The sequence below is a fragment of the Cetorhinus maximus genome, chromosome 5, assembly GCF_964194155.1.
Source record: "Cetorhinus maximus chromosome 5, sCetMax3.hap1.1, whole genome shotgun sequence".
Classification (NCBI taxonomy): Eukaryota; Metazoa; Chordata; class Chondrichthyes; order Lamniformes; family Cetorhinidae; genus Cetorhinus; species Cetorhinus maximus.
In genome coordinates, this window is record NC_135883.1 from 99,059,559 (window position 1) to 99,181,454 (window position 121,896).

Below are 121,896 nucleotides of genomic sequence, written 5' to 3' on the forward strand. Positions count from 1 at the left end.
TCTGCTGTCCTTGTCCTTCTAGATGGCAGTTGTGTGTTTGGAACGTGCGGTTTAAAAGCCATGGTGAGTTCCTATAATGCACTTTGTAGATGGTACACAATGCCGCTACTGTGTGTCAGTGATGGTGGGGTTGAATGTTTGTGGGTGGGATCCCAATCAAGCAGGTTGCTTTGTCCTGGATGGTGTCAAGCTTCTTGAATGGTGTTGGAGCTGCACTCATCCAGGCAAGTAGAGCGCATTCCATCGCATTCCTGACTTGTGCCTTGTAGATGGTTGACAGGCTTTGAGGAGTCAGGTAGTGAGTTATTCATCGCACTATTCCTATCCTCTGACCTGCTCTTTTAGACACAGTATTTACATGTCTAGGCCAGTTCGGTTTCCAGTCAATGGTAACCCCCAGGATGTTGATAGTGGGGATTCAGCAATGGTAATGTCATTGAATGCCAAGGGGTGACAGTTAGAATTATCTCTCGTTGGAGATGGCCATTGCCTGGCACTTGTGTGGTGTGAATGTTACTTGCCACTTATTATCCCAAGCCTGGATATTGTCCAGGTCTTTCTGCATTTGGATATGGACTGCTTCAGTATCTGAGGAGTCGCAAATGGTGCTGAACATTGTGCAATCATCAGCAAACATCTCTACCTCTGAACTAATGTTGGAAGGAAGGTCATTGATGAAGCAGCTGAAGATGTTTGGTGAGGAACTCCTGCAGTGCTGTCTTGGAACTGAGATGATTGACCTCCAACAACCACAACCATCTTCCTTTGTGCCAGGTATGACTCCAACCAGCAGAAAGATTTCCCCCTGATTGTCATTGACTCGAATTTTGCTAGGGTTTCTTGATGCCACACTTGGTCAAATGCTGCCTTGATGTTAAGTGCAGTCACTCTCACTTCACCTCGGGAGTTCAACTCTTTTTTCCAAATTTGAACCTAGGCTGTAATGAGGTCAGGATCTGAGTGGCTCTTGTGGAACCCAAACTGAGTGTCAGTGAGCAGGTTATTATTGCAAGATCTACTTGATATCACTGTTGATGACCCCTTCCATCACTTTACTGATGACCCAGAGTAGACTGATGGGGCAGTAACTTGCCGGTTTGGATTTGTCCTGCCTTTCGTGTACAGGATATAACTGGAGAAATTTCCACATTGGTGGGCAGATGCCAGAGTTGTAGCTGTACAGGAACAGTTTGGCTAGGGGCGCAGCAAGTTCTGGAGCACAAGTCTTCAGTACTATTGCCGGAATATTGTCAGGGCCCATAGTCTTTACAGGATCCATTGCCTTCAGCCGTTTCTTGATATCACGTGGAGTGAATAAAATTGGCTGAAGACTGGTACCTGTGATGCTGGGGGTCTCCAGAGGAGGTTGAGATGGATCATCCGCTCGGCACTTCTGGCTGAAAGTTGTTGAGAATGCTTCAGCCTTATCTTTTGCACTGATGTGCTGGGCTTCTCCATCATTGAGGATGGGGATATTTGTGGAACCTCCTCCTGCAGTGAGTTGTTTAATTGTCCACCATTCACCACTGTATGTGGCAGGACTGCAGAGCTTAGATCTAAACCGTTGGTTGTGGAATCGTTTAAGTCAGTCTACTGCTTGCTGCTTATGCTGTTTGGCATGCAAGTAGTCCTTGAGTTAATTCACCTCAATGCAGTTGTGATGTGATGTGCTCGACAGATGAATTTCTTTCCTCATTGCAGCTCATTCAGATCCTACAGGAGAGCCTACAAGTAAGAGTGAGAGACCTGAAGGCACAACTTGTTCAGGTCTCTTCTGATGGTAGCTGAAGCCCCAAAGATCCAGGGTCTGGTGAGATTTTCTGAAACCTGACATTTCCTTTTAATTAGAAATGCTTCCATTTACAGAATGGGCATCATCCCACCATCCATCCCAATGGCCCTGGAAGCCCAGAGGTAACTCTTAATTGGTTTGCTCTGAAGAAGAGTACCTGGCAGGAATGCTGTGCAGTGAGTTGGGTTCCAGGCTCAAAAATTGTCCTGCCTTTCCAACAGGAACAAAGATGGAAAGCTCACCCCCTCAGTCCCCAAACCCAGTCTGAATCTCAGACCTGCATTTTTGCAGAGTTGTGGGGACTCCACTCCTTATTGAAAATAGCACTGGACACCTGATCCGGAAATGTGGTTCTGACAGATTCTATTTCCACTGGTAGGGGAAAAGGTGCAGAATGTCATTCACACATGGGGAACCCGAAACCCACCAGGGCGATTTGAACTCAAAACAGAGCCCATTTCCACTGGAGCAAGGCCAGATTCCCGCAGTGTGTGATTTACGATTTTTAAGAGTGGACATAAATGCTCATAAAAGGTGGATAAGATCTGTGGAACTTCCAAGCTGTTTAGTTATTTAAACCTCCTACCATTTAAATTTTGAACAAAAACAGCCTGCCATGACTGAGTTGAAAAAAATTCATGCTTGGAGTTTCAATAACTATTTGTAGACATAAGCAGCCCTCCTCAGCATTCGGCTGCCCCTGCTGCTGCCTCTGAACTGTTTCTGGGGGCAGCGTGCCCAACTCCAACATGCACCCAACCCCCGCAGAATGAATATCCCGCTATTCAGGGCACTGTTAATTCCCCGGCTCTACACCCCTGCCTCAAAATGAAAATCTGGGCCTCAGTGTCCAATCCCAATCTGAATCTCCATTCTCAACCCCGTATAAATCATATTGCCCAATCCCAGTCTGAATTTCAATCCTCAATCCCAGTCTGAAGTCTGAATCTCAATCCTCAATCCTGGTCTGAATCTCAGTCTCTCATCCCAGTCTGAAACTCAGTCTCCAATCCCAGTATCTGAATTTCAGTCCCCAATTCCAGTCTGAACTGCCCAGCACAAGGTGAACAGTGTATCTGTTGCTTAATTTCACTTTTGTTTTAGGCTGAAGTTACATTGTCTATACTAATCTGAGTCCAGTTAGTCTAGAAATGCACAATGATTATACTGCTTGGAGTGGTACTGCACTCATATTTCTAAATTTTTCACCGATACAAAGGCTGTTTACATCCAAGGATACAACAATAATGTGAACAGCAGTTTAATGTCTTAGCATTTTCATCTACACACCACCACAAAGACAAAAAGATAAAAGCAGAAATCTTTCTACAAATTAGAGACATCAAATATTCAGCAAGAGTAAAGTACAAGGAACTGTTAAAGAAAACAAAAGTTATTATTGTTAGATCAGGTAAAAGGATAATGAAAAAAAGGATGCAGAAAGTTGGGGAAGTAAAGGGAAAAGCTTTTCCAATTACATGATGAATTAGAGAAATGCTATATTAAGCTGTTGAAGGATGATCAAGGATATGTTCCCAAGGACTCCCTGAACATGATGGAAGTATTAAATCCTTTTTTGAGATGATGCTCAACTGTTAGAATTTGATGACGTTGTAAAGAATGAAACTGATTATATTAGCATAGATGAACATATTGGGCCATAACTTCCAACTACCGCCGGAAAGAGATGGCCGTCAGGAGTTAGAAGAAATAAATACATACTTATCTGCCCTTGAAAATTATCCTGACCCTTCCGTTCACCGGAACTGCGATTCGTCACAGGCCCCAACAAAGTGCAGGTCCAATGGAGTCAGGGAGGTCACGTCCCCTTTTTTGCAGCACTAGCTACAGCGTAGCAGGTAAGTTTAAAGGGTCGGGGGCTGGTGGGGGCGGGGAGTCGGAGGTTGGGGGTGGAGGGGTGGGGAGAATTGGAGGCCGGGGAGGTAGGGGGGATTGGGGAGTCAGAATTCGGGGGTGGGTGTGTTGGAGATTCTGGGGGCTGGGGGGTTTGGAGGTCAGGGTGTCGGAGGTTGGGGTGAGTGGGGGGTGTCAGAGGTATAAGGAGGTGGGGGTTTGGAGGAGGTTGAGGGTAGGTAGGGGGCTGGAGGGTTCAGAGGTTAAAGGTTTGGGGGGTTTGGAGGTCAGGGGAGTGGGGGAAAATTCTTGTGGCAGGTGGTCAGGGTTGTGGGGGGAGACCCGTGGGGGTTGGTCTGGGTGTTTATAATGTTACCCAGAAGTTGGAAGAGTTTTAATTCTTATAACTTTTCTGGAAACTATTGATGTAACCCTGGTGGAATCATCCGAAGCCTATAATTTAAATTGCACCTTCGGATGGTTCCCAGCACAGGGCAATTGTCCAGTGTGCACTTCTGGGCAATTGCCATGCAAACCCTTACCTGAGAACTTCTGAAAGGGATTCCCCAGCGCACCTTTGGAGACTCAAAAGCTGTGACATTGTTTTAGATAGAATTAAGAAGCTAGATAGAGCAGCAGGGCCAAATCATATCCATCTAAAGTCCTCTGGAGATGGAACATGTGCTGAGGAAGCACCTGGCCTGTATTTTTAACAGGTCACTTGACTCCGAGATGTTTCCTGTAGACTAGAGGGAAGCTAATGTAGCCCTTACCTTTAAAAAAGGTGACAAGACGGATCTAGGTGACTATAGGGTCAGCAGTTTGACATCAGTGATAGGTAAGATGCTGGAGGGAATAGGGATAGAGTATATGATTACTTAGATAGAGAGGTGTTGTAAAGTTTAATCTGATAACTCACTGGGAGGCCTGGAGGCTTGTATGGTTCAACATTCATTGGTAACCCATATCTACGTACATACCCCAGCTGCTGCCATGCAAGTGTGCTGTCTCCACGCTCTCCTTCTGGGCTCTACTCACCAGTCTATTATCATGTTACTCTCTACATCATACCACGGGTGGTACTGTTCATCCCACCATCCATCCCAATTGCCCAGGGAGCCCAGAGGTAACTCTTAATTGGTTTGCTCTGAAGAAGAGTACCTGGCAGGAATGCTGTGCAGTGAGTTGGGTTCCAGGCTCAAAAATTGTCCTGCCTTTCCAACAGGAACAAAGATGGAAAGCTCACCCCCTCAGTCCCCAAACCCAGTCTGAATCTCAGACCTGCATTTTTGCAGAGTTGTGGGGACTCCACTCCTTATTGAAAATAGCACTGGACCCTTGATCCGGAAATGTGGTTCTGACAGATTCTAATTCCACTGGTAGGGGAAAAGGTGCAGAATGTCATTCACACATGGGGAACCCGAAACCCACCAGGGCGATTTGAACTCAAAACAGAGCCCATTTCCACTGGAGCAAGGCCAGATTCCCGCAGTGTGTGATTTACGATTTTTAAGAGTGGACATAAATGCTCATAAAAGGTGGATAAGATCTGTGGAACTTCCAAACTGTTTAGTTATTTAAACCTCCTACCATTTAAATTTTGAACAAAAACAGCCTGCCATGTTTGAGTTGAAAAAAATTCATGCTTGGAGTTTCAATAACTATTTGTAGACATAAGCAGCCCTCCTCAGCATTCGGCTGCCCCTGCTGCTCCCTCTGAACTGTTTCTGGGGGCAGCGTGCCCAACTCCAACATGCACCCAACCCCCGCAGAATGAATATCCCGCTATTCAGGGCACTGTTAATTCCCCGGCTCTACACCCCTGCCTCAAAATGAAAATCTGAGACTCAGTGTCCAATCCCAATCTGAATCTCCATTCTCAATCCCGTATAAATCATATTGCCCAATCCCAGTCTGAATTTCAATCCTCAATCCCAGTCTGAATCTCAATCCTCAATCCTGGTCTGAATCTCAGTCTCTAATGCCAGTCTGAAACTCAGTCTCCAATCCCAGTATCTGAATTTCAGTCCCCAATTCCAGTCTGAACTGCCCAGCACAAGGTGAACAGTGTATCTGTTGCTTAATTTCACTTTTGTTTTAGGCTAAAGTTACATTGTCTATACTAATCTGAGTCCAGTTAGTCTAGAAATGCACAATTATTACACTGCTTGGAGTGGTACTGCACTCATATTTCTAAATTTTTCACCAATACAAAGGCTGTTTACACCCAAGGATACAACAATAATGTGAACAGCAGTTTGATGTCTTAGCATTTTCATCTACACACCACCACAAAGACAAAAAAATAAAAGCAGAAATCTTTCTACAAATTAGAGACATCTAATATTCAGCAAGAGTAAAGTACAAGGAACTGTTAACCAGCCTCCTGCCTCATGTTCCTCTGGGTTTGTCAGAAGGTTGTCTGATACTGAATGGGGAAGGAAAACAGAAAGGAATACTTTCTATTCCCAATAATTTAGCTGTAAAGATCTGCTTTATTTTACCGAGTGTTGGTAATTTTTCTATCATTGCACAGACCCAACATTCAGGAGAACTGAACTGAGTAGCTGATTGAGGAACAATTTAGGATCCACTTTGTACATATTTACACTATTCACTGCCCTTTGTCATGTGATATTTCTGCAAAACTACTGCATATCAATTGTTGGTTAAAGATGACACGAGAATTTCCTTTTACGGATTACTGATTTCTGATTTTAAAAAAGAGAGCTAACATATTTTCTCAACCACTTTATGGGGAAATTGTGTTAGTTAAGCCAGGTTTCTTCTTGAAATTGTTCCTGAATCAGCTACTCGGTTAACTACAACTTAACTACTTTTGACATGGACCTTTTTAATATCATCACACAGTTTGTTTGAAGTAGATTGATTTGAGATTTAATAGATGTGTTCAACATTATGAGAAACTCAAGGTAATTGGGATGAGTCAACATGGTTTCATGAAAGGGAAATATTTAACCAATTTAGTGGAGTTTTTTGAAGGAGTGACATGTGCTGTGGGTAAAGGGGAGCCTGTAGTTCAACAAATGGAACGTTGGCCTTTATTTCAAAGGGAATGGACTATAAAAATAGGGAAGTCTTGCTAAAACTACACAAGGCACTAGTTAGACCACACCTGGAATACTGTGAACAGTTTTGGTCCCCATACCTAAGGAAAGGTATACTGACATTGGAGGTAGTGCAGAGAAGGTTGATTCTGGGTACGGAGGAATTTTCTTATGAGAAGAGGTTGAGTTGGTTGGGCCTGTACTCATTGGAGTTTAGAAGAATGAGAGGCGACCTTATTGAAACGTATAACATTGAAGTCATTGTTCTAAATTGTAAAAAGTTGAGGCCCCAGCACAGACCCCTGCAGGACTCCACTCATCACATCCTGCCAATCAGAAAATGACCCATTTATGCATGCTCTCTGTTTTCTGCCAGTCAGCCATACCATACTAACATGTTACCCCCTACACCTTGAGCTTTTATTTTCCACAATAAACTTTGATGTGGCACCTTAACAAATGCCTTCTGGAGATCCAAGTGCATCATGTCTACAGGCTGTATGCTAGCTTTTTGTGATTCATGCATGAGGACCCCCAAATCCTTATACTGCAGCCTTCTTCAGTCTTTCTCCATTTAAATAATACTCAGCTCTGCTATTCTTCCTGCCAAAATGCATAGCCTCACTTTTTCCCACATTATATTCCATCTGCCACGTTTTTGCCCATTCACTTAACCAGTCTCTGCTATTACATCTCTTATAATAGACTCTAACATTTCCCCAATGACAGATTTTAAGCTAACTGCCCTATAGTTACCTGTTTTTTTTGTCACCTTCCCTTTTTGAATAAGGGTGTTATATTGGCTGTTCTCCAATCCTCTGGGGATTTTCCATAATCTAAGGATTCTTGGAAGATTACTACCAGTGCATCCACTATCTCTGTAGCTACTTCCTTTAATATCCTAGGATGCAACCCATGAGGTCCAGGGGACTTATTGGCCTTTAGCCCCATTAGTTTCCCTAGTACATTTTCTCTTGTGATGGTTATTTTATTTATTTCCTCTTCTCCCCCACCCCCCTTTTTGCCCCTTGATTTAGTATTTTTGGATTGCTGTTAGTGTCTTCTACAAGGAATGATGCAAAGTATTTATTTAACTCCTCTGCCACTTTCTGGTTCCTCATTATTATTTCCCCAGCCTCGTTCTCTAAGGGGCCTATGTTCAATTTGGCCTCCCCCTTCCTTTTTATATATTTAAAGAAGCTCTTACTGTCCTTTTTTATATAACTTGCTAGTCTACCCTCAAAGTTTATTTTCTCCCTCTTTATTTTTTTAGTCATCTTTTGTTAGTTTTTAAAACTTTGCCAATCCCCTGGCTTACCACTAATCTTTGTCACATTGTATGTTTTTTCTTTCAATTTGATACTGCCCTTAACTTCCTTGGTCAACCATGGTTGGATTATCCCTTCCTTGAACCCTTCTTCCTCACCGGGACATATTTTTGTTGTGAGTCATAAGCTATTTTCTTAAGCGCCTGCCATTGTTCATCGACCATTTTTTCAGCTAAACTCCTTTCCCAGTCCACCCCAGCAAACTCTGCCCTCATTCCATTGTAATTACCCTTATTTAAGTTTAGCACAGTCGTTTCCAACCCAAGTTTCTCACTCTCAAACTGAATGCTAAATTCCACCATGTTATTGTCACTGTTTCCTAGGAGATCTTTTACTCGGATCATTTATTAATCCTGCCTGATTACACATTATCAGGTCCAAAATAGCCTGATCCCTGGTTGGGTCCACAACATATTGTTCTAAGAAACTGTCCCGAATACACTCTATGAATTCTTGCTCATGGCTACCTCTGCCAATTTGATTTTCCCAATCTACAATGAAGATTAAAGTTACCCATGATTAACGTGCTGTCTTTTTTACATGTCCTCATTATTTCCTGATTTATTCTCTGTCCTACAGCATAGCTACTGTTCGGGGGGCCTATAGACTACTCCTGCCAGTGTCATCTTCCCATTGTTATTTCTTCTCTCCACCCATATGGATTCTACATCTTCCGATCCAAGATCATTTCTTGCTATCGTACTTATTCCATCTCGTGCTAACAAAGCTACCCCACCATCCTTTCCTTACTGCCCTTTTGAAAAGTCACATAGCCCTGAATGTTTAGTTCCCAGCTTTGATTTCCTTGTAACCATGTCCCCATAATGTCTATAAGATCATACCCATTAATCTCTATTTGTGCCATTAATTCATTTATTTTGTTCCGAATACTACATGCATTTAGGTAAAGAGCCACTAATTTTGCCATCCCAGCACGGTTCAAGTGAGGCCTGCCCCACCGGAACAGCCCCCTTCTACCCCTATACTGGTGCCAGTGCCCCATGAACTGAAACCCATTCCTCCCACACCAATCTTTGAGCCACGCATTTAACTCCTTGACTTTATTTACCCTATGTCAGTTTGCCCGTGGCTCAGGTAGTAATCCCGAGATTATTACCTTGGAGGTTCTGCTTTTTAATTTAGCTCCTAACAGTTCAAATTCTTTCAGCAGAACCTCCTTTCTAGTCCTATCAATGTCAATGTCATTGGTACCAACGTGGATGATGACAACTGGATCCCTCCCCTCTCACTCCAAGTTCCTCTCCAGCCCTGAGGAGATGTCCTTAAGCCTGGCTCCGGGCGGGCAACACAGCCTTCGGGACTCACCCCCACAGCTACAGAGAACAGTATCTATCCCCCTAATTATACTGTCTTCTACCACTACTACATTCCTATTTCCTCCCCCCACTTGAATGGCTTCCTGTATCGTGGTGCCATGGTCAGTGTGCTCATCCTCCCTGAAGTTTCCGGTCTCATCCACACAGCTTCGAAGAATCCTGTAACTGTTGGACAGTTGCAGGGGCCGAGGCTCTTTGAATGCTACCCCCTGGGTCCTCATATCTGCTTCACCTGCAGACACACCCTCCTGTCTCTGATCACAGCCCAAATTTGAATTACCTAATCTGAAGGGTGTGGCCACCTCTTGGAGCTAAGTGTCCAGTTACGTTCCCCCTCCCTGATGTGGTGCAATGTCGGCAGCTCAAACTCCAGCTCCTCATCTCATATCCAAAGTTCCTTGAGCTGCAAACACTTATTACAGATGTGTTCGTTCTGGATCACCTTGGTGTCCAGCAGCTCCCACATGCTGCAGTAGCAACACAACAACCGTCCTGCTGTCGCTATTGTATTTTAATTACTTTATTAATTTAATTACTCTAGTATCCCTGCACTCTACGCTTGAAGAATCCCCTGCTCTTTACACTTTATTGTCATTAATTTTTTTACATCAGTATCAATCTTATATGAGATCAGAAATTCTGGGCAATAGCGAATATCTGTGATCATTCCCTTCAGCCTAGTGGTGCCAGACACAGGATCTGAGATGCTATTGGTTGAGATCAAATCATCCCAATCAGATATTAGGGTGGAATTTTCCATCTGGCGGGGAAAATGGGTGTGGGCAGGCGAGGACCCGATTGCCACCCGTGATCGGGTCCGCGTCACCATTTTACACTGGCTCAGCGTATTTCCCGACTCCCGAGGATAGCAGGAGTGGGCGGGCGTGCACAGACCACTGGGTCCAAAGGCGACCCGGCAGTCTATTTAAAAGATGGCAGCTTTTTGTAGGCTGCTCACAATGGCCAGTGCTAGGCCCCAGCAGAGGGGTTCAGGTGAGCAAGCCAGGCTGCAGGGTAGGCCAGCGGGTAGCCAGTGCGCACCTCATTTTTCTGATGACCGCCTTGCTGCCCTCCTCGAGGAGGCGGCAGCACGGCGGGAGGTGTGGTCCCGCAGGATGGGAGGAGGAGGACCCCCACATGATGAAACGTACCTGGGAGGAGGTGGCGGAGGTGGTGAGCTCCTGCGATGTGGTGCGGTGTACCTGGATCCAGTGCCGCAAGCGCTTCAAGGATTTGTTGCACTCTGGCAGGGTGAGTACCATGTTGGTATTGGGCATTTAACCCAGCAGGTAGTCTTAACTTCTGTGCCACCCCCCTCCCCCCAAGTCTCAGTGTCGTGACTGCATTGAATCATTGACAACATTTTTCCTTTGCTGGGTGGGAAAGCAGATAGTGCCCATGATGAGGTCAGCCTGAGTGGGTCATGTGGAGATGAGTTTTCCCCCGCAGCATGGTGTTGATCTGAGTCCCACATGTCTGGTTTGGGGGCAACCTGGAGAAGCTGCACCTAGGCGCAGACTCAGAACTCCAGGACATGCCCTATTCAAGGGGATGAAATGGTGGAAGGGGAGCTTCAAGGTTGTGCTACAACTACCCATCTGCTGCCCTCTACACTGCACGTGCTTGTGCCTCCCTGCTATGGGAGGAAATACCGTGTGGTTCCTAATGTGATGTAGGCAGCATGTGTCCAAGGGGGTGGTGGGGGAGTGGGGAGCAGGCCTAGCATCTTTGTCTGAGTGATCAGCAGCAGTGGGGTGAAGAGGCACTGGAGGCCTGATATGTCCCACTCTGGTTGGGGTGGGCCGTGCGCAAAGAGAGTCCATGTGCAATTTGCACTAATCAATGGTTTTCTCTCTTTTTCAGGAGAAGAATGTGCTGGACGTGGCTGAGTGTGTGAGGACTGGAGTCGGCCAGGCACAGCTCCCCATATTAAGCCGCTTCAAGCTGGAGACCCTTGAGCTGGAGAGGCACCGTGCACCCAGGTCTACAGGTGTTGGTGAGGCTGGGGTGGCACGGCCAGGTATTTATGCCCAACAGTGAGGTTCGCATTGTCCTCCCAACAGCCATAGCACTGCTGAATGTTAAATTAGTTATTGTTGCAATATTGTTGGACCATTAGTTATGGAAGGATGAGCATATAATGAGCCGGGGGGACAGGGATGAACTTTGTCACTGTCTTCATGCTAACTGATCCATTGTCTTTGCTCTCCCTTTCAGCATCATCAGAGCATAGCCGGGAGGAGGAGCAGCAGATGCCCCCTCTCACACCTGAAGTCCCACCAACGTCACACCATCTCTGCGAGGCAGGCACCAGCGCAGATACTAGCACCTCGGTGGGAATTCAAACATTGTCTAGTGTCCTGGGGCACAGCGGTGAGGGCACTTCACAGTCGCTGGAGGAGCTGGCAGAGACAGAGAGGACTGCAGGGGGCCAGGCACATGCTCAGTCGGTGCCTGATGATGTGTCTCTGGAGTCATCCGCGACGCAGCAGGTGCAGGAAATGCGGCCGGGTGTGTGGGAGCATCTGGGGGAGATACATGAGGCTCTGCTTGGCATGGTCTCCGTGGTGAAGGAGTCTACGCAGATGCTTGCCGAAGCAATGAGTCACATGTCCGAGCGCCAAGTGGCGACTCTCGTGGAGAGCCTACTCCAGGTGACCCGTCAGGGCTTCCTGGGGATGCGCTCTGACCAGCAGGTCCTCACATCAGCATTGACCCCAACTGGTCACTGCCAGTGTGGGAGATGGTGTGGGCATCAAGCTTCCCAGCTCATTGCCCATCCATCCACGGTGAGCAGGGGGGCCGAAGCGACCTCATGTCGGCGCGGCACCTGCCTGTCGTCTCTGCGAGCTCCTCTCAGGGTGCTCCGGATGAGGGCGGCAGCTCCTCCGCCCCTCTCCCAGTGACTGTATCATCCGGTGAGGCTGCGATGACTGGGGAGGTGCCAGCTGTGGAACTGGCAGCTTCCTCCCAGGTGGGGCCAGCACAGGCTCCACGGGGCAGAGAATGACCACCAAGGTCATCGACGCCAACAGGACAGCAGTATCAGCAGGCTGTCTCAGATGCCAGTCCGAGCGAGTCCAGAAAAGATTACACACTCGAGAGTGCTGACCTGAAGGTTAAGAATCCAGAAAAAGCAGGTGGGATGCGTTCAGAAGTACTGCAGATCACACAGGCAAATTTAAAAAACTTTCAGCAATAAATACTTCACAGAGCAGATTCATGACACCAGTGAGCCTCTTATCCCGCCTGTGGATGAGGTTTATACAAATGTCTCCTACCCGCCTGCCCGTTGCGCCCGTGCACCAACCCGAACATCGCATGGCCGCTGAAAAATCAGTGCCGATTGAAGACTAAAGGGCCTTAAGTAGCCCGTTAATTAATGGCGGGGCGTGCGTTGGACTTCATCGCGTGCCCGCCCAGCAAAATATCACGATGGCGCTTGGTGACGTTGGGACGCTCGCCCGCATGTCAAACGGAAAATTCTGCCCTTAGAGACATAGAAAATTTACGGCACAAAAGGAAGCCATTCACAACATTCCTTCTGTGCCAGCCAGAAAAGAGCTATCCAGTCTAATCCCACTTTTGATCTCTTGGTCCTTATCCTTATAGGAGACAGTGCTTCAAGTAGTTGAAGTAGTAGTACTATAAGTAGTTTTTAAATGGGATCAGGATTTCCTCTACCATCCTTGCAGTCAGTGAGTTCCACATCCCCACCACCCTCTGGCTGAAAACATTTCTCCTCATCTGTTTCTAATGCTTTTCCCAATTTCTTTAAATCAATGCCCCCCAATTATTGATCTCTCTGTTCATGGAAATAAGTCCTTCCTATCCATTCTTTCTTTGCCTTTGATAATTTTATAAACCTCAATTAAATCTCCAACCTATCCAATCTTTCCCTATAGCTAAAATTTTCCAATCCTGATAACGCCCTTGTAAATCTCCTCCGTACTCTCTCTAGTGTGATCAAGTCCTTCCTGGAATGCTTTACACAGTACTTTGGCTGTGGCCTAACCAGGTGTTTAATATGGTTCTAGCATAATTAACCTCCCTGCTCTTATGTTTGATGCCTCGGCTAATAAAGTTAGTCCTCCCCAAATACATTACCTTACAATTCTCTGGGTTAAATTCCATTTGCCACTTTGCTGCTCACCAGGTCAGTCCATTGATATCTTCCTCCTGCCTAGAGCTTTCTTGCTCACAATCGACTACACAACCAATTTTTGTATCATCTGCAAACTTCTTAATCATGCCTCTATATTTAAGTCTAAATCATTGATATACACCATGAAAAGCAAGGAGCCCCGCAGAACCCCACAGGCAACAGAATTCCGGGGAAAGAAACACCCATTGTACCCTATTTTTCCTGCCACTGAGTCAATTTTGGATTCAACTTGCATTTTGCTCTTGGATCCCATGGGCTGTTAATTTTCTGACGAGATGCCAAGCCAAAAGATCTTGCAAAAATCCACAGAGACTAAATCAAAAGTTTCACATTCAATGACTCTCCATTTTGCTTCCTCAAAAAATGTAATCGTCAGCCATGCCTTATCTTAACAACTCCATGCTGACTGTCCTTGATAAATTGTAATCTAGAGAAGCATCAATTATTGCTCGACCTCAAAATTTTTCCAATAATTTGCACCCTTCATTTTTCACCCTCTGAAACCAGAAATGGTGAGCTGCAATTCCTGCTCTTTAAACGTTTAAGTATCTTATTATTTTTAAGTATCCAGTTCAAAGCATCTATTTCAAAGCATATACACTGTTGTCTGACCTCACCACACCAACCCCACCCCCACCTCCTACATGTTTAGAATTAGGGGGAGGTAATGGCGTAAGGGTATTGGCCTACATGTGACTCCAGATCCACAGCAATGTGGTTGACACTTAACTGACCTAGCAAGCCACTCAATTGTATCAAACTTCTAGAAAGTCAGTAAGGAATGAAAGCGGACGGACCAACTGACATCAACTTGGGCAGCATATCCGACAACAGTAACTCAGCCCTGTTGATCCTGCAAAGTCCTCCTTACTTACATCTAGGAGATTGTGCCAAAATTGGGAGAGCTGTCCCACAGACCAGTCAAGCAGCAACCTGACATAGCTATACTCGCATCACCATCCCTAGGTAGGTATGTCCTGTCCCACCAGCAGGACAGACCCAGCAGAGGTGACAGCACAGTGGTATACAGTCAGGAGGGAGTTGCCCTGGGAGTCTTCAACATCGACTCCGGACCCCATGAAGTCTCAGGCTAAACATGGGCAAGGAAACCTCCTACTGATTACCATGTACTTCCACCATCGCACACCCTCCACCCCCAGCTGATGAATCAGAGCTCCTCCATGTTGAACACCACATGGAGAAAGCACTGAGGATGGCAAGGGCACAGAATGTACTCTGAGTGGGGGACTTCAATGTCCCATCACCAAGAGTGGCTCGGTAGCACCACTACTGACTGAACTGGCCGAGGCCTAAAAGGCGTAACTGTTAGACTGGGTCTGCGGCAGGTGGTGAGGGAACCAACAAGAGGGAAAAACATACTTGACCTCATCCTTACTTATACGCCCGCCACAGATGCATCTGCACAGATGACAGTAGCGGTAGGAGTGACCACTTCACAGTCCTTGTGGAGGCGAAATACCATCTTCACATTAAGGATATCCTCCATCATGTTGCGTGACACTATCAATGTACTAAATGGGATAGATTTTGGACATATCTAGCAACTCAAAACTGGGCATCCAATAGCCACTGTGGGACTTCAGCAGCAGCAGAATTGTGCTCAACCACAATCTGTAACCTCATGGCCTGGCATACCCCCACTTGACCATTACCACCAAGCCAGGCAATCAACCTTGGTTCAATGAAGAGTGCAGGAGGGCATGGCAGGAGCAGTACCAGGCATACCTAAAAATGAGGTGTCAACCTAGTGAAGCTAAAACACAAGACTACTTGCATGCCAAACAGCGTAAACACGATGCAATAGACACAGTTAAGTGATTCCACAATCAATGGATCAGATCTAAGCTCTGCAGTCCTGCCACATCCAGTCGTGAATAGTGGTGGACAATTAAACAACTCACTGGGGGAGGAGGTTCCACGAATATCCCCATTGTCAATGATTGGGGGGCCCAGCATGTCAGTGCAAAAGATAAGGCTGGAGCATTTGCAACCACATTCAGCCAGAAGTGCCGAGTGGATGATCAATCTCGGCCTCCTCTGGAAGTCCCCAGCATCACAGATGCCAATCTTCAGCCAATTCAATTCACTCCACATGATACCAAGAAATGGCTGAAGGCACTGGACACTTCAAACGCTATGGGCCCTGACTATATTCCGGCAATAGTACTGAGGACTTGTGCTCCAGAACTTGCCGCAACCCTAGCCAAGCTGTTTCAGTACAGCTATAATACTGGCATCTACCCGGCAATATGGAAAATTATCCAGGAATGTCCTGTACACAAAAAGGAAGACAAATCCAACCCAGCCAATTACTACCCCATTAGTCTACTCTCGATCATCAGCGCTATCAAGCGGCACTTGCTTACCAATAACCTGCACTCTGTTTGGGTTCAGTGAGGATCACTCGGCTCATGACCTCATTCCAGCCTTGGTTCAAACAGCTGAGCTCCAGATGTGAGGTGAGAGTGACTGCGCTTGACTTCAAGACAGCTCTTAACTGAATGTGGCATCAAGGGGCACAAGCAAAACTGGATGGGAATTGGGGGAAAACTCTCCACTGGTTAGAGTCATACCTAGCACAAAGGAAGATGGTTGTTGTTGTTTCCAACCTATTCTGGTTGGAAATCAAAATCCATCCCTGCTCCCCACACCCAACACTTTCAGGAACAGGGATACTAAGATCTGAAAATTAAAAACAAATGTTTTGATATGGTCTGCTCATATTATAACTGACAAGTTAAGGTGGGGGTGTTTAGGCATGAACCACAAATCATGAAATGCCCTGTTTTGGTCAGGATGTTAGTACAGTTCAGGGGTTCCGTTTGGAAGAGGTGAGTTTTATTTTTTTAAAAAGACAATGAAAAAGTCAGTTAAGTATTGTATAAATATTTTTGATGCTCAACATCATGGTGATTCTTTCTAAACTAAGTTATCTCAACACTTTTACAGCACTTGCATTGGGACAAAAAGAATGTTCTTGCAAATCTTCTTGGATGGCTTCCAACAGAAGATGCTACCTTACGAACATTTTTGCAATGGATATGAGCATTGCTAATGCTCTGAAACAGCTTGAGATACTGGTTCTCCAATATGCGCTTTGCAATTGAGCCCAATGTGGCGATGCTCCAAGCTCTGGAAGCCATTTTCTCTACACCCAAAGTGAAGTAATATTTAACAGTGTTTCAAGGGGGGGTTTATTTTGAACTCCTTCAGGATCTTTGCATATCCTATACAAAATATGACATTTTACTAAGCCCTAGCAGTATTATAGAAATGCAGGTTTGTTTTGTTGGCAGTGTCATGATCAGAAGGGAGCAGCTCAAATGTTCTTATAATATATAATAGTACTACACAAACTCTCTAGGGATCCACTCCCATAAATATCAATGTGTGTTTCTAATTAGTCACAGTAAGTGCCTGTTACAAAAATTGACCATGAAACTTATCCAGCTAGCGACACTGCTAATGATGCTCTGCAGCATAACTGCAAAGCTGAAGTGTGGGAGGCAGTGCTTGTCCCTTCCTGCTAACACAGCTACAGTGACTGGAGTGGGGCACCTGGGTACGTAACCTCTGTGTGCCTGAAGGGGTATGAAAGTGAGATTGTGGTAACACACATGCCAACTTTTGTGTGTTGCATCAGCCTGTTTTTGTTTATTCATTCACGGGATGTGGGCTTCACTGGCTGGGCCAGCATTTATTGCTCATCCCTGGTTGCCCCTGAGAAGGGGCAACTAGTAAGGCATCTGCCTCCTAAAGCAGAATGGTAGGTTGTCACCTTATTTATCTTCTTTACGAACTACTCACTCTGATCCTCAAAGGTACCATGAAATGGAAACTGTCGATGGAGCGACTGTGGACCACCTGCTTGAGAGCGTCCTCCAAGGCCATCTACAATCCCCCCTAGTGAAAGTCAGCAGCCGTCCACTAGCCATGTTGTAACCACTGGGGAAGTGCTACATAGGAACACCAGGCCATGAAAGGACACAGACAGGCGATAAGGAGATGAACAAAGTGGTTAGTTCTGGGGTGTTTTTTTGCTTGGTTGCTTAGGGGGAACTCTACTGTACACACCAGAGAGAGTCTCCATCTTGTAGAAGTGTGCCCGTACAACCTCTCAATTATGAAGGCCATGATGCTGCCTTTTGAGATCTGGAGGCCACCTCAGGTGGAGGAGTAGCAGGAAGAAGAGGAAGAAGAGGAAGAGGACGAGGAGGAAGGGAGGAGATCACATGCATCAGGTGCAACTGGACAGAGTGAAAAGGACCGCATCGAGAGGTTTGATTTCAGTTAAAAGGAATTTCACTTCCCTCAACATAGACCCACCATTCTCTTACATCCATTTCAGGACTCTCCATCAAAAAGTAACTTGGCCAACAGCTCTCAATAAAAACCAACATCAAAAACTGTCGCACAATTTTATCGAGCAATACATCAATAATGCAAAAAAAAAACCCAGAGCTAACCTCCTTGTTAATCTCCTTCTCACTTGTCCTGTCTGTGTCCTTTCCTGGCCTGGTGTTCTTATGTAGCACTTCCCCAACGGTTACAACATTGCTAGTGGAAGGCTGCTGACATTCATGAGGGGAGATTGTAGATGGCCTTGGAGGACGCTCTCAAGCAGGTGGTCCACAGTCGCTCCATCGACAGTTTCCATTTCATGGCACCTTTCAGGATCAGAGCGAGTAGTTAGTGAAGAAGATGCATAAGGCGACAATCTTGGAGGTCTGCTTCTGGCAATATTGCACTGGCACCCATAATCATCTGGATGATCTATTCAGAGGTGTTGAGGAGATAGATCCTTGGTGGTCACCCACCCTTCATCAGCCTCTTCCCCCTGTTGTTGGTCACTCTCTCCTGCAAGAGAGGGGACACAATGTCAATGACAGTTTGTCAGTGTATTTGGTGGTGTGCCTGCCATGGCTGAATAGCTGGAAGCGACTGGAGTCCATGAGAAATGTATGTGGCTGGCCTAATTGGAAGATGTATGGGTGAGATGCAGTATTAGGAGGATAGGGTGAGTCAGAGGTGTAAGGGATTGATAAATACAAAAACGAAAAACTGCGGATGCTGGAAATCCAAATCAAAAACAAAAACAGAATTACCTGGAAAAACTCAGCAGGTCTGGCAGCATCGGCGGAGAAGAATAAAGTTGACGTTTTGAGTCCTCATGACCCTTCAACTCGAAACGTCAACTTTATTCTTCTCCGCCAATGCTGCCAGACCTGCTGAGTTTCTCCAGGTAATTCTGTTTTTGTTTTTGTTGTGTAAGGGAGTGAGTTGGGTGTGTGATGGTGATGTGATGTATTCGGCAGTGTATGAGGTGTGAAATGTGGGGGTGAGAGATGTGATGTGCAGGTGCATTCACTCACCTTGACCACCCAAATGAGATCATTAAACTTCCTTCAGGCACATCACGGTGCCATGCTCTGGGCATTCTTGTCTAGTGCCACTTGCTCCTAGTCCAGATTAGTCTGGAAGGCTTTCTGCCTCCTGTCAGGAATAAAACCTCTTTCCTGGGCTGGATCTCCTGACAGAGTGAGTCCAGAACAGCATCACAAAACCTGGGAGTCCTCTCCTTCCTTTGCTGTGCATTGTACCTCCCTGACTTGCAGGGAACAATTATCAGGCAGCCTGCAGTGCAAAGCTCTAACTTACCTTGAAAAAGGGGAGGTTGTCTGGAGCAGGTGGGGTGATGCTTTACCAGCCCCGGGTGGCAGGCTAGAAGAAGGAGGCACCTGGAAAATGCTAGGGTGCCACATAGTGAGGGCTCCCAGACACAGTCACTCCACTGAGCTATTTTCCCAATTTAGAAACAGCAGCGGCTCAGCAGCTCATTGACCAAAGGAAGCCAGTCAAGTTGAATAATTAAAGGCTGAATTGAGGGCCATTTTCCTGGCTTTTTGTGTCTCACCCACCCTTGCAGCCTCAGCACCTCCCTCAGTCGCACTGTCAAGGCTGCTGAGCTGCTGGCCCTTTGGTCGTCCTTAATTGGATGACAGGCCCAGTGGTGGCCAATGAAAAGGCCACCACCAGGAAGATTGCCATTCAGATCCCAGCACTTTCCCGACAGCGGGACTTATCCTGTCAATAAAATCCCAGCCATGGTTTCTTCACAATGCTATTCAGCCCCTGGGAGTGTGCAGAAGATGCCTACACTAAAATGGAGTCCAGGACTGTGCGGGATTTGATGTCGGCCCCACTACAATTATGGAATTGAGTTGGACAGGTGAATTTTATGTCTCACCCATCCATTTCGTTTCCAACACTTCAGGTTGAGGCCCCTATAATCCAATATCTGGGCGAATGAATTATGCCTATTGGGTCTACAAAAGTTCTTCTTGACAGTGTCACCAATCTCTCCCATGAGTGGACCCTCCCCTATCCATTATGATCAGAAGATTGTCTTAGTGTCCAACATCTACTGGTCTGACAAAGACAATGTATTACTTACCTTTAAATAATTAAAGCTCGAGAAACTAAAGAAATGCTTCACAGAACCATCCAGTGGCTTCAGGCAGATAAAGTCCAGTATGCTCCTCATGTGGAGAAATTTCTGCACCGGTCTTGAATTCCTCTTGTCTCCAACCCATGTCTCTGGATCCCTTTTCTGATGCAGTGTAATGCAGATTCAGACCAGTAAAGGGCGAAGGCTCCAAAGACTGCATTAAACCTTCCACTGAAGGCCTTTGCCAGATTGAGGCTTTCATTGGGTACATTTTGGACCTAAATTAGAGGCAAAGAAAGTGATTACAAGGTGCTCTCTTTCATGTGGGGGTCAAGGACTACCCACTGCACAATCGCAAATTCCACATGGCGAACCTGTAAAATGGCAGTAAGTGGATTGGATAGGATGGAAAACCTATAATCATTTGATAAAGTTTTATACAAGAGGTTAGAGACAAAAATTAAAGTACACAGGATTGGGGGCATCTTCACAACCTGAGTCGGAAATTTGTTAGGAGGTAGGAGACTGAGAGTCATGGGGCATCTAGTGATTGTGAAATGAGTGCAGAGTGGTAAAGTCAGGAATTTGCTGCAAGCAGGAATTCTCTGGGGTAAGAATTTCTCAAGTGAAATTCAGTTTGACGTTTAGAAATTGACGTTGTTGTAAAACCTGTAAAACAAACTGCAAGCTCGTCATCCTACCAAGATACCAGAAACAGCCTGTCTGTGACAGATAACTGTCAATCAGCTATAGGTGCTGATTACTGTCCTCAAGAAGCTGAGTTAACAATTGCAATGTGGGTGTGACTGATAGAAGTCTATATCAGTAAACAGTTCCTGCTGCACACAGTGTGGTTGTGAGAAACATGCATCCTCAACAGTGCTAAATTCGGAAATTTGGTGCAAGTGGGAATCCTGCGTAAAGGGAGAAGGAAGCGCAACTTTACTTTTTACCTCCAATGCTTGTAAGCTTGAGGCAGTAAGTATTTGAAATTTTTGTCTACTGCTCAGTGGAAGCTAGTGTGTAGTAACACAGAACTTACAACAAATTCAAATTAAATATAAATAACATAAATCATTTGGAGTAAGATATGACAGAGCAGGTTCTGTGTCTGGACTGCAGGATGTGGGAGTTTGTTCCGGGCAAACAAGCCTTCAGTGGGTGGGTGGAATTTAATGTCCCTGGCAGTGAGTTTGGAGTCAGGACATTTAATTGTGTGGGAGGTTGGGGGTGGGTACCTCGCTGCTTTCCTGCTTCCGCCCGATTAAGTCCTTGCAGGAAGGCTCATGGATGACCTTCCCACCCGTGCATTAATTGAGGCCCTTAATTGGGCAATTAATGCCACCGCTGGTATTTGTAGAGCAATAGGTTAATGAGTATGTTGATGGGACCATGATGATGTTAATGATGTAACTGTGTCATCAGTAGTCAGATGACCGAGAGGTTTCAAGAGAGCTAGGAGCAGAACAGTCTGTCTCCCGAATACCCTGAGGCCTTTGTAAATAGTTCTTAATAGAAGGTTTGAAGTTAAACCATACCGACTATCTCAAGTCTCTTGAAGAGAAGCAAAGCCTCATCAAGGCTCGGTAAGACTTGAAATTATGGTATTAGTGAAACCTCATTAACACTTGGCAGCAACATCAAAAGACATTAAAACAGCATTCACCAAGTGACAGGAGGTGGGAGTCACCATGTGTAAAGCCCAAAAGAAAACTCTGTGGGGTTTACTTGCAGGCTTCTGGGAATGCACAGATTGAAGAATCTGATATTAAGAGGCAGGTTTGGGGGAGTGCCCATTGAGAAAATGTCCCCTAAACTTCCCTCTGATGCCCCCAACCCCCACCCTCTCCCTCAACTCCTACAATGCAACCCCTATCTCACCCTCAGCTGTGGCCTGCGTCCCTCCTTGATCCTGGGCCTCTGGCGAGTGTGATGCTGGCAGCTACAACTGCTCCCAATGCCACTGATGGCAATGGAGAACTGCTAGCCTCTGACTGCAGGAAGGATTTCTGCCCCTGGGTCCGTAATCCTGTGGAAGACCCAATGCTGGCCACCAGGACTTCCCCAATTGAGGTGACATGAGGTCAGTCTCCAGTAGGTGGATGTGATCCCATCGTCTACGTTAAATTCTGTCTGATATCTGCACATCAAATCTCTCTGGTTTACAGTCATTGAACTGGAGTGTGAGTTGTATTCTGACACATAAGGTGGAGGAATACGTAGACCAGACTTTGCACCAGACTGTGGTCACACTTCATAGAGAGGTACAGGTTCAGGAAGGCGTTGATATGACCGATAGTTTGCAGAGTAAGAACCCAAAAGCTGATCCTAACAGATACAATGTACTTACTACCTGTGAGGATTAGGATTAAGACTGTTAGAAAGATGGGCAGAATGTTAGCTATGGCACCTTGAAATAGGAGGTTGACCAAAGGGGAGGAGGGAAAGAAGGAGGAGGGGACACCTAATGAGGTAGTTTTAGGGGATTCTATAATTAGGGGAACAGATAGCATCATTTGTAAACTGGATTGAGAGTCCCGTAAAACCTGTTACCTACCTGGTATAGGGCGAGGGAGATTTTCAACTGGCTTGAAAGGATATTGGAGAGGGAAGGGGAGGATTCAGTTATCGAGATCCACTTTACTGGCCAACGATACAGGTAAGAGATCTTGTTTGGAGAGTACCAGGAATTCGGTTGAAGCAGTTGTGTGAGAAAGAGGGGTTCCATCTCATGAGACACTGGGACAGGAAGGAACGATACCATCTTGTGGGGCTCCATCTGAATTGGTCTGGGAGGCCAAGGGGACAGGATAAATAGGCTGGCTACAAGGACTTTAAAGTAGTAAGTGTGGGTGGGGGTGGGGGCTGGGCTCTGGTGGAAAAAGTAGTATGGATAGTAGTTCAAACACAAACAAAAGGGACGAGAGGAGATTAACGATCAGGACTTGTGCTTCAGGCACTACATGGGAAGAGAAAAAACTAAAAGATGTCAGGTCATTAAACCAGGATAGAGAAATAAGAAATGGGTGGGTAAACCATTGGAACAGAAGAACCTGCTGTTTCTGCAGGAGTGTGTGATACCACACCTCAGCTCCTACAGGCAATAGTCATGATGGTGGTCCCATGGGCCATCGATCTGGTTGGGAGGAAACGACTCACGTTCCTCTGGCCTGGGTATTCTGCTGCGGGGAGGTAATTTTACCATCTGAGGTCAGGGAGGTGATGGGCAGGCACCTCCTCATAGCAGACGTATTGTGCAAGAAGGCTCCTCGCCAGCTAATTAACGTGTGTGCCCTGGCTCAAAACAGCAAGCGGCGAGCGGTCCTTCAGCAGCTCCCACTGCTTCTGGCGAATTCCAGATTGGTCATTCTGGGCAGTGACTTCAACTGCATCATCAATGAGGCTGGACGACTCAGCAGGGCCGACAGCAGACTGGACACCTCGTCCAGACTCCTGATGGAAACAATAAAGGATGCCAAGCTTCGCAACATCTTCAGCAAACCTGCAGATAGAGAGTAGTGTAGGTTCACCTGGTCATGGCCAGATAGTCCATCTGAACAGAATAGATTTCCTATTTGTTTCCCGAACCTTCACGGTCAGATCCACCGACGTCAAGCCAGTGCTCTTCTCTGACCACTGCCTTCTACTGGCCAACTGGCACTTACAGGATGACCAGAGGATTGGCAGGTGGACATGGAAACTCAACATGAAACTGTTGACCCCAGAGAACTTTGAGGAAATCAAGGGAATACAAAGGTTGGACAACCGTGAAATCCCTCCTTGAGTCCCTGACACACTGGTGGGAAGCGATCAAGGAGAACATCAAGAGGTTTTTCATCCTCAAAGGTATTCAGAAGACTAGAAAGGAACAGAGGGAAATGTCCCGACTCCAGAAAAACGTGCAGAACCTGCTCCAGCTGCAGTCGATGGGGGTCGATGTCAAGGAGGAACTCCAAGAGGTGAAGAGCCAGCAAGCCTTGCTCTTTGCCCTGGAGGCCTCCAAGATCATCATATGGTCAAGAGTCTGCTCTATTGAGCAAGACGAGACATGTTCATGTTTCTTCTTCCAAAAGGTGCACAGAGAGAGCTCTGTGATCAGCAGCGTGAAGGGAGAAGACGGCTCAGTAAAGTCAAAGCAGTCTGACATTTTGAGGATCAGAAAATCCTTTTATGCTGGTTTCTATGACGTGAAGCCCACAGACAGCACGGCCTCCCAGTCCTTCCTGTCCTCTGTCACGGAGGTCTTAGATGACAGTATGCGGGAGAGTCTGGACAAACCCTAACTCTGAATGAACTGGCTAAGGCCTTTGAGTCCTTTGAGAAGAGTAAAACTCCTGGAAGCGACAGCTTACTGGCTAAGTTGTATTCGGCACTGTGGGACTGGATTGGTCCAGACATGCCAGAAGTGTACAAGAGTATGTTCCTGGCCATGTCAGAATCTATGAGGAAAGGCATCATCACCCTCATCTACAACAGAAAGGGGAACAGGAGAAAATTAGGAATTGGTGACCCATTTTTCTGTTGAATGTGGACTATAAAATTCTGTCCAAGGCCATCGCCAACCGGGTAAAGTCTGTTCTGGAGTTGGTGATCCACCCTGACCAGACCTGCACTGTGCTGGGCAGAAAGGTCTCTGACAGAGTCGCACTACTCAGGGATATGATTGCCTATGTGCAGGACAGGGGTGTGGACACCTGCCTCATCGGCCTGGACCAGGAGAAGGCCTTTGATAGAGTTTCGCACACCTGCACGGTGGATATGCTCTCCAAAATGAGGTTTGGTGAGGGAATCTGCATCGAATCCAACTGCTCTACACTAACATCTGTAGTGCAGTTTCAATCAAAGGATGGGAATCAGAAAGCTTTCCAATCAAATCTGGAGTCAGGCAGGGCTTCCCCCTCTCCCCTGTCCTGTTCGTGTGTTGCGTAGAACCCTTTGCTGAGTCCATCAGAAAGGATTCGGACATAAAAGGAGTGACGATCCCAGACAGTGGAGGCACTCAGGTCAAAGCCTCCCTGTACATGGATGATGTCACCATCTTCTGCTTGGATCCGCTGTTGGTGCGCAGACTGATCCACATGTGCGGTCAGTTTGAACTGGCTTCGGGTGCCAAGGTAAATCATGGCAAGAGCGAGGCCATGTTCTTTGGGAACTGGGCTGACCGATCCTTTATCTCCTTCATTGTCAGGTCAGGCTACCTGAAGGTGCTGGGGATATGGTTCGGAGGGACCAGGGCATGTGTTGGAAACTGGAAGGAGCGAGTAGCCACGGTGAAAAAAAAACTGTGCATGTGGGAGCGACACTCCCTCTCCATTGCAGGTAAGGGCCAGATCATCAGGTATAAGGCACTCTCGGTGTTGCAGGTTTGGTCCATTCCCCACTCCTGTGCTGTGGCGATCATCCGAGTCGTCCTCTGCTTTACCTGGAGCTCGAAAATAGACTGCGTTCGCAGGAACACGATGTACAAACCTCGAGATAAAGGGGGAAAAGAAGTGCCCAACATTGCCCTCATCCTGATGGCCACCTTTGTGTGTGGCTGCATCAGGCTGTGTGTAGACCCTCGGTACGCAAACACCAAGTGTCACTACGTGCTGAGATTCTACCTGTCTCCGGTGTTGCGAAGGATGGGTCTGGCCATGCTGCCATGGAACGCTCCAAGTAGTTGGACCGTTGACTACAAGACAATCAGGCAGTGGTCGGCACGTAACATCCTAGAGGCCCTGCGGAAAAAGGAGATGGTGGATCCTGTGGGATGGTTCCCCGAGCAGACTGTCAAAGTCATTTGGCAGAATGCCTCATCGCCAGAACTTCCCACAAACACCAAGACATAGCTTGGCTGGTGGTGAGAAAGGCCCTCACTTCAGATCCTTCCTACACGGCTGGAGTCTCATCCCCTCCACACATTGCCCTCAAGGTGACTGTGGTGGGGAAGAGACCATTGTCAACCTCCTTGTGGAATGTGCCTTTGTAAAGAAGGTCTGGAGAGTGATGCAGTGGTTTTTAGTTGAGTTTCTTCCTGAGCAGTTCTGTGACACAGGACTCTGTGCTCTACGGCTGTCCCCAGGGACACACACCGAGAAAAACATCAACTGCAGCTGTAGGATCATCAACTTGGTGCAAGATGTTTTTTGGTCTGCTCGAAATTTTTGGTCTTCCAGTGCGAAGAGTTGTCCCTGACTGAGGATTGCAGACTGGCACATTCCAACGTCCAAGATTACGTGCTGAGGGATGCACTAAAGCTTGGGGCTGCAAAGGCGCAATGGGGAAAGGTCGCGGTCTAAGACTTTTCAACCATAGCGTACTGAGGGGCTGGGAATTGTATAGACCCCTCTGGCTGTATGTCCCATATTGAACGTATGCAATGTATATTACATGTGTCACAGCTGTATTGAAGCATGATCTATGTAGACAACTTAAATACTATTGCACTGCCTGACTGTCTGTTATGACCATTTTGAAATGTCTGTAATGATCCATTGATTATAAAGTTTTATATATGTTCTTTCAGATATTTTATGAATAAAGTATATTTTTGCAAAAAAAAACAGAGAGTAGATTGATGAGCAGGAATTGTGTTTCGTGGGAGCGAAAAACTGATGTAAGGTCATTAAAACAGGAGAGAGAAGTTAGAAATGGGTGGGTAAAACATTGGAACAGAAGGACAGGTTAGGGTGTGTGGCCCAAATAAGTGAAACACACACAGTGTAAGGATCAAATTGAATGAATTTCATCTTGGAGTGTATAACATTGCTAAAACATAGCTGCAAGATGGTCAGGACTGGAAATTAAATACACCAGGTTATAAGGTCTACAGGAAAGATGGGGGAAATGATGGAGGAAGATTGAGGAATCACTTCAATGATAAGAGAGGATATAACAAGAAGGAAGCAGGCAATGGGGACTTCTATGGGTATAATTCTTCTTCTTGAGGTCTCTGCCCAAAGACAGGTCCAACCCACAGACCCACAACCCCCACCACAGGTAGGACAAGGAGACAGGTTCCAAATCCACCCCAGCCTGAACAGGGATCAATCTGTTGGCACAACCCGATTCACACTGGTCACCCAGCTAATCGGCCCCCCAAGGAATCCAAGTTGCTGAGGCACCATGCACTTTGACATGCATGTTTTAGCCTGGAGCTGTAGATAGTGATGGTAGAGTCTCCAATCTCTTTCCATCATATGGCTAACCAGGAAACTGTCCCACTCTTACCACCTGCCATTGGCTGGAAGGATTTACAAGTTGATACTCAACCTGTTTGGCCACATTGTGAATGCACCTTTCTTGGTAATCAAATCCTGGAGTGGGACCTGCAGCTTCTCGCTCAAAAGCAGGATTACTACCCACTGCACCACAGGACCTCTGACATGGGTAGAATCAAGAAATAGAAAAGGATTAAAGGTTGTTGTGGGATTGGTCTTTAGGACCTCTGGAAGTAGCTAAGACAAGCATATAGCAAAGGTAGAGCAGTTGTAATGGGAAATTTTAACTTGCATAGATTGGGATAAACAGACTATAGTGAATATCAGAAATGTTGTGAATTTCTTAAGTGTGCCTGGGATAGTTTTTACAACAATGAGCAAAATCTCAATAGCTCTGAAAATTTTCAGATGTCAGGGCCATTTGTGGGTCTCAACCCTGCATGGGTTAGAGGTGCAATCCATGACATGATCTTCTTGGAAGTAATCAATTAACAGGCCACATCTACCATCCAATGATGAGCGGCTGGTGGGGCAAGGTCATAGTAGTCCCAGTGGGAGGGCCCACAGAACTGGCTGGCTGGGAGCTCCACTGGGAGAGAGAGGCAATGCTGATGCACAGAGAGAGAGAGCGAGCGAGAGAGAGAGAACGCGAGGAAAATGGAAGCGCGGTCGAAAGACTTCTGAAGATTTATGCAAAATGAAGGCCCAAAGCAGCAATGGTCATCAGGATGCAAAGGGAACCCATTCATAGTAGTCCTTTGGGCTAAAGCTGTGCCTGTTTCAGCCTTGTGGCTCCATGATAGCGTCATGAACAGTAACCTCCGTGTGTCCTTCTGACCTCTTGCCATGAGACCACCTCCAATGCTGGACTCCTGACACAGCACAGGGCCTGTGCACCTCCCATTAGGCCACATTGTTGCATACAATTAAAGGTTAATTGCCCTTTCACATACCTTGATTAACTACCTCGCTACAGACAGGCAGGCAGCCTTTGCCGCAAGGTGCCCATCACCAGGAAAATCTCTTGGAGGCAGGAATACATTGGAGAGCTGAATTTCCACTGTTTCAAATTCCCACACCCAGTGCCCCTCCATATTTGGCTCCTTTGGGCTGGTAAGATTCTGCCAATGCGTTCTGGAACCTACAAGGGTGCAGACCATATTTGAATTAGGAATGATTAATAAACTGGAATAAGTAACAGCTTAATTGTGCATGAACATTTACCAAATATCAATCGTAAATTGATTGAGTTGAACATAATGTTTGAAAGAGAGAAATGTGAAACAGCTATGAAGGTTCGAGATTTAGGTAAGGCTGCCTTCAATGGGATGAGACATTGTGTACCAGTTTGTCCTGCATGGATAGAGATGGAGAAAGAGTAAGCAAGACACCTGCTGGGCCAGATGATAGATGTGCCTGGCCTGTGCGGGCGGTGAGTAGTCCCATGGACGGGCTGAGGACAATGAAGGTGTGTGAGAGAGTGAACGGCGATATCCCTTGAATTGGTAGTGAGTGAGGGCCCTGTCAATGTGTGCTGGGTTTGTGAGTGTGTGAGTTGAGAATAATGAAAAGAGTGACTTACTGTGGCAGAACGGAGGAGATCATTTGTCCTCTTGCGGCACTGGGTGGCTGTCCTCTTCTGAAGGGCCTTGATACTGACCACCATTGCCACCGCCTCCCAAGCTGGATTGGCCACATTGCTGCCCATCCTGTGGCCAGAGCGGGCATACAGGACACATCTCGGCGGGTCTCCACAGCATCAAGCATTCATTAAATTGGCGGGCTGCAGTCTTTTTTCCTTTGCTGGCCATGTCTCCCGGGCAGTGGTGGTGAGCTGGTAGTGATGAATGCTATGCTGGTGGCTGCCTTTTAAAAATGCGGCCGGCGTGATGCAATGGCTGGTGATGGCGGGAGAGCGAATGAGAGCCCACCCGCCTGCCATTGAAATGGCATGTTTCCCAGGAATGCATAAATAATGAGGAGGGTTTGGGACGATACGGCGTAAAAACCCGTCAGCGCCATCAGCAGGTAGGAAGCCATTTTGCCCATCCGCTACCACACTTAGTGCAAATCTGGGAAAGTTCCGGCCTAAATATGATGAAATGGTGTACTTTCTAAATGATCGACAGCTAGAAACGGTGGAGGTCCACAATAGGTACATAGATCACTTAAGTGTCATTAACAGGTTACAAAAAATAATCAAAAGGGGAATGGAATACTGGCCTTTCTATCTAGGGGACTAGAGTACAAGGGGGTAGAAGTCATAATTTAGTTAAACAAAGCCCTGGTTAGACCACACCTGGAGAACTGTGAGCAGTTCTGGGCTCCATAATTGCCCTTGGAGGGAATGCATAGGTTTACTGGAATGATACCTGGGCTCCAAGGGGAAGAGCTAGGGTAGATTGGGAGAAACCATTTTCACTAGTTAGGGAATCTAGGACTAGGGGACATAGTCTAAAAATTAGAGCCAGACATTTCGGGAAAAAAATTAGGAAACTCTTTTTCACACAAAAGGGGTAGAAATCTGGAACTCACAAATGGCAATTGATGCTCAATGAATAGTTAATTTTAAAACAGAGATTGATCACTTTTTGTCATTCAAAGCTATCAAGGGAAATGAGGCAAAGGTGGGCATAAGGAGTTTGGTTGCAGTTTAGCCATGATCTCATCTGATGGTGGAACAGGCGTCACGGACTGAATGGCCTATTCCTATTCCTATGTTCCTATGTTGCCCCTCAAGGCTAAGATAGCCTTCCTGAGACTCAATGCACTGAACTGAATACAATATTTCAGATGAATATGACCAAGGCTGTATATAACTGAAGCATAACTACTTTCCCTTTTATATCCCAACTTCCTTGAGATCAAAACCAACATTTCATTAGCCTTCTTGATTACTATTTGTACCTGATTGCTAGCTTTTGGTGATTTGTGTACGTGGACACCCAAATCTTTGCTCCTTCAAAGTTCATAGTTTCATGCCATTTAGAAAATATTCCAAATTTGTCTCTTGTATCCAAAGTAGAAGATTTCACACTTACCCAAACTGAACTACATTGATAGGGTTTTGCCTATCACTTAACCTGTCTACCTGGATGATAGAGTGCAGATTTACCAGAATTGTCCCACAGTGTATAGGAATGTAGAGGACTGCTTTCTAACTCAATATGTAAAAAGTTAACAAGGGAAGATTTGCTATTAGATCTAGTAATGGGGAATGATCCAGAGCAGGTAAGAGAAGTAAATGTAGGGGAACACCTAGGCAATAGTGACCATGATAGAGAAGGGCTTGGTATGACGTAAACCAGATTAATAGATTCTGAATAGCTGAGTTTTTGAAGGGCTAATAGAATATGGAAAAGTAAAATGGGCTGCAATATTGGTAAACAATTGTATGGAACCATATTGGGAAACATTTATCATGGTGTTCAACGCCATGTAGGAAAATATATTCTGCAGAAAGGGAAGAATAAACTAAACACTCGTGGAGCTCCATGGATGAATAAAGAGATAAGGGAACAACTGAGTATTAGGAACGCGGAACGGCAACCATCATCGAATTGCTGCTCCACCTGAACATTTCCCCAACTCAAATCTGCTCGGCATTTCAGACTGGGTCTTCCAAGCTCGGCTTTCCCAGAAATGTGGAGTGTAGCGCCCTGTGGAGAGCTCTGTTGCAGCAGAATAGAGACAGGAGGAAGACAGGATATGCTCCCTTTATACAGCACTAGCAACAATATGATAAATTTAAACCTCCAGTCTGAATGTTGGCTAGGTGAATTAGTGGAGTGGTAGGGGGGATAGATGGGTGAAATAAGTGGGTTGGGTGGGAGGCTGGATGAGGTAAGTGGATAGGGCGGGTGAGATGGGTCAGTGGGTATGTGGGTAGGTGCCAGGTGAGTGAGGTGGCAGGTGGGCGAGGTGACAAATGGGTGAGGTGACAAGTGGGTGAGGTGATGGGTAGGTTATTTCGTAGATGGGTGAGGTGTTAGGTGGGTCCAGAGGTAAGTGGGTAGGGTGGTAGGTGGGTGAGGTGGTAGGTAGATGAAATAATTGAGTAGTTGGGTAGGGTGCACGAGGTGGCAGGTGGGTAAGATGGTGGGTGGGTGAGGTGGTAGGTGTGTAGGGTGACAATTAGGCAGAGTGGTAGGTGGGTAGGTGGGTCGGGTTGGTTCTGGATTGATATATTTGCGGGGTCAGTTGGGTGTCAGGGAGGTAGTCGTGGCGGGGGGTGTGGGCGCATGGGGATAGTTGAGGTGTCAAGAGAGTAGTTAGAGGTAAAGGAGGGAATCTGGCAGTTGGCATGTGATATGGGTCAGTTGCAGAGTTAGCCAGGAGTTTGACTACATTTTTCTACCTGAAATTTCCTGGGTAACTATTCAGGTTGGTATATTGGATTGGTCGAAGTCTTCGATGCTAACTCAGAGCTAGAGACATCCACGGAAAGCCTTGGGGAGCAGGGGAGTTTCCCTTTAGAAGTTCAAACTCCCTGGGCAATTCCCAAGGAGGTCAGTGCATCAGGAGTGTCACAGGGTCCTGACCTTCGGTTCACATCTTCAGTTGTACATCTGGTCTCCAACCAGATCCAGATCCGGAGACCGGGAGATTTGGTCCGGCATATTTTAGAGAAAAGGAAAAGATTTTCCTCTTCTCTGTGAAATAAAGCACTTTAAACACTCTTCTTTTTAGTGTTTGTTGGTTAAGTTTTCAATTTGATTACTGGGCAATTGGTAGAATTGAAATTCAGGTAGTTTCTACAAGTTTTAAACCAGGCAAAAAAATTGATAATCTACCAACATGTCCCTCTATCTGAAAATAATCACACAACTCAAACCTGAATACAAGCTTGCTGCATTCCTTATATTTCTATGTGGACGTTAAAAACTTTACTCAATTAACATATTTTAGATGCACTTCATATTAACCGGAGCTTTTTTATATTTTTGCCAGCTCTGGATCTGATTAATGACGTGAAATTGATTTGATTTGTACTTATATTTTCATTGTAGGTTCAATTGCTTTCCCCCAAGAATGTTGAAGAATCAAAAATTCATCTACTATAGTCACAAGGGCAATCGATTCATCGATACATTGCATTCGCTAGAATATTTAGAACAACTCCAAGATGTTGAAATAAGAGACAGTGATGTTTTTGCAGTAACATTCCCAAAATCTGGTAAGAAAATATATAGTTAAACATGAGATAAGTCAGAAATCATTGTGCTTGCTGTTAACTTAATATTACCCTAAATGAGATGGCCAAGAGTGGAGACTGACTGTCCAAGGAATGAGAAGCCAACCTTCCACTAAGTGACATAGAGCCAAATTGTTTGGGCAACCAAGGTCAAGAGATAGAGCATGCTCAAATGTTGCTGATGTTGCACTTGTGCAGCACACAATTTACTGAGTGAGCTGAATGCACGAGAATTGCAATTCCATTGTCAACTTAACAATGTGGTTGACTCTTAGATGCCCTCTGAACAAGGATGGGCAATAAATGCTGGCCTAGGCAGCGATGCCTACATCCCATGAATAGGTTAAAAAAAGTGCTTCAATTTTCCATGTTATTTAGCCCAGCCTATAAAATGGCTGCTAAATGCAGATATGTTCTGTCCTTTCAGTAAGTAGTTTTTGTTTTAAGTAGAATTGATTAAATTTTGAGTACTGTTACCAAAATTGTCCTTTATGGATGAGTATTTTTTTTGGAGGCAGAAGAAAAGAACAAACAAAAGAATATTAGAAAGCTAGCAGAGATACTATGCCCACACTTGCACTTATTCATAAGAACATAAGAACTAAGAGCAGGAGTAGGCAATTCAGCCCCTCGAACCTGCCCCGACATTCATTACGATCATGGCTGATCTCATTTTGGCCTCAACTCCAGTTTCCAACCCTCTCCCTATAACCTTTCAACCCATTACTAATAAAAAACCTGTCTATCTCCTCCTTAAATTTATTCAGCGTCCCGGCATCCACTGCACTCTGAGATAGTGAATTCCACAGATTCATGACCCTTTGAGAAAAGTAATTCCTCCTCATCTCTGATTTAAATCTACCACCCTTAGCCTAAAACTATGGCCACTTGTTCTAGAATGCCCCAGAAGGGGAAACATCCACTCCACGTCTACTTTGTCTTTCCCCTTTAGCATCTTATATACCTCAATTAGATCTCCTCTCATCCTTCTAAACTCTAGCGAGTATAGGCCTAAACTGCTCAATCTCTCCTCATAAGACAAGCCCCGCATCTCTGGAATCAATCTAGTGAACCTCCTCTGAGCCACCTCCAGTGCAACTACATCCTTCCTCAAGTAAGGCGACCAAAACTGTGCACAGTACTCCAAATGCGGTCTCACCAATGCCTTGTACAGTTGCAACAACACTCTCCTATTTTTATACTCTATTCCTTTAGCAATAAATGCCAAAATTCCATTTGCCTTCCTGATTACCTGCTGTACCTGCATACTAGCTTTCAGCGATTCATGCACGAGGACACCCTGATCCCTCTGCACTGAAGCATTCTGAAGTTTCTCTCCATTTAAATAAGTCGCCTTTTTATTCTTCCAACCAAAATGGATAACCTCACACTTATCCACGTTAAACTCCATCTGCCAAATTTTGGCCCATTCACCTAACATGTCCATATCCATTTGTAAATTTCTTATTTCTTCATTGCAACTTACTTTCCCACCTATTTTGGTGTCATCTGCAAACTTATTTATAGTATTTTCTATCCCTGAATCCAAGTAATTAATATAGGTTGTAAATGGTTGGGGCCCAAGGACCGAACTCTGTGGCACCCCACTAGTTATAGCTTGCCATCCAGAAAAAGACCCATTTATCCCGACTCTCAGCTTTCTGTTGGTTAGCCAATCCTCTATCCAAGCTAACATATTACCCTTAACTCCATGTGATCTTATCTTGTGTATTAATCTTTTGTGCGGCACCTTATCAAAGGCCTTCTGGAAATCCAGATATACTACATCTACAGGATCCCTATTACCCACTTTGGTTGTCACATCTTCAAAGAACTGTAGCAAATTAGTCAAACACGATTTACTCTTCATAAAACCATTGCTGACTCTGATGGATTGTATTTTGACTTTCCAAATGCCCCATTACTACTTCCTTAATAATGGATTCCAACAATTTCCCAATGACAGACATTAAACTAATTGGTCAATAGTTTCCTACTTTCTGCCTGTGAGTATGACAATGCAGAGTTGTAGTCTTAAGGCATCATTGAGAACACACTGATTTTGCCTTTGTCATTCAAAAACAAATTGAATGATGGAAGCATTTGCCCATGTGCTCAAAATGGTGCCATGAGCTTGACATGTGTCTAATATAAATTTCTGAAGATTAATTAATTGTTTATCACAGCTTTCTTCCCCCAGTTACAATGGTCAATAATCATAGGTATCCCTTGCCCAGGAGGATGTAAATGCTGTAATTTTTATGGTCATACCAACAGTTAAAGAGCAACAGTGCACTCCTGGAGTTAGAAAGTGGAACTGCATGTGATAAAAAAAAGATTCCTCTCAGTGCTAGGATTTCTTAATCATTTATTTTTCAATAAATGTGCTTACAATTTTGCTCCATTTTAAGCACATAAGAAATCTTGCCCCATAGCTGTCATATGTTAATCAATAACCATCAGCTATATAATAAAACAGACCACTTAAATTTTGTTTGAACACATATTTGAATCTGTATCCACATTGGGTTACAGTCTGTTAAATGCTCTAAATTCAAATACTGCACATGCATACAGCAATATATAAACAAGTATACTGCTATTTAGAATGTATGAAGTATTGTTTTTAATTGTGAAGACTTTTGGAAAATTTATGGTGATAATGATTTTCCACTCATGCAGACAGTACATAGAATTTATTATCTAATGCTGAAAGCTTCCAATTCAGTTATACCCCCAAATGTAATGTTCTGTAAGTATCCCAATTTATAACATCTTAAATCTTCTTATCGCTACAGATAATAAGCGCTCTACATATGCCTTTTTCGCCTATTTCTAGAATTTCAATCTCTGTGACATGTAGGTAATCTGAGTTCTAGTTATTTGCTATCCCAGATGAATTTCAGTGGCACATCCTTCATTCTTTCTTCAAGTATTCTGTCAAACATGTCTGATTAAGCCACAGTCAAATGATTTTTCCAGTCTCCAATTATTCCTGAAATTGAAAGTAAGAGGAATAAATTTTTGCAAAGTTAGATTGGAATCGAATGGGGGAAAATAGTTAAAAGGATTTTATCTAATACAGATTTGTGAGGCATCTGATTTGTTGCCTGTTTTGTATGAAGTGTTGATCTAGAATTGCAGCTTGACCCTTTCTGCTGAGGTAATTAACTATTTCACAGCGCTTCTGAAATTTAACCTGCAGTAAAGGCAATAACTCACATCAACTTGGAGCAGATAGGTATAAGGAAAATGGACTGAGATTTATAATTAAGCCTAGCACTGTATTGTGATATCTAATTTTGTTTGGACTTGACTCATTCTACATAGTCTAAGTCAATTACTCATGGCTTTGTCAAAGGTATCAAATACTGAACATGACAAGACACAGTTTGATGCCCACAAATAGGCCAACCGCTACCAACAAAGGAAGTTCTGATGGTGCAGCAATGGGAACAGCAGATAGGCATTGAGCAGAAATGGAGGGAAAATATACCTCTACCAGGGCTGGCCCCACAACTTACAAAGCTCAGGACCAATATCACTGTTACTCTGTGAGCAACTATTAAAATTGTTCATGCAATGATGTGTGTTAATAAATTGAACCTATTCAAAAATTATTGTTTGTTCACTAACAAGTATCTAACAATAGGCTTTTTGCTCTGGTATCATAACATCCTGGTTGTGTAAGAAGGTACAGGTATCTCGGATTTGACCAAATCTAGGCTGTAATTTGACTGAATTTAATGTACCAGGATGCCTCGAGAGGCTGAGGGCTGGGTTTCTGTACAACCTCTGTAAAAAGGGATTACTGTGGTTTCAAGCTATTCTTTATAATCTACATGCAGTTGCTTCAGTGATCTAGGTTTTTGAGCTGAGTGAGCAACTGTCATTGTCTGTGGCAAGCTGCAAAATCAATCTAATAATTACTATACAATGGTTTCTGACTAGAATAATCAAAGATTATGTTCGGAACATCAGCATCCCTGATAAAGAAGCAGGCTTTAAGAGCTCTGCAAAGAAATCTTCAACTACTGCAACATCTGCAGAGATTGCTTAAGAGGTCTCAAGGCCCACTTGCCACAGTTAAGAAGAGCTACCAGTGATTGAAGGGGGGGTGAGGGGTTGGCATCCATGGGTGGTGGGCTGCCAAGTTTTGGGGTATAAAGATAGTATTCTAAGGACACTCAGGACACTGCAGTGAATCAGACAATTTGATCAGTTACATAGAAAGAAGAACCTACTCGTCACGACCAAACAGATTACTCGCTGATATTATTATGTAGTATGTATGCTGATGTACGTTTGAAATATTATTGACGCTCATGCTTGTTTGTAACTATTATCAATTTTAAGTAAAGAGACAGTTGCCCTGAAATCTTGTGTCCTGAGTTGTCTGTTCCACCATGGGTCTGAACCCTAAGTACTTTTAGACTGAGGTGTAAGTAGTGGAGCATCTTACAATTGTATAGAAAAGAACAATATAGGTGGATTTTAGCACATTTATAAACTGAGAATTTGGAAGTCAATCAATTCTTCATATTTGTTACTCCTGGAATTTGGTAATTTAATGGAATGTTGGAAAGTAGTCATTTTTCAAACAGTTTATTATATTTACAAGATGAACCCTAATGAATGCATACATGTGTGATGGGATTGGGTGATGAGAGTGCTCAGATTGGTTCTTAGATCAAATAGTGTTATGTAAAGCCCTTTATTTCAATTTCTTTAAATAATCAGCTTCACTTCAATAAGAAGATGTGTGGAATATTTCATATAGGTTTTTTAAACAACTAGTGATCTGAATAGAACATTATGCAGATTCAACCTTAGTGCAAGGTTACACAGATATACAAGAAAGGATTTTGTACCTTTTCAAATAAATGCCCCTTCAGGGATTTTATTTGGCAATTCTTGATAGTTGGCCATTGGATTCACTTTCATGCTCTTGAAGGTACATTGTTCGACCACAGTGTCAAGTTTATCATCATCCAACCGCCTGCCAAGGAAGTCGCATATTTTTTGTATTGCTGTTTTTAGATCCTGTAGCATATAAGTGTAGTAAAAAGTTACTGACTCTTTACATTGAAAGATAAGGGTCTAGAAATTCAAACAGGGGACAAAAAGAAAAATCCCTTCACCTGAATAATGAGGCCCAAGTCGTCCCTGATATTGGGCCCTGCACCTCATTTCCATTGAGCCATCAAGCTGCAGAGAATAACAGGCAACCTGCCAGTGAAGTGGGATGTAAGATTGGGCCATTGTGTGCTAGAATCACCTGTCAGCTAAGTGAAGAAGGGGTGGGTGGCAATTGCCCAGGATGGGGGAATGACATGGTCGGAAAGGGAAGGGAGTGACTGGGTCATAAGGTAATGGTAACCAGGCAGAGGAAATGGGGACTGGGGAGGAGGCCCTCAAACATGTATTAGGCTGCTTAGTTTCAATGCAAAGTCACTAATGTCTTTTTCAGGCATGGAAATTGCATTTATTGATCATGTGGGCCATGTATTTCTAGCTCAGTGTGAAAATGTGCTTCCTGCAACTTTCCCCTGCCCCTCCTCATATTGGAGGTTGTTTAACCTCCATAGAATGGGATGCTGCATAACTGAATTTCTAAGCAAAGGGATGATGTCCTCAAATATGGCATTGAAACAATGCTTTCAGCTATATGTGGCTCCATCTATGCATGCAGCAATGGGGTCCTCAGGAACCTATGTCACCAGCACTAGTAGCTTTAGCCAAAGCTTGGATGGATGCAATTAAGGTTCTGGGTGCCATCATCTCCACAAGCTTGTGAGAAAGCATGCGTGAAGGCTTCAGTAATAGAACAACTACTAAGATTCCAGATTCAGGTAAGGCTGACTTTAATACAATGAGACAGATGCCTCCACAGTAAACTGGGCAAGTCTATTAATGGATAAAGCACCAGAAGATTAGTGGGACATGTTCAAAAAATAACTCAATGCGATATAAAACCAGTTTATACCCTTAAGAGTCAAGGACTCTACTTGTCAAAAGAAAAGATATGAACAATGAAAGGTAAGTAGGTGAGGTCATTATCAGTGCCCTAACAAAATCTTCTGAAGTTCTCTTGATTCAGGGATCATTTGCTTACATTGGAAAATTGTGCATGTCACTCCACTGTTTAATAAAGGAAAGAAGGGCATTTAGGGTATTAAGACCAATCAACCTAACATCTGCTGTTAGGAAATTACTAAAGTGTATAATTAATGATAGAGTGACATTTTTTTTCCAGCAAATCAGAGACAGCCAGCATGGATTCGTAAAGAGTAGGTCATGACTGATGAACCTGATTAAATTTTTTGAAGAGATGACTATAGTGAATAGGGTAATATCTATGGATGTGACTTATATGGATTTCCAGAAGCCTTTGATAAAGTCTATCATAAACTGCTAGGTAAATTTGAGCTTATGTAATTTAAAGGTCATTAGGTCAATGTTAGAACAAAGGGTAAGGAGGATGAGAAATTTCCGAAATTAGTTCAGGAGAACTTCCTTAGAATCATAGAACCATGGAAATTTTATGGCATAGAAAGGAGGCCACTTGGCCCATTGTATCTGTGCTGGCCAAGAAATGAGCCACCCAGCCAAATTAACATCCTGGGGGTTACCATTGGCTAGAAACTGAACTGGGCTAGCCATATAAATACCGTGGCTACAAGAACAGGTCAGAGGCTCGGAATCCGGGAACAAGTAACTCACCATCTGACTCCCCAAAGCCTGTCCACCACCTACAAGGCACATGTCAGGAGTGTGATGGAATACTCTCTACTTGACTAGATGAGTGCAGCTCCAACAACACTCAAGAAGCTCAACATCATCCAGGTCAAAGTAGCCCGTTTGATTGGCAACCCATCCACAAACATTCACTCCATCCACCACTGATGCACAGTGGCAGCAATGGGTACCATTTACAAGATGCACTGCAGGAATTCACCAAGCCTCCTTAGACAGCACCTTCCAAACCCACGACTGCTACCATCTAGAAGGACAAGGGCAGTAGATGCATGGGAACACCACCACCACCTGGAAGTTCCCCTCCAAGCCACTCACCATCCTGACTTGGAAATATATCATTCTTCCTTCAATGTTGCTGGGTCAAAATCCTGGAAGTCCCTCCCTAACAGCACTGTGGGTGTACCTACAACATATGGACTGCAGCGGTTCAAGAAGGCAGCTCACCACCCCCTTCTCAAGGGCAATTAGTAATGGGCAATAAATGCTAGCCTAGCCAGCAAAGCCCACATCCCGTGAAGGCATAAAAAAACCTCACTTTCCAGCATTTGGTCCGTAGCCTTGTAGCTTACAGCGCCTAAGGTGCATGTCCAGATATCTTTTAAATGAGCTGAGGGTTTCTGCCTCTACTACCCTTTCAGGCAGTGAGTTCCAGGCCCCCACAACCCTCTAGGTGAACAAATGTTTCCTCATATCACTTCTAGTCTTTCTAGCAATCACTTCAAATCCTTGACCTGTATGTTCTTGGTCCAACTAGGAAGGAGCCATTGCTGGACCTAGTACTAGAGAATAAGGTGGGCCAAAGGGAAAAAGTCTACATGGTGGAACACTTGAATTGACTGATCATCATACCATAAGGTTTAGATTAGTAATGGAGAAGAGCAAGGAACAATCAATTTGGATCTGAAGTAAAATATCTGAATTTGGAAAATCACTAACTTCACTGGGATAACAGGGAACCTAGCCAAGATAATAATGGGACCATAGACTGACAGGGAAAGCTACAAAGGGAAAATGGGTAATATTGAAGGAGGAGGTATTTTGGGCATGGGCTAGGTACATTTGTTATGATCCCAGCAGAGGTTACCCCTGGACAATCCTGATCCCAGAGTGGAACCTAGCTCGATAGAACCTAACTTTTACTTGGTTTCTTTAGGTACGTGGAGAGAAGCTACTGAACAAAGTCACAGGAATCAGCTGATGAACTTTTAGCAAAAGAATAAAACATTTATTCAACAAGAAAAGATGAACTACATTACAATATTCCTTCACCAACACTTATACCTTTACAGATATATACAGATTTGTAAGGATAACATAAGTTACAAAAGCTATCTTATATTTTAATGTTCACAATAAATACGCAGTCCATGTAAACAAATGGGCATCCTGTAGTCAGAAACACCACACTCTGAAACTAAGTGACAGATGCCACCTCAAACAGATGCTATGGATCTCTCCTCAACTCCCCCCAGACGCTCGTCACACCGTGAGCCAACCGGTCACACTGAATTCCCTCCTTCACACGAAGGCTTCTTATCTCCACTTTCCAAGAACTCGCTTTGAAATCTTCTCCCAATTCAATGCTTTCTCTCAGATGCCTTCCTCAAGGATTCACCTCTAGGGTTTCAAACTCTCCTTCTAATGTTCCTCTTCCCTGGGTCACCACATGCATTCAAGTTTTCTTCCACGCACTCTCTCTCACCGACTCAACCGTCAATAGAACCACTGCTTCACATGTCCATGACAAAGAGTTACAGACCTTCAGCCATCTCTTTGGACCTTCTTGCCTCTTGCAAGCTGTTCTCGCTTTAAATCAGCTTTCTGCAGCTTTTGTCTCCTTAAATCTGAAGCTTGGAGCCTTTCTCTCTGCTCCTCACTCTTAACTTCACTTAATAGGACCTTTTCCAGGTTCCTGTCCTTCCTTTCACTAGAATGTTTGTTTGGGGCATTCCCCTGTTCCACCCTCCTGGATATTTGGGTCTTTTACTTAGCTTGGGACTGGCCATCTGCCCCCTTCTAGGCTGCTTCTCTGACAGTTATCTTCCAAACCAGCTGAACTCCAACAGCTTCCATGACAAACTGCTGTTTCTAACTTTTCTGTGTGTATGTCTGTGGGAGGGACCTGTCTCTCTGGTCTCCTGTGGCTAGGCAACAGCCTAATTCTTTTACTCTTGTTTGTTTACCTTAGCTGCAACAGTCATAAGAAAAACTTCATTAGAAATGTAGGCATCTTTTTAAAGTGAAACTAAAACTCAATTTCACATTTTCTTAACACACAGATACAGGAATACAAATCAAACTTAAACTTTAAAACTCCAACTCATTCCTAACACCCACAAATACCAATATAACTTACTTAAAGTTTCTCTATTTCCTAACACATTCAAAAAAGAGTGCAAGCCAGGGCTCCTTGGATGAAGAGGGAGATGGAATATATGGCAAAACAAAAATAAGAGCGTATGATGCATATCAGGTGAATTCTTCAAGTGGGAACTCGGTCAAATACAAAAAATTGAGAGGGGAAGTGAAGGGAAATTAAGACAGGCAAAGAGAGAATATGAGAATAGAATGGCAGTTAACATAAAAGAGGAGCCCAAAATCCTCTACTGTAATTAGTAAGCTGGTAGGAAAAGGTGGAGTGGGGCCTATTAGACCAAAGAGGGTGATATTTATTTAGAGGCTCAGGAAAAGGCTACAATACTTACTTAGTATTTTGTATTGACGTTTACAAAGGAAGAGAATGCTGACAAAATATCAGTAAAAGTGGTGAAGCTAGAGGTAATGGATGGGGCGAAAATTGATAGGCAGGATATACTGGAAAGGCTGGCTGTGTTTAGGGTGGATAGGTTGCTTGATCTGGATGGCTTTCATGCTAAGTCACTCATGGAACTTCAGCTGGAGATAACGTAAATGATTGCAATAATCTTCTAATCTTTCCTAGATATGGGACAGGTGCCAGAGCATTGGAGGCAAATGTGATACCCTTGTTCAAGGAAGTGTGAAACGACATTCCATATAACTAGAGACCACTCAGTTTAACATCAATAGTGGGTCAGGTTTCAGAAATAATAATCAAGGAAAGAATTAACAGGCAGCTAGAGATGTTTAAATTAATTAAGGAACACCAGCACGGATTTGTAAAAGGCAGATCATGTTTTACTGATCTCATTCATTTTTTTGATGAAGTAACAGAAGATTGATGAAGGGAATGTGTTGACTGTTATCTGTATGGATTTTAAGAAAGTGTTTAACAAAGTACCACATCAAAAGCTGGTTGAAAAAATTGTAGCCCATGATATAGGAGGGTCAGTGTGAGCTTGGATAAGAAATTGGTTTAAGGACAGAAAACAGTGAGTGGTGGTAAATGGTTGTTTTTCAGACTGGAAAAGGATGATACTGCAACAGGACATAGATAGGCTAGCAAAATGGGAAGACAAGTGACAGATGGAATTTAACACTGGTGATGCATTTTGGCAGGAGTGTAAGAGAGAAGCAATACAGACTTCATGATTCATCAGCAAAGTATATGGGGTCTTGTGCTTCATAGTAGAGATACTGAGTGCAACAGCATGGAAGTTATGCTGAACCTTTATAAAGCTCTGGTTTAGCCATAACAGGAGCATTGCATCTAATTCAGCTCATCACACTTTAGGAAGGATGCGTGAAGGTCCTTGAGAAGATGCAGAGAAAATTTACCAAAATGGATTCAGGGATGAAGAATTTTAGCTACAAAGATAATTCTGGGGGAGGCGATGGCGTAGTGGTATTGCTAGTAATCCAGGGTAATGCTCTAGGGTCTCGCATTCGAATCCTACCATGGCAGGTGGTGGAATTTGAATTGAATAAAAAATCTGGAATGAAAAGTTTGATGATGACCATGAAACCATTATTGTAAAAACCCATCTGGTTTACCTACATGTGACAATGTGGCTGACTCTGAAGTAGCCTAGCAAGCCACTCAGGTGTAACAAACCACTACAAAGTTAAGGAAAAGACCCAAAAATCCAGGGGAGTGGAACAGGGGAAAGTCCCAAGCAGACATTCTAGTCAAAGGAAGGATAGGAACATGAAAAAGGTTCTGTTAAAAGTGAGGGGCAGAGAGAAAGGCTCCAAGTTTCATATTTAAAGAGGAAAAGGCTGCTTTAAAGTGAGAACAGCTTGCAAGAGGCAAGAAGGTCTGTTACTCTTTGCTATGGGCATGTGAAGCAGTGGTACTGTTGACGGCTGAGTCAGTGAGAGAGAGTGCGTGAAAGTCATGTGGTGATGCAGGGAAGAAGAACATCAGAAAGAGAGTTGGAAACTCTTGAGGAAGGTATCTGAGAGAGACAAAGTCACATAAAAGGAACAAAACCAGACGGACCACCCCAGCATCGACCTAGGCACAAAAACAATGTCGACCTGCCCTGTGTGAACCTTGCAAATGGGGAGAGCTGTCTCACAGACTAGGCAAGCAACATCCTCACAGAATCATACATTACAGATAATTTCCCAGATACCACCATCACCATCCCTGGGTCTGCCCTGCTGGTGGGACAGAAAATATAGAAGAGGTGGAGGCGGCACTGTGGTATACATTCGGAAGGGAGTTGCCCTGGGAGTTCTCAACATCGACTCCGGACCCCATGAAGTTTCATGGCATCAGGTCAACATGGGCAAGGAAACCTCCTGCTGATTACCATGTACCACCCTCCTTCAGCTGATGAATCAGTGCTCCTCCATGTTGAACATCACTCGGAGGAAGCACTAAGGGTGCAGAATTGTTTTTCTTATTCATTCATGGGATGTGGGCTTCACTGGCTGGGCCAGCATTTATTGCCATTCCCTTGTTGCCCTTGAGAAGGTCGTGGTGAGCTGCCTTCTTGAAAAGCTGCAGTCCATGTGGTGTAGGTACACCCACAATGTTGTAAGGAAGGGAGTTCCAGGATTTTGACCCAGCAACAGTGAAGGAACGGTGATATGTTTCCAATTCAGGATGGTGACTGACTTGGAGGGGAACTTCCAGGTGGTGGTGTTCCCATCTATCTGCTGCCCTTGCCCTTCTAGGTGGTAGTGGTCATGGGTTTGGAAGGTGCTGTCTAAGGAGCCTTGGTGAATTCCTGCAGCGTATCCTGTAGATGGTATACACTGCTGCTTCTGTGCATTGGTGGTGGAGGGAGTGAATGTTTGTGGATCTGGTGCCAATCAAACATCCTGGATGGTGTCCAGCTTCTTCAGTGTTGTAGGAACTGCACTCATCCAGACAAGTGGGGAGTATTCCATCACACTCCTGACTTGTGCCTTGTAGATGGTGGACAGGTTTTGGGAAGTCAGGAGAATGTACTCTGCGTGGGGGACTTCAATGTCCATTACCAAGGGTATCTCAGTTGCACCACTACTGAACAAGCTGGCTGAGTCCTAAATGACATAGCTGCTAGACTGGGTCTGTGGAAGGTGGTGAGGAAAGCAACAAGAGGGAAAAACATAAACAAAAACAGAAGTACCTGGAAAAACTCAGCAGGTCTGGCAGCATCGGCAGAGAAGAAAAGAGTTGATGTTTCGAGAACTGAGTAAAATTAGGAGAGGAGTGAAATATAAGCTGGTTTAAGATGGGGGGGTGGTGGTGGTGGGGGGGGTGGGGGGTGGTGGTGGGGGGAGAGAAGTTTCGGGGAGGAGGGGTGGTGGTTGTAGGGGCAAGCAAGCAGTGATGGGAGCAGATAATCAAAAGATGTCACAGACAAAGGAACAAAGAGGTGTTAAAGGTGGTGATATTATCTAAGAGAATGTGCTAATTAAGAATGGATGGCAGGACACTCAAGGTACAGCTCTAGTGGGGGTGGGGTGGAAAGACTGACAGGGCATTACAGGTATAGATTTAAAAATAATGGAAATAGGTGGGAAAAGAAAAATCTATATAAATTATTGGAAAAAACAAAAGGGAAGGGGAAGAAATGGAAAGAAAGGGGGTGGGGATGGAGGAGGGAGTTCAAGATCTAAAGTTGTTGAATTCAATATTCAGTCCAGAAGGCTGTAAAGTGCCTAGTTGGAAGATGAGGTGCTGTTCCTCCAGTTTGCGTTGGGCTTCACTGGAACAATGCAGCAAGCTAAGGACGGACATGTGGGCAAGAGAGCAGGGTGGAGTGTTAAAATGGCAAGTGACAGGGAGGTTTGGGTCTTTCTTGCAGACAGACCGCAGGTGTTCTGCAAAGCGGTCGCCCAGTTTACGTTTGGTCTCTCCAATGTAGAGGAGACCGCATTGGGAGCAATGAATGCAGTAGACTAAGTTAGGGGAAATGCAAGTGAAATGCTCCTTCACTTGAAAGGAGTGTTTGGGCGCTTGGACGGTGAGGAGAGAGGAAGTGAAGGGGCAGGTGTTACATCTTCTGCGTGGGCATGGGGTGGTGCCATAGATGGGGGTTGAGGAGTAGAGGGTGATGGAGGAGTGGACCAGGGTGTCCCGGAGGGAACGATCCCTATGGAATGCACGGTCGTTGACAGGGCCCTCAACCGTGTCCGGCCCATCTCCCGCGCATCCGCCCTCACGCCTTCTTCTCCCTCCTAGCAACATGATAGGGTCCCCCTTGTCCACACTTATCACCCCACCAGCCTCCGCATTCAAAGGATCATCCTCTGCCATTTCCGCCAACTCCAGCATGACGCCACCACCAAACACATCTTCCCTTCGCCCCCCCGGCGGCATTCCATAGGGATCGTTCCCTCCAGGACACCCTGATCCACTCCTCCATCACCCCCTACTCTTCAACCCCCACCTATGGCACCTCCCCATGCCCACGCAGAAGATGCAACACCTGCCCCTTCACTTCCTCTCTCCTCACCGTCCAAGGGCCCAAACATTCCTTTCAAGTGAAGCAGCATCTCACTTGCATTTCCCCTAACTTAGTCTACTGCATTCATTGCTCTCAATGTGGCCTCCTCTACATTGGAGAGACCAAACGTAAACTGGGCAACCGCTTTGCAGAACACCTGCGGTCTGTCCGCAAGAAAGACCCAAACCTCCCTGTCGCTTGCCATTTTAATACACCACCCTGCTCTCTTTCCCACATCTCTGTCCTTGGTTTGCTGCATTGTTCCAGTGAAGCCCAACGCAAACTGGAGGAACAGCACCTCATCTTCCGACTAGGCACTTTACAGCCTTCCGGACTGAATATTGAATTCAACAACTTTAGATCTTGAACTCCCTCCTCCATCCCCACCCCCTTTCCGTTTCTTCCCCTTCCCTTTTGTTTTTTCCAATAATTTATATAGATTTTTCTTTTCCCACCTATTTCCATTATTTTTAAATCTATACCTGTAATGCCCTGTCAGTCTTTCCACCCCACCCCCACTAGAGCTGTACCTTGAGTGTCCTGCCATCCATTCTTAATTAGCACATTCTCTTAGATAATATCACCACCTTTTACACGCCTTTGTTCCTTTGTCCGTGACATCTTTTGATTATCTGCTCCTATCACTGCTTGCTTGTCCACCTGCTGAGTTTTTCCAGGTAATGCTGTTTTTGTTTTGGATTTCCAGCATCCACAGTAGTTTTTTGTTTTTATCAGAGGGAAAAACATACTTGATCTCATCCTCATCAACCTGCCTGTCCGCGGATGCATCTGTCTATGACAGTATCGGTAGGAGTGACAACTGCACAGTCATTGGGAGACAAAGTCCCGCTTTCACATTGAGGATACCCTCCATCGTGTTGTGTGGTACTACCACTGTTCCAAATTGGACAGGTTTTGATAAAATCCAGCAACTCAAGACTGGGCATCCATGAGGTGCTGTGAGCCATCAGCAGCAACACAACTGTACTCCAACACAATCTGTAACTTCATGGCCTGGCATATCCCCCACTCTACCATTATCATCAAGCCAGATGATCCACCCTGGTTCAATGAAGAGTGCAGGCGGGCATGCCAGGAGCAGCACCAGGCATACCTAAAAATGAGGTGTCAACCTGGTGAAGCTATAACACAGGACTACTTGCAGGCCAAACAGCAAGTGAAAGGTAGGGCTAAGTGATCCCACAACCAACGGATCAGATCTAAGCTCTGCAGTCTTGCCACATCCAGTCGTGAATGGGGGTGGATAATTAAACAATTCACTAAGGAACAGGCTCCACAAATATCCCCATCCTCAATGATGGGGGAGCCCAGCACATCAGTGCAAAAGATAAGGCTGAAGCACTTGCTACAATCTTCAGCAAGAAGTGCTGAGTGGATGATCCATCTCGGCCTCCTCTGGAGATCTACAATATCACAGTTGCCAGTCTTCAGCCAATTTGATTCACTCCACGTGATATCAAGTAACGGCCGAAGGCACCAGATACTGCAAAGGCTACGTTTTTATCTGGGTAGGCAGAATGGCTAATGTTAATATGAGGCCAGCATCCCTGCTTTGAATGAAAAAGCTTCAAGAGATGAATCCTCATCCTGTTGCACATCAGGGAGTGATCTGTATTACAGTCAGCGCTGTGTTACTGTGTGTATTGCAAATGCAGTTCAGAGGATGGTGTTTGGTGACGATCAAATCCAGTGGCCAGTGCCCTGATTTGGATGCTTCCAGGACACCTTGCAGCATGGTGTGTTCTGAAAGAAGGTGTTAGTTACATTAAGCTCATGGTAGCAGTAAAGTTCAAGTAGCCCCTGCCCATTCTCATTTATCTTTCCCAGGCCATGATGCCTGAAGCAGGAGGGCCATGCCACAAGGTCCACACCCATTCTGGTGTTGAACTCCCTCAGTAGGTTAGGATGTTCTGGCTTAGACATTCTGCTGACAGCAGGGTCAAGCTCCAAACTGAACTGTTCGCTTGCCTCTGTAGTGGAGCACAGTGTTGAAGCATAGGTACTCATGAAGTTAACCAGCAGTGTTTGAGTTGAGGCAGATAGAGAGAACATATTCTTTACCATTTGTGGGGGAGGGTTCTACCATCAAAAATAGCAGGTTCCTTAAAGTGAAGCCTACACTCTGCACACATGTTTCCTCTGAGGATGAACATGTAATGTATTTTTTTCAGTGATCTACACACAACGAACTTGTCCTCTCATAGGGAAGTGATACCGATGTTCAGCCTATCAAGTACCATGTTGATCTCAGTTGTCTTGCATGCATTATCCCACAGATTCAAGTTGTCTGTCAATCCTGTGCACATGGTCCTGAATTCCAGCTTGCCAATCGAAGAGTTGGCATCTTCTTTCTTTTCCTTTGTTTCATTAGTTTGCCTGGTACAATGGATTCCACCCACTTATTGAGCAGGGACTAAGCTTCAAGCACCATGGCCAGTCAGCATCTTACTAGTCAAGGGCTGGTGGGTGATGGCTGACCAATGGGGCACAATGTTCCCCCAACATTGGAGACAACTCATAGCACCCATTCTCTCTGCCAATCGAGTTGGGGTTATCACTTATAACTGTTGTCTCCTGTGTTGTGTTAAATCTCTGCAGTGAAACTGAAATGTCCTCTCCAGGACACAAGCCTTGGGCAAAATTTAAGGAGACCCCGGACTGCCCAAACATCAGAGTCCCTATTTCGACCTCCCTGGTTGAGAGCAAAGGAATGTAAAGTACTACGTTTGGCGCAGGCTTAGTTGCAGGAGTTGCCGGAAACATTACATATTTAGATATCAGTCCACCTTTGGGCAGCACTCCAAATTCTTTTGTCAGAGTTTACTCTCTTAGCCTTCAAATCTCCCGCAGTACCCATTATTCAATAAAGCTATTTGCCTATAGCTAGAAGTTTGGTTCATGAGTGCCAGCGTGTGTGTCCACATGCCAGTAGGTCTGAATATCATATGGGCTGGAGGCCAAACCTCCTCCATGTTCCTCTGAAGTCTTAGCCTGGGGCTGCGAGGGACCCAGTTTCTATGTGCTGCCAGCAGAAGGTACAGCTGAGGACTTACCGATGGAGAGGCTGTGTACTGACAGAGAGAGACTTACACACTGGATCTCTTTTTCACTTTGCTACTAGACAGCAGTGTGGACTGAAAATGAGAAGCGAACTAGCACACAAAAGCAGAAAGCGTGCTAACTCTCTTCTGTCATGCACTAGACACATAATATCAAGCTGTTGGACAAACAGTCAAGCGGCAATATGATATCTAATGCTGTCACCAGGTCTCTGGGCTACCCCATCTCTCCACTGCCAACAGCCTGTGCTGCTGCCGCCCTTTTCATCTCCAGGCCTTCCTCCTCCATCATGGTCAGGGTGGCCATGGCTGTTGGTCCACCCCTGGTTCTCTGCTTCTCCTGGCAACATGGGCTTTCTTTTCCTCCAATAAGGAAGGAAAGACAGAGAGTAATGAGTGAGAGGAACTGATTGCTGAGGATGGAAGGAAGACATTTGAGGGGGTAACTGTGAGGAGGAGAGAGCGAGAGGAGGACTCTGGGACAGGCAGTTAGCAGCACCTAGAGGAGTCGGGAGTTGAAAAGGAGCGCGAGAGGAGCCGAGAGTTGAAAAGGAATGTGAGAAGAGTCAGGAGTTGAAGAGAAGTGCGAGAGGAGTCGGGAGTTTAAGAGGAGCGCGAGAGGAGTCGGGAGTTGAAGGGAAGCTGGGAGAGCGGGGTGACTGAGGGAGTTCGGTAAGGAGGGAACAAGGTGATGCTTTGAGTACCGTGAGTACGGTTGGGTAAGCAATTACTACTTTTATTGCTTATAGTTTTTAAGGTCTTATTTTATGGTTCATCATTTGTAGGGGCCATATTCTGTAACAACGAGGAGCAGGGAAGAAGGACCTGAGAGTAATTGATATTAAGTATCTTCCAAAAGGTTTAATTTAATTTAATTTAAAGGGGTAAGTCATGGCAGGAGAGCTCAAAACCGTGGTGTGCTCCTCCTGCTCTATGTGGGAAGCCGGGCACATGTCCAGTGCCCGGGGCCAGCATATGTGTGGGAAGTGTCTCCAGCTGCAGCTCCTGGAAGCCTGGGTTTTGGAGCTGGAGCGGCGGCTGGGGACACTGTGAAGCATCCACGAGGCAGAGAGTATCATGAATAGCACGTACAGAGAGGTGGTCACACCACAGGCTAAGAGTCCACAGGCAGGAAGGGAATGGGTGACCACCAGGTAAAGCAAGAGGACTAAGCAGGCAGTGCAGGAATCTCCTGTGGCTATTCCCCTGCAAAACAGATATACCGCTTTGGATACTGTTGGGGGGAATGGCCTCTCAGGAGAAAGCAGCAACAGCCAAATTCATTGCACCGCGTTTGGGTCTGCTGCACTGCGGAAGAGTAAAAAGTGTGGGAATGCAATAGTTATAGGGGATTCAATTGTAAGGAGAATAGATAGGTGTTTCAGTGGCCGCAAATGAGACTCCAGGATGGTATGTTGCCTCCCTGGTGCTAGGGTCAAGGATGTCTCAGAGCGGCTAGAGGACATTCTGACGGGGGAGGGTGAACAGCCAGTGGTCGTGGTATACATTGGTACAAAAGACATAGGTTAAAAAAGGGATGAGGTCCTAAAAGCATAATATAGGGAGTTAGGAAGTAAGTTGAAAAGTAGGACCTCAAAGGTAGAAATAGCAGGATATATCGGATGAATACATGGCTGAAGAGATGGGGTGGAGGGAAGGGTTTCAGATTCCTGGGGCATTGGGACCGGTTCTGGGGGAGGTGGGACCAGTACAAACTGGACGGGTTACACCTGGGCAGGACCAGGACTGATGTCCTCTGGGGAACATTTGCTAGAGTGGTTGGGGAGGGTTTAAACTAAAATGGCAGGGGGATGGGAACCTATGCAAGGAGTCAGAGGAAGGGGAATTAAAGACAAGGACAAAAGACAGAAAGCGGAATAAGAAAAGCGATAGTCAGAGAAATCAAGGGCAAAAAACAAACAGATCCTCAGTGAAAAATAATGGGAACGGGACAAGTAATGTTAAAAAGACAAGCCTTAAGGCTTTGTGCCTTAACGCGAGGAGCATTCACAATAAAGTGGATGAATTAACCGTGCAAATAGATGTAAACAGGTATGATATAGCCAGGATTATGGAGACATGGCTGCAGGGTGACCAGGGATGGGTACTGAACATCCAGGGGTATTCAGTATTTAGGAAGGACAGACAAAAAAGAAAAGGTGGTGGAATTGCATTGCTGGTTAAAGAGGAAATTAATGCAATAGTGAGGAAAGATATTAGCTCCGACGATGTGGAATCTGTATGGGTAGAGCTGAGAAACACTAAGGGGCAAAAAACGTTAGTGGGGGTTGTATATAGACCCTCAAACTGTGGTGGTGATGTTGGGAATGGCATTAAACAGGAAATTAGAGACACATGTAATAAAGGAACATCTGTAATTATGGGTGACTTTAATATGCATATAGATTGGGCAAATCAACTTAGTAACAATACCATAGAGGAGGAATTCCTGGAGTGTATACGGGATGTCTTTCTGGACCAGTACATTGAGGATCCAGCGAGAGAACAGGCCATCCTCAACTGGGTATTGTGTAATGAGAAAGGAATAATTGGCAATCTGGTTGTGCGAGGCCCCTTGAGGATGAGCGACCATAATATGATAGAATTCTTCATCAAGATGGAGAGTGACGTAGTTGATTCTGAGACTTGGGTCCTGAATTTAATAAAGGATATTACGATGGTATGAGGCGTGAATTGGCTATGATGGATGGGGAAACGTTACTTAAAGGGATGACGGTGGATAGGCAATGGCAAACATTCAAAGAGCGCATGGGTGAACTGCAACAATTGTTTATTCCTGTCTAGCGCAAAAGTAAAACAGGAAAGGTGGCCAAACCATGGCTTACAAGGGAAATTAGAGATAGTATTAGATGCAACGAAGAGGCATACAAATTGGCCAGAAAAAACAACAGACCTGAGGATTAGGAGCAGTTTAGAATTCAGCAAAGGAGGACCAAGGGATTGAATAAGAAGGGGAAAATAGAGTACGAGATTAAGCTTGCGGGGAACATAAAAACTGACTGTAAAAGTTTCTATCGGTATGTGAAGAGAAAAAGATTGGTGAAGACAAATGTAGGCCCCTTACAGTCAGAAAAAGGGGAATTTATAAAGGGGAACAAAGAAATGGCTGACCAACTAAATACATACTTTGGTTCTGTCTTCACAAAGGAGGACACGAATAACATACAAGAAATGTCGGGGAACACAGGGTTTAGTGAGAGGGAAGAACTGAAAGAAATCAGTATTAGTGGGGAAATGGTGTTGGGGAAATTGATGGGATTGAAGGCCGATAAATCCCCGGGTCCTGATAATCTACATCCCACAGTACTTAAGGAAGTGGCCTTAGAAATAGTGGATACATTGGTGGTCATCTTCCGAGATTCTATAGACTCTGGAACAGTTCCTACAGATTGGAGGGTAGCTAATGTAACCCCACTATTTAAAAAGGGAGGCAGAGAGAAAACAGGGAATTATAGACCAGTCAGCCTGACGTCGGTAGTGGGGAAAATTCTCGAGTCCATTATAAAAGATTTAACAGCTGAGCACATGGAAAACAATGGCAGAATTGGACAGAGTCAGCATGGATTTATGAAAGGGAAATCATGCTTGGCAATTCTACTGGAATTTTTTGAGGATGTAATTAGTAGAGTTGATGAGGGGGAGCCAGTGGATGTGGTTTATTTAGACTTTCAGAAGGCTTTCGACAAAGTCCCACATAAGAGATTGGCTTGTAAAATTAAAGTGCATCGGTTTGGGGGTAGTGTATTGAGATGGTTGGAAAACTGGCTAGCAGACAGGAAACAACGAGTAGGAATAAACGGGTCTTTTTCTGAACGGCAGACAGTGACTAGTGGGGTACCGCAGGGATCAGTGCTGGGACCCCAGTTATTCACAATATATATTAATGATTTAGATGAGGGAATTAAATGTAATATCTCCAAATTTGCAGATGACACAAAGCTGGGTGGGAGGGTGAGCTGTGAGGAGGATGCAGAGATGCTTCAGTGTGATTTGGACAAGCTGAGTGAGTGGGCAAATGCATGGCAGATGCAGTATAATGTGGATAAATGTGAGGTTATCCATTTTGGTAGCAAAAACAGGAAAGCAGATTATTATCTGAATGGCTATAAATTGAGAGAGGGGAATGTGCAACATGTGAATGGGTGTCCTTGTACACCAGTCGCTGAAGATAAGCATGCAGGTGCAGCAGGCAGTAAAGAAGGCAAATGGTATGTTGGCCTTCATAGCGAGAGGGTTCAAGTACAGGAACAGGGGTGTCTTGCTGTAATTGTACAGGGCCTTGGTGAGACCACACATGGAATATTGTGTGCAGTTTTGGTCTCCTTATCTGAGGAAGGATGTACTTGCTATAGAGGGAGTGCAGCAAAGTTTACCCGCCTGATTCCTGGGATGGCGGGGCTGACATATGAGGAGAGATTGAGTTGATTGGGATTATATTTGCTGGAGTTCAGAAGGATGAGGGGGGATCTCATAGAAACCTATAAAATTCTAACAGGACTAGGCAGGGTAGATGCAGGAAGGATGTTCCCGATGGTGGGGGAGTCCAGAACCAGGAGTCACAGTCTGAGGATATGGGGTAGACCATTTAGGACTGAGATGAGGAGAAATTTCTTCACCCAGAGAGTGGTGAGCCTATGGAATTCGTTACCACAGAAAGTAGTTGAGACCAAAACATTGTATGCTTTTAAGAAGGAGTTAAATATAGCTCTTGGGGCAAAATGGATCAAAGGGTATGGGGAGAAAGCGGGAGCAGGCTATTGAGTTGGATGATCAGCCATGATCATAATGAATGGCGGAGCAGGCTCGAAGGGCTGAATGGCCCACTCCTGCTCCTATTTTCTATGTTTCTATGAATGGGAGGAGAGCAAACCAGATTGTAGGTGAGATGGGAAATTGAGGAGAAAGGATTGTGTTGGTCAGAGATATGCTGTTAGGAGGCTGCTAAAGAGGTAAGAGTGTGATGGTTTCCAGCTGAGAGTTGCAGGACACTCACCTTGCCAGACCTCAGGACATCACTGAACCTCTCGTGACACAATATCCAGGTTTTCAGCACCACAGCCCGGCCACTCATCTCCACCACAACCTCCAGCCAAGTCTGTTTGGTGAGGCTGACTAGCCTCCTCCTGTCATCCTCCAGAGAGAGGACTTCTCTCTGTGTCCTGATTGCTTCTAGCATTCCCTCCAGGGATGGCCCCATGAACCAGAGGGCCACTTGCCACACCTTTCATCCATTTACCTCCTCTTTCTTCGCTCACATTGAGTGATTCACACCACACAGTGCTATCATTGTGAATGTTGCCGGAGTTCCTTTCATAGAGACCTTTCATCACGGCAGCAGATGAGTCATTATGCCCTCCCTCCCTCATTGGTCAGGAAGCCCGGAGATGGGCAGTTAATTGTTTGGCTCTGGGAAAGAACAACCACAAAGCACGCACATCAAGGAGCTGAGTTTCAAACCCGAATACAGTCCCTCTATTGTAACAGGGTCCAAGTTGTCATGGTTTCAGCCTCTTCCCACCCCATAGAACTGATTTCTTCCTAACTCGACTCTATTTTTCTCCCCTTGTCCAGTCTCTTCCCACCTGCATTCAGGACTCTTCCAACAGCTTCTGATACTTCAAAGTTTCCAGTTTCCTGGCCCTAAGCCTTTCTTTTTCACAATGGATGTTCAATCTCTCCACCTCCGATCCCCACCATGACAGCCTGAGGGCTCTCCATTTCTTCCTTGAACAGAGGCTGATCCAGTCTCCATTCAGCACCAACCTGCCCCATCGGGCTGAACCTGTTCTCACATTGATCTATTTCATCTTTAACTCACTCATTTCCTCCAATTAAAAGGACATGGTCCATCTCTAATTCCACCCTTCCCTTCCTTGACTTGTGTGTCTCCATTTCTGAGGATAGACTATTGACCACTGGCTAATATAAGCTCACTGACTCCCATAGCTAGCTCAACTACACTCTCTCACACCTCTGTTTCCTGTAAACATGCCATTCCTTTCTCTCAACTTCTCTATCTCCTTAGAATCTGTTCTGACGATGCAGCCTGCCATGTGTGCACTTCTGACTTCTATCTATTTTTAATCAATTTTCCCCCAAAGTCACTGACAGGGCTCTTGACAGGTTCCATTCTATTTCCCACATTTCTTCTCTCATTCCTTTCCCATAACTTCCAGGTCCATGAGAGGGTTCCCCTTGACCTCACCTTCCGCCCCACCAGTCTTCTCTAAAACCTGGAGACTTAACACAGATTCAGTGACTGTTTACAGAGCACCTCCATTCAGTTCATAAGTATAACCCTGAGCTTCCAGTTGCCTGGAATTTTAATTCTCTGCTCCACTCCCACTCTGACCTTGGCCTCCTACATTGTTCCACAAACGCTCAAAATAGCCTCTATGAACAGCACCGCACCTTTCAAATAAGCATTTCACAGCCTTCCAGATGTAACATTGAGTTCAACAATTTCAGTTCATAACCTCTACCCCCATTTTGTTTTGTGATTCTTGGTTTTGATTTTGGGCAGTAATTGCTGGAAATGATTCTGCTATTTCCCATTTGCACCTCCTCCAGGCAGATTTTTTTGTTTCTTTACTTGTTCATTACTACCTTCTTTTGCCTTACACAACCTTTTGTCATTTACTTTCTCTACCCGCCAACCTATGATAGGCCTTTCATTTTTTCTTTCCTCCTCCCTCTCCACTTTCCCTGCCACTGTACTTGTTTAAAACCTTTTGCACAGGAGCATAGAGCTGCTGGAGAGCCGTTCCAGCACCTCCTGAGAACCACTGGATGGTAAACTCTCCTTTACTGACTGGCCATCTGTTCTGCTGCTCCATATCCGGTTGTGATGGCGGCAGTAGCTGGGACAATGTGGCCGGAGGTCTGACTGGCTCTGTCCGAGCTTGTGGTGCAGGGTCTGGTGGTGGAGGTGGTGGGAGGGTAGCCTGGACCCAGGGCTGTAATGGCTGCCGTGGTTCAATCACCTGGAGCTGGGGGCCAACTTACGGCAGCTGCCACCTGATCTGTGCAGCCTGAGCCAGCTCCAGAGCCTGGTGCTTAAGTCAAACCGGCTGGCCAGCTTCCTTGCTGAGCTTGGCCACCTGCAGGTCCTGCAGATCCTCAATGTGCCTGGGAATGAGCTTGGCTCCCTGTCCTACAGCCTGGGCCTTCTGGAGCAACTCAGCAGCCTGATCGTGGGCGCTAGCCCCCTGAGCCAGCTCCTTCCCGCTGGCCTCGGCTGTTGCCTTCATTTCAGCCTCTTCCCACCCCATAGAACTGATTTCTTCCTAACTCGACTCTATTTTTCTCCCCTTGTCCAGCCTCTTCCGACCTCCATTCAGGACTCTTCCAACACCTTCCGATTCTTCAAAGTTTCCAGTTTCCTGGCCCTAAACCTTTCCTTTTCACAAAAGATGTTCAATCTCTACACCTCCAATCTCCACCATGGCAGTCTGAGGGCTCTCCATTTCTTCCTTGAACAGAGGCCAATTCAGTCCCCATCCACCACCACCCTCCCCCATCAGGCTGAACCTGTTCTCACAGAAAACGACTTCATCTTTAACTCACTCATTTCCTCCAAATAAAAGGTGTTGTTATGGGAAACCAAATGTGCCCTCGCTCTACCTGCCTTTTCATGGAATATGTAGAATATTCTTTGTTCTAATCCTACTCAGTTCCTCACCCTGATTTTATTTACCAGTCCATTGATGATTGTATCACTGCCATTTCCTGATCTTGTCCTGAATTGGAAAAGTTCATCGGCTTTGCTTCCAATTTCCACCCTTTCCTTACCTTCACATGGTCCATCTCTAATTCCTCCCTTCCCTTACTTGACTTGTCTGTCTCCATTTCTGGGGATAGTCCAGTGACCACTGGCTAATATAAACTCACTGACTCCCATAGCTTGCTCAACTACACTCTCTCACACCCTGTATCCTGTAAACACACCATTCCTTTCTCTCACAGAATCACAGAATCACACAGTGCAGAAGAGGCCCCTCGGTCCATCGAGTCTGCACGGACTACTCAACTTCTCTATCTTCTTCACATCCATTCTGATGATACAGTCTGCTATGTGTGCACTTCTGACTTCTATCTCTCTTTAATCAACAAAGGATCTGCCCCCACATTCACTGACAGGGCTCTTGACAGGTTCCATTCAATTTCCCACATTTCTTCTCTCATCCCTTTCCCATAACTTCCAGAACCATGAGAGGGTTCCCCTTGACCTCACCTTCCGCCCCACCAGTCTTCTCTACAGTGTGGAGACTTAACACAGATTCAGTGACTGTTTACAGAGCACCTCCATTCAGTTCACAAGTATAACCCTGAGCTTCCAGTTGCCTGGAATTTTAATTCTCTGCTCCACTCCTACTCTGACCTTCCTGCCCTTGGCCTCCTACATTGTTCCACTAATGCTCAAAATAGCCTCTATGAACAGCACCGCACCTTTCAAATAAGCATTCACAGCCTTCCAGATTTAGTATTGAGTTCAACAATTTCACGTCATAACCTCTACCCCCATTTTGTTTTGTGATTCTTGGTTTTGATTTTGGGCAGTAATTGCTGGAAATGATTCTGCTATTTCCCATGTGCACCTCCTCCAGGCAGATTTTTTTGTTTCTTTACTTGTCCATTACTACCTTCCTTTGCCTTACACAACCTTTTGTCGTTTAATCTCCCTACCCGCCAACCTATGATAGGCCTTCCATTTTTTCTTTCCCCACCTGCCCCCGTCCCACCACCACTTTCACTGCTGCTACACTTGCTTAAAATCTTTTACATCTCTAACTTTTCCCAGTTCTGACGAAAGTCACTGACCCAAAATGTTTTCTTTGTTTCTCATTCCATGGATGCTGTCAGACCTCTGAATGTTTCCACCATTTTCTGCTCTTACTTGCAAAACCTGAACTGACGCAAAGGCAGAGCATATAGTCGTGATGTTGAAGTGCTGGCCAAATAATAAAATGCAAGGTTTTAATAAATATGACCCATTACCTTAATAATCTCCTCTTATGTCATGAACAGGAAGTTGAATTCATTCTTGTGATGGGACCAGTCCTTGATGTGGTCAAACCAGCCACCAACCATTACTAGAGGACATATTAACAGTGAGCTTATAGAACATAATTATGGTCAGAACTTTCGGCTTGGCAAGCAGGGGGCGGGCCCCGCTCGCCAACGCGTAAAATGTCACGCGGTAAAGTCAGGCGTGCGTCCAGACGTCACCGTGCGTCATTCATGTCTTCAATTCGGTGGGTGCACAGCAGAGTCGGCTGCGCGCCCGCCGAACTATCAAAGGCCTTTTGAGGCCATTTAAATTCCAATTAAAATAATTAACTGAGCTGCCCATCCAACCTTAAGGTTGGCAGGCAGGCGAAGAGCCCAGGCGGCCTTCACATTTAACATGAAACCTCATCCACGGGTAGGATGAGGTTTCATGAAGGATTTTAAACTTCAATTAAAATTTTTAATAAAATTCATAGGCATGTCCCAGCTCATGTGCTGCTGTCACATCAGGGGACATGTCTTAATTTTTTTTTCCTTTATTTACATTTTTAAAAATCACACTTTAAAACAGCCAGAAGAGAGCGGGATTTTCAGTTTAAAACAGCAGGTGAGCCAGAAGCTCGGATACGGAGAGCGGGCCTGCGTGGGAAGGGCAGCAGTGGTGGGAGATAAAAGCAGCAGAGAGCCCCTTCAACCTGTGTCTACCTGTCAGAGCCAGTGTGTGACATCACAGGAAAACAGGTAGGTGATTGGTGGGTATCTCTTCCATGTGTCTTTTGATTGGCCAAGTGGTTTAAATCAGGAGATGTTATTACAGCTGAAGAGTATATTGAAGAAATTCACTTTTAAAATATTTAACATCCAAATTAATTAATTCAATAGAATAGAGGTGGCTGGGCAGGTGATGTGTTGCAGCTGTAGCATGTAGGTGCTGGGGGGGCGCCGGTGCGATCCACGGTGACCACATCTGCAGCAAGTGTTGGCTGCTCGAGGAACTTCGGCTCAGAGTTGGTGAGCTGGAGTCTGAGCTGTGGACACTGTGACACATCAAGGAGGGGGCGAGTTACTTGGACACTGTGTTTCAGGAGGCAGTCACACCCCTTAGATTAGTTACATCAAATTTGGTCCGTGGTCAGGGACAGGAGGATGTGACTGTGAGTGAGGCAGATACGGGGATCCAGAATTTATCTTTGGAGGAGCCTCAGCCGATGCCCTTGTCCAATAGCTATAAGGTTCTTGCTCCTGGTGTGGACGAGGACACAGACTGCAGGGAGGATGAGCGAACTGACCACAGCACTGCGATACATAGCACCATTCAAGTGGGGGGAGAAAAGAGAAATGTAGTAGTAATAGGGGATAGCATAGTTAAGGGAATAGATACTGTTCTCTGCAGCAAAGATAGAGAGTCCCGAAGTTGCCTACCTGGTTAAGGACATCTCTTCTGGGCTGGAGAGGAACTTGGATTGGGAGGAGAAGGATCCAGTTCTCATGGTCCACGTAGGTACCAAGGACATGGGTAGGACTAGGAAAAAGGTTTTGCTGAGGGACTACAAGTGGCTCGGAGCTAAATTAAAAAGCAGAACCATAATGGTAACTACCTGATTATTACCTGGGCACGTGCAAATTGGTGTAAGGTAAATAAGATTAGATAGGTAAATGTGTGGTTCAAAGATTGGTGTGGAAGAAATGGGTTCTGATTCATGGGGCACTGGCACCATTACTGGGGAAGGAGAGAACTGTTCCATTGGGACGGGCTTCATTTGAACCATGCTGGGACCAGTGTCCTGGCAAATTGTATAACTAGGGCTGTAGATACAACTTTAAACTAATTGGTGGGGGAGAGGGTTCAATTGAAGGGAAGTTTTAAAAAATCAGGAAGAAACAAGAGAGCAGAGGTGCAGGGTAGTGAAGAGGCGAACAATTATCAAAGTGTGACAGGAAGGGGCAGAAAATATAAGCAAAAGAGTGCAGCAGAAATTAAAACCAGAATGAGTAATAATGGTAAAAAGCCAAAGCTTAAGGCTCTTTATCTGAAATAATGCAGCATTTGTAACAAGATAGATGAGTTGACAGCACAAATAGAAATATATGGATATGACTTGATAGCTATTACTGAGACGTGGATGCAGGGTGACCAAGACTGGGAAGTCAATATTCAAGGATATTTGACGTTCTGGGAAAATAGGCAAAAAGGGAAAGGTCGGGTAGGTCTGTTAATAAAGGAAGGTATCAGTGCGGTGGTGAGTAGTGATACAGGTGCAATAGATCGTGATATGGAATCAGTTTGGGTAGAAATAAGGAATAGCAAGAAGAAGAAGTCACTGATGGGAGTCATCTATAGGCTCCCGAAGAGTTGCCTCACTGTAGGACAAAGTATAAATCGGAAATAATGGAGGCATGTCAGAAGTGCGCTACAATTGTCATGGGTGATTTTAATCTGCACATTGACTGGGCAAGTCAGATTGGCAGGGGTAACATGGAAGACAAATTTGTAGAGTGCATCAGGGATTGTTTCTTAGAGCAGTATGTCGCAGAATTTACCCGGGGACAGGCCATTTTAAATATAGTAATGTGTAATGAGGTGATTAATAAGAGATATCATAGTTATCTCTAGGGGGTAGCGATTACAACATGGTAGAAATTCAAATTCAGTTTGAGGGCGAGAAACTCGGGTTTCAAACCAGTGCCCTCAACTTAAATAAGGGCAATTACAGAGATGTGAAGAAAGAATTGTCTAAAGCGGGCTGGGAAAATAGACCAAGGGGGAGGTCAGTAGATGAGCAGTGGCAGACATTTAAGCAGATATTTCATAACGCTCAGCAAAAATTTATCCTGGTCAAAAAGAAGGAATCGATGAGAAGGATGAACCACCCGTGGTTAACAAAGGCGGTCAAGGAGAGTATCCAATCTAAAACTAAGGCATACAAAGCAGCGAAAACCAATGGTAGGCTAGAGGATTGGGAATTTTTTAGTCACCCAGACTAAAAAGCTAATAAAAAGGGAGGAAATTGATTATGAAAGTAAATTGGTAAGAAATATAAAAGCAAACAGCAAGAGCTTCTATGGGTATATAAAAAGAAAGAGAGTAGCTAAAGTGAATTTGGGACCCTTGGAGGATGCAACTGGAGAATTGATAATGGGGAACAGGGAAATGGCACCTAATTTAAACCAATGTTTTGCATCAGTCTTCATGATGGAGGACACTATAAACATTCCAAAGATGTCAGATAAGCAAGGAGCTAATAGGAGGAAAGATCTTGTAACAGTCTCTATCACAAGGGACAAAGTATTTGACAATCTAATGGGACTAAAGGCAGACAAGTCACCAGGACCTGATGACCTACATCCAAGGGTTTTAAAGGAAGTGGCTGCAGAGATAGTGGAGGCATTGGTTGAAATATTCTAGAACTCACTGGATTCCGGGAGGGTTCCAGAGGATTGGAAAACCGTTAATGTGATGCCCCTGCTGAAGAAGGGAGGGAGACAAAAAGCAGGAAACTATAGGCCAGTCAGCCTAACGTCTGTAGTTGGGAAAATGCTAGAGTCCATTATTAAGGAAGAAATAGCAGGACATTTAGAAAAGCTTCATGCAATCAACGTGGTTTTGTGAAAGGGAAAAATCATGTTTGGCAAATTTGCTTGAGCTCTTTGAGGATATAACAAGCAAAGTTGATAAAGGGGAACCAGTAGATGCAGTGTATTTGGATTTCTAGAAGGCATTCAATAAGGTGCCACATAAAAGTACAAGATAGGAACTCACGTTATTGAGGGTAATGTATTAGCATGGAATCTAGGATTGGTTAACACACAGAAGACAGAGGGTTGCGATTAATGGGCCTTTTTCAGGTTGGAAAGATGTAACAAGTGGAGTGCCACAAGAATCAGTCCTAGGGCCTCAGTTATTTACTGTCTATATAAATGACTTGGAGGAGGGAGCAGAGTGTAATGGATCAAACTTTGCTGACAGTACAATAATAGAGGGGAGGGCATGTTGTGATGAAGACATAAGGAATCTGAAAGGGGATACAGACAGGTTGAGTGAGTGGGCAAAAACTTGGTAGATGGAGTTTAATGTAGGAAAGTGTGAGGTCATGCACTTTGGTGGGAAAAATCAAAAGGCAGACTATTATTTAAATGGGACACTTGCCTTTATCAATCAAGGCATAGATTACAAAAGTAGGGAGGTCATGTTGGAGTTGTATAGAACCTTGGTGAGGCCACAGCTGAAGTACTGTGTGCAGTTCTGGTCGCCACATTATAGGAAGGATGTGATTGTGCTGGAGGGGGTGCAGAGGAGACTCACCAGGATGTTGCCTGTGATGAAACATTTAAGTTATGAAGAGAGGTTGGATAGACTTGGGTTGTTTTCGTTGGAGCAGAGAAGACTGAGGGACGACCTTATCGAGGTGTACAAGATTAAGAGGGGCATGGACAGGGTGGATAGGGAGCAGCTGTTCCCCTTAGTTGAAGGGTCAGTCATGCGGGGACATAACTTCAAGGTGAGGGGCAGGAGGTTTAGGGGGGATGTGAGGAAAAACTTTTTTACCCAGAGGGTGGTGACAGTCTGGAATGCACTGCCTGGGAGGGTGGTGGAGGCGGGTTGCCTCACATCCTTTAACAAGTACCTGGATGAGCACTTGGTACGTCATAACATTCAAGGCTATGGGCCAAGTGCTGGTAAATGGGAATAGGTGGGTAGGTCAGGTGTTTCTCACGTGTTGGTGCAGACTCGATGGGCCGAAGGGCCTCTTCTGCACTGTGTGGTTCTGTGATTCTGTGAGAGAGACTCCAAAAAAGTGCAGCACAAAGGAACCTGGGTGTTCTTGTGCTTGAAACACAAAAGTTAGCATGCAGGTGCAGCTTGTAATTCAGAAGACAAATGGAATTTAGGCCAGTTTTGCGAGGGGGTTGGAGTTTAAAAACAGGGAAGTCTTGTTACACTGTATAGGGTGTTGGTGAGGCCGCACCTGGAGTACTGTGTACAGTTTTGGTCCCCGTATTTAAGGAAGAATATACTGGCATTGGAGGCAATGCAAAAGAGATTCACTAGTCTGATTCTTGGGATGAAGGGGTTAATTTATCAAGAACAGCCAAACAAGTTAGACATTTATTCATTAGAGTTTAGAAGAACGAGGGGTGATCTTATTGAAACATACGAGATTCTGAGGGGGCTTGACAGGGTAAATGTTGAGAAGATGGTTCCACTAGTGGGGGAATCTCGAACTAGGGGACATAGTTACAGAATAAGGGGGCATTCATTTAAAACTGAGATGCGAAGGAATTTCTTCTCTCAGAGGGTAGTGAATGTCTGGAATTCTCTACCCCAGAGAGTTGTGGAGGCTAGATCACTGAAAATATTTAAAGAGGAGGTAGATAGATTTTTGAAATACCAGGGAGTTGAGGCCTGGGGCAGATCAGCCTTGATCTTATTGAATGGCGGGGTAGGCTTGAGCAGCCGAATGGCCTGCTCCTGCTCCTATTTCTTATGTTCCTATGATTCCTCTAGCCTATCCTGGAATTCCTTTTCATGTATGCATCCCTTCTTCATGTGAAAATATTTCCTCCCCCTCTAAATCTTCCTAAGGTAAGTTCCCTCTTAAATGATCTTGGCATCAACCACTTCCCCAAGTGTCCTAATGCCCCACTGCACCCAAATACTCTTAGACCCATTTCTCCCCCGCCACTCTGAACACTCTCATGCTCTAAATTACCCTCCCAAGAGGCAACTGACTACAAGCCTATGAGCTTAATTCAAGTTGTTTGCATTCTACCAACCAACTTATACTAAGCCCCAGCCTATTCACTACCTTCCAGGTCAATTATCTCTCACTCCCTTTCAGTTACCAATGCTTTGTTACATTCATCCGCTCCCTGCTGCGTCCCAACTGATCTTTAAGGCGTGCTATCCTGATGCTACTCAGGACATTGATTGGAGCACCATCATTTATTCTTTTCACAATTGATTGGACATTGAATTTCCTTGCCTACATCAATGGTAAGACAGATGCCAGAAGCTGGCACTGTATTTTGAAACATTAAAATCTCAAAGAGGTACAACCATCATTAGAAAATGCCCATAATGTTGCCTCACCTGAAATTTATAGTTGTTGTTAGCATTCGTTCTGATGATCAACAATAATTTAAATAAATTCAGAAGGCAAATTTAGAAAATAAAGCATATTTGTTTTAGTATACACAAAATACAACAACCGTTACATAATTACCTTTCCCATCAATGAATTCCTTTAGATAGTCTTCAAAACTCTTTGGGATTTCACACATGGAAAGATAGTGATTGAAGTGATATGCAGACACAATTACATCCTTGGGATTCCGAGTGACATAAATAACCTGTGAAGAAAATATTTAATCATTTGAATATGAAATTCACAGCTCTTAAAAAATTAAATGAATTTAGATTCCAATTTTAAAAATTGTAGAGGTAATTACATTTATTTCCTGAAGTGAAATTGTGTATTGAAAAGGAAATCCTCTCAAAATTAATTTATTGCCTTTTAGTAATTTACAGCATGTTAACTGAAGTGGCTGCAGCAAACCTCAATTAAAATGAATGATAATGGCATCCTTAGAGGTGTCCCAGGGGAGCTCTCACAGAGTATGGAACGGTCCAATCTTCTTTCAAAGCTTAGATGGAAAGCTGGACACACTTATAAATAAATATCCACAATCTTGCATGTCTCCAACACTTCTTCAGTCATTCAGCTGAAATCGCTTTCTATAACTTTGGTCCCATATGCCACAGATAGATGTAAAAAACCCACGGGCATATTGAATAAAGAGGTAGCAAGTTCTCTGTTGATGTGGCTGACACTTATCCCTCAACCAATACCAGTAAAATAGATTATCTGGTCATTTATCACATTGCTGCTAGAGGTACCTTGCTGTATTTGCCTACATGACAACAATGGCTACACTTCAAAATTATTGAAAAGGCTGTAAAAGCACTTTGGGACATCTTGAGAATGTGAAAGATGTAATATGCCTTTAATGGATAGCATAACATCACTAGAAGTGATGTCATGCAATCCAGTTTTAGTTTTGCTTTTCCTTGCAAACAAAATATGGCAGTGCTGCTGATGTCTTCAAGCTTTATACCCAAGCATATCTGTTCTCATATGCCTAGTCTAAATAAATGAACCCACAAAGTGTATACCCAGTCCCTTTCGAGTGATTGATGCCTTTGTATCATTATAACGACACAACGTGGGGTTCAGCAGTGGTCAAATAGCATGGCAGCAAGATTAAGCACAGGTACAACATGGTAAACAGTCTTAAAATGTCTTACATGGCATGGGGGACCCTCATCATTCCGGTTAGGCCGCACTGGAGTCACAGCATCAGACAGTGTTGAAATCGCAGTGTGGTGACTGCACAAAAAAGCTTTGAAAACACAGTGCCAAGATAGTGCCCAAATAAGGAGCTGATCAGCAAACGGGACCCTGGTGGTGAGATTGTAGTGCATAGCCTGTCAGTTCAGTGAGTGGGACAGTGCATTGAGAGGACCAGCACTGGGTTAGATCAGTTGGTAATGGAGAGTGACGAGAATGTAAGTCAGATCAATATCAAGCGAGGGAGAGTCAAACAAAAATGACATAATAAAAATCAGGCCAGAGGAGGTTGTGATTATAATGGGTGGAGCTTCCGAAAAATGCGAGAAAGCGGCTACACTGACAGTCATCGCCAATACTACAGAAGGAGGAAGGTCAAAGGGATATTGTCAAAATGTCTACAAAATTCCCTAGTTTGAATTGAGTTGCAGCTGACCAGCTACCTAAATTCAGAATATTTAAATGGCATACAGAGCTATAGGGAAAAATTTTTCCCCCGTTAGGGGGGGAAGTGCGGGAGTGGGAACGAGCAGGCGCGCCTCCGATCAGCACCCCCAATTGGGGGCGCGCCGCCGTTTTAAGTGAGCAGGCCAAGTAAGGCACGCGCGTGAAAGAGCACACAGATCAACCTGAGGCTAAGTGCCACATGAGTTGGGACATGACCATAACTTTTATTAAAACTCAATGTGCAGATTTTAAATCACTCATGAAGCCTCATCCTGCCCATGGATGAGTTTTCATGCTTTTTCCGATGCCCGCCAGGTCTCCCGGCCTGCCCGCCAACCTTAAGGTTGGACAGGCAGGTTCACTAATTATCTAAATTGGTTTTTAAATGGCCTCAATAGTCCGTTGACAAGTCGGCGGGCACGCAGCTAATTCAGCTGTGCCCCCGCTGACCTGAAAATGGAAATTTCCACCCGATGTCATCCTGCGTCATTTTATGTGCATGCCCCGCCCCCGCTCGCCGACCAGAAGATCCTGCCCATGATTTCTTAATTCAGCTGTGTATGATCCAGAAAAGTAAGCCATAAAAATTAGCCGAGCAATTGGGAATGAAGGTTGATACAGGCTGAACACATCAGGATTAACAGAAGAAGAGCTAAAGTATCCCCAAAAGCTATGGACTACATTGGAAGACTGATTCAGAATCCGGCTAAACTTCCAAATACATCAACTAGAGTTCATGTCACCTCGACAACAGCCTACAGAATCCATAGACCACTTCATCAGCAGATGCAGAGAAAAGAGTATGTGCTGTGATTTTTCAAACGCAGGGCTAGAAGACAGAATTGTTGAGTTGATGATCTCATCCGCTCCCTGGAAACATTCCAGAAAGATCTGCTAGACAAGCCATAAACATATGGCATCAAAGAGCTACTCAAGGATGGGCGTAAATACAAAGTGATCCTTGCAGGTTGACAAAGCTTACACGTTCTAAGTACAACCTCAATTGTTGATGCAATCACTTGAACATCTAAACCTAGCAAGACATGTGGAATGTATGGCCTTCTGCATGCACCAAGGAAATGCCCAACTTTCCATCAATTTTGTAGGGCATGTTGCAGGATGGACCATTGGCATTGGCAGTGCAACAGACCAAAGACTATTGCAGCTACAAAGAGCTGTGCACTGATCCAAGCAGACCATACACAGTGAGTACTTTCAAGCATTAGAATGGCTATCTAGTATCCCACTAGAAACATATACATGAGATGACTGGCAAACCAGAAAATGACAATAGTGTGCTCGATGAGACAAAGAACAGTATACACCTTCACACCGTCAATCTCATGGAAAACAATGATGCCCAAACACCATCCGAAGTGTTTGTCCAGATTTGAATTATCTGGCCTAAGAAAGTTGGTAACTATTCATTATTGGCCAAGATTGATACAGGTAAAGTGCTAGCATACTACCTCTGTGAATTCTCAGAGACATGCATCCAGGGACATGGAAGGCCATGGCAAAACCTATTACTATGTAACTGTCAGCGTATAACAGTTCACTAATTCCATATGCAGTTCCATAGTACTGAAGTGCAAGCACAATCATTCCTCCTGGGTGTCACAGATGTTCTACCACATGGAAACTAGCCCACTGATTGTAGGCCCAGTGAATACTGTGACCTTGCACTTGTGAAAATCCATGGAATTAGATAGACCTCATAAGGCAAATCAACTTCAGAAATTAATCCTATCACCTTAATTCATGACATAACATCAAAATGTCCAGAATTCTTCGACATATTTGGCAGTTTCAAGGGAGCTGCAACTTACAGGAGAATGTAAGTCCATCAACCGATCCACCACGTAAGTGCAACATTAACTTACTTCGGGCTATCTGTTAGCCAAGATCTCTTTCAAGCTCATGGACTGCATTACATACACTGTGCCAGAATGCATCTGTATCGGTGATGGCATTGCTGTTGTGCATAGAACGAAGCAAGAACTTGACTATAAACTGCTCTTATTACTGCAAATGGCACGCAACGAAGGATTGGTTTTCAACAGATTGCAATTTGCCATTGATATGCAGCAGATTAATTTCCTCGGTTCTATTTATTCCAGTGCTGGCCTATGTCCTAATCCAAATAAAACAGAGGATATTAAAGCCATGTTAACTCCTCATGATAAGGACAATCTTCAAAGATGTCTAGGTCTCTATAATTTCCAGTCTCCATACATCCCCAATTTTGCTCAAAAATCACTCTCTCTAAGGGGAATGTTGAGAAAGGATGTGCCTTTCCTGTGGCACAAAGGCCACCAATACCTCTTTGAAGCACTGTCATTATCGGACGCATCGACATTGTAATTTTTCAATCCTAGGGAGACAGCTACTCTGGAGATAAATGCCTCACAGAACGGTTTGGGAGCAGACAAACCTTCAAAAAGGCAAACCATTTAATTTACTTCAAAACCCTGTTAACTCCATCACCCTCCTTCACCACTGACTCAAGCTGAAACAGGCTGTTGACAACCTTGTTGTCCTATTCAAGACTGAGCTGAGTTTTTGGCCCCATGTTCTCGCCTGCATTCACAACCGCTGAAAGTCTCAATCCTACTTTTTACAAATTTAAGATCAGCCTTAGTTATTCTCTCTGTTAGCATCACCAGTCACATCTGTAAATAGACCTACATCCCCCTCAATCAGGAATTTAGTTTCAGGTGCCCATGGCACAAATGGACATGTACACTTACTGGAATTTTCCACAGCCATTAGCAATGGGCTGGGAGGTGGGAAGGCTGACACAATGGCACTGGAGGATATTGAGGGTTGCCCAACATCCTCCCACTGTATTTTGCAGTGACGAGAAAGGTGGAAGATAAGTTGCCCACTGGGTGCCCAACTGAGCCACTTAAGTGGCCATTGGGCCTCTTTCCACTTCCAATGGCACTTTGTAAATGGCTGAGTTGGCGGGGGGGGGGGCGGGGGTGGGGGAGGGGGGGTGCGTGGGGGGGTGCGTGGGGTGGTGGGAGAGTGCTTGCTGCCACTTTGGAAGGCTGGCAGCTAAACACTGGAAAATTGGGAGAGCTCCATGTAAATTCCATCCCTTGATGATATAACTGGAGATGTAAGAATAATATTCCCTTGTTAATGGCCTGGATAACATGAGCACCCAGCTATGTTTTTCCAGTTTATCAACAAACACTCTTACGATTCCTGATAACTTTTAAAAAGATAACTGAATTCCAGTGACCTACTCGAAATATCACAGAAAAAATTTCCAGTTTTAAGGCTTTTACTGTAACAAACAAACTAAAAGCAATCTTGTATAAACACTATTTTTATAAGCAACTTATGCTCTAAACTCCAGAAAAGAAATTCCCCATTTAACTTTAGGCATAATCAAAGATCTCCCAAAATGTATATAATTTACACTCTCCCTTGAGTAGACACTCATTCTCCTCAAACCAGCCCAAAGCTATTCTCTGCTCCTGACGGCCTGTTTACTTTTTGCTTTCCCAGCCAGGGAAAACAGGTAACTTCTAATTCCAGAATTGATTTTGACTCTGAGATTCTACTTATACTAGAGATTCCTTCCCTCTAGCCCAAGCTAGATGAATCCTCCAGCATTTTTAAAATCCCCACAAAGCAGTCTCTTCAATCAGAGCAAATTCCCACCTGCATTCTGCTTGGTGAACAATAGAATCTAGTATTTTCTTTGCTTCAACATAACAGCCTTGAATAGATTCAATGACCTAACCTCCACTGCTTGCTGGAGAAGGGAATTCCAAACACTAACAAACTTCTAGGAGAAATAATTCCTCTTCATCTCCGTCTTAAATGGGAGACCCCTGATTTTAAACCTAGCTTTGGCTTTCAACGTGATAGGAAACATCCACTCAGCATCTGGTCTGTCAAGCTGCCTCAGAATCTTACATGTTTCAATACGATCACCTCTCATTCTTCTAAACTCCAATGCGTATAGGACCAAGATGCTCAACCTTTCCTCCTAAAACAAACCCTTCATCCAAGGAATTGATGGAATTGAAGCTACATTCAGATCAGCTCGGAAGAAGTCATACAGACTCAAAACATTAACTCTGTTTCTCTCTCTACAGATGCTGCCGGACCTGCTGAGTTTTCATTCCAGGAATTGGCCTAGTGAATGTTCTCTGAACTGTTTCCATTGCAAATATGTCCTTCCTTAAGTAAGGTGATCAAAACTATACACAATACTCTAGGTGTAGTCTCATCAATGCCCGGTAGAGTTGTAGCAAGACTTCCCTACTTTTATACTCCATCTCCCTTGCAATAGAGGCCAAAATCTGTTTGCCTTTCTAATTACTTCCTTATCTCCATGCTGACTTTTTGTGATTTATATACAAGGGCACTCAGATCCCTTTGTATTGCAGCATTCTTTAGTCTCTCTCCATTTGAATAATGTGCTGCTTTTCTAGTTTTTCTGCCAAAGTGGGCATCCTCACATTTTCCCACATTATACTCCATTTTCCAAATTTTTGCCCTTAACCTATCCATGTCCCTTTGCAGATGCTTTGTATCCTCCTCATAACTTTCTTTCTTACCTATCTTTCTATCATCAGCAAAACTGGCTAAAATACAATCTGTGCCTTCATGCACGTTATGAATATAAATTGTAAATAGTTGAGGCCTCAGCACTGTTCTCTGTGGTACTCTACTAGTTACTGTGTGCCATTCTGAAAATTATCCATTTATCACAACTCTCTGATTCCTGTTGGTTAACTAGTCTTCCATCCATGTTATTATTTCAGACCACCCCATACCATAAGCTCTTATCTTGTGTAGTAACCTTTTATATGGCACATTATTGAATGCCTTTTGGAAATCCAAATACACTACATCTACTGGTTCCCCTTTATCCACCTTGCTTGTTATATCCTCAAAGAACACTAATACATTTGGTAAACATAATTTCCCTTTCACAAAATCTGATAGGGTTATGATTTTCTAAATGTCTTACTATCACCTCTTTAATAATGGATTCTAGCATTTTCCCTATGACAGACGTTATGTTAACTGGCCCACTGTTTCTGATTTTTGCCTCTCTCCTTTCTTGAACAGAGGTGTTTAATTTGCAGTTTCCCAATCTACTGGGACCTTTCCAGAATCCAGGGAATTTTGCAAGTTTACAACCAATGCATCCATTACCTCTGCAGCAGCATCGTGTAATACGTAGGATACAGGCCATCAGGTCCAAGGGAATTGTCACCTTAAATTCCATTAGTTTTCTCGTTACTTTTTCTCTAGTGGTAGCGATTAATTTTTAGTTCCTCCCTCCCTTTTGCCTCTTGATTTTCTACTATTCTTCTGATTTTTTTTGTGTCTTCTACTGAAGGTAGATACAAAATCCATGTTCAAAGCCTCTGCCATTTCCTCATTTCCCATTATTAATTCGCCAGTGTCACCATCTAAGGGATCATGTGTAGTATTCGCTGCCTCTATCTCCAGTGCTCTATCTCTCAAATGACTGCAGACTCCCTTGAGTCCATGAGTTTCAGGGAAATCTGTAACCTGATACAACAATGGCATTCTATGGACCTTTCCCTTCCCAAGGCGAGAATGAATCACATGGACCTCATATCCAGGTAGTCTCTTTGACCCCCTTCATTCCTCATTTTTACTGCATTTCATTGTCCTAGTTGTTTTTGGTCAGTCTTAACATTGAAGCAGACCAAGGTTTACATTGTGCCTGGTTCACTCTATTCTTCAGATAAACTGTCTGGAAGTGATTTTCTCTGGATAGTTTGGTGCTACGAGCCTCTGAGATAACCAAGATGGGGTCTTTAGCTGCAACATTGGTTTAGCCTACTTGTAACACAAGACATCATCTTTGCAAAGGAGTTGAAGTGCATGCTAGGAATGGTCGCCTGAACGATCACTAAGGGGCTGATTGACAATTAAGTTGCCTGCTAGTGCTTATTAAAGAGGCTGCACAGTATTTGGTGGCAAGGGTTTCAATTAGTTATTGCTCCTAAAAGTCACCAGCTAAATAGGAGTAAAAGAAGTCTTTGCTGAGGATTTCTACTGCTATTTAAAACCATTCTCATCGCTCACTGTTGACTTATTGCTGGAGATTGACTGACTCAATTGCATTTCAAGAGAACTTTTGAGACACGTCGGGAGACTTGCTGGGTCATTTTGTTAAGACTTCACCAACACTCTTTCAAATCTTCTCCAAATATTTTCTCAGGATTTCACCTGAAAAGAGTAAGCGTTGGTCTCCTGCCTTATTGGACACCTCATAGGAGTCACCAAGAGAAAAGAAGTGCTTGATCAAAGCATTTTGGTATGGGTCCCCCTTGGTCAGATTGATGAATGGGAGGAGAAGATGAGCCCAGGCAACGTCACCAACTGCTGGAGGAGCGAAGGACAGGAGCAGGAGGAGGCCTCACAACAGGAAGTCTATTGAATCAAGTTATTCAGAGAGCAGTACTCCTGCATTCACATGTCCCAAGACCAGTGCATGAGGAGACTGCACTTCACCAAGGACGCCATCATGGAAACCTGTGGCCTTTTGGAAGGTCACTCACATAGTCAAGACTGTATTGCCCATGGCACTCAAGGGACAGAATTTTCTGGTCCCACCAGTGGTGGGATCGTGGCTGCTAAGGGCACAAAAGTTGGTGTGATGGCAAAAGTCAGTTTTCCAAGTGTGGGAAAGTAAGTTGGAATTTTCCCCTCCCGGCTTTCATGGCGAGTTTGAGTTTCCCACTGCTCCATGTTGGGAACCACATTTGCATCCCATTGCATCTCATTAAAAACCCAACTCGTCTGAATCACGTTCTCACACCAAATCTAATTCCCCTGCCAGTGGGTAATTAGACCGGCCTGATTCACAGCCGTATATAAGTGGCTTGTACCTGGTGACCTTCAATCCACTTGTGACTTCAAAGTTTGTACACATAGCTTTCGCCTAGCTTTCACTGCGCTGTGGTGGCTCACATCTGCCACATTCTTCAGGAGGATCTGAATCTGCAAGGACCTGAAGGCCATCCATTGCTAGTGCCTCCAAAGGTGACCGCCACACTTAACATTTACGCAAGTGGATAGTTCCAGGACTCCACTGCATACCTCTGCAGAATATTGCCCTCCTTCACTCAATAATGCATAAGGGAGGTCTCTGATGCCCTTTTCAATAATTATGTCCACTTCTCCCTGGATGAAGCCAGCCAGGCTGCCAGAGCAGTGGGATTTGCAGCGATCTCTGGCTTCCCAAGGTGCAGGATGCCATTGACTGCACACATGTAACTTTAAGAGCTCCCTGGCAGCAGCCAGTAAAGCTTATCAATTGAAAAGGCTTCCACTCTCTCAACATGCAGCCAATCTGTGATCAGCAAAAGCAGATTGTAAAGGTTTGTGCGAGGTACCCTGGGAGCTCACACAACTATTACATCTTGAGTCACCCGTAGGTGCCACAGATCTTTCAGTGCCCTCAGTGCATTCGGGGTAGTTCACTGGTAATAAAAGCTACCCACAAAAGACATGGCTAATGATGCCCATTCAGCAGCCACAAGATGCCTCAGAGGAAAGGTGCAATGCTGCTCATTCTGCAACACTCGCCTTAATTGAGCAGACCGTTGGCATACTGAAGATGTGTTTCAGATGTCTGGACCAATCAGTTAGAGCTCTCCAGTATCATCATGGTTTGTGCCCTACACAATCTGGCGCTCAAAAGTTGCCACATGGAGATGTGGAAGGGATGCATGTCTCCTCTGATGAGGAAGATGCTGAAAGTGATGACATCAAAGAGGGTGAGGATGATGACACCCCACAGGAAGAGGCCAATGCATAGGCCAGAGGAGCTGGACACGCCCATGAGACCCTTATAGTGACAAGGTTTTTTTAAAAATTCATTTTACGGGATCTGACTAGGCCTCATTTTTTTGCCCAACCCTGATTGCCCTCGAGAAGTGGCGGTGAACTGCCTTCTTGAACCACGTAGTCCATGTGGTGTAGGTATACCTACAGTGCTGTTTGGAAGAGAATCCAGGATTTTAACTCAATGACAGTGAAGGAACGGCGATATATTTCCAAGTCAGGATGGTGAGTGACTTGGAGGGGAAGTTTCAGTTGGTGCTATTCCCATCTATCTGCTGCCCTTATCCTTCTAGATGGTAGAGGTTGTGGATTTGGAACGTTTTGTCTAAGGAGCCTTGGTGAGTTTCTACAATGCATCTTGTAAATGGTAAACACTGCTGCTACTGTTCGTTGGTGGTGGAGGGAGTGAATGTTTGTGGGAGGGGTAACAATCAAGCAGGCTACTTTGTCCTGGATAGTGTCGAGCTTCTTGAGTGTTGTGGGAGCTGCACTCATCCAGGCAAGTGGAAAGTACTCCATCACACTTCTGATTTGTGCCTTGTAGATGGTGGACAGGCTTTGGGAAGTCAGAAGGTGAGTTACTTGCCACAGGATTCATAGCCCCTGTCCTGCTCTTGTAACCACAGAATTTATATGGCTAGTCCAGTTCAATTTCTGGTCAATGGTAACCCCCAGGATGTTGATAGTGGGGGAATTCAGTGATGGTAATGCCATTAAATGCCAAGAGGTGATAGTTAGATTCTCTCTTGTTGGAGATGGTCATTGCCTGACGCTTGTGTGGTGTGAATGTTACTTGCCACTTGTCAGCCCAAGCCTCCATATTGTCCAGGTCTTGCTGCATTTGGACATGGACTGTTTCAATACCTGAGGATTCGCGAATGGTGTTGAACATTGTGCAATGATCCCCGCTTCTGACCTTATGACGGAAGAAAGGTCATTGATGAAGCAGCTGAAGATGGTTGGGTCTAGGACGCTACCCTGAGGAACTCCTACAGTGATGTCCTGGAGCTGAGATGATTGACCTCCAACAACCACAACCATCTCCCTTTGTGCTACGTATGACTCCAACCAGTGGAGCGTTTTCCCCCTGATTCCCGTTGATCAGTTTTCTAGGGCTCCTTGATGCCACAGTGCCTTGGTATCAAGGACACCTCACCTCAACACTGGATTTCAGCTCTTTTGTCCATGTTTGAACCAAGGCTGTAATGAGGTCAGCAGCTCAGTGACCCTGGTGGAACCCAAACTGGTCATCAGTGAGCAGGTTATTGCTGAGCAAGTGCTGCTTGATAGTACTGTTGATGACCCCTTCCATTACTTTACTGATGATCGAGAGTAGACTGATGGGGGCAGTGATTGTCTGCGTTGGATTTGTCCTGCCTTTTGTCTACAGGACATACCTGGGCAATTTTCCACATAGCCGGGTAGATGCCAATGTTGTTGCTGTACTGGAACAGCTTGGCATGAGGGGCGGAGGTGAGTTTTGGAGCACAAGTCTTCAGTACTATTACTGGAATATTATCAGGCCCCGTAACCTTTGCAGTATCCAGTGCCTTCAGCCATTTCTTGATATCATGTGGAGTGAATCGAATTGGCTGAAGACTGGCACCTGTGATGCTGGGGACCTTTGGGGGAGGCCGAGATGGATCATCCACTCGGCACTTCTGGCTGAAGATTGTTGCAAATGCTTTAGCCTTATCTTTTGCACCAATGTGCTGGGCTCCTCCATCATTGAGAATGGGGATATTTGTGGAGCCTCCTCCTCCTCCAGTGAGTTGTTTAATTGTCCACTGCCATTCACGACTGGATGTGGCAGTACTGCAGAGCTTAGATCTGATCCATTGGTTTTGGAATCATTTAGTTTTGTCTATCACTTGCTGCTTATGCTGTTTGACATGCAAGTAGTCCTGTGTTATAGCTTCATCAGGTTGACACCTCATTTTTAGGTATGCCTAGTACTGCTCCTGGCATGCCTTCCTGCACTCTTCATTGAACCAGGCTTGATCCCCTGCCTTGATGGTAATGGTAGTATGAGGGATATGCCAGGCCATGAGGTTACAGATTGTGATTGAGTACAATTCTGCTGCTGCTGATAGCCCACAGTGCATCACAGATGCCCAGTCTTGACTTGCTCGATGTGTTCGAAATCTATCTCATTTAGCACGGTGGTAGTGCCACACAACACGATTGAGGATATCCTCAACATGAAGACGGGATTTCATCTGCACAACACCGTCCTATTGGTATCCAGGTAAATGCAGCAGTGTTACCAACCGTCGTACCATTCAAAAGGCGCTTCAACTTCAAGAAGACCAATTGGAACGGGTTCACACGAGCACTTGACCGTAAGGTTAAACGCATTAAACCATTACCTGAGCACTACAACCTGTTTGAAAAAGCTGTCCAGAAAACAGCCAGAAGAAAGATCCCCGAGGTTGTAGAGTACACTACATCTCTGGTCTCACCAAGGAGAATGCTGAACTCTACTGAGAGTATGTCTCAATGTTTGAGTCTGACCCCTTCTCAGAGGAAACAATATCTACCGGTGAGAGGGTGGTGTTAAGTATCTCTCAAGAGCGTCAAAACACCTGGGACACCTTGATAGAGACAACAGATCTTACAAAAAACAGCAAGGAGGCATGGTCTCTCATATGCAAACTTGGTGGCGATCCCAAGAAAGCTGCCCAACATCCAAATGTGTCTGCAAACCAAGTTGCACACCAGTTGCTCCTAAATGGAAAAATCAACAAGAAACAACCAAGAGCACAACTAGATAGGAAGAAGTACAGCGATGACCCTAGCTTCACTGGACCATGCACCATGGAAGAGCTGGAAACTGGTATATCTAGTCTAAAACACGGGAAAGCAATTGGTCTTAACAACATAGCAACAGAGCACATAAAGCATTTTGGACAGCAAGCAAAGAAATGGCTCCTACAATTGTTCAACCACTGTCTGGCAACACACAAGCTACCTAATATTTGGCAGAAGGCACATGTAATAGCACTATTAAAGCCCGGAAAAGATCCCTCAGATCCTAAGAGTTTTCGGCCGATTTCACTGCTTTGCCACACCAATAAGCTGTTTGAACGCCTGATACTCAATAGGATAGCACCAACTGTAGATGAGAAGATTATTCCAGAGCAAGCAGGTTTCCGCTCCGGCAAATCAACCACAAGCCAACCGCTCAACCTCACACAACATATCGAAGATGGTTTTGAGCAAGGGATGATAACAGGTGCTGTTTTTGTAGACCTGTCAGCAGCATATGATACAGTGAACCATAGGCGTCTCCTCTGCAAGATCCTAGAGATGACTAAAGATATTCACTTAACAGAGCTGTTAGAAAGCATGCTTCAGAATCGCCGGTTCTATGTTGAACTAGGTGGGAAGCGCAGCAGGTGGTCTATTCAGAAGAATGGAATTCCTCAGGGAAGCATGCTTACACCGCTGCTGTACAACATCTACACGAATGACCAACCCATAGACGGTGTCACACGCCGTTTTATATATGCTGGTGACTTATGTGTCATTCCCCAAAGCACTGATTTTAACACCGTGGAGAAAACGCTTTCTGAAGCCTTGGAGGGACTAACATCCTACTATGAAGAAAACCACCTTCGCGCTAACCCATCAAAGACGCAAGTTTGTGCATTCCACCTCAGAAACCATGAAGCCAAACGCCAGCTTAAAGTAACCTGGTGTGGAGCAACACTGACGCATTGCGAGCACCCTATCTACTTAGGAGTCACCCTTGACAGATGCCTCACCTTCAAGAACCACATCGAAAAGACAAAGGCAAAAGTGAGCACATGAAACAACATCCTGAATAAGCTCACGAACACAAAATGGGGAGCAAGCTCGAAAACATTGCGAACCAGTGCACTTGCTCTTTGTTATTCCACTGCCGAATACGCCTTCCCTACATGGGAAAGATCTACTCATGCTAAGAAGATGGATGCCGTTCTGAATGCAAGCTGCTGACTTATCACAGGTTGTTTAAAACCAACAAACACCAACAGTCTATATATCCTGGCGGGTATTGCTCCCCCTGATATAAGAAGAATGGTAGCCAGCAAGAAAGAGCGATTCCGTCAAACATCAGATGAGAGGCACCCTCTACATGGTCATACACCTACACCCAGCTGCCTAAAGTCAAGGAAGAGCTTCATGAACAGTGTTGTTCCATTACAATCAACCCCACCTGAAGCCCGCATCGCCTTGTGGAAAGACTGGCTCGCCAGTCTCGAACAACCCCCAGCGATGGAAATTCTACCAGATGAAAGCCTTCCCCCAGGAGCCAATTGCAACTGGGCGACCTGGAAGTGCCTTAACAGACTTAGGACTGGTGTAGGTCGTTCAAAGGTGTCACTAAGCAAATGGGGATATACAACCTGCCCAACAACTTGTGAATGTGGAACTGAGCCACAAAAAATGCAACATCTCCTGCGATGTCTATCACTAGAGGAACCCTGCACTGTTGCAGATCTTGCCAAATTCAACAACAAGACGCAAAAATGTGTTCAGTTCTCGCTGGGCCATGTATAGACTGTCCGTGGACATGATAAGAAGAATCCGCACAAAAACTGTGTGGTGTTCACTCCTACCAATACTGTCATGGACGGGTGCATCTGCGGCAGACAGGTTGATGAGGATGAGGTCAAGCATGTTTTTCCCTCTTGTTGGTTCCTTCACCACCTGCCACAGACCCAGCCTAGCAGCTGTGTCATTTAGGACTCTGCCAGCCCAGTCTGTGGTTGGGTTACCGACCCACTCTTGGAGATGGACATTGAAGTCCCCCACCCAGGGTACATTCTGCGCCTTTGCCACCCTCAGTGCTTCCTCCAAGTTGTGTTCAGCACAGAGGAGCACTGATTCATCAGCTGAATTGGGATGGTAGGTGGTAATCAGCAGGAGGTTTCCTTGCCCAAGTTTGACCCAATGCCATGAGACTTCATGGAGGCCGGATTCAAATTTGAGGACTCCAAGGGCAACTCCCTTCTGATTGTGTACCACTGTGTCGCTACCTCAGCTGGGTCTGTCCTGCCGGTGGGACAGGACATACCCAGGGATGGTGATGGTGGTGTCTGGGACATTGTCTGTAAGGTATGATTTCCTGAGGATGACTATGTTGGGTTGACGCTGAGGCAGAGATTTAAAAAGAGCAGGAACTGAGAAAGGGGAGATCTAAAAAGAGCAGGAGCTGAGAGAGCGGAGATTGAAAAAGAGCAGGAGCTGGACTCCGGGCTGAAAGTGGCACGAGGACAGAAACGAGAGTTCCGGGAAGGCTCAGGGCTGACCGGAGAGGAGAGGCTAACGAGAGCAGTATTAAAGGGTATGAGAAACAGAGGCCAAGGCTGGAGAGGAGAGGCGTACCCTCAGGACCTTCAGGTGGTGGAGTTCGAAGTGACGTCACGATTCAAAAAAGTGATGCAACACAGGGGTGGCAGCTGATTGGTTAGTAGGGTCAGGTAGGTACTTCTACTTTTTCTACTAATTAATCTGCTGCAGTCCATTAGCTTAAACAAAATAAGGTGAGGACTTTGGACTGTATTGGGAGTAATTTGGAGTGGAATAAGGTCCCTAGTGTAATTAGTATTCTTTAAAAGGAGTAACTAATGAGCTTAATATAAAGGGAAGTCATGGCAGCAGAGCTCACACCCATGATATGCTCCTCCTGAGCAACGTGGGAAGTCATGGACACTTCCAGTGTCCCTGGTGAACATGTGTGCAGGAAGTGTGACTAGCTGCAGCTGCTGGCTAACTGCATTTTGGAGCTGGAACTGGAGCTGCAGGTGGATTCACTGTGGAGCATCCACGATGCTGAGATTATCGTGGACAGCACATTCAATGAGGTGGTCACACCGCAGGTAAAGACTGAACAGGCAGAAAGGGGATGGGTGACCACCAGGCAGGGTAGAGAAAGGCAGGTAGTGCAGGAGTCCTCTGTGGCTGTTTTGGATACCTTTGGGGGAGACGACTTCTCAGGGGAAACAAGCAGGAGCCTAGTTCATGGCATCATGGATAGCTCTGCTGCACAAGAGGGAAGGAAGAAGAGTGGCAGGGCTATAGTGATAGGGGATTCAATAGTAAGGGGAACAGCTAGGCATTTCTGCGGCCACAAAAGAGACTCCAGGATGTTATGTTGCCTCCCTGGTGCCAGGTTCAAGGATGTCTCGGAGAAGCTGCAGGGCATTCTTGAAGGGGGAGGGTGAACAGCCAGTGGTCATGGTGCATATAGCTACCAACGACATAAGTAAAAAAAGGGATGAGGTCCTACAAGCTGAAAATAGGGAGTTAGGACATAAATTAAAAAGTAGGACCTCAAAGATAGTAATCCCAGTGTTAGGACGAGTAGAATTAACAGGATGTATCAGATGAATACGTGGCTGAAGAAATGGTGTAGTGGGGGACAGATTCAGATTCCTGGGATATTGGGACCGGTTCTGGGGAAGGTGGGACCAGTACAGACAGGACGGGTTGCATCTGGGCAGGAGCAGACCAATGTCCTCAAGGGGTGTGTTTGCCAGTGGTCAGGGAGGGTTTGAACTAGAATGGCAAAGGGATGAAAACCTGAGCAGGGAGACAGAGGAGGGGTAAACAAGGTTGGAAACGAAAGACAGAAAAGTAAGAAGCAAAGGTGGAAGGCAGAAAAAACAAGGGCGAAAATCAAATAGGGCCATAGTGCAAAATAAAGCTACAATGGCTAACAAGGTTAAAAAGACAAGTCTAAAGGCTTTGTATATTAATGCGTGGAGCATTTGCAATAATGTAGATGAATTAATAGCGCAAATAGATATAAATGGTTACGATATAGTTGCAATTACAGAGAGATGGCTGCAGGGTGACCAAGGATGGGAACTGAACATCCAGGGGTATTCAATATTTAGGAAGGACAGACAAATAGGGAAAGGAGGTGGGGTAGCATTGTTAGCAAAGGAGGAAATCAACGCAATAGTGAGGAAGGATATTGGCTTGGAAAATCATGATGTGGAATCTGTTTGGGTGGAGATAAGAAACACCAAGGGCCAGAAAATGTTTGTGGGGGTTGTCTGTTGGCCCCGAAACAGTAATGGAGATGTAAGGGAAGGCACTAAGCAGGAAATTAGAGATGCGTGCAATAAGGGTACAACTGTAATCATGGGTGATTTTAATCTACATATAGATTAGACAAACGAAACTAGAAATAATACTGTGGAGGAGGATTTCCTGGAGTGTGTACATGATGGTTTTTTAGACCAATACGTTGAGGAACCAACTAGAGAGCAGGCTATCCTACACTGGGTATTGTGCAATGGGAAAGGATTAATTAACAACCTTGTTGTGCAGGGTTCCTTGGGGAAGCGTGACCGTAAAATGATAGAATTGTTCATTAGGATGAAGAGCGAAGAAGTTGAATTCGAAACTGAAATAAAGGGAACTATGAGGTTATGAGGCATAAGTTGTCAATGATGGATTGGGGAACCTTACTGGTTCCAGTCTATCTGGCCCAGCTCTGCTCTTGCCCCATTGAAGTCGGCTCTCCACCAGTTAATTATTCTTACTTGGGATTGTGCTTTTCTACTATAATCCTAAACCTTATGATATAATGATCATTGCCTCCTAAATGTTCCACCACTGACACTTGAACTACTTGGCCCACCTCATTTCCAAGAACCAGGCCCAACAGTGCATCCTTCCTGTTGGGCTGGACAAATACTGCTGTAGAAAATTCTCCTGAACACAATCTAGGAATTCATGCCCCTCTTTGCCCTTTACACTACCACTGTCACAGTCTATATTCAGGCAATTAAAGTCCCCCATTATAACTGCTCCATAACGTTTGCGTCTTTCTGTAATTTCCCTGCAGATTTGTACCTCTACATCCTTCCCACTAGTTGGGGGTCTATACACTACATTGAGCCATGTAATTGCACCCTTTATGTTCCTTTGCTCTAGCCAAATTGATTCTGTCTTTGAACCCTCTGGGACATCCTCTTTCTCCAGCACTGCAATGCTCTCCTTAAGCAATACCACCACCCCTCCTCCTTTCTTATCTTTTCTGAACACTTTGTACCCAGGAATATTTAACACCCAGCCCTGACCTTCGTTGAGCAAGGTCTCTGTTACAACATTATATTTCCACATGGCAAACTGCGCTTGTAATTCCCCAATCCCCAATCTTATTTACTATACTCCATGCATTCACATACATACACAGTAACCCTGATTTAGATTTCATGACTTCCTCCCTTACTCTGACTCCACCTACTTACTTACTATTCTCTATGCTAGTGCTATCTGTCTCTCCCAGTATTTTGTGCACCCTGGTATTCCTCTCTAATGCTCTCTGCTGGTTCCCACACCCCTGCTGAGTCTCTGGATTACCAATCCAGTGGCTATACCACTACAGCACTGCCTCCCCAGAGTGATGAAGAAGGCTAGTGGATATGAGCGCATTTCAATTGTCCATTTGATGCAGGGTAAACTTTAACATTTTCTTTGCCATCCTCAACATCACAATGAAGGACATCAATCTGAGGATGAGTCGTCACAATCTTGCATAATGATGGCCTCATCTTTGGAAGGTAAGCAGCCTCTGGAGCATGTGGCTGTTCTGTAATGGGATAAGAACACCACCATCACTCAACCTGAAGCAAGTAGACATGGTCTCGTCTGGACCTGGAAAAATTTATTAATTTTGCTTCCAATTTCCACCCCTCCATCATTTTCACATGGTCCATCTCTGACACTTCCCATCCCTTCCTTGATCTCTCTGTCTCAATTTCTGGCAATAGACTGTCCACCAATATCCATTACAAGCCTACCGACTCCCACAGCTACCTCGACTACAGCTCCTCACACCCCGCTTCCTGTAAACTCCATCCCATTCTCTCAGTTCCTTTGCCTCCGTTGCATCTGTTCTGATGATTCCACTTTCAAAAGCAGTTCCTCTGACATGTCCTCCTTCTTCCTTAACCGAGGTTTTCCACACACGGTCGTTGACAGGGCCCTCAACCGTGTCCGGCCCATCTCCCGCGCATCCGCCCTCACATCTTCTTCTCCCTCCCAGAAACATGATAGAGTCCCCCTTGTCCTCACTTATCACCCCACCAGCCTCCGCATTCAAAGGATCATCCTCCGCCATTTCTGCCAACTCCCGCATGATGCCACCACCAAACACATCTTCCCTTCACCCCCCCTAGCGGCATTCTGTAGGGATTGTTCCCTCCGTGACACCCTGGTCCACTCCTCCATCACCCCCTACTCCTCAACCCCCTCCCATGGCACCTTCCCATGCAACCACAGAAGGTGCAACACCTGGCCCTTCACTTCCCCTCTCCTCACCGTCCAAGGGCCCAAACACTCCTTTCAAGTGAAGCAGCATTTCACTTGCACTTCCCTCAACTTAGTCTACTGCATTTGTTGCTCCCAATGCGGTTTCCTCTACATTGGAGAGACCAAACGCAGACTGGGTGACCGCTTTGCAGAACACCTTCGGTCTGTCTGCAAGCATTACCCAGACCTCCCTGTCGCTTGCCATTTCAACACTACGCCCTGCTCTCATGCCCACATGTCCGTCCTTGGCTTGCTGCATTATTCCAGTGAAGCTCAATGCAAACTGGAGGAACAGTACCTCATCTTCCGACTAGGCACTTTACAGCCTTCCAGACTGAATATTGAGTTCAACAATTTTAGATCATGAACTCTCTCCTCCATCCCCACCCCCTTTCCGATTTTCCCCCTCCTTTTTGTTTTTTCCAATAATTTATATAGATTTTTCTTTTCCCACTTATTTCCATTATTTTTTAATGTATTTCCATCCATTGTTTTATCTCTACCTTTTAGCCTTTTTCGATTCCTTCACCCCACCCCACCCCTACTAGGGCTATCTGTACCTTGCTCGTCCTGCTTTCTACCCTTAATTAGCACATTCCTTAGATAATATCACCACCTTCAACACCTCTTTGCCCTTTTGTCTGTGACATCTTTTAGTAATCTTCACCTATCACTGGCCCTCTATCCAGCTCTTCTTGTCCCACCCCCCCGCCTCCTTAAACCAGCTTAAATTTCACCTCTTTTCTATTTTTCCTTAGTTCTGTTGAAGAGTCATGCGGACTCGAAACGTTAACTGAACTCTTCTCTGCAGATGCTACCAGACCTGCTGAGTTTTTCCAGGTAGTTTTGTTTTTGTTTCGGATTTCCAGCATCCACAGTTTTTTGCTTTTAATTTATTATAGACATGGTGCAGTCCTTTCAAACATTGTGCCAACATTTCACTGTCTATGGAAGCCTTCAAGAGGTAGGAACAGCATTGAAAACATCAATGCACTCATGGCAGTGTGCCTGGAGTGTTGCAAGGTGCCTTAAGGAGAACAATCAACAATCACTGGTTATCGCTTGACCGTCTGAGCAATGATCTAAATCTGGACAGCGGCATCTCTCCAAAAGCCATCTCTCAAACATGAATAATGTTCAGGCCTCACCCTCAGACTGAGTCCCCAGCATGAGATCGCTCTTAAGGGCGTTGTGGTCTGTCACTTTCAGTCATGGCTGCGAGGTTGCGAGTCAGGCTACCTTTGTACACACAGAGGGAGCATCAGCAGGACCATCATCTGATCATTGACAAGTGCCCATGACCCTGCCATCGTCAGGAGCTTTCCAAGTTCACGTCCAGCATTGCCATGGCATCTGGGAGCGACGTGGCCCAGTCAGTCCCGATACAGCATTTAAGGATTACTTAGTGCCCTCATTTATACTAAGACTATTCAGCAGATGTACTGGAGCTTTGCTTTCATCCCATATCAGTCCTCCCCATTTTATTATACCAGATTGAGCTAAGTATGAGGAAGACTGATGGCACTGTCACGATCAGAGAACAATGTTGATCGCCCTTACGAGAGCTAGCATGGGGATTATGTCAAGCCATGCTAGCCAGACCTTTATGTGCAAACTAGCATCCTCACATGTAGTAAGCCGGCACCATGAGGCACACACCTATGACATCACATAGTCATGGCCGTCTAGTAGATATTTCAACAGCCACTAAGTGCAAACCAGGGCCATTGCTCTGCATCATGCAGGTGGAGAGTGGGAACTAATATAGGGGTAATGTTTAGCTGTAAAGTAGTCACAAGTTAATGTTGCAGGCCGGCAGGAAAGGCTAAGGTCCCCAGTGATCGCTTAAACTGTAACCCACACCCAAACTTGACAGTCATTACGTGGATGCCATTGAAAAGTGTAATTGTTTGGAATGACTCCAAGGCAGATTGCGTTTAAAACCTAGAACATCCAGGAAACAGACGTCAGTGCAGCAGCCTCAGGATAATAAAAAACTTTCCAAGATTTATACTCATGAGGCCACATTAATTGATTCTCTGATGCAAGCCTTACATATGTATTGTCCAACCACCATGTTCATATAGCCACTGGCTTTGTTCATGTCGTTTCTATGGGCATAAAGGTGACTGACTGAGCTGTGATTGAGCGAGACACCATAGACCTGAGGGGCCAGTGTCTCCATGGCAGATGCCACCCTCCCAATGGAGACTTCGATGAGCTCGCATGCTGGAGCCATGACATCAGACAGAATGTGGATGGACTCCTCCATCCTTCGTTCTAATCTGCTGGCAGTCTCTGACAACCCTGCCTTGCTCTTCCCCTGCCTGTCTTTGGGGTTCCAACATTTCTTTGAGGACCAATTCCAGAGGCATATCATCAGACTCGGACTCAGCAGAGGCCTGGTCTCTAGCAGGCCTCTGAGTGTCAGGGACCTTGGCTGTCACTGCCTCCACATTCTGTGGACCTGCTTCTGTGCTGGGCTCACCTGAGCCTGCTGTCCAACTCGGTCCCACTGAGGTGTGTGTCTCTGCACTGGTGGAGGGTGCAGGTGAACGCAGTGACAGGTCTTCCTCAGACACTTCCTCAAGATCCTCACCCGAAGTGGTCTGGGGGCTGGGGCTGATGGGCTGGCTGGCAGTGTCCCTCTGTCTTTTCTTGCTGGTGGCTGTAATAGAGAGAAGAGACAATTAGCGATTGGCCAGACAGTCGCCTATATTAAAGAGTACTCACAGTAATTTTACACCTGGCTGATGACTACTGCATGGAGCCTCACTGCCTTGTTGGGAGATGCCGATCTCGCTTTTGGTGCAAGAAAGGTCCCTGTCCTCATCAGTAAGCTCTGCCACCTGCTCCTTGTGGGGGATGAGTGGCCTCAACTCTGGCATTCCCCCCTCCAGCCTGTGATCTCTCCGTCTTGTTGTGGGCAATCTTGTTTTGCATAAGGGCAGATAGACTGTGAGCACCATGGGTGAAAAAGCAGATCATAAGCATGCATGCCTGCTGTGTGTGCTTAATGGCCCCCAGTAAGGGCTGAAGACACAAATTGTGCAAATTGTTACAGGAGATATTGAAACGTCTGTGAGACAATCAGTTCTGATTGTAGTGTGTGAGATCCCTGTGGACTGTAACTCTTCAAATGCCTGATGGCCTATTGAGAGTGTGAGTTTGGAGTGAGGAGAAGGTTGACTTACCCTGGCAGAGTGGATGAGATCATTCATCCTCTTTTGGCACTGTATGGTGGTCCTCTTCTGTGGTCCACATGTGCTGACCTCCCTGGCGACTTCTTCCCAAGCTGATGTGGTGAGACTGGCGGAGTTTGCTGCTTCATGCTCTCGTCGGGACCTGGAAAAATTTATTAATTTTGCTTCCAATCTCCACCCCTCCATCATTTTCACATGGTCCATCTCTGACACTTCCCTTCCCTTCCTTGACATCTCTGTCTCAATTTCTGGTGATAGACTGTCCACCAATATCCATTACAAGCCTACCGACTCCCACAGCTACCTTGACTACAGCTCCTCACACCCCGCTTCCCGTAAGGACTCCATCCCATTCTCTCAGTTCCTTCGCCTCCGTCGCATCTGTTCTGATGATGCTACCTTCAAAAGCAGTTCCTCTGACATGTCCTCCTTCTTCCTTAACCGAGGTTTTCCACCCACGGTCGTTGACAGGGCCCTCAACCGTGTCCGGCCCATCACCAGCACATCCACCCTCACACCTTCTCCTCCCTCCCAGAAACATGATAGGGTCCCCCTTGTCCTCACTTATCACCCCATCAGCCACCGCGTGCAAAGGATCATCCTCCGCCATTTCCACCAACTCCAGCATGATGCCACCACCAAACACATCTTCCCTTCACCGCCCCCCCGGCGGCATTCCGTAGGGATCGTTCCCTCCAGGACACCCTGGTCCACTCCTCCATCACCCCCTACTCCTCAACCCCCACCTATGGCACCTCCCCATGCCCACGCAGAAGATGCAACACCTGCCCCTTCACTTCTCTCCTCACCGTCCAAGGGCCCAAACACTCCTTTCAAGTGAAGCAGCATTTCACTTGCATTTCCCCTAACTTAGTCTACTGCATTCGTTGCTCCCAATGCGGTCTCCTCTACAAACATAAACTGGGTGACCGCTTTGCAGAACACCTGCGGTCTGTCTGCAAGAAAGACCCAAACCTCCCTGTCACTTGCCATTTTAACACTCCACCCTGCTCTCTTGCCCACATATCTGTCCTTGGCTTGCTGCATTGTTCCAGTGAAGCCCAATGCAAACTGGAGGAACAGCACCTCATCTTCCGACTAGGCACTTTACAGCCTTCCAGACTGAATATTGAATTCAACAACTTTAGATCTTGAACTCCCTCGTCCATCCCCACCCCCTTTCCATTTCTTCCCCCTCCCTTTTGTTTTTTCCAATAATTTATACAGATTTTTCTTTTCCCACCTATTTCCATTATTTTTAAATCTATACCTGTAATGCCCTGTCAGTCTTTCCACCCCACCCCCACTAGAGCTGTACCTTGAGTGTCCTGCCATCCATTCTTAATTAGCACATTCTCTTAGATAATATCACCACCTTTAACACCTCTTTGTTCCTTTATCTGTGACATCTTTTGATTATCTGCTCCTATCACTGCTTGCTTGTCCCTACAACCACACCCCCTCCAACTTCACTCCCCCCACCACCGCCACCCCCTCACATTAAACCAGCTTATATTTCACCCCTCTCCTATTTTTACTTAGTTCTGTTGAAGGGTTATGAGGACTCAAAACGTCAACTCTTTTCTTCTCCACCGATGCTGCCAGACCTGCTGAGTTTTTCCAGGTAATTCTGTTTTTGTTTTGGATTTCCAGCATCCGCAGTAGTTTTTTGTTTTTAACACTTAATCTTAGTTGTTTTCCAACCTATTCCATTCTGACTCCGAGGACACCCAATCTATATTATTTTTAATTCCTTCATGTCCAGTCTAGCTCCCAGGACCTTGCTGGTGATTGCAAGCCCTGAGGGTGTACAAAGTTCATCTGGTTTAATTGTTTAACTGTTGATTCACTGGTTTGCGCTGGCCTGCCTGTTGATTCTAATTTAAGTAATTCATTCCCTTATAATGAATTCTCCCTTACCATAAATTCTCACTTACTTTCTCCCCCTAACAGTCCCCCCTTTTGGCCCTTGGCCTAGCCCAAGGTAGCCAACTACAGTGGTACTGTCCGTCCCTTTACGCACCGCCGCCCATTGATGCTGGCCAGTCATCCAGCTTTGGGTTGTAAAAGGTATGGTCAGACCATCTGTATCATCTGGCCGTTCAATTCAGGCCTCTAGCTTACTAAATTTCTTCTCCACCTGCCTAAACTCCCCCAGTGCCACCTCTTTTGTGACCTTTGGGTGCGATGAATCAAGTATATATAATTAATATCAGCTGAATCATAACTTAGGCATGGGAGATAATCTGAATCCATGGGTATATTTGTACATTTGTGCCCCAGTTCCACAGATCCTCCCACCATGTGGAGGAATCTATTCACTCCATATCCTCTTTTAAGGCTATAACCTGTTGCTGCAGTGTATAGTAAGTTCTATACATTTGTTGAGCCTGTCTCTGAATCGCACACCTTGCTTCTTTCGTCTCATATATTGGATGTGTGCATACTACTGCGGTGGTCTCTAAACTACACCCTTCTAATGTGGTGCTAACTATATTCCCTTCTATGTCTACTGCATATGGTGGAATATCATAGTACCTAATATTATAAGCCCCCTGTATCACCCCAATATTTTCTACTCCATGTAATGCTCTGCCGGGTGTTAACATAGGTATAACAGGTATCGCTAAGACAATGCCTATTAGCATATTATTATTCACTATACACTCAACAGTCATTCTATATACACGTGTTAAACCTCTGAGCTAGCAACCAGTCAAGTCATGATCCTTATGTTGTGAAAGATTAAATAAATGTTCATTAGTTACCCATAAAGGAACTACCCTTTCATTAATCTGTCTTAAATTCTCTCGGGCTAGTTCCAGTGCCCAAGATCCACAGGTGCTGCAAACATAGTTTCTGCTTGCCTCATCTGAAATATTTTTCCCTATCCTGATCAATTTATTGATAGTCCCCGCATGACCTTTGAGCACAGTAGCCAGGTTTTGGATTAACTGTGTCATGTCCTGGTCTGTATTTAATTGTGTGTTGTGAACTCCCTGTCCCCGTTCTAAAATTTCCTTAAGCTTGGAGCTCAAGGTCCGGACCATCTGGTCAACAGTTGCCAGATCAATAGAATTAACCATTGATGTCCCTGCACGTGTCATATCCCTGACACTTCCGTGCCCAAGAAAACCATTGCTACAATTCAAAATCACTTGTTCTTTTACTGTTACATTTATCATTCCCTGTTGTGTGTCGCATTTGGCACTGTCCGTGCTGTTCCAAAGTTCCTCCTGCGGTGCAGGATGAGCAGTGATGAACCCCAACCTTGTTGCCAGTACTGGCACGCCCAGAGCCAGGATTGCAGATCTGTGGCGGCATTAACATCAGCTCCCGTTGTCCAGATTACCGCTTGGTCAATTGTCATGTATCTTTAAGACCATAAGACCATAAGACGTAGGAGCAGAAATTAGGTCATTCGGCCCATTGAGTCTGCTCCGCCATTCAATCATGGCTGATAAGTTTCTCAACCCCATTCTCCCGCCTTCTCCCTGTAACCTTTGATCCCCTTACCAATCAAGAACCTATCTATCTCGGTCTCAAATACACTCAATGACCTGGCCTCCGCAGCCTTCTGTAATACTACGGGGGGATTATTATATTAGGTACCATGATATTCCGCCATATGCAGTAGATGTAGAAGGGAATATAGTTAGCACCACATTAGAAGGGTGTAGTATAGAGACCACCGCAGTAGTATGCACACATCCAATATATGAGACGAAAGAAGCAAGGTGTGCATTTAAAGCAGCAATAAATTGTACAATGGAAACTATATGGGCTGCAAAAGAACCGACTCATGTTGCATATATGGGGAATGGGAGATATTATATTACCACATGGCAGCAAAAGATCCAGTTCGGGAGTATTATTACTGTGCCTGCGAGCTACAAAAAGTAAGACCACATGATTAACACCCTGATGACAGGCAGAGTTAAGTGGCTCACAGAGAGAACCGCCACTGGAAGTGAAGATACTGAGCCATTGAAAGATAGGATAAGAAGGTGCAATGTAGAGTTGTAGGCAGCTTAAGGAATTGAGGTCCAACATGGGACAGCAGCAGGAGATAGTAGACTGGAAGGAGTGGAGGGTGCCTATCCAGATGGATTCAGATCAGGGAACTCATTTCACAGGAAGAGTCATTAAAGAAATGTATAAATTTCAATTTAAACAGAAATTCCACATTCCCTACCATCCACAGAGCTCAGGGATGGTGGAAAGGATGAAGCGAACTTTTTTTAAAAATCAATCGCAAAAACAATTCAAGAGACAGGAAACAGCCCAATATTCTAATGCGCCTTAGGGCTGCCCCAAGCAGGACCACCAGGTTCACCCCATTTGAAATAATGACAAGGAGAGCAACGCAGTTACCCAAGGGAATCATAGTAGTTAGGGGGAGATGTAGGACTAGTAAAAGGAAGGGTGCGAGACTATGCGAGGGAGATGAGTCAAATCCAAAGAGCAACAATGAACACCCACCCCCCACAGTGGGGAACAAGGTGGTGGTCAAGGTGAGCCCGGAGCGAACAGGGTTTTCCCCTAGGTGGCATGGACCATATGAGGTAATTATGACAGGTGATACGTGCGTACTTGTAGAGATGAGAACAGGAAGTAAATGGAGGCATTACACACAGTTAAACTAAAACTACCTCTTTCGCATGTGTATTGAGTTGTATCCAAGTTATAAGTCCCATATGTTTATAGACACATTCTTCATCTTAGATAGTATCCTAGTTATTCAGAAGTAACCTGTTAAATTACACTGCGCTTTTCACATCTCAAGTTTGTCCCAAATTCAAATCACAGTGTTGTTGGGATGGAGATTTCCTTTCATGTTTAATTCATCTCTTCAAAAGAAGCCCCTTTTTATCCATTGGAGCCACCTAGACCGTGTGTTTATGGCATTTGGTTTTCCTAGAATCCTTTGAACTTCAGGCAATTATTTTCCTCAGACTTTTCGAACACCAATTCGTATGAATTAATGTAACTCGTATGTATTAATCCCAATCATCTTGGAAGTTGGTGACACTAACCCTGTTCATCTAACCCTGTTTTAGCTTTACAATGTCTTCAAATTGCGATTTTTTACCAGAAATCCCAACTCAAACCTTATACTCAAAACTTTGGAATGTTTCAGTATGCTTTTCCTTTAATCTAATATGGTCTTTCAACTCTAAAATGCTGAACTACACACACAAATGACAATTTAAGGAAGGAAACACATTAAAGCTTACAACAAATGCTTCCCTGCACACAAACAAACATATATTTAAAGGTATGTATTTATATTCCTGTATCCTTAACTTAACATCTTAAAACTCTCATATTCTAAACAAAACTTCAAATAGCAGTGGGGGGAATAAAGGGACCTTGAAGGCTCCACCTATAGGGACAATCAAACTGACAACTCACATTTCCTCTGCTCCTGCATGTCACTGCTCATTAACCCCCTCCCAGGGGAACCCCCCCATTCCTCTCTCTCTCTCTCTCTCTCTCTTTCTCCAGCACAAGCAGTTCTTGTAACTTAGATCAATTCATTTTTTTAAGTTACAGAAAATTCAGTAGCTGACCTTTCGGGTCCCAATCATCCTTCCACATTTTCTTGATTAATTTTGACTATTGTTCTGCTATAAATCTCGTGATGGAGCCTGGGGTTCCCCATCAAGTTCCGTAGCACTTTCCAATTTTCCTGTCTCCTGTTTTCCTGACAGCTTTCGATTTGTTTGCCTCTGCACAATTAATTATTGCGACTCTGACAACATAGTTACTCGTGGTTTAATTAGGTATCTGGCCGCCGTGCGCGGCTTCGGTTATGGTTATATTGAAGGCAGCCTATTGTTCAGCTACAGTGTTTTCCGCCAGCCTTTGGTTCAAGTCTATCCGGCCCAGCTCCGTTCTTGCCCCATTGAAGTCGGCTCTCCCCCAGTTAATTATTCTTACTTTGGATTGCACATTGTCCTTTTCTACCATCATCCTAAACCTATGATATAATGATCATTGTCTCCTAAATGTTCCAGCACTGACACTTGAACTACTTGGCCCTTATTTCCAAGAACCAGGGCCCAACAGTGCATCCTTCCTTGTTGGGCTGGACAAATACTGCTGTAGAAAATTCTCCTGAACACAAGCTAGGAATTCATGCCCCTCTTTGCCCTTTACACTACCACTATCCCAGTCTATATTCAGGCAATTAAAGTCCCCCATCATAACTGCTCCAAAACGTTTGCATCTTTCTGTAATTTCCCTGCAGATTTGTACCTCTACATCCTTCCCACTAGTTGGGGGTCTATAGATTAAATCGAGCAATGTAATTGCACCCTTTATGTTCCTTTGTTCTAGCCAAATTGATTCTGTCCTTGAACCCTCTGGGACATCCTCTTTCTCCAGCACTGCAATGCTCTCCTTAACCAACACCACCACCCCTCCACAACAAAAACAGAATTACCTGGAAAAACTCAGCAGGTCTGGCAGCATCGGTGGAGAAGAAAAGAGTCGACGTTTCGAGTCCACATGACCCTTCAACAGAACTGAGTATAGTTAGGAGAGGGGTGAAATATAAGCTGGTTTAAGGTGGGGGGTGGGGGGAGAGAAGTTGAGGGTTTGAAGGTGGTGATATTATCTAAGAAAATGTGCTAATTAAGAATGGATGGTAGGACACTCAAGGTACAGCTCTAGTGGGGGATTTTTCTTTTCCCACCTATTTCCATTATTTTTAAATCTACAACTAATACCTTGTCAGTCGTTCCACCCCACCCCCACTAGAGCCGTACCTTGAGTGTCCTGCCATCCATTCTTAATTAGCACATTTTCTTAGATAATATCACCACCTTCAGCACCTCTTTGATCCTTTTATCTGTGACATCTTTTGATTATCTGCTCCTATCACTGCTTGCTTGTCCCTACAACCACACCACCCTCAACTTCTCTCCCCCCGCCCCCCACCTTAAACCAGCTTATATTTCACCCCTTTCCTAACTATACTCAGTTCTGTTGAAGGGTCATGTGGACTCGAAACGTCGACTCTTTTCTTCTCCACCAATGCTGCCAGACCTGCTGAGTTTTTCCAGGTAATTCTGTTTTTGTTTTGGATTTCCAGCATCCGCAGTAGTTTTTTGTTTTTACCACCACCCCTCCTCCTTTCTTATCTTTTCTGAACACTTTGTACCCAGGAATATTTAACACCCAGCCCTGACCTTCATTGAGCCAGGTCTCTGTTACAACATTATATTTCCACATGGCAAACTGCGCTTGTAACTCCCCAATCCCCAATCTTATTTACTATACTCCATGCATTCACATACATACACAGTAACCCTGATTTAGATTTCATGACTTCCTCCCTTACTCTGACTCCACGTACTTACTTACTATTCTCTATGCTAGTGCTATCTGTCTCTCCCAGTATTTTGTGCACACTGGTATTCCTCTCTAATGCTCTCTGCTGGTTCCCACACCCCTGCTGAGTCTCTGGATTACCAATCCAGTGGCTATACCACTACAGCACTGCCTCCCCAGAGTGATGAAGAAGGCTAGTGGATATGAGCGCATTTCAATTGTCCATTTGATGCAGGGTAAACTTTAACATTTTCTTTGCCATCCTCAACATCACAATGAAGGACATCAATCTGAGGATGAGTCGTCACAATCTTGCGTAGTGATGGCTTCATCTTTGGAAGGTAAGCAGCCTATGGAGACTGTGGCTGCTCTATAATGGGATAAGAACACCACCATCACTCAATCTGAAGCAAGTAGACATGGTGCAGTCCTTTCAAACATTGTGCCAACATTTCACTGTCTATGGAAGCCTTCAAGAGGTAAGAACAGCATTGCAAACATCAATGCACTCATGGCAGTGTGCCTGGAATGTTGCAAGGTGCCTTAAGGAAAACAATCAACAATCACTGATTATCGCTTGATCGTCTGAGCAATGATCTAAATCTGGACAGCGGCATCTCTCATTGATGCATTAATAATGAGCTGGAATGCGGCATAAGTACCTGCCCTGATGGCCAGCACGAATCACACCGACTTTCCAGTCCGTCACTGCGCTTAGTCTCCAGATTGGAAAATACCACCCAAGGTTACAGGAGCACTTATTTTTTATGTTGTCGGTCTGCCTGAAAAACTAAAAATGTATGATTCAACCAAGGAAATGATAGGACAGATAAAATTCTCACTTTTCCCTTCTTTTCCTTGAATGCTCTTGGAATTAAATGGTAGGGCAAATGCGTGACACACGGACGAGGAGATGGGCATTCTGGAAAATTTGTTCTTTTGAACTCTAACCAAGGAATGCGCTCCAACGTTGATTTGTTTTGGAAGGCAGCTGAGACACCGGCAGAATAAATTAAACTCAAAATTTGTTGCATCCAGGTAGTACCTGGTGCTTGATAGTGAAAGAAAATAGTTTTAAAAAGTTATCACAAATATTACAAACATTTATAGTATTTTTCACCAGATGCGATTAAGTATTTTGTAGATCACCACCAAAGGTCATCATTTTCTATTATCACCTATTTTCCAAGGCCATTAAGTGTAACCAACCTGTCTGCAAAGGCTCAGCAGGAACAATTGCCTTGAAGGTGTATGATTAGGGACCATCTCCTATCTTATTACCAAAGCATCCAGACAATGACCTGGGTACTCAACTAGGTGGAGACAAACCATTAGGCATAATCACTTTGGCAATGGGACCCAGGCTGAAAGGAATTTCCAGCTATAATCTAAACAAGTTAAAGTTGGAATACACTAACTATGACCATACTTGAGTTACTGGGCAGTTGGAGAGAGACGGTCAAGTGACAAGCATCCCTTTGTTTGTTTAAGCACCTGTTTTCTCTGCAGAATAAGATAAGTAATTGAGACACTGAAAGAACAGGACCCTAAGTGGGTTCCTCTCTCTCTCTCTGTCTCTCTCTCTCTCTATCTCCATCTAACTTGCAAGATAGTACAAAGTCTATGGGCCCTGACAATATTCAGTCAATAGTACTGAAGACTTGTGCTCCAGAACTTGCCACGCCCCTAGCCAAGCAGTTCTAATACAGCTACAATACTGGCGGCTCCTTCCGCCTTGGAATATCTGCTGGCCTTGCGACCCTTGTACCTGTGCCTCCTCTCCAACAGGTCCCTCCCCTGGAAGCTGCATTGGGATACCTGGCCTTATATCCCTTCTGACCCTCTCTTCCGCCTCAGAAGAGGTGTCACCAGCGGAGGCCACAATCCCCATTACCAGGGCAACAGAAGGCTCTCTGATACCTGGAAGGGTCCATATGGCCTGAATCCTCCAGGGGCTTGGAGATGCCAATGAGTCCTGAAATGAAGCCTGGAAATGCTAACAATGAAGCCCCAAACAGAGATGATGCTACCAAGCATCAATTAGCAACCAGCAGTAAACTATCTCCTAAACTGCTCACTGCTCACACTGGTAATGCTGCTGACCCTTTTTATCTCACCTTGGATGAGGTTTAGCAAATTGTTGGCTGCCCTCCTGCCCGTTTTGCCTGTGCGCCGAGTGCAAAATTGTATGGACAATGTAAAATCTAGTTTAATTGCCTTTTTAATGGCCTTAACTGGCCTCATAATTGATGGTGGGTGCAGCCCCAACTCCTGCTTGTACTCGCCGACCAAAATATCGTGCAAGTGCTATTTTACTTTCAAGCATGTCGTGCGTGTGCCCACATGCCGAGCGAAAAATTTTGCCCATTGTGCGTGTGTGTGAACTTTGTGTGTTTGTATGTGTGAAAGTTGGAGCATTTATATTATTTTAATTAGACCAGGTTAAATACAATATATTCTATTCTGTTTTCAGTTACAAAAAACACAAGGAAACCTGTTTGCTTGCATTTTTTATAGTCACAGAACATAAACAATTAGAGACTCACTGATTTGGCAAACATATATTTTATTAAAACCTATTGTGGTTAAACAAGGAGTGGGAAAAGAGAGGAGCCACCCTACGTCTCCTCAGCTGGCTGTAACAATGTGAAAAGCTGATTCAGTTAAATCTTCTTTCATTTCAATAAAGAAATGTAATTTAATGTTATACTTACAAAGGCACTTTCAAAATTTCAGCTGTCCATCCTTTGAGCCAATGTTCAACGTGAAACTTCTGCAGCTACTGATCTATACAACCGCACCCTTACCTTCACCTTCAATTCCCTAGTCCCCAGTAAAACCATTACTCTCTCTCTCAGCCTGGCCACTCTCCCTGATATGGTCCCCATCTCTGCTCCCTTAACTCCAAGTGACACAGACTAGAACAGATATTTCAGTCAACTGGTTTAGGAATTCATTGCCAGATCTGGCTGAACTACATAAAACACCATCGAGTCCCACACTCCTCTGCCAAACTGCTCACAATTCCAGGATCATCTGGAATGTAAAGATAACCTATGGCTCCTTTTCTCTACTGCACATAATCTTCTTAAACCACTTCCCTCTGGCCTCTCCACCCTCACTTCTGACAATAATTGCAAGGAGCTTATGGGTTTTTAAAAAATAAGATTCAGAACATCTGACCAGCTGCTCCTGCAACTTCCGTCCAATAGCCCACCGGTCCAAACTTCCTCTAAGGTCCTTCCCTACCCTAAATCTGAATTTGCATCTTTCTCTAGTTTCTCTCCTACCTCCAGTCATGCCCTCTCTGAGGTAATTTTGTCCATGAGACCTACCTTGACCCTATTCCCATGAAACTGTTGAATACTCAGCTTCCTTTGCTGGCTCCTGTGTTAACTAATAATTATAACTGTTCTCTCTCCTCAGGTACTGACACCCTTTCCTTCAAACCTGTCATCATCACTCCTTTTCACAAAAAAACCCTTGTACCCTATGTTCTTACAAACAACTAACCCTACTTCAACCTCCCTTTCCTCTTCAAAGCCCTTGAACATGTTGTCACTTCCCAAATCAAGGCCACCTTTCCCGGAACTCCATGTGTAAGCCCCCACAATCACATTTCTGCCCCTGCTAGAGTACCAAAGTCACAAATGACATCCTATGTAACTGTGACAAGGGTAACCTGTCCCTTCTCATCCTCACTGACCTGTCATTTAATCCCACAATCCTCCTCCAATGTAGATGGTACACACTGGTGCCACTGGGCGACGGTATTAAAGAGAGTGAATGTTTGTTGATGGGATGCCAATCAAGCGAGCTGCTTTGAATGGATGGTTGAGCATCTTGAGTGTTGTGGGAGCTGCACTCATCCAGGCAAGTGGAGAGTATTCCATCACACTCCTGAATTGTGTCTTGTAGATGGTGGACAGGCTTTGGGGAGTCAGGAGGTGAGTTACTCGTCAGAAGCCTCTGACCTGCCCTTGTAGCGACAGTATTTATGTGGTTAGTCCAGTTCAGTTTCTGGTCAAAGTTAACCCCCAGGATGTTGATAATTGGGGATTCAGTGATGGTAATGCCATTGAATATCAAGGGGTGATGGTTCGATTCTCTCTTGTTGGAGATGGTCATTGCCTGGCACTTGTGTGGCGTGAATGTTACTTGTCACTTGTCAGCCCAAGCCTGGATATTGAAGATATCTTGCTGCGTTTGAACATGGACTGCTTCAGTATCTGAGGGGTCACGAATGGTGCTGAACATTGTGCAATCAACAGCGAACATCCCCACTACTGACCTTATGATGGAAGGAATGTTATTGATGAAGCAGCTGAAGATGGTTGGGCCAAGGACACTACGCTGAGGAACTCCTGCAGTCATGTCCCGGGACTGAGATGATTGACCTCCAACAACTACAACCATCTTCCTTTGTGCTAGGTGTGAACATACGAATTAGGAGCAGGAGTAGGCAATTCAGGGCCTCAAGCCTGCTCCACCATTTGATAAGGTCATGGCTGATCTGATTATGGCCTCAACTTTACTATCCTGTTTGCCCCCTCATAACCTTTGACTCCTTTGCCAATCAAAAATCTATCCAACTCTGCCTTGAATATATTCAATGATCCAGCCTCCACTGCCATCTGGCGAAGAGAATTCCTAAGACTAACAGCCCTCCGAGAAAACAATTCTCCTCATCTGTCTTAAAGCCCCTTATTTTGAACCTGTGTCCCCTAGTTCTAGTCTCTCTTAGAAGGAGAAACATCCTTTCAGCCGCCACCCTGTTCAGTCCTCTCAGGATCCTTTATGTTTCAATAAGATCATCTCTCTTTCTAAATTCAAGGGATACATGCCCAATCTGTCTAACTTTTCCTGATAAGATAACCTCTTCATCCCAAGAATCAGTTGAGTGAACTTTCTCTGAACTGCTCCTAATACAATTATATCCTTTCTTAAGTAAGGAGGCCAAAACTGAATACAGTACTCCAGATGTAGTTTCACCAAAGCCCTGTACAACTGAGGTAAAAATTTCTTTAATTTTATGTTCCATTCCCCTTACAATAAATGACAACATTTCATTTGCCTTCCTGATCACTTGCACATTAACTTTTTGTGGCTCATGTACCCAGACACCCAGATCCCTCTGTCCCATCATTTTCTGAAATCTCTCCATTTAAATAATATATTGCTTTTCTTTTCTTCCTGTCAAAGAGGACAAATTCACATTTTCCGATATTATACCCAGTCTGCAAATTTGCCCACTCACTTCACCTATCCATATCCCTTTGTAGACTCCTTAGGTCCTCTTCATAACTTACTCTCCTCAATCTTTGCTCAATCACCAAATATCCCCATCCTCAATGATGGGGAAGCCCACCAAGTCAGTGCAAAAGATAAGGCTGAAGCATTTGCTACAGTCTTCAGCCAGAAGTGCCGAGTGGATGGACCATCTTGGCCTCCTCCAGAGGTCCCCAGCATAACAGTTGCCAGTCTTCAGCCAATTCACTCCATGTGATATCAAGAAACTGAAGGCACTGGAGGGTGCAAAGGTCGTAAGGTCAGAAGTGGGGATGTTCGCTGATGATCACACAATGTTCAGCACCGTTCACAACTCCTCAGATACTGAAACAGTCTATGTCCAAATTCAGCAAAACCTGGTCAATATCCAGGCTTGGGCTGACAAGTGGCAAGTAACATTCGTGTCCCCTGACAGTAACTATACTGTGGGACAGAGAATAAATCAGGAGATAATGAGGGCATGTAAAAAATGCAATACATTAATCATGGGTGACTTTAATCTTCATATAGTTTGGGAAAATCAAATTGGCAGCGGTAGCCACGAGCAAGAATTCATAGAGTGTATTTGGGACAGTTTCTCAGAACAATATGTTGCGAATCCAACCAAGGATCTGGCTATTTTGGATCTGGTAATGTGTAATGAGGCAGGTTTAATAAATGATCTCAGAGTAAAGGATCCCCTAGGAAACATTGACCATAATATGGTAGAATTTAGCATTCAGTTTGAGAGTGAGAAACCTGTGTCAGAAACCACTGTGCTAAACTTAAGTAAGGGTAATTACAAAGGAATGAGGGCAGAGTTGGCTGGAGTGGACTGGGAAAGCAGTTTAGCAGAAAAGATGGTTGATGAACAATGGCAGACATTTAAGAAAATAGCTCATGACTCTCAACAAAGATATATCCCAGTGAGGAAGAAGGATTCAAGGAATGGGACAAAACAATCATGTTTAACTAATTAAGTTAAGGACAGTATCAAATTGAAAGAAATAACATACAATGTGGCAAAGATTAGTGATAACCCAGAGGATTGGGAAAGTTTTAAAGACCAACAAATTATGATCAAAAAAATAATAAAGAGGGAGAAGAGCTTCTTTAAATATATAAAAAGGAAGAGGGAGGCCAACGTGAACATGGGGCCCTTAGAGAATGAGGTTGTGGAAATAATAATGGGGAACCAGGAAATGGCAGTGGAGATGAATAAATACTTTGCTTCAGTCTTCACGGTAGAAGATACTAATAGCATTCCAAAAATACTAAATAATCAAGGGGCAAAAGAGGGGGAGGAAACAAAAACAATAACTATCACTAGAGAAAAAGTACTAGGTAAACTAATGGGGCTAAAGGCCGATAATCCCCTGGACCTGATGGGTTGCATACTAGGATATTAAAAGAAGTAGCTACAGAGGTAATGGATGCACTAGTAGTAATCTTCCAAGAATCCTTAGAATCTGGAAAAGCCTGAGAGGATTGGAGAACGACCATCCTTTTTCAAAAATGGAGGGAGGCAAAAAGCAGGTAACTATAGGCCAGTTAGCTTAACATCTGTCATTGGGAAAATGTTGGAGTCTAATATAAAGGATTTAATAGCAGAGCATTTAGAGATACATAGTCTAATCAAGCAGAGTCAGCATGTCTTCATGAAGGGGAAATCATGCCTAACAAATTTATTAGAATTCTTTGAGGAGGTAACAAGCAGAATGGATAAAGGGGAACCAGTGGGTGTAATATGTTCAAATTTTCAAAAGGCATTAGATAAGGTATCACACATAAGGCTACTTAATAAAATGAGAGCCCATGGTGTTGGGGGTAGTATATTAGCATGGATAGAAGACCGGCTAACTAATAGAAGACAGAGGGCAGAATTTTGTCGTTGGCGAGCAGGGGGCGGGGCCCGCTCGCCAACGCGTAAAATGATGTGGGATGACTTTGGGCAGAACCCCGACGTCATCCCGCCCCATTTAAATTTTCAGGAAGGCGGGGGTGCAGCAAAATCAGCTGCGGGCCCGCTGACCTGTCAATGGCCAATTGAGGCCATTGACAGGATCATTTAAACAATTAAAGGACCTGCCCATCCAACCTTAAGTTTGGTGAGCAGGCCAGGAGCCCCGGTGGCAAATAGAGAAAACATGAAACCTCATCCAGCGGTGGGATGATGTTTCATGCAGGGTTTTAAAAATTTTAATAACGTTAATCTGTAATTTATGAACATGTCCCATCTCATGTGACATTGTCACATGAGAGGGACATGTTAGGAAATTCTTTTTTCCCTATTTTTAATATTTTTCAAAGTGGAAGCGATCTCCCTGAGGCTGCACTTAGCCACAAGGAGATGTGTGCTCTTTCGTACGCATGCGCTTTTAGGGAATCCCCTCCGCCTGCATAGGAAGTGCATAGCGCTTCCTGCTGGGTGGGACTTAATTGGCCCGCCCACGTAAAATGGCAGTGCAGCCCGCTTCGCTGGCGGTGATCGGCTCCCTGCCTGCCAGAGATTGGGTCGGCCCGCCCGCCCAACAGGCAGAAAATTCTGCCCAGAGAGTTGGGATAAGGGCGGCATTTTTGGGATGGCAACCTGTAGCAAGTGGAGTGCCAGAGGGATCAGTGCTGGTGCCTCAATTATTTACAATATATATTAATGACTTAGATGAGGGAAGTGAATGTACTATTGCCAAGTTTGCGGATGATACAAAACTAGGTGGAAAGGCAAGTGAGGATGACACAAGAAGTCTACAGAGGGATATAGACAGGTTAAGTGAGGGAGCAAAAACTTGGCAGATGGAATATAATGTGGGAAAATGTGAGGTTATGCACTTTGGCAGGAAGAATAGAGGAGCTGAATATTATTTAAATGGAGAAAGAGTAAAGAAGGCTGCAGCACAAAGGGATTTGGGAGTCCTTGTTCATGAATCACAAAAAGCTAACATACAAGTTCAGCAGGTAATAGGGAAGGCAAATGGAATGTTGGCCTTTATTTCAAAGTGAATGGAATATAAAAATAGGGAAGTCTTGCTAAAACTATACAAGGCACTAATTAGGCCACACCTAAAATACTGTGAACAATTTTGGTCCCCTTATCTAAGGAAAGATATATTGGCATTGGAGGCAGTCCAGAGAAGGTTCACTTGGTTGATCCTGGGTATTGAAGGACTTTCTTGAGAAAAGGTTGAGTAGGTTGGGCCTGTATTCATCGGACTTTAGAAGAATGAGAGGTGACCTTATTGAAACATACAAGATTCTTTGGGGGGTTTGACAGGATAGATGGTGAGAGGTTGTTTCCCCTTGTGGGAGTGTCTAGGACCAGAGGCCATAATCTCAGAGTGAGGGGGAGCCCAGTTAAAACAGACACGAGGAGGAATTTCTTCCCTCAGAGGGTAGTGAATCTGTGGGATTCTTTACTGCAGAGGGCTATAGAGGCTGGGACGTTAAGTATATTCAAGGCTGAGATAGACAGATTTTTAATCAGTAAGGGAATCAAGGGTTATAGGGAAAAGGCAGGAAAGTGGAATTGAGGATTATCAGTTCAGCCATGATCTCATTGAATGGCGGAGCAGACTTGATGGGCCTAGTTCTGCTCCTATGTCTTATGGTCTAATGGTCACACAAGTGCCAGGCAATGACAGTCTCCAACAAGAGAGAATGTAACCATTGTGCCTTGACGTTCAATGGCATTACCATCACTGAATCCCTCACTATCGACATCCTGGGGGTTATCATTGACTAGGAACGGAACTGGCCTAGCCAAATAAATACTGTGGCTACAAAAACAGGTCAGAGGCTAGGAATCCTGTGACGAGTAACTCATGTCCTGACTCCCCAAAGCCTGTCTACAAGGCACAAGTCAGGAGTATGATGGAATACTCCCCACTTGCCTGGATGAGTGCAGCTCCCACAACACTCAAGAAGCTTGTCACCGTCCAGGGCAAATTAGCCTGCTTGATTGGCACCCCATCCACAAACATTCACTCCCTCCGCCACCGACACACAGTGTCAGCAATGTGTACCATCTACAAGATGCACTGCAGAAACTCACCAAGGCTTCTTAGGCAGCACCTTCCAAACCCACGACCGCAACCAACTAGAAGGACAAGGGCAGCAGATATATGGGAACACCACCACCTAGAAGTTCCCCTCCAAGCCACTCACTATCCTGACTTGGAAGTATATCGCCGTCCCTTCACTGTTGCTGAGTCAAAATCCTGGAACTCCCTTCCTAACAGCACTGTGGGTGTACCCACACTACATGGACTGCAGCAGTTCAAGAAGGAAGCTCACCACCACCTGCTCAAGGACAACTAAGGATGGGCAATAATGCAAGCATTGCCAGTGAAACCAAATCCCATGAATGAATAAAAAAAAATTTAGCAACTAAGCATTCAGTCCTTTCATCTAAGTCATTGATATACATTGTAAATATTTGAGTGCCAGCACTGATCCCTGTTGCATTCCACTAGTTACAGCTGGCCAACCCAAAAATGACCCATTTATCTCTACTCTTTACTTCCTGTTGGCTATTTAATCCTCTATCCATAATAATATATTACCCCCTACACAATGAGCTTTTATTTAGTGTGGTAAGCTTTGATGTGACACCTCATCAACTAAATATTGGGAAAGCTAAAGTCATGGACTTCGGTCACTGACAGAAAACCTGTTCTCGAGCTGCCAACTCCGCCCCTTCTCCAAACAACTGGCTGAGTTAAACCTGACTGCTGGTAACTTTCATGTCATGTTTGACCCTGAGATGAGTTTCCGACAACATAATATTAATCACTAATATCTGCTATTTCCATCTCTGTAGCATTGCCTGAATTCATCCCTGCCTCAGCTCACCTGCTGCTGAAACCCTCATCCAAGCCATTGTTGCCTCAATGTTTCACTATTCTAATATACTCCATGCCGTCCTCCCTTATTCTCGCCTCTGTAAACTTGAGGTCATCTAAAGCTCTGCTGCCTATGTCCTAACATGCACCAAGTCTCATCCACCCATCACCCTTGTGCTCACTGGTTTACATGGCTCCTGGTTATGCAGTTCCTGGATTTTAAAATTTTCATCCTTGTTTTCAAATCCCTCCATGGGCTCACCATTCCCTTTCTTTGTAACCTCCTCCAGCCCCAAAACACCCCCGAGATATCCACACTGCTCAAATTGTGGCCTCTTGAGCACCTCACCATTGGTGGCCATGCTTCAATTGCCAGGATCCTAATTCACCATAAGAAGGTGTTGGCAGGAATATCTACAGAAGATGGACTGCGACGGTTCAAGAAGACAGCTTACTGCTACCTTCGCAGGGGCAATTAGGGATGGGCCATAAATACTGGCCTAGCCAACGATGTCCACATCTCATGAATGCATATAAAAAACTCTTCTTGAACCGCTGCTGTTCATCTGGTGTAGGTATTCCCTTCGTGCTATAACTTCTCTGCAGTGGTGCCTAGGTCAATGCTGCATGTTCTGTCTGGTTTCATTCCTTTTTGTAGGCTCTGTAGTCGTTTGATAGAACTGAGTGGCTTGCTAGGCCATTTAATAGTCAACCAGAATTCTGTGGGTCTGGAGTCACATGACGGCTAGATCAGGTAAGGATACTATACAACTGAGTGAGTTGCTGGACCATTTCTGAGGGTAGTTAAGAATCAACAATATTGCTGTGCATTTGGAGTCACATGTAGACCAAACCAGGTAAGGGCATCAAATTTCCTTCCCTAAATGACATTAGTGAACCAAATGGATTTTTACAATAAACTGGTAGTTTCATGGTCACTATTACAGACACTAGCTTTTTATTTCTGATTCATGAACTATTTGAATTAAATTCCACCAACTTCCATGTTATTGGAGCAGAGGAGTCAGTGATGTGATGATAATGTCACCAGACCAGTAATCCAGAGGCCCAGGCTATTGCTGTGCGGGCAGGAGTTCAAATCCCACAACTGCAGATGGTTGAATTTAAATTCAATTAATAAATCTGGAATTTTAAGGTATTCTTGATAACAGTGACCATGAAATCATTGTCAATTGTTGTAATGCCCTTTAGTGAAGGAAAACTGCCATCCTTACCTGATCTGGCTGACATGTGACTCCAGACCCACAGAATTCTCGTTGACTCTTAAATAGCTTAGCAAGCCAGTCAGTTCTATCAAATCACTACAGAGCCTACAAAAAGGAATGAAACCAGACAGAACATGCAGCATTGACCTAGGCACCGGAAATGACATGGCAAGCCTTACTCTGTTGACCCTGCAAAGTCCTCCTTATCAAGATCTGGGGTTTGTGCCAAAATTGGGAGAGCTGTCACACAGACTAGTTAAGCAATAGCCTGACATAATCATATTCACGGAATCTAACCTTACAGGCAATGTCCCACACACCATAATTGCCATTCCTGGCTATGTCAACAACAGGACTGATCCAGCAAAGCTAACGGCAGTGGTGTACAGTTGAGATCAAGTTGCCCTGGGAGTTCTCAACCTCGACTCATGGCCCATGAAGTCTGCTGCCATCAGGTCAAACATGGACAAGGAAATCTTTGACTGGTTACCACCTACCATGTTCACCCTCTACCCTCACCTGATGAATCTGTACTCCTCCATTTTGACCACCACTTTGAGGAAGCACTGAGGGTGGCAAGGGCACTGTATGTACTCTGACTTCAATGTCCATTACCAAGGGTGGCTTGGTTGCACCGCCACAGGCCGAGCTGGCCGAGTCCTAAATGACATAGCTGCTAGACTAGGTCTGCGGCAGGTGGTGAGGAAACCAACAAGAGGAGAAAGCCTACTTGACCTCATCCTCACCAACCTGCTTGCTGCAGATGCATCTCTCCATGATAGTGTTGGTAGGAGTGACCACCGCACAATCCTGGTGGAGATGAAGTCCCGTCTTCACATTGAGAATACCCTCCATCATGTTGTGTGGCACTACCACCCTGCTAAATGGGATAGATTTCGAACAGTTAATCCATTAATTTCAAGCCAGCAGTGCACAGCCAGACTCCCTGGACAAACTTTGACCTATAAACTACAAATCAGACCAGATTTGATTTTTCCCTATTGAATTAGATATAGCAATAGCGATTATCAACTAATTGGATCCCTGTCCAGTTTGATTGTAGAGGTCAATTGAAATTACTTCTTCAACAGCTGTCAATCCAAATACTCACAGAATCATACCTTACAGGTAATGTCCCAGACACTAACATCACCATCTCTGGGTATGTCCTGCCCCATCAGGAGGACAAAACCATCAGAGTTGGTGGCACAGTCGGGAGGGAGTAGCACAGGGAGCCCTCAACATCGACTCCGGACCCCATGGGACCGCATAATGTTTCATGGCATCTGGTTTAACATGGTAAGGAAACCTCCTGCTGATTACCAAGTACCGCGGCCATCCATTCCCATGTGCCCCTCCGTCTCAGCTGATGAAGCAGTATTCCTCCATGCTGAACATCATTTGAAGGAAGCACTGAGGGTGGACAGGGAGCAGAATGTACTCTGGGTGGGGGACTTCAATGTCCATCTCCAAGAGTGGCTTAGTAGTATCACTGGTAGCTGAGTCCTAAAGCACATAGCTGTTAGACTGGGTCTGCGGCAGTTGGTGAGGCAACCAACAAGAGGGAAAAACATACTTGACCTCATCCTCACCAGCCTGCCTGCTGCAGATGTATCTATCCATGACAATATCGGTTGGATTGACCACCGCTCATTCCTTGTGGAGACATCCAAAGGATACCCTCCATTGTGTTGTGAGGCACTACCACCATGCTAAATGGGATAGATTTCACACAGACCTAGAAACTCAAGACTGGGTAGTCGTAAGGTGCTATGGGCCAGCAGCAGCTACAGAATTGTACATGGCTATGTGGAAACTTGCCTAGCTATGTCCTGCACACAATATGCAGGACAAATCCAACCCAGCCAATTACTGCCCCATCAGTTTATTATCGATCATCAGTAAAGTGATGGAAAGGGTCATCAACAGTGCTATCAAGCAGCACCTGCTTAGCAATAACCTGCTCACTGATGTTCAGTTTGGGTTCTGCCAGAGTCACTCAGTTTCTGACCTCATTACAGCCTTGGTTCAAACATGGACCAAATAAGTGAACTCCAGAGGGCAGGTGGGAGTGACTGCCCTTGACAGCAAGGCAGCATTTGACTGAGTGTGGCATCAAGGAGCCCTAATAAAACTGGGAATCGGATGAAAACTCTCCGCTGGCTGGAGTCATACCTAGCACAAAGGAAGATGGCTGTGATTGTTGGAGGTTAATCATCTCAGTTCCAGGCCATCAATGCAGGAATTCCTCCTAGGCCCAACCAGCTTCAGCTACTTCATCAATGACCTCCTTCCATCATAAGGTCAGAAGTGGGGATGTTCGCTGATGATCGCACAATGTTCAGCAACATTCGCAACTGCTCAGATACTGAAGCAGTCTATGTCCAAATGCAGCCGGACCTGGACAATATCCAGGCTTGGGCTGACAAGTGGTAATATTCGTGCCACACAAGTGCCAGCCAATGACCATCCCAAACAAGAGAGAATCCAACCATCGCCCCTTGATGTTCAATGTCATCACCATCACTGGATCCCCCACTATCAACATGCTGGGGGTTACCATTGACCAGAAATTGAATTGGACTAACCAGATAAATACTATGACTACAAGAGCAGGACAGAGGCTAGGAATTCTGCAATGAGTAACTCAACTCCTGATTTCCCAAAGCCTGTCCACCATCTACAAGGCACAAGTCAGGAGTGTGATGTAATGCTGCCCACTTGCCTGGGTGAGTGCAGCTCCCACAACACTCAAGAAGCTTGACACCGCCCAGGACAAAGCAGCCCACTTGATTGGCATTCCATTAACAAACATTCACTCTCTCCCCCATGTTGCACAGTAGCAGCAGTGTGTACCATCTACAAGATGCACCACAGGAACTCACCAAGGCTTCTTAGACAGCACCTTCGAAACCCATGACTGATACCTTCTGGAAGGACAAGGGCAGCAGACACATGGGAACACCACCACCTGGAAGTTCCCCTCCAATCCACTCACCATCCTGACTTGGAAATATATCACCGTTTCTTCACTGTCGTTGGGTCAAAATCCTGGAACTCCCTTCCTAACAGCACTGTGGGCGTACCTATACCACAGGGACTGCAGCTGTTCAAGAAGGCAGCTCACCACCAGCTTCTCAAGGGCAATTAGAGATAGGCTATAAATGTTGGCCTAGCCAGCGACACCCCTGTCCCATGAATGAATAAAAAAGATTGTTCACTGTGTACAGATGATGTGTATATTGACAGAACGTCCAACTGGCAGAGATTGCTGGAGGGAAAGGCAAATGGAACCAGCCAGAATTTTACGCTGGTTGTGCGGGTGAGGCATGACCCGATGGCGCGTGAAATCATGTGAGAACACATCGAGTGCATGTCCCAACATCATTGTGCATTTGTGCAATATTTTGCTAGGCGGGCATGCGCAGCAGTCGGAATCGCATCCGCCAACAATTAAGTGGGCAATTAAGCCCAATATTAAGGAAGCAATTGAAAGCACTTTTACGTGGCTTGTCCAATTTTACGGTTGGCAGATGGGCCAATTGGTGAGGCAGCCTTTACATTTTCGCTGAAACCTCTAACCAGTTTGGGATGAAACATCTGGGGTGAAATATAATAATAAAAGGTATCTGGGGACTGATCGTTTTTAAGTTCTGCTGACGGGTGCTTGAATGGGTTGCATAGACACAGTTTGGTGCTTTTCTTTCTTGTCATTTAATCTGTACAGGTCTGTAGCTCCCTGAGGCAGTGCTGCAGCAGCTGGCTGCCTTCCGGGAGCTTGCTAGCACCCACCCACACCCTCCCTTTTGTCAGTGCCTGCCCTCTTCCCCGCCACCCCCACCCCGGCAGCGCTGAGGTTTTCTCAGCATGTGTTTCACGCTGGTAGGACGTTAATTGGCCAGCCAGCATGAAATTGCGAAAAGGGGCCAATCGCAGGCGGAAGCACATTTCACATCCGCTTCCGGGCCCACCAGTCGCACTCGCCCGATGAACATAAGATTCAGGCTGTGGAGATCACTAGATTGATAAAGAAAAAGTCACCAGGAATGTTAAGTAAATAAGACTGAGGAAAACATAGAAAGGAAGGTGAAAATATTAAAGTCGCACATGAAGCTAATAACCAAGAGAAAGGGAGAGACAATAACAAAGTGGAAAAATAATAGTTACAGGAAGAAAGAACAGAGAATCAGAGGGAGAAAAAATGTAATAGAAACACACAAAGGAAACCCAGAGAAAGGGAAGAGCAAAAGAGATGTGAGAGAAATAATTAAATTTTTCATTTTTGAAATTTAAGAAGCAAGTTCCACACAATACCTTGCTTAATGTATTATTAATGTATAAAAAAGGAATTTCATCTTCTGGGAGACAGCAATTGTTACAAACTTTAGATCTGCTTTGTTACAAACTTTAGATCTGCTTTAGATGTATCCCTGGATCAACAGCACAAGTGCTCTGATAAGTGGACACATGTTTATTATCGTAAACTAGCAGAATGGAGGTGCAATTGGCAAAGGGGGAGATGATGACTGCAGTGATTGTAGGTAAAATCTTTCCTACTGCCTTTAGGGGGCGTCATGTGATTGTACTGATGAATCAGCCCTAAGCACAGATAATCTTAGGGACGGAGCTTTCTAGCCGTGGACCTGGTTCAAGTATGTAGCTTCTACAAGAGCTCTGTAATAAAGTTATCTGTTTCAAGTAAGAAACCTGTCTGGGACACCAAGTTTATTACAATTGCTGATGAGGATAAATAGCTCTGACGCTGCACCTCACCTTGTGAATGTGAGTACATCTTAAGGAAACACATAAATGTATACTCATGAGTCATGCCATTTTTGGACAGAATTGACCCTTACATCTCGTCCATGGAAGACTGGAGCCAGTACTTAGAGTGCCTAGTTTTGCATTTCGTGGAGAATGAAATAACAGCAGAGGAGAAGCAGAAAGCAATTCTTTTAAGGTCTGTGGTGGCAAGATATATAACCTCACCCTTAGTCTGACGGCCCCAAATGCGCCCAATTCTAAATCTTTTAATGAGCTGTTAGACCTTGGGAAGACACATTTTCAGCCGAAGGTAGTTATGCAGAGATTTAAGTTTAGCTCCAGAGTAAGGGCCCTGGGAGAGTCTATCGCACCTTATATCACGAAGTTGAAACAGTTGACTGAGCACTGCGACTTCGGAGATACACTCAATGACATGTTGCAAGATCATTTGGTTTGTGGCATACACAATGACGCCACTCAGTGCCGTTTACTTTCAGAAGTTAATATTGATTTGAAGCACGTCATGGAAATAGAGCTAGCAATGGAGAGTGTTGAGAGGGACTTAGGCTTTATAGAGTGTGCAACATGGCACCGTTTTTCAGTTGGGGCGGGAACCTACCGCCAGGCGTGGCACAAAAACCAGAGAGACAGATGTGAAGCGGGAGACAGCCTCTGCTACTCGAAAAATGAAAAAAGCTTAGTGGAAGCATTTCAGAAATTAATTTGTTACCGATGTACTGGAAACCTGCAGATTTAAAGAGTCAGAATGCCACTACGGTCACAAAAAAAGGCATGTAAGAAAGCAATACAGGATAAAATCAAGACAGCCAATCAGACAGCAGACCAAGATGATTGAAGTGCACAATGAACCAGTTATATCTATTCTCTATACAATGTCAAAGCAGTGAAAACTGAACCAATCACCGCACCCTTCAAGTGAATGGGAAAACTCTAATCATGGAGGTAGACACTGGAGCATCAACCACAATGGTGGGAGAACACGTCTTTAAATACCTAAGTGAAGGTACCCAGCCACTGAATCTGGAGCAAACCACAGATCAGCTAAAGACGTACACTGGAGAGGCAATACAGGTAAAAGGCATATCCACAATACCTGTGTCCTATAGGCAACAGACAGTCCAGCTTCCAGTGATCATAGTGACAGGTGAAGGACCTAGTCTTCTGGGCCACGGCTGGTTACAAGAAATTAAGCTCAACTGGTCAGAAATATTCCAAATGAGAACAGGAGGAATTCCTGAGCTGTTAAGGAAGTATGACAGCATGTTTTATGACAAATTGGGAAAAATAAAAGGCCTACAAGCAAAAATATATGTAGATTCGGAGGCAATACCATGGTTCTTTAAGGCCAAACCTGTGCCTCATGCCCTAAAGGAGAAGGTGGATACAGAATTGTGCCACTTAGAGAAGCTAGGCATCTTCCAGCCAGTCCAATTTTCAGAATGCGCAGCACCCATAGTCCCTGTGATGAAATCAGATTAAATTATTCGCATCTGCAGAGACTACAAATGAACTGTGAACGAGGCTGCTAAATCAGATAAATATCCTATCCCGAGGATTGAAGATTTTCACACTAAGCTAGCTGGAGGAAAATCCTACACCAAACAGGACATGAGCCATGCATACCAACAGCTAGAGCTGGACAGCACATCTCACATCTAGAGGGTATGTAACCATCAACACGAACAAGGGCCTGTACCAATATACATGCCTATCCTTTGGTGTATCATCTGCCTGTGTGATTTTCCAAATGACCATGGAAAGCCTATTGCAAGGACTACCCGAGTAGTAGTGTACCCGACGGACCACCCAGGACAACAGAAGCCGAACATTTGGCCAACCTGGAAGAGGTTTTACGAAGATTTTTGGAAGCTGGTGTACGATTGAAAAAAGAGAAGTGTACTTTCCAAGCGACTGAAGTCACCTATTTGGGTCATTGAGTGGATACCCAAGGTTTGCATCCAGTCGACGAGAAAGTAATGGTAATCAAGGAGGCGCCCTCTTCTACCAGTGTCACTGAGCTCAAGTCTTTTTTTGGCATGATAAATTATTACAGTCGCTTCTTGCCAAACTTGTCAACAGTCTTTACACTTTACCCCTTTACCCCTTTACCCCTTTACACTTACTATTGAAAAGAACCATAGGTGGCCATGGATGACGCAACAAGAAGAATCCTTAGTAAAAGTCAAGAAGCTATTGCACTCATCATGTCTACTAGTACATTATGACCCACCAAAAGTATTAATATTAACCTGTGATGCAACCGCCTATGGGGTGGGAGCGGTGTTGTCTCACAGGATGGAAGATAGTTCCGAAAGGATATATCTCCAGAACCCTCTCTGCAGCCGAGAAGGGTTATTCACAACTTGAAAAATAAGGTTTATGTTGTAAGGGTGGCTGAGTTGTACTATTAGTAAAAGAGTTGATCTGCATACACTCTTGGGTGAAAAGGTTAAGTTTATTTACAACATATTCAGCAACAACTACACATGTGCTTTCAACTCCAACTATCTCCACACTGTCTGCTAAGGTAGCCTGCACCACTCTCCTATTTGTTGCTACTGATCATGTGAACTTTCCTAATATGCATTATCCTTAAAGGTAAATGACATACTAAATAAAACCATAATTTCTACATTCCTCCCCTTTAACTCGGTTATACATATTATATATATACAAGTACGTATTTTTCAAGACAACGAAATATTTACACTGGATAAGGAATTTACAAGTTCAGTCTTTCAGCTGGTTTCCTGGTACACGTGGAACGTCACAGCTCCACAACTTCAGATTCTTTGTCAGTCACCTCCTTTTCCGGAGTTGCCCGAACATCAAGTGCTCCAGTGAGTTCTGTAATCTCAACTCTTACAGGAACATCAGATATGTCAGTTGTGGGTTGAGTATCTACAACAAGAAACGCAGACACGGTCATGATCACTGGTGGAACCAAATCTTGGGATTTGTCTCACTCCTCGTTAAATGGTCCACATGTTTACGGATGATCCGGCCTTCCACCTCCATGTGGTAAGATAGAGGTTAAGTCACCGCAATTATTTCACTATGTAACTACTTTGGTCCTTCCCCGAAATTTTTCATGTATACCAGCTCTCCCAAAGGGAATTTCCTCTCACGACTATGCTAGTTGTGCCTAGTTTTCTGGTTTCCCTGACTCCTTTCCACCTTCCCCTCTAAATTTGGCATAATTAAGCTCAATTTCATCCTGAGATGACGTTTCAACAATAACTCTGCAGATGTGACGCCGGTTGTTGTGTGAGGGGCAGTCCTGTAATGAAAAAGAAAGCATGTTAGCTTGGTTGTGAAGGAATCACAAGTTAGTTTTTTTTATGCTTGTCTTGAATGTTTGAACTGCCCTTTCGACCAGCCCATTTGAGGAAGTGAGGTACGGTGCAGTTTTTACATGAGTGGTACCGTTGAGACTGATAAACCGTTGAAACTCAGCACTTGTAAATGCTGTGCCATTGTAAGAAATGACTACTTCTGGTAGTCCATGAATGGCAAAACCCTGACGTAGTTTCTCAATTGTAGCAGCTGACATTGGTGACTTTGCCTCATATACGTCGAACCATTTTGAATGGGCATCAACAATGAGCAGAAATATTGTTCCCAGGAAAGGTCCAACGTAGTCAATGTGTAACTGCACCGAGATTCTACCTGGCCACTCCCATGGGTGTAATGGAGCTGTCACTGGCAACTTCTGCAGTTGCTAACATTGCATACAATGCTTTACCATATTGTCTATTTCGGCATCCATCCCAGGCCACTATGCGTGCTATGGTCTTCATTCGGGAAATTCCTGGATGGGAACTATGTAGTTCAATTAAAAGTGGCTCCCTTCCCTTTGGAGGAACTATCACTCATGCTCCCCACAATAAGATGCCATCCTGGCTGGTTATTTCATGTCTCTGTTGAAGTATGGTTTCATTTAATCAGATATGGGCTCCTGTGACCAACCATGTAGCACTTGTTCTTGTACTTGAGATAGGACTGGGTCCCGATTTGCCCAGTCTCTGATCTGTTGAGCACATACTGGCGAGGAATCTAAGAAATTTAACAGTAAAACAAGTTCTTGTGGAACTGGGACATGCTCATTATTTTCTTGTAAAGACAAATGACTAAGGGCATTGGTGTTTGCTATTTGATTGCCAGGCCTTTGTATGAAAGTGTATTTGTATGCTGCCAGAACTAAAGCCCATCGTTGTATTCTTGCTGATGCTAAAGGTGGTATAGCCTTGTCCTCAATAAACAATCCTAGCAATGGTTTGTGCTGCCAGAATTAAGGCCCTATTAGTATTTCTGTTATCTTCATTCTATGTGCCTTCTTCTTTATAGTGTAGACTTTAATCTTGGCCTTCTTTTTGACTTCACTGTTGGCCAGACTTTTCTCAGATGTAAGCTCAATTTTGTCAGAGCTCACTGGCTGAGTCGCACAAAATTTCATTATCTGTCTGCTTCTTAAAAAAATTCTGTGACTTTTGCTTTCAAAGTCTCTTTGGCTTCATTTAGTTGATTCTTCAGCTCTTCTTCAGTCACTTTTTTATATTTGTTTGCTGCCTCCTGGAAAATTGAACATTGTTGTGTCTTCTCTGCCAACTCATTCTTCGGTTTATTCAGAGAAGTGCTGAATTCTTTCTGTTTCTCTTCAGTACTATTCCAGAGGAACAAACTTTGACTTGAGGGAATCTCGTAGTGTGTGAGGGTCTTTCAACAGATTTTCCCTGCAAAGGTTACTCAGCTTGTCTTGAACTCTGTCATCAAGCAGGATCTCTGCTGTTCTTCCAGGTTTTGGCTTAAGACAGCCTGCATTTCTTAAGGTTGTTGAGACCTTACACATTCCTTTTCCAAAATAGGAATGCTTCCAGCTTCCTTTTGGAATCTCAGTGACCAATCAACGTTGACTTCCCTTAGCCAATTTTACCCTTGAAGGCTTGGTCCTCTGCCCCTTAATACCAACACTGGTAGCTTTGTCGATTGACTTCCATAATGGACTGTTACTCTGTTTATGCCTTTTACTTGAATGCCTTCACCTGTATATGTTTTAGCTTGGCAGCTCTTTTTTCTAAGTTTATTCAAATATTGGAAAGTATGTTCCCCAATTACTGTAGTGGAAGCTCCCGTGTCTACTTCCATTTTAACACGTTTGCCATTTACTTTCACTGTGACAAATATTGGTTCTGTCTTTCCAACTTTCAGATTAAACAATGATTAAATGTCTGAATTTGTTGTTCCAGGCACTTCTACATCGTTGATTTCATTGGGCTTCTTCTTTTGTTCACAAGCCTGCTTGAATCTTTCCTTGCACTACCTCATTATATGTCCATTTCTGTGACAATAGTAGCATTCGATTTTTTAAAACTGTCAATCGCTGAAAGACTGATTGTTTCTACCTTTATTAAAATTATTCTTTGATTTTGCTGCTGTTATTTTTTGGCTAGCGAGAGCTGTTTCCTGCTTCTCGGCAGAGTCTTGCTTTATTGTGCCACTTTCGCTTGAGGTTTCCCACCCGATGAGGACGGTGCCATTTTGCACACACTGTGTTGCTTTTGACTCTCTCACTGCACTTTCCGTGGCCAGCACTATCTCTAGCGCCTTCTTGAAAACGAGATTCATTTTGGACAATAATCTTTTCTGAATGGTGTCCTCTTTCACACCACACACTAAATGACTTCTGAGCATGTTGTTCAGAGTCGTACCAATCTCACAATGTTTCGTTAGCTGCTTCAAATTTGCCACATAGCAAGCAATTGTCTCACCCGGGGCTCTATTTCGTAAATTAAATCTGAACCTCTGCATCATGACTGAAGGCTTTGTTTGAAAGGCCCTTCACGAGGTGCACCACTTCTTCAAAATTCTTCACATCTGGGGCACTGGGTGCCGTCAAACTTCAAATCAAACCGTAGGTTTTGCTCTCACAAGCACGCAAGAGGGTTGCTCACTTCTTCTCTTCCCCTGTAATCTCGTTCACTTGATAAAAGAACATGAGGTTTCCTATGTATTGAGACCAATCGTCGGTGGCTGGTTCAAAAGGATCAATTCTTCCAAACTGCAGCATTTTGAGAGAGGATAATTTCTTCAATTCTAATGGAGTTTGCTACTCACAATCACTGGGTGAGGTACAATGCCAATTTCTTTCTAACCTGACTTCTCCTGTTCAATCCTGTTTTATCCTCGTCGCCAGTTTGTTGTAAGGGTGGCCGAGTTGTACTATTAGTAATAGAGTTGATCTGCAGATACTTCCTTGGTGGAAACATGAAATTTATTTACAACATACTCAGAAGAAAGTACACGTGTGCTTTCAACTCCAACTCTATCTCTACAATGTCTGCTGAGGTAGCCTGCGCTACTCTCCTACTGTACTCTACTACAGATCATGTGATCTTTCCTAACAAGCATTATTCTTTAAAGCACATTATGCACTAAATAAAACCAAAATTAATACAGTAATATTTGGAGTGAAGGAGTTCCTCAGTATCTGCATGGTCGACATTTCACCATAGTGTCGGGTCATAAGCCACTAATGGGTTTATTTAGTGAAGATAGAGTCACTCTGCCGATAGCCTCAGCCAGAATTTAATGGTGGCCTTTGATTTTATCACTGAATGAGCACACTTTTTTGCACTGTCCGGGTGTACATGTTGCAAATGCAGATGACCTCAGTCGTCTTTCATTACCAGATAGCATTGTACATGCTCCAGTGCCACAGGAGTTTTGCACTTGTGTTGAATTTCTTGGACTCCTCGCTGTTCTGTGTGAAACAAATAAAGAATTGGACAAACTGGGATCCAATTTTGTCAGAAGTCCAAGACCAGCTGTTGCAAAGATGGTCGAATCCACCAGTCTCTGATGAGATAAGACTATTCCATGCCCATAAAACTGAGTTAAGTTGTCTAGATGGAATCTTGTGGGGATCAAGAGTCGTCGTCCCTTTGCAAGGAAGAGAATCACTCTTGACAGAGATTCACAGCGTGCATCCAGGCATTTCATAAATGAAGATGCTTGCACTAAGCTATGTCTGGTGGCCAGGCATAGACAGTGACATTGAAAGCATGGTCAAGCACTGTCTCCAGTGTCAGCAATAACAGAAGTTGTCTTCAGCTCCACTGTATCCATGGGAGTGGCCTGTTTGACCCTGGGTTAGACTACACATAGATTATGTAGGACTATTTTTAGGTGCCATGTTTTTATTGATCATCGATGCACATTCTAAGTGGATGGATGTGTATGAAGTTTGATCACCGACATTGTGTGCAACTATTGAAAAGCTGTGCCAATGTTTTAGTATACATGGCCTATCATTGTTTTGGATAACAGTACTGCCTTCACTAGTATGGAATTTCAGAAATTCACGAGTTTAAATGGTATTAAACATATTAAAACACCACCATATCATCCCTCATCAAATGGGTTAGCAGAAAGAGCAGTGCAAACTTTCAAATCAGGAATGAAGATGTTATCCAAAGGTACATTAGAAACCCGAATTTCATGTTTTCTTCTCAATTTATCGTACACCTCCTCATGCAACTACAGGTTCAACACCATCTGAATTACTGATGAAGTGTTGCCTTTGTACAAGGTTAAGTCTGGTGTTTCTGATATTAGAGGGGAAGGTAGAGAACAACCAGAGTAGTTGGAAATTGAATCATGATATTCATAGCAAAGCTCAAAAATTTACTGTGAGGATACAGTTCTTGTGCAGAATTTTGGAAATAGCCCTAGATGTGTTGCTGGTATAATCGTCTCTGAAATTGGACCTTTGCCATGCCAAGTAGAAGTGGAAGACCGGATTATTAGAAAACATGCAGATCATTTAAGGAGTAGAGAGGCATTCCAACAACCAACTATTCCGCCTGTAATTGATGTCAAACCTTTAATCCCTGAGGTGACAGATCGACCTGGAATACCTGATGTCTCTATTGAATTACCTAATCCTGAACTGCCATTGTCTAAGGATGCCCATGATGCTGCAGTTCCTGATCATGTCGATCCAGTGGGAGAATCTCAAGTCATAGAGCTACGTCACACTAACCGAATTAGAAAACCACCTCAGAGTCTTAATCGTTAATTGCGTGACCTGTGTATATATGTATGTGTTGTGGATTAAAATATTCTTTGTAAATAAGAAATGTAAAAAAACTAAAGGTGGAGGTAATGTAGTGATTGTAGGTAAAACCTTTCCTACAGCCTTTAAGGGTCACGTGATTGTACTGATGAAGTAACCCTAAGTGTGGTTAATCTTAGGGGCGGAGCTTTCTAGTAGTGGAACTGGTTCAAGCATGTAGCTTCTACAAGAGCTCTGTAATAAAGTTATTTGTTTCAAGTAAGGAACCCGTCCAGTACACCAAGTTTATTACAGTGGCACAGTGGTAATGTCGCTGAGCTAGTAATCCAGAGGTTCAGACTAATGCTCCGAGGACGTGGGTTCAAATTCCACCATGGCAGCTGCTGGAATTTAAATTCAATTAATAAACCTGGAATTGAAATCTACCCTCAGTAATATCGATTGCTGTAAAAACTCATTTGATTCACTAATGTCCTTCAGAGAAGGAAATCTGCCAGTCTGGCCTATATCTGACTCCACACTCAGAGCAATGTGGTTGACTCTTAACTGCCCTCTGAAATGGCCAAGCAAGCCACTCAATTGTACCAAACCGCTACAGAAAAGTTAAAGCAGACAGGTGGCAGCAATTCAAGAAGGCAGCTCACCGCCACTGTCAAAGGCAATTAGGGATGGGCAACAAGTGCTGGCCTTGCCAGCAATGCCCACATCCCATGAAAGAATAAAAAAATGATATTCAATATCGATAAGTGTAGTTAAGTTTGGGATGGTGCATTTTGATAGGATGAATATTCCTTAGAAAATACGAGTGTAACTGTGGTTGAGAAGCAAAGGATCCAGAGGTACACTTTTACAAATCATTAAAAGTAACAATGTAAATTTAGACAGCCTTTTTTGCAAAAATTGCAAATAAAGCACAGCTTCTTTTCTGAGGATAGAATTAAAAACAAAAGTATATGTTAAATTGATGAGCAGCCTGGCGCCATGAGCTTCAGGTTCTTTAGTTTATTTAAAAACATTTTTTTTTCATGTAATCAAACAGACTAGCAATGTGTAGTAACTGAAGGTTTACCCTCTCCCGCAGTCTATCAGGGGTCACGTGATGTTCTTGGAGGCTGCGACCAATGAGCCCTAGGTGCGGGCAATCCGGAGGGGTGGGACTTCCTGACAAGAGTCCTAATTGAGGGCTTAGCACCTGGAAAGCTCTCTGTAATAAAGCTTATCTACGGCGGAGGAAATGCAGGAAGCAATCCTTTTGAGCGTATGTGGCAGTTAAACATACAATCTCATTTGCAACCTGACGGCCCCGAGTGTGCCCAATTCTAAGTCCTATAATGAATTAGTGGACTTCGTGAAAACTTCCAGCTGAAGCCATCTGTAATAATGCAGTGTTTTGAATTTAATTCCAGAGTTAGGGCCCCTGGAGAGTCCATCACAACCTATGTAGCAAACCTTAAGCAGTTGACAGAACACTGCAACTTCGGGGACACATTAAATGATACTCTGCAGGACCGATTAGTTTGTGGAGTTCAGGTCGATGCCATTCAGCACCGTTTACTCACCGAGGTCGACCTCGCCTTTGTGCGCACCCTAGAAATCTCCCTCACCGTGGAATGTGCTGTGAGAGACTCGAAGGCTTTGCAACACATACAACATGGCTCTGTTCTTCATGTGGGCCGGGAGCAAACTGCCAAGCATGGCGCGAAAGCGAGACCCACAGCATCGAAGTGAGATGCAATGTCCGCTATAGAAACATGAAAAGGCCTAGCAGAAACACTTCAGCAGCAACTCCAAGATTAAGATGTTATAAATGTGGAGGTAACTATGGACCGGACACCTGTAAATTCAAGGGGGCAGAATGCCATTACTGCCATAAGAAAGGTCAACGTAGTAAGGCAATGCAAGGCAAAGTTGAAACAGCCCATAAAGCAGCAAACCAACATGGCTGAATTAAAAAATACAGCAGAACCTGAAGCTGCCGACACCGACATTTATTCCCTGTTGTAACAACTGTAAAAACCAAACCTATCACGGTCATAATCCAAGTTAATGAGAGGCCACTAAAAATGGAGGAAGATACGGGTGCCTCAATGACGGTGGTGGGAGAGCACACTTTCAAATATCTTAATGAATGTAGACAGCCAATAAACCTGGAGCTGACAGCCACTAAATTAAAGGCACACACTGGAGAAACTATTCAAGTAAAGGACATCACCACAGTCCAAGTGCCATATAGGAAACAGACAGCCCAGATGCCTGTGATAATAGTGAAAGGAGAAGGACCCAGTCTTTTAGACCAAGACTGGTTACAGAAGATCAAGCTTCGGTCTGAAATATTTCACCTGAAAACAGGAGGAGTTCCTGAACTGCTAAGGGAATATGACATGGTATTTCGGGATGAATTAGGGAAGTTAAAAAGCGTGCAGGCCAAGATATATGTGGATTTTCAGGCGACACCACATTTCTTTAAGGCCAGGCCTGTGTCTTATGCATTGAAGGAGAAGGTGGATGCAGAACTGTGCTGGTTAGAAAAGCTGGGCACCATCCAACCTGTCCAATTCTCAGAATGGGCAGCACCCATACCAGAAACTGAACTGGACTAGCCATATAAATACTATGGCTACAAGAGCAGGCCAGAGGCTAGGAATCGTGCGACGAGTAACTCACCTCCTGACTCCCCAAAGCCTGTCCACCATCTACAAGGCACAAGTCAGGAGTGTGATGTAATGCTGCCCACTTAGCTGGATGAGCACAACTCCCACAACACTCAAGAAGCTTGACACCATCCAGATAAAGCAGCCCGCTTTATTGGCACCCCTTCACAAACAGCGCTAGTCCCTTATCCTTCCAAGTTCAAGTGGAAGATAAAATCGTTCATAAGCACATAGATCATACTCATGCTAGAGAGACATTCCACCAACCACCACCGACGCACAGTAGCAGCAGTGTATACCATCTACAAGATGCACTGCAGGAATTCACCGAGGCTCCTTCGTCAGCACCTTCCAAACCCGCAACCACTACCACCTAGAAGGACAAAGGCAGAGAATAGATGAGAACACTACCACCTGCAAGTTCCCCTCCAAGCCACTCACTATCCTGACTTGGAAGTATATCGCCGTCCCTTCACTGTTGCTGGGTCAACATCCTAAAACTCCCTTCCTAACAGCACTGTGCGTCTACCCACATCACATGGACTGCAGTGGTTCAAGAAGGCAGCTCACCATCATCTTCTCAAGGGCCACTAGGGATGGGCAATAAATGCTGGCCCAGCCAGCGAAGCCCACAACCTGTAAATGAATAAAAATAATAAAAGCAAGCATGGTCAAGCACTGTCTCCATTGTCAAGAACAATTGAAGTTGCCTGTTTCAGCTCCCCTTCATCTGTGGAAGTGGCCTGGTTGACCCTGGGTTAGGCTACATATCAATTATGTGGGACCCATCATAGGTACTATGTTTTTGTTGATTGTAGATGCACATTCTAAATGGATGGATGTATACAAAGTCAAATCGCCAACATCAAGGGCAACTACTGAGAAGCTGCGCCACTGTTTTAGCATACATGGCCTACCTGAAATCGTTGTTTCCGATAATGGTACAGTTTTTACCAGCGCAGAGTTTCAAAAATTCATGAATTTAAATGAAATCAGACATTTTAAACAGTCCCTTACCATCCCTCATCGAATGGTTTAGCCAAGAGATCTGTACAAACCTTCAAGTCTAGTATGAAAAGGTTATCAGAAGGTAGTCTAGAATCTCGACTTTCCCGCTTTCTTCTGTTAGTGTACAACGCCACATTCAACTACAGGTTCAACACCATCTCAATTACTGATGAAACGCCGCCTACATATACGGTTAAGTCTAGTGTTTCCAAATTTAGAGGGGGAGATAGAGCAGAATCAGGATAATCAAAAATTGAACCATGATATACACAGTTAAGCTCACACATTCACTGTAGGTGACATGGTATTCATGCAGAATTTCGGAAGTGGACCTTGTTGGGTTTCTGGAACCATTATCTCAGAGACTAATCCCTTATCCTTCCAAGTTCAAGTGGAACATAGAGTTGTTCATAAGCACATAGATCATACTCATGCTAGAGAGACATTCCACCAACCAAC

At 44.7% G+C, this 121,896-nt stretch overlaps 1 pseudogene; it reads right to left on the reverse strand.

Moving 5' to 3' along the window:
* Positions 1-35,288: 35,288 nt before the first annotated feature.
* LOC144681126 (amine sulfotransferase-like) lies at positions 35,289-104,055 on the reverse strand (annotated as a pseudogene).
* Positions 104,056-121,896: the final 17,841 nt, after the last annotated feature.